Genomic DNA, 139,574 nt, shown 5'->3' with positions numbered 1-139,574 from the left:
GAGAAGGTGCTAGCAGGGAATTCTCTGCCTGCTTTTCCCCAGTGCTCTGCAAGCTCTCCAGGACAACATAAAATCTGGGGCTCTGTGCTTTCTTTCGTTCTGAACAAGTGTTACTGTTTTCTGCAAAAAAGCGATTCTGCGAAGCAATGTGAACACTTCTGCTTCCCAGGCACAGAGAAGGTGCTAGCAGGGAATTCTCTGCCTGCCTTTCCCCAGTGCTCTGCAAGCTCTCCAGGACAACATAAAATCTGGGGCTCTGTGCTTTCCTTCGTTCTGAACAAGTGTTACTGGTTTCTGCACAAAAGCGATTCTGCGAAGCAATGTGAACACTTCTGTTTCCCAGGCACAGAGAAGGTGGTAGCAGGGAATTCTCTGACTGCTTTTCCCCAGTGCTCTGCAAGCTCTCCAGGACAACATAAAATCTGGGGCTCTGTGCTTTCTTTCGTTCTGAACAAGTGTTACAGTTTTCTGCACAAAAGCGATTCTGCGAAGCAATGTGAAGACTTCTGCTTCCCAGGCACAGAGAAGGTGCTAGCAGGGAATTCTCTGCCTGCCTTTCCCCAGTGCTCTGCAAGCTCTCCAGGACAACATAAAATCTGGGGCTCTGTGCTTTCTTTCGTTCTGAACAAGTGTTACTGTTTTCTGCACAAAAGCGATTCTGCGAAGCAATGGGAACACTTTTGCTTCATAGGCACAGAGAAGGTGCTAGCAGGGAATTCTCTGCCTGCCTTTCCCCAGTGCTCTGCAAGCTCTCCAGGACAACATAAAATCTGGGGCTCTGTGCTTTCCTTCGTTCTGAACAAGTGTTACTGTTTTCTGCACAAAAGCGATTCTGCGAAGCAATGTGAACACTTCTGTTTCCCAGGCACAGAGAAGGTGGTAGCAGGGAATTCTCTGCCTGCTTTTCCCCAGTGCTCTGCAAGCTCTCCAGGACAACATAGAATCTGGGGCTCTGTGCTTTCTTTTGTTCTGAACAAGTGTTAGGGTTTTGTGCACAAAAGCGATTCTGCAAAGCAATGTGAAGACTTCTGCTTCCCAGGCACAGAGAAGGTGCTAGCAGGGAATTCTCTGCCTGCCTTTCCCCAGTGCTCTGCAAGCTCTCCAGGACAACATAAAATCTGGGGCTCTGTGCTTTCTTTCGTCTGAACAAGTGTTACTGTTTTCTGCACAAAAGCGATTCTGCGAAGCAATGTGAACAGGCACAGAGAAGGTGCTAGCAGGGAATTCTCTGCCTGCCTTTCCCCAGTGCTCTGCAAGCTCTCCAGGACAACATAAAATCTGGGGCTCTGTGCTTTCTTTCGTTCTGAACAAGTGTTACTGTTTTCTGCACAAAAGCGATTCTGCGAAGCAATGGGAACACTTCTGTTTCCCAGGCACAGAGAAGGTGCTAGCAGGGAATTCTCTGCCTGCTTTTCCCCAGTGCTCTGCAAGCTCTCCAGGACAACATAAAATCTGGGGCTCTGTGCTTTCTTTCGTTCTGAACAAGTGTTACTGTTTTCTGCACAAAAGCGATTCTGCGAAGCAATGTGAACAGGCACAAAGAAGGTGCTAGCAGGGAATTCTCTGCCTGCTTTTCCCCAGTGCTCTGCAAGCTCTCCAGGACAACATAAAATCTGGGGCTCTGTGCTTTCTTTCGTTGTGAACAAGTGTTACTGTTTTCTGCACAAAAGCGATTCTGCGAAGCAATTTGAACACTTCTGCTTCCCAGGCACAGGGAAGGTGCTAGCAGGGAATTCTCTGCCTGCCTTTCCCCAGTGCTCTGCAAGCTCTCCAGGACAACATAAAATCTGGGGCTCTGTGCTTTCTTTCGTTCTGAACAAGTGTTATTGTTTTCTGCACAAAAGCGATTCTGTGAAGCAATGTGAACACTTCTGCTTCCCAGGCACAGAGAAGGTGCTAGCAGGGAATTCTCTGCCTGCTTTTCCCCAGTGCTCTGCAAGCTCTCCAGGACAACATAAAATCTGGGGCTCTGTGCTTTCTTTCGTTCTGAACAAGTGTTACTGTTTTCTGCACAAAAGCGATTCTGCGAAGCAATGTGAAGACGTCTGCTTCCCAGGCACAGAGAAGGTGCTAGCAGGGAATTCTCTGCCTGCCTTTCCCCAGTGCTCTGCAAGCTCTCCAGGACATCATAAAATCTGGGGCTCTGTGCTTTCCTTCGTTCTGAACAACTGTTACTGTTTTCTGCACAAAAGCGATTCTGCGAAGCAATGTGAAGACTTCTGTTTCCCAGGCACAGAGAAGGTGCTAGCAGGGAATTCTCTGCCTGCTTTTCCCCAGTGCTCTGCAAGCTCTCCAGGACAACATAAAATCTGGGGCTCTGTGCTTTCTTCGTTCTGAACAAGTGTTACTGTTTTCTGCACAAAAGCGATTCTGCGAAGCAATGTGAACACTTCTGCTTCCCAGGCACAGAGAAGGTGCTAGCAGGGAATTCTCTGCCTGCCTTTCCCCAGTGCTCTGCAAGCTCTCCAGGACAACATAAAATCTGGGGCTCTGTGCTTTCTTTCGTTCTCAACAAGTGTTACAGTTTTCTGCACAAATGCGATTCTGCGAAGCAACGTGAACACTTCTGCTTCCCAGGCACAGAGAAGGTGCTAGCAGGGAATTCTCTGCCTGCCTTTCCCCAGTGCTCTGCAAGCTCTCCAGGACAACATAAAATCTGGGGCTCTGTGCTTTCTTTCGTTCTGAACAAGTGTTACTGTTTTCTGCACAAAAGCGATTCTGCGAAGCAATGGGAACACTTCTGTTTCCCAGGCACAGAGAAGGTGGTAGCAGGGAATTCTCTGCCTGCTTTTCCCCAGTGCTCTGCAAGCTCTCCAGGACAACATAAAATCTGGGGCTCTGTGCTTTCTTTCGTTCTGAACAAGTGTTACTGTTTTCTGCACAAAAGCGATTCTGCGAAGCAATGGGAACACTTCTGTTTCCCAGGCACAGAGAAGGTGGTAGCAGGGAATTCTCTGCCTGCTTTTCCCCAGTGCTCTGCAAGCTCTCCAGGACAACATAAAATCTGGGGCTCTGTGCTTTCTTTCGTTCTGAACAAGTGTTACTGTTTTCTGCACAAAAGCGATTCTGCGAAGCAATGTGAACAGGCACAAAGAAGGTGCTAGCAGGGAATTCTCTGCCTGCTTTTCCCCAGTGCTCTGCAAGCTCTCCAGGACAACATAAAATCTGGGGCTCTGTGCTTTCTTTCGTTGTGAACAAGTGTTACTGTTTTCTGCACAAAAGCGATTCTGCGAAGCAATTTGAACACTTCTGCTTCCCAGGCACAGGGAAGGTGCTAGCAGGGAATTCTCTGCCTGCCTTTCCCCAGTGCTCTGCAAGCTCTCCAGGACAACATAAAATCTGGGGCTCTGTGCTTTCTTTCGTTCTGAACAAGTGTTATTGTTTTCTGCACAAAAGCGATTCTGCGAAGCAATGTGAACACTTCTGCTTCCCAGGCACAGAGAAGGTGCTAGCAGGGAATTCTCTGCCTGCCTTTCCCCAGTGCTCTGCAAGCTCTCCAGGACAACATAAAATCTGGGCCTCTGTGCTTTCTTTCGTTCTGAACAAGTGTTATTGTTTTCTGCACAAAAGCGATTCTGCGAAGCAATGTGAACACTTCTGTTTCCCAGGCACAGAGAAGGTGCTAGCAGGGAATTCTCTGCCTGCTTTTCCCCAGTGCTCTGCAAGCTCTCCAGGACAACATAAAATCTGGGGCTCTGTGCTTTCTTTCGTTCTGAACAAGTGTTACTGTTTTCTGCACAAAAGCGATTCTGCGAAGCAATGTGAACACTTCTGTTTCCCAGGCACAGAGAAGGTGCTAGCAGGGAATTCTCTGCCTGCCTTTCCCCAGTGCTCTGCAAGCTCTCCAGGACAACATAAAATCTGGGCCTCTGTGCTTTCTTTCGTTCTGAACAAGTGTTATTGTTTTCTGCACAAAAGCGATTCTGCGAAGCAATGTGAAGACGTCTGCTTCCCAGGCACAGAGAAGGTGCTAGCAGGGAATTCTCTGCCTGCCTTTCCCCAGTGCTCTGCAAGCTCTCCAGGACATCATAAAATCTGGGGCTCTGTGCTTTCCTTCGTTCTGAACAACTGTTACTGTTTTCTGCACAAAAGCGATTCTGCGAAGCAATGTGAAGACTTCTGTTTCCCAGGCACAGAGAAGGTGCTAGCAGGGAATTCTCTGCCTGCTTTTCCCCAGTGCTCTGCAAGCTCTCCAGGACAACATAAAATCTGGGGCTCTGTGCTTTCTTCGTTCTGAACAAGTGTTACTGTTTTCTGCACAAAAGCGATTCTGCGAAGCAATGTGAACACTTCTGCTTCCCAGGCACAGAGAAGGTGCTAGCAGGGAATTCTCTGCCTGCTTTTCCCCAGTGCTCTGCAAGCTCTCCAGGACAACATAAAATCTGGGGCTCTGTGCTTTCTTTCGTTCTCAACAAGTGTTACAGTTTTCTGCACAAAAGCGATTCTGCGAAGCAACGTGAACACTTCTGCTTCCCAGGCACAGAGAAGGTGCTAGCAGGGAATTCTCTGCCTGCCTTTCCCCAGTGCTCTGCAAGCTCTCCAGGACAACATAAAATCTGGGGCTCTGTGCTTTCTTTCGTTCTGAACAAGTGTTACTGTTTTCTGCACAAAAGCGATTCTGCGAAGCAATGGGAACACTTCTGTTTCCCAGGCACAGAGAAGGTGGTAGCAGGGAATTCTCTGCCTGCTTTTCCCCAGTGCTCTGCAAGCTCTCCAGGACAACATAAAATCTGGGGCTCTGTGCTTTCTTTCGTTCTGAACAAGTGTTACTGTTTTCTGCACAAAAGCGATTCTGCGAAGCAATGGGAACACTTCTGTTTCCCAGGCACAGAGAAGGTGCTAGCAGGGAATTCTCTGCCTGCTTTTCCCCAGTGCTCTGCAAGCTCTCCAGGACAACATAAAATCTGGGGCTCTGTGCTTTCTTTCGTTCTGAACAAGTGTTACTGTTTTCTGCACAAAAGCGATTCTGCGAAGCAATGTGAACAGGCACAAAGAAGGTGCTAGCAGGGAATTCTCTGCCTGCTTTTCCCCAGTGCTCTGCAAGCTCTCCAGGACAACATAAAATCTGGGGCTCTGTGCTTTCTTTCGTTGTGAACAAGTGTTACTGTTTTCTGCACAAAAGCGATTCTGCGAAGCAATTTGAACACTTCTGCTTCCCAGGCACAGAGAAGGTGCTAGCAGGGAATTCTCTGCCTGCCTTTCCCCAGTGCTCTGCAAGCTCTCCAGGACAACATAAAATCTGGGGCTCTGTGCTTTCTTTCGTTGTGAACAAGTGTTACTGTTTTCTGCACAAAAGCGATTCTGCGAAGCAATGTGAACACTTCTGCCTACCAGGCACAGAGAAGGTGCTAGCAGGGAATTCTCTGCCTGCCTTTCCCCAGTGCTCTGCAAGCTCTCCAGGACAACATAAAATCTGGGGCTCTGTGCTTTCTTTCGTTCTGAACAAGTGTTACTGTTTTCTGCACAAAAGCGATTCTGCGAAGCAATGGGAACACTTCTGTTTCCCAGGCACAGAGAAGGTGCTAGCAGGGAATTCTCTGCCTGCTTTTCCCCAGTGCTCTGCAAGCTCTCCAGGACAACATAAAATCTGGGGCTCTGTGCTTTCTTTCGTTCTGAACAAGTGTTACTGTTTTCTGCACAAAAGCGATTCTGCGAAGCAATGTGAACAGGCACAAAGAAGGTGCTAGCAGGGAATTCTCTGCCTGCTTTTCCCCAGTGCTCTGCAAGCTCTCCAGGACAACATAAAATCTGGGGCTCTGTGCTTTCTTTCGTTGTGAACAAGTGTTACTGTTTTCTGCACAAAAGCGATTCTGCGAAGCAATGTGAACACTTCTGCTTCCCAGGCACAGAGAAGGTGCTAGCAGGGAATTCTCTGCCTGCCTTTCCCCAGTGCTCTGCAAGCTCTCCAGGACAACATAAAATCTGGGGCTCTGTGCTTTCTTTCGTTCTGAACAAGTGTTATTGTTTTCTGCACAAAAGCGATTCTGCGAAGCAATGTGAACACTTCTGCTTCCCAGGCACAGAGAAGGTGCTAGCAGGGAATTCTCTGCCTGCCTTTCCCCAGTGCTCTGCAAGCTCTCCAGGACAACATAAAATCTGGGGCTCTGTGCTTTCCTTCGTTCTGAACAAGTGTTACTGTTTTCTGCACAAAAGCGATTCTGCGAAGCAATGTGAACACTTCTGTTTCCCAGGCACAGAGAAGGTGCTAGCAGGGAATTCTCTGCCTGCTTTTCCCCAGTGCTCTGCAAGCTCTCCAGGACAACATAAAATCTGGGGCTCTGTGCTTTCTTTCGTTCTGAACAAGTGTTACTGTTTTCTGCACAAAAGCGATTCTGCGAAGCAATGTGAACACTTCTGCTTCCCAGGCACAGAGAAGGTGCTAGCAGGGAATTCTCTGCCTGCCTTTCCCCAGTGCTCTGCAAGCTCTCCAGGACAACATAAAATCTGGGCCTCTGTGCTTTCTTTCGTTCTGAACAAGTGTTATTGTTTTCTGCACAAAAGCGATTCTGCGAAGCAATGGGAACACTTCTGCTTCCCAGGCACAGAGAAGGTGCTAGCAGGGAATTCTCTGCCTGCCTTTCCCCAGTGCTCTGCAAGCTCTCCAGGACAACATAAAATCTGGGGCTCTGTGCTTTCCTTCGTTCTGAACAAGTGTTACTGTTTTCTGCACAAAAGCGATTCTGCGAAGCAATGGGAACACTTCTGTTTCCCAGGCACAGAGAAGGTGGTAGCAGGGAATTCTCTGCCTGCTTTTCCCCAGTGCTCTGCAAGCTCTCCAGGACAACATAAAATCTGGGGCTCTGTGCTTTCTTTCGTTCTGAACAAGTGTTACTGTTTTCTGCACAAAAGCGATTCTGCGAAGCAATGTGAACACTTCTGCTTCCCAGGCACAGAGAAGGTGCTAGCAGGGAATTCTCTGCCTGCCTTTCCCCAGTGCTCTGCAAGCTCTCCAGGACAACATAAAATCTGGTCCTCTGTGCTTTCTTTCGTTCTGAACAAGTGTTATTGTTTTCTGCACAAAAGCGATTCTGCGAAGCAATGTGAAGACGTCTGCTTCCCAGGCACAGAGAAGGTGCTAGCAGGGAATTCTCTGCCTGCCTTTCCCCAGTGCTCTGCAAGCTCTCCAGGACAACATAAAATCTGGGGCTCTGTGCTTTCCTTCGTTCTGAACAAGTGTTACTGTTTTCTGCACAAAAGCGATTCTGCGAAGCAATGTGAACACTTCTGTTTCCCAGGCACAGAGAAGGTGCTAGCAGGGAATTCTCTGCCTGCTTTTCCCCAGTGCTCTGCAAGCTCTCCAGGACAACATAAAATCTGGGGCTCTGTGCTTTCTTTCGTTCTGAACAAGTGTTACTGTTTTCTGCACAAAAGCGATTCTGCGAAGCAATGGGAACACTTCTGTTTCCCAGGCACAGAGAAGGTGCTAGCAGGGAATTCTCTGCCTGCTTTTCCCCAGTGCTCTGCAAGCTCTCCAGGACAACATAAAATCTGGGGCTCTGTGCTTTCTTTCGTTCTGAACAAGTGTTATTGTTTTCTGCACAAAAGCGATTCTGCGAAGCAATGTGAACACTTCTGCTTCCCAGGCACAGAGAAGGTGCTAGCAGGGAATTCTCTGCCTGCCTTTCCCCAGTGCTCTGCAAGCTCTCCAGGACAACATAAAATCTGGGGCTCTGTGCTTTCTTTCATTCTGAACAAGTGTTACTGTTTTCTGCACAAAAGCGATTCTGCGAAGCAATGTGAACACTTCTGTTTCCCAGGCACAGAGAAGGTGGTAGCAGGGAATTCTCTGCCTGCCTTTCCCCAGTGCTCTGCAAGCTCTCTAGGACATCATAAAATCTGGGGCTCTGTGCTTTCCTTCATTCTGAACAACTGTTACTGTTTTCTGCACAAAAGCGATTCTGCGAAGCAATGGGAACACTTCTGTTTCCCAGGCACAGAGAAGGTGGTAGCAGGGAATTCTCTGCCTGCTTTTCCCCAGTGCTCTGCAAGCTCTCCAGGACAACATAAAATCTGGGGCTCTGTGCTTTCTTTCGTTCTGAACAAGTGTTACTGTTTTCTGCACAAAAGCGATTCTGCGAAGCAATTTGAACACTTCTGCTTCCCAGGCACAGAGAAGGTGCTAACAGGGAATTCTCTGCCTGCCTTTCCCCAGTGCTCTGCAAGCTCTCCAGGACAACATAAAATCTGGGGCTCTGTGCTTTCCTTCGTTCTGAACAAGTGTTACTGTTTTCTGCACAAAAGCGATTCTGCGAAGCAATGTGAAGACTTCTGCTTCCCAGGCACAGAGAAGGTGCTAGCAGGGAATTCTCTGCCTGCTTTTCCCCAGTGCTCTGCAAGCTCTCCATGACAACATAAAATCTGGGGCTCTGTGCTTTCTTTCGTTCTGAACAAGTGTTACTGTTTTCTGCACAAAAGCGATTCTGCGAAGCAATGTGAACACTTCTGCTTCCCAGGCACAGAGAAGGTGCTAGCAGGGAATTCTCTGCCTGCCTTTCCCCAGTGCTCTGCAAGCTCTCCAGGACAACATAAAATCTGGGGCTCTGTGCTTTCCTTCGTTCTGAACAAGTGTTACTGTTTTCTGCACAAAAGCGATTCTGCGAAGCAATGTGAACACTTCTGTTTCCCAGGCACAGAGAAGGTGGTAGCAGGGAATTCTCTGCCTGCTTTTCCCCAGTGCTCTGCAAGCTCTCCAGGACAACATAAAATCTGGGGCTCTGTGCTTTCTTTCGTTCTGAACAAGTGTTACAGTTTTCTGCACAAAAGCGATTCTGCGAAGCAATGTGAACACTTCTGCTTCCCAGGCACAGAGAAGGTGCTAGCAGGGAATTCTCTGCCTGCCTTTCCCAAGTGCTCTGCAAGCTCTCCAGGACAACATAAAATCTGGGGCTCTGTGCTTTCTTTCGTTCTGAACAAGTGTTACTGTTTTCTGCACAAAAGCGATTCTGCGAAGCAATGGGAACACTTTTGCTTCATAGGCACAGAGAAGGTGCTAGCAGGGAATTCTCTGCCTGCCTTTCCCCAGTGCTCTGCAAGCTCTCCAGGACAACATAAAATCTGGGGCTCTGTGCTTTCCTTCGTTCTGAACAAGTGTTACTGTTTTCTGCACAAAAGCGATTCTGCGAAGCAATGTGAACACTTCTGTTTCCCAGGCACAGAGAAGGTGGTAGCAGGGAATTCTCTGCCTGCTTTTCCCCAGTGCTCTGCAAGCTCTCCAGGACAACATAGAATCTGGGGCTCTGTGCTTTCTTTTGTTCTGAACAAGTGTTAGGGTTTTGTGCACAAAAGCGATTCTGCAAAGCAATGTGAAGACATCTGCTTCCCAGGCACAGAGAAGGTGCTAGCAGGGAATTCTCTGCCTGCCTTTCCCCAGTGCTCTGCAAGCTCTCCAGGACATCATAAAATCTGGGGCTCTGTGCTTTCCTTCATTCTGAACAACTGTTACTGTTTTCTGCACAAAAGCGATTCTGCGAAGCAATGGGAACACTTCTGTTTCCCAGGCACAGAGAAGGTGCTAGCAGGGAATTCTCTGCCTGCTTTTCCCCAGTGCTCTGCAAGCTCTCCAGGACAACATAAAATCTGGGGCTCTGTGCTTTCTTTCGTTCTGAACAAGTGTTACTGTTTTCTGCACAAAAGCGATTCTGCGAAGCAATGGGAACACTTCTGTTTCCCAGGCACAGAGAAGGTGGTAGCAGGGAATTCTCTGCCTGCTTTTCCCCAGTGCTCTGCAAGCTCTCCAGGACAACATAAAATCTGGGGCTCTGTGCTTTCTTTCGTTCTGAACAAGTGTTACTGTTTTCTGCACAAAAGCGATTCTGCGAAGCAATTTGAACACTTCTGCTTCCCAGGCACAGAGAAGGTGCTAACAGGGAATTCTCTGCCTGCCTTTCCCCAGTGCTCTGCAAGCTCTCCAGGACAACATAAAATCTGGGGCTCTGTGCTTTCCTTCGTTCTGAACAAGTGTTACTGTTTTCTGCACAAAAGCGATTCTGCAAAGCAATGTGAAGACTTCTGCTTCCCAGGCACAGAGAAGGTGCTAGCAGGGAATTCTCTGCCTGCTTTTCCCCAGTGCTCTGCAAGCTCTCCATGACAACATAAAATCTGGGGCTCTGTGCTTTCTTTCGTTCTGAACAAGTGTTACTGTTTTCTGCACAAAAGCGATTCTGCGAAGCAATGTGAACACTTCTGCTTCCCAGGCACAGAGAAGGTGCTAGCAGGGAATTCTCTGCCTGCCTTTCCCCAGTGCTCTGCAAGCTCTCCAGGACAACATAAAATCTGGGGCTCTGTGCTTTCCTTCGTTCTGAACAAGTGTTACTGTTTTCTGCACAAAAGCGATTCTGCGAAGCAATGTGAACACTTCTGTTTCCCAGGCACAGAGAAGGTGCTAGCAGGGAATTCTCTGCCTGCTTTTCCCCAGTGCTCTGCAAGCTCTCCAGGACAACATAAAATCTGGGGCTCTGTGCTTTCTTTCGTTCTGAACAAGTGTTACAGTTTTCTGCACAAAAGCGATTCTGCGAAGCAATGTGAAGACTTCTGCTTCCCAGGCACAGAGAAGGTGCTAGCAGGGAATTCTCTGCCTGCCTTTCCCCAGTGCTCTGCAAGCTCTCCAGGACAACATAAAATCTGGGGCTCTGTGCTTTCCTTCGTTCTGAACAAGTGTTACTGTTTTCTGCACAAAAGCGATTCTGCGAAGCAATGTGAACACTTCTGTTTCCCAGGCACAGAGAAGGTGCTAGCAGGGAATTCTCTGCCTGCTTTTCCCCAGTGCTCTGCAAGCTCTCCAGGACAACATAGAATCTGGGGCTCTGTGCTTTCTTTTGTTCTGAACAAGTGTTAGGGTTTTGTGCACAAAAGCGATTCTGCAAAGCAATGTGAAGACTTCTGCTTCCCAGGCACAGAGAAGGTGCTAGCAGGGAATTCTCTGCCTGCCTTTCCCCAGTGCTCTGCAAGCTCTCCAGGACAACAAAAAATCTGGGGCTCTGTGCTTTCTTTCGTCTGAACAAGTGTTACTGTTTTCTGCACAAAAGCGATTCTGCGAAGCAATGTGAACAGGCACAGAGAAGGTGCTAGCAGGGAATTCTCTGCCTGCCTTTCCCCAGTGCTCTGCAAGCTCTCCAGGACAACATAAAATCTGGGGCTCTGTGCTTTCTTTCGTTCTGAACAAGTGTTACTGTTTTCTGCACAAAAGCGATTCTGCGAAGCAATGGGAACACTTCTGTTTCCCAGGCACAGAGAAGGTGCTAGCAGGGAATTCTCTGCCTGCTTTTCCCCAGTGCTCTGCAAGCTCTCCAGGACAACATAAAATCTGGGGCTCTGTGCTTTCTTTCGTTCTGAACAAGTGTTACTGTTTTCTGCACAAAAGCGATTCTGCGAAGCAATGTGAACAGGCACAAAGAAGGTGCTAGCAGGGAATTCTCTGCCTGCTTTTCCCCAGTGCTCTGCAAGCTCTCCAGGACAACATAAAATCTGGGGCTCTGTGCTTTCTTTCGTTGTGAACAAGTGTTACTGTTTTCTGCACAAAAGCGATTCTGCGAAGCAATTTGAACACTTCTGCTTCCCAGGCACAGAGAAGGTGCTAGCAGGGAATTCTCTGCCTGCCTTTCCCCAGTGCTCTGCAAGCTCTCCAGGACAACATAAAATCTGGGGCTCTGTGCTTTCTTTCGTTCTGAACAAGTGTTATTGTTTTCTGCACAAAAGCGATTCTGCGAAGCAATGTGAACACTTCTGCTTCCCAGGCACAGAGAAGGTGCTAGCAGGGAATTCTCTGCCTGCCTTTCCCCAGTGCTCTGCAAGCTCTCCAGGACAACATAAAATCTGGGGCTCTGTGCTTTCCTTCGTTCTGAACAAGTGTTACTGTTTTCTGCACAAAAGCGATTCTGCGAAGCAATGTGAACACTTCTGTTTCCCAGGCACAGAGAAGGTGCTAGCAGGGAATTCTCTGCCTGCTTTTCCCCAGTGCTCTGCAAGCTCTCCAGGACAACATAAAATCTGGGGCTCTGTGCTTTCTTTCGTTCTGAACAAGTGTTACTGTTTTCTGCACAAAAGCGATTCTGCGAAGCAATGTGAACACTTCTGCTTCCCAGGCACAGAGAAGGTGCTAGCAGGGAATTCTCTGCCTGCCTTTCCCCAGTGCTCTGCAAGCTCTCCAGGACAACATAAAATCTGGGCCTCTGTGCTTTCTTTCGTTCTGAACAAGTGTTATTGTTTTCTGCACAAAAGCGATTCTGCGAAGCAATGTGAACACTTCTGCTTCCCAGGCACAGAGAAGGTGCTAGCAGGGAATTCTCTGCCTGCTTTTCCCCAGTGCTCTGCAAGCTCTCCAGGACAACATAAAATCTGGGGCTCTGTGCTTTCCTTCGTTCTGAACAAGGGTTACTGTTTTCTGCACAAAAGCGATTCTGCGAAGCAATGTGAACACTTCTGTTTCCCAGGCACAGAGAAGGTGGTAGCAGGGAATTCTCTGCCTGCTTTTCCCCAGTGCTCTGCAAGCTCTCCAGGACAACATAAAATCTGGGGCTCTGTGCTTTCTTTCGTTCTGAACAAGTGTTACTGTTTTCTGCACAAAAGCGATTCTGCGAAGCAATGTGAACACTTCTGCTTCCCAGGCACAGAGAAGGTGCTAGCAGGGAATTCTCTGCCTGCCTTTCCCCAGTGCTCTGCAAGCTCTCCAGGACAACATAAAATCTGGGGCTCTGTGCTTTCTTTCGTTCTGAACAAGTGTTATTGTTTTCTGCACAAAAGCGATTCTGCGAAGCAATGTGAACACTTCTGCTTCCCAGGCACAGAGAAGGTGCTAGCAGGGAATTCTCTGCCTGCCTTTCCCCAGTGCTCTGCAAGCTCTCCAGGACATCATAAAATCTGGGGCTCTGTGCTTTCCTTCGTTCTGAACAAGTGTTACTGTTTTCTGCACAAAAGCGATTCTGCGAAGCAATGTGAACACTTCTGTTTCCCAGGCACAGAGAAGGTGCTAGCAGGGAATTCTCTGCCTGCTTTTCCCCAGTGCTCTGCAAGCTCTCCAGGACAACATAAAATCTGGGGCTCTGTGCTTTCTTCGTTCTGAACAAGTGTTACTGTTTTCTGCACAAAAGCGATTCTGCGAAGCAATGTGAACACTTCTGTTTCCCAGGCACAGAGAAGGTGCTAGCAGGGAATTCTCTGCCTGCCTTTCCCCAGTGCTCTGCAAGCTCTCCAGGACAACATAAAATCTGGGGCTCTGTGCTTTCCTTCGTTCTGAACAAGTGTTACTGTTTTCTGCACAAAAGCGATTCTGCGAAGCAATGTGAACACTTCTGTTTCCCAGGCACAGAGAAGGTGGTAGCAGGGAATTCTCTGCCTGCTTTTCCCCAGTGCTCTGCAAGCTCTCCAGGACAACATAAAATCTGGGGCTCTGTGCTTTCTTTCGTTCTCAACAAGTGTTACAGTTTTCTGCACAAAAGCGATTCTGCGAAGCAACGTGAACACTTCTGCTTCCCAGGCACAGAGAAGGTGCTAGCAGGGAATTCTCTGCCTGCCTTTCCCCAGTGCTCTGCAAGCTCTCCAGGACAACATAAAATCTGGGGCTCTGTGCTTTCTTTCGTTCTGAACAAGTGTTACTGTTTTCTGCACAAAAGCGATTCTGCGAAGCAATGGGAACACTTCTGTTTCCCAGGCACAGAGAAGGTGCTAGCAGGGAATTCTCTGCCTGCTTTTCCCCAGTGCTCTGCAAGCTCTCCAGGACAACATAAAATCTGGGGCTCTGTGCTTTCTTTCATTCTGAACAAGTGTTACTGTTTTCTGCACAAAAGCGATTCTGCGAAGCAATGTGAAGACTTCTGCTTCCCAGGCACAGAGAAGGTGCTAGCAGGGAATTCTCTGACTGCTTTTCCCCAGTGCTCTGCAAGCTCTCCAGGACAACATAAAATCTGGGGCTCTGTGCTTTCTTTCGTTCTGAACAAGTGTTACTGTTTTCTGCACAAAAGCGATTCTGCGAAGCAATGTGAACACTTCTGTTTCCCAGGCACAGAGAAGGTGGTAGCAGGGAATTCTCTGCCTGCTTTTCCCCAGTGCTCTGCAAGCTCTCCAGGACAACATAAAATCTGGGGCTCTGTGCTTTCTTTCGTTCTGAACAAGTGTTACTGTTTTCTGCACAAAAGCGATTCAGCGAAGCAATGTGAACAGGCACAGAGAAGGTGCTAGCAGGGAATTCTCTGCCTGCCTTTCCCCAGTGCTCTGCAAGCTCTCCAGGACAACATAAAATCTGGGGCTCTGTGCTTTCTTTCGTTCTGAACAAGTGTTACTGTTTTCTGCACAAAAGCGATTCTGCGAAGCAATGTGAACACTTCTGTTTCCCAGGAACAGAGAAGGTGCTAGCAGGGAATTCTCTGCCTGCTTTTCCCCAGTGCTCTGCAAGCTCTCCAGGACAACATAAAATCTGGGGCTCTGTGCTTTCTTTCGTTCTGAACAAGTGTTACTGTTTTCTGCACAAAAGCGATTCTGCGAAGCAATGTGAACACTTCTGCTTCCCAGGCACAGAGAAGGTGCTAGCAGGGAATTCTCTGCCTGCCTTTCCCCAGTGCTCTGCAAGCTCTCCAGGACAACATAAAATCTGGGGCTCTGTGCTTTCTTTCGTTCTGAACAAGTGTTACTGTTTTCTGCACAAAAGCGATTCTGCGAAGCAATGGGAACACTTCTGTTTCCCAGGCACAGAGAAGGTGCTAGCAGGGAATTCTCTGCCTGCTTTTCCCCAGTGCTCTGCAAGCTCTCCAGGACAACATAAAATCTGGGGCTCTGTGCTTTCTTTCGTTCTGAACAAGTGTTACTGTTTTCTGCACAAAAGCGATTCTGCGAAGCAATGGGAACACTTCTGTTTCCCAGGCACAGAGAAGGTGCTAGCAGGGAATTCTCTGCCTGCCTTTCCACAGTGCTCTGCAAGCTCTCCAGGACAACATAAAATCTGGGGCTCTGTGCTTTCTTTCGTTGTGAACAAGTGTCACTGTTTTCTGCACAAAAGCGATTCTGCGAAGCAATGTGAACACTTCTGTTTCCCAGGCACAGAGAAGGTGCTAGCAGGGAATTCTCTGCCTGCTTTTCCCCAGTGCTCTGCAAGCTCTCCAGGACAACATAAAATCTGGGGCTCTGTGCTTTCTTTTGTTCTGAACAAGTGTTACTGTTTTCTGCACAAAAGCGATTCTGCCAAGCAATGTGAACAGGCTCAGAAAAGGTGCTAGCAGGGAATTCTCTGCCTGCCTTTCCCCAGTGCTCTGCAAGCTCTCCAGGACAACATAGAATCTGGGGCTCTGTGCTTTCTTTTGTTCTGAACAAGTGTTAGGGTTTTGTGCACAAAAGCGATTCTGCGAAGCAATGTGAAGACTTCTGCTTCCCAGGCACAGAGAAGGTGCTAGCAGGGAATTCTCTGCCTGCCTTTCCCCAGTGCTCTGCAAGCTCTCCAGGACAACATAAAATCTGGGGCTCTGTGCTTTCTTTCGTTCTGAACAAGTGTTACTGTTTTCTGCACAAAAGCGATTCTGCGAAGCAATGTGAACACTTCTGTTTCCCAGGCACAGAGAAGGTGCTAGCAGGGAATTCTCTGCCTGCTTTTCCCCAGTGCTCTGCAAGCTCTCCAGGACAACATAAAATCTGGGGCTCTGTGCTTTCTTTCGTTCTGAACAAGTGTTAGTGTTTTCTGCACAAAAGCGATTCTGCGAAGCAATGTGAACACTTCTGTTTCCCAGGCACAGAGAAGGTGCTAGCAGGGAATTCTCTGCCTGCCTTTCCCCAGTGCTCTGCAAGCTCTCCAGGACAACATAAAATCTGGGGCTCTGTGCTTTCTTTCGTTGTGAACAAGTGTCACTGTTTTCTGCACAAAAGCGATTCTGCGAAGCAATGTGAACACTTCTGTTTCCCAGGCACAGAGAAGGTGCTAGCAGGGAATTCTCTGCCTGCTTTTCCCCAGTGCTCTGCAAGCTCTCCAGGACAACATAAAATCTGGGGCTCTGTGCTTTCTTTTGTTCTGAACAAGTGTTACTGTTTTCTGCACAAAAGCGATTCTGCCAAGCAATGTGAACAGGCTCAGAAAAGGTGCTAGCAGGGAATTCTCTGCCTGCCTTTCCCCAGTGCTCTGCAAGCTCTCCAGGACAACATAGAATCTGGGGCTCTGTGCTTTCTTTTGTTCTGAACAAGTGTTAGGGTTTTGTGCACAAAAGCGATTCTGCGAAGCAATGTGAACACTTCTGTTTCCCAAGCACAGAGAAGGTGCTAGCAGGGAATTCTCTGCCTGCTTTTCCCCAGTGCTCTGCAAGCTCTCCAGGACAACATAAAATCTGGGGCTCTGTGCTTTCTTTCGTTCTGAACAAGTGTTATTGTTTTCTGCACAAAAGCGATTCTGCGAAGCAATGCGAACACTTCTGCTTCCCAGGCACAGAGAAGGTGCTAGCAGGGAATTCTCTGCCTGCCTTTCCCCAGTGCTCTGCAAGCTCTCCAGGACAACATAAAATCTGGGGCTCTGTGCTTTCTTTCGTTCTGAACAAGTGTTACTGTTTTCTGCACAAAAGCGATTCTGCGAAGCAATGGGAACACTTCTGTTTCCCAGGCACAGAGAAGGTGCTAGCAGGGAATTCTCTGCCTGCTTTTCCCCAGTACTCTGCAAGCTCTCCAGGACAACATAAAATCTGGGGCTCTGTGCTTTCTTTCTGCTGAACAAGTGTTACTGTTTTCTGCACAAAAGCGATTCTGCGAAGCAATGTGAACACTTCTGTTTCCCAGGAACAGAGAACGTGCTAGCAGGGAATTCTCTGCCTGCTTTTCCCCAGTGCTCTGCAATCTCTCCAGGACAACATAAAATCTGGGGCTCTGTGCTTTCTTTTGTTCTGAACAAGTGTTACTGTTTTCTGCACAAAAGCGATTCTGCGAAGCAATGTGAACAGGCACAGAGAAGGTGCTAGCAGGGAATTCTCTGCCTGCCTTTCCCCAGTGCTCTGCAAGCTCTCCAGGACAACAGCAAATCTGGGGCTCTGTGCTTTCTTTCGTTCTGAACAAGTGTTACTGTTTTCTGCACAAAAGCGATTCTGCGAAGCAATGTGAACACTTCTGTTTCCCAGGCACAGAGAAGGTGCTAGCAGGGAATTCTCTGCCTGCTTTTCCCCAGTGCTCTGCAAGCTCTCCAGGACAACATAGAATCTGGGGCTCTGTGCTTTCTTTCGTTCTGAACAAGTGTTACTGGTTTCTGCACAAAAGTGATTCTGCGAAGCAATGTGAACACTTCTGCTTCCCAGGCACAGAGAAGGTGCTAGCAGGGAATTCTCTGCCTGCCTTTCCCCAGTGCTCTGCAAGCTCTCCAGGACAACATAATATCTGGGGCTCTGTGCTTTCTTTCGTTCTGAACAAGTGTTACTGTTTTCTGCACAAAAGCGATTCTGCGAAGGAATGTGAACAGGCACAGAGAAGGTGCTAGCAGGGAATTCTCTGCCTGCCTTTCCCCAGTGCTCTGCAAGCTCTCCAGGACAACATAAAATCTGGGGCTCTGTGCTTTCTTTCGTTCTGAACAAGTGTTACTGTTTTCTGCACAAAAGCGATTCTGCGAAGCAATGTGAACACTTCTGTTTCCCAGGCACAGAGAAGGTGCTAGCAGGGAATTCTCTGCCTTCTTTTCCCCAGTGCTTTGCAAGCTCTCCAGAACAACATAAAATCTGGGGCTCTGTGCTTTCTTTCGTTCTGAACAATTGTTACTGTTTTCTGCACAAAAGCGATTCTGCGAAGCAATGTGAACACTTCTGTTTCCCAGGCACAGAGAAGGTGCTAGCAGGGAATTCTCTGCCTGCCTTTCCCCAGTGCTCTGCAAGCTCTCCAGGACAACATAAAATCTGGGGCTCTGTGCTTTCTTTCGTCTGAACAAGTGTTACTGTTTTCTGCACAAAAGCGATTCTGCGAAGCAATGTGAACAGGCACAGAGAAGGTGCTAGCAGGGAATTCTCTGCCTGCCTTTCCCCAGTGCTCTGCAAGCTCTCCAGGACAACATAAAATCTGGGGCTCTGTGCTTTCTTTCATTCTGAACAAGTGTTACTGTTTTCTGCACAAAAGCGATTCAGCGAAGCAATGTGAACAGGCACAGAGAAGGTGCTAGCAGGGAATTCTCTGCCTGCCTTTCCCCAGTGCTCTGCAAGCTCTCCAGGACAACATAAAATCTGGGGCTCTGTGCTTTCTTTCGTTCTGAACAAGTGTTACTGTTTTCTGCACAAAAGCGATTCTGCGAAGCAATGTGAACACTTCTGTTTCCCAGGAACAGAGAAGGTGCTAGCAGGTAATTCTCTGCCTGCTTTTCCCCAGTGCTCTGCAAGCTCTCCAGGACAACATAAAATCTGGGGCTCTGTGCTTTCTTTTGTTCTGAACAAGTGTTACTGTTTTCTGCACAAAAGCGATTCTGCGAAGCAATGTGAACAGGCACAGAGAAGGTGCTAGCAGGGAATTCTCTGCCTGCTTTTCCCCAGTGCTCTGCAAGCTCTCCAGGACAACATAAAATCTGGGGCTCTGTGCTTTCTTTCGTTGTGAACATGTGTTACTGTTTTCTGCACAAAAGCGATTCTGCGAAGCAATGTGAACACTTCTGTTTCCCAGGCACAGAGAAGGTGCTAGCAGGGAATTCTCTGCCTGCCTTTCCCCAGTGCTCTGCAAGCTCTCCAGGACAACATAAGATCTGGGGCTCTGTGCTTTCTTTCGTCTGAACAGGTGTCACTGTTTTCTGCACAAAAGCGATTCTGCGAAGCAATGTGAACACTTCTGTTTCCCAGGCACAGAGAAGGTGCTAGCAGGGAATTCTCTGCCTGCTTTTCCCCAGTGCTCTGCAAGCTCTCCAGGACAACATAAAATCTGGGGCTCTGTGCTTTCTTTTGTTCTGAACAAGTGTTACTGTTTTCTGCACAAAAGCGATTCTGCCAAGCAATGTGAACAGGCTCAGAAAAGGTGCTAGCAGGGAATTCTCTGCCTGCCTTTCCCCAGTGCTCTGCAAGTTCTCCAGGACAACAGCAAATATGGGGCTCTGTGCTTTCTTTCGTTCTGAACAAGTGTTAGGGTTTTGTGCACAAAAGCGATTCTGCGAAGCAATGTGAACACTTCTGTTTCCCAGGCACAGAGAAGGTGCTAGCAGGGAATTCTCTGCCTTCTTTTCCCCAGTGCTTTGCAAGCTCTCCAGAACAACATAAAATCTGGGGCTCTGTGCTTTCTTTTGTTCTGAACAACTGTTACTGTTTTCTGCACAAAAGCGATTCTGCCAAGCAATGTGAACACTTCTGTTTCCCAGGCACAGAGAAGGTGCTAGCAGGGAATTCTCTGCCTGCCTTTCCCCAGTGCTCTGCAAGCTCTCCAGGACAACATAAAATCTGGGGCTCTGTGCTTTCTTTCGTCTGAACAAGTGTTACTGTTTTCTGCACAAAAGCGATTCAGCGAAGCAATGTGAACAGGCACAGAGAAGGTGCTAGCAGGGAATTCTCTGCCTGCCTTTCCCCAGTGCTCTGCAAGCTCTCCAGGACAACATAAAATCTGGGGCTCTGTGCTTTCTTTCGTTGTGAACAAGTGTTACTGTTTTCTGCACAAAAGCGATTCTCCGAAGCAATGTGAACAGGCACAGAGAAGGTGCTAGCAGGGAATTCTCTGCCTGCCTTTCCCCAGTGCTCTGCAAGCTCTCCAGGACAACATAAAATCTGGGGCTCTGTGCTTTCTTTCGTTCTGAACAAGTGTTACTGTTTTCTGCACAAAAGCGATTCTGCGAAGCAATTTGAACACTTCTGTTTCCCAGGAACAGAGAAGGTGCTAGCAGGGAATTCTCTGCCTGCTTTTCCCCAGTGCTCTGCAAGCTCTCCAGGACAACATAAAATCTGGGGCTCTGTGCTTTCTTTCGTTCTCAACAAGTGTTACTGTTTTCTGCACAAAAGCGATTCTGCGAAGCAATGTGAACAGGCACAGAGAAGGTGCTAGCAGGGAATTCTCTGCCTGCTTTTCCCCAGTGCTCTGCAAGCTCTCCAGGACAACATAAAATCTGGGGCTCTGTGCTTTCTTTCGTTGTGAACATGTGTTACTGTTTTCTGCACAAAAGCGATTCTGCGAAGCAATGTGAACACTTCTGTTTCCCAGGCACAGAGAAGGTGCTAGCAGGGAATTCTCTGCCTGCCTTTCCCCAGTGCTCTGCAAGCTCTCCAGGACAACATAAGATCTGGGGCTCTGTGCTTTCTTTCGTCTGAACAGGTGTCACTGTTTTCTGCACAAAAGCGATTCTGCGAAGCAATGTGAACACTTCTGTTTCCCAGGCACAGAGAAGGTGCTAGCAGGGAATTCTCTGCCTGCTTTTCCCCAGTGCTCTGCAAGCTCTCCAGGACAACATAAAATCTGGGGCTCTGTGCTTTCTTTTGTTCTGAACAAGTGTTACTGTTTTCTGCACAAAAGCGATTCTGCCAAGCAATGTGAACAGGCTCAGAAAAGGTGCTAGCAGGGAATTCTCTGCCTGCCTTTCCCCAGTGCTCTGCAAGCTCTCCAGGACAACATAGAATCTGGGGCTCTGTGCTTTCTTTTGTTCTGAACAAGTGTTAGGGTTTTGTGCACAAAAGCGATTCTGCGAAGCAATGTGAACACTTCTGTTTTCCAAGCACAGAGAAGGTGCTAGCAGGGAATTCTCTGCCTGCTTTTCCCCAGTGCTCTGCAAGCTCTCCAGGACAACATAAAATCTGGGGCTCTGTGCTTTCTTTCGTTCTGAACAAGTGTTACTGTTTTCTGCACAAAAGCGATTCTGCGAAGCAATGGGAACACTTCTGTTTCCCAGGCACAGAGAAGGTGCTAGCAGGGAATTCTCTGCCTGCTTTTCCCCAGTACTCTGCAAGCTCTCCAGGACAACATAAAATCTGGGGCTCTGTGCTTTCTTTCGTTCTGAACAAGTGTTACTGTTTTCTGCACAAAAGCGATTCTGCGAAGCAATGGGAACACTTCTGTTTCCCAGGCACAGAGAAGGTGCTAGCAGGGAATTCTCTGCCTGCTTTTCCCCAGTACTCTGCAATCTCTCCAGGACAACATAAAATCTGGGGCTCTGTGCTTTCTTTTGTTCTGAACAATTGTTACTGTTTTCTGCACAAAAGCGATTCTGCGAAGCAATGTGAACAGGCACAGAGAAGGTGCTAGCAGGGAATTCTCTGCCTGCCTTTCCCCAGTGCTCTGCAAGCTCTCCAGGACAACAGCAAATCTGGGGCTCTGTGCTTTCTTTCGTTCTGAACAAGTGTTACTGTTTTCTGCACAAAAGCGATTCTGCGAAGCAATGTGAACACTTCTGTTTCCCAGGCACAGAGAAGGTGCTAGCAGGGAATTCTCTGCCTGCTTTTCCCCAGTGCTCTGCAAGCTCTCCAGGACAACATAATATCTGGGGCTCTGTGCTTTCTTTCGTTCTGAACAAGTGTTACTGTTTTCTGCACAAAAGCGATTCTGCTAAGGAATGTGAACAGGCACAGAGAAGGTGCTAGCAGGGAATTCTCTGCCTGCCTTTCCCCAGTGCTCTGCAAGCTCTCAGGACAACATAAAATCTGGGGCTCTGTGCTTTCTTTCGTTCTGAACAAGTGTTACTGTTTTCTGCACAAAAGCGATTCTGCGAAGCAATGTGAACACTTCTGTTTCCCAGGCACAGAGAAGGTGCTAGCAGGGAATTCTCTGCCTTCTTTTCCCCAGTGCTTTGCAAGCTCTCCAGAACAACATAAAATCTGGGGCTCTGTGCTTTCTTTCGTTCTGAACAAGTGTTACTGTTTTCTGCACAAAAGCGATTCTGCGAAGCAATGTGAACACTTCTGTTTCCCAGGCACAGAGAAGGTGCTAGCAGGGAATTCTCTGCCTGCTTTTCCCCAGTGCTCTGCAAGCTCTCCAGGACAACATAAAATCTGGGGCTCTGTGCTTTCTTTCGTTCTGAACAAGTGTTACTGTTTTCTGCACAAAAGCGATTCTGCGAAGCAATGGGAACACTTCTGTTTCCCAGAGACAGAGAAGGTGCTAGCAGGGAATTCTCTGCCTGCTTTTCCCCAGTGCTCTGCAAGCTCTCCAGGACAACAGCAAATCTGGGGCTCTGTGCTTTCTTTCGTTGTGAACAAGTGTCACTGTTTTCTGCACAAAAACGATTCTGCGAAGCAATGTGAACACTTCTGTTTCCCAGGCACAGAGAAGGTGCTAGCAGGGAATTCTCTGCCTGCTTTTCCCCAGTGCTCTGCAAGCTCTCCAGGACAACATAAAATCTGGGGCTCTGTGCTTTCTTTTGTTCTGAACAAGTGTTAGGGTTTTGTGCACAAAAGCGTTTCTGCGAAGCAATGTGAAGACTTCTGCTTCCCAGGCACAGAGAAGGTGCTAGCAGGGAATTCTCTGCCTGCCTTTCCCCAGTGCTCTGCAAGCTCTCCAGGACAACATAAAATCTGGGGCTCTGTGCTTTCTTTCGTCTGAACAAGTGTTACTGTTTTCTGCACAAAAGCGATTCTGCGAAGCAATGTGAACAGGCACAGAGAAGGTGCTAGCAGGGAATTCTCTGCCTGCCTTTCCCCAGTGCTCTGCAAGCTCTCCAGGACAACATAAAATCTGGGGCTCTGTGCTTTCTTTCGTTCTGAACAAGTGTTACTGTTTTCTGCACAAAAGCGATTCTGCGAAGCAATGTGAACACTTCTGCTTCCCAGGCACAGAGAAGGTGCTAGCAGGGAATTCTCTGACTGCTTTTCCCCAGTGCTCTGCAAGCTCTCCAGGACAACACAAAATCTGGGGCTCTGTGCTTTCTTTCGTTCTGAACAAGTGTTACTGTTTTCTGCACAAAAGCGATTCTGCGAAGCAATGTGAAGACTTCTGCTTCCCAGGCACAGAGAAGGTGCTAGCAGGGAATTCTCTGCCTGCCTTTCCCCAGTGCTCTGCAAGCTCTCCAGGACAACATAAAATCTGGGGCTCTGTGCTTTCTTTCGTTCTGAACAAGTGTTACTGTTTTCTGCACAAAAGTGATTCTGCGAAGCAATGTGAACACTTCTGCTTCCCAGGCACAGAGAAGGTGCTAGCAGGGAATTCTCTGCCTGCCTTTCCCCAGTGCTCTGCAAGCTCTCCAGGACAACATAAAATCTGGGGCTCTGTGCTTTCTTTCGTCTGAACAAGTGTTACTGTTTTCTGCACAATAGCGATTCTGCGAAGCAATGTGAACAGGCACAGAGAAGGTGCTAGCAGGGAATTCTCTGCCTGCCTTTCCCCAGTGCTCTGCAAGCTCTCCAGGACAACATAAAATCTGGGGCTCTGTGCTTTCTTTCGTTCTGAACAACTGTTACTGTTTTCTGCACAAAAGCGATTCTGCGAAGCAATGTGAACACTTCTGTTTCCCAGGCACAGAGAAGGTGCTAGCAGGGAATTCTCTGCCTGCTTTTCCCCAGTGCTCTGCAAGCTCTCCAGGACAACATAAAATCTGGGGCTCTGTGCTTTCTTTCGTTCTGAACAAGTGTTACTGTTTTCTGCACAAAAGCTATTCTGCGAAACAACGTGAACACTTCTGTTTCCCAAGCACAGAGAAGGTGCTAGCAGGGAATTCTCTGCCTGCTTTTCCCCAGTGCTCTGCAAGCTCTCCAGGACAACATAAAATCTGGGGCTCTGTGCTTTCTTTCGTTCTGAACAAGTGTTACTGTTTTCTGCACAAAAGCGATTCTGCGAAGCAATGTGAACACTTCTGTTTCCCAGGAACAGAGAAGGTGCTAGCAGGGAATTCTCTGCCTGCTTTTCCCCAGTGCTCTGCAAGCTCTCCAGGACAACATAAAATCTGGGGCTCTGTGCTTTCTTTCGTTCTGAACAAGTGTTACTGTTTTCTGCACAAAAGCGATTCTGCCAAGCAATGTGAACAGGCTCAGAAAAGGTGCTAGCAGGGAATTCTCTGCCTGCCTTTCCCCAGTGCTCTGCAAGCTCTCCAGGACAACATAGAATCTGGGGCTCTGTGCTTTCTTTTGTTCTGAACAAGTGTTAGGGTTTTGTGCACAAAAGCGATTCTGCGAAGCAATGTGAAGACTTCTGCTTCCCAGGCACAGAGAAGGTGCTAGCAGGGAATTCTCTGCCTGCCTTTCCCCAGTGCTCTGCAAGCTCTCCAGGACAACATAAAATCTGGGGCTCTGTGCTTTCTTTCGTCTGAACAAGTGTTACTGTTTTCTGCACAAAAGCGATTCTGCGAAGCAATGTGAACAGGCACAGAGAAGGTGCTAGCAGGGAATTCTCTGCCTGCCTTTCCCCAGTGCTCTGCAAGCTCTCCAGGACAACATAAAATCTGGGGCTCTGTGCTTTCTTTCGTTCTGAACAAGTGTTACTGTTTTCTGCACAAAAGCGATTCTGCGAAGCAATAGGAACACTTCTGCTTCCCAGGCACAGAGAAGGTGCTAGCAGGGAATTCTCTGACTGCTTTTCCCCAGTGCTCTGCAAGCTCTCCAGGACAACATAGAATCTGGGGCTCTGTGCTTTCTTTCGTTCTGAACAAGTGTTACTGTTTTCTGCACAAAAGTGATTCTGCGAAGCAATGTGAACACTTCTGCTTCCCAGGCACAGAGAAGGTGCTAGCAGGGAATTCTCTGCCTGCCTTTCCCCAGTGCTCTGCAAGCTCTCCAGGACAACATAGAATCTGGGGCTCTGTGCTTTCTTTCATCTGAACAAGTGTTACTGTTTTCTGCACAAAAGCGATTCAGCGAAGCAATGTGAACAGGCACAGAGAAGGTGCTAGCAGGGAATTCTCTGCCTGCCTTTCCCCAGTGCTCTGCAAGCTCTCCAGGACAACATAAAATCTGGGGCTCTGTGCTTTCTTTCGTTCTGAACAACTGTTACTGTTTTCTGCACAAAAGCGATTCTGCGAAGCAATGTGAACACTTCTGTTTCCCAGGCACAGAGAAGGTGCTAGCAGGGAATTCTCTGCCTGCTTTTCCCCAGTGCTCTGCAAGCTCTCCAGGACAACATAAAATCTGGGGCTCTGTGCTTTCTTTCGTTCTGAACAAGTGTTACTGTTTTCTGCACAAAAGCTATTCTGCGAAACAATGTGAACACTTCTGTTTCCCAAGCACAGAGAAGGTGCTAGCAGGGAATTCTCTGCCTGCTTTTCCCCAGTGCTCTGCAAGCTCTCCAGGACAACATAAAATCTGGGGCTCTGTGCTTTCTTTCGTTCTGAACAAGTGTTACTGTTTTCTGCACAAAAGCGATTCTGCCAAGCAATGTGAACAGGCACAGAAAAGGTGCTAGCAGGGAATTCTCTGCCTGCCTTTCCCCAGTGCTCTGCAAGCTCTCCAGGACAACATAAAATCTGGGGCTCTGTGCTTTCTTTCGTCTGAACAAGTGTTACTGTTTTCTGCACAAAAGCGATTCTGCGAAGCAATGTGAACTGGCACAGAGAAGGTGCTAGCAGGGAATTCTCTGCCTGCCTTTCCCCAGTGCTCTGCAAGCTCTCCAGGACAACATAGAATCTGGGGCTCTGTGCTTTCTTTCATCTGAACAAGTGTTACTGTTTTCTGCACAAAAGCGATTCAGCGAAGCAATGTGAACAGGCACAGAGAAGGTGCTAGCAGGGAATTCTCTGCCTGCCTTTCCCCAGTGCTCTGCAAGCTCTCCAGGACAACATAAAATCTGGGGCTCTGTGCTTTCTTTCGTTCTGAACAACTGTTACTGTTTTCTGCACAAAAGCGATTCTGCGAAGCAATGTGAACACTTCTGTTTCCCAGGCACAGAGAAGGTGCTAGCAGGGAATTCTCTGCCTGCTTTTCCCCAGTGCTCTGCAAGCTCTCCAGGACAACATAAAATCTGGGGCTCTGTGCTTTCTTTCGTTCTGAACAAGTGTTACTGTTTTCTGCACAAAAGCTATTCTGCGAAACAATGTGAACACTTCTGTTTCCCAAGCACAGAGAAGGTGCTAGCAGGGAATTCTCTGCCTGCTTTTCCCCAGTGCTCTGCAAGCTCTCCAGGACAACATAAAATCTGGGGCTCTGTGCTTTCTTTCGTTCTGAACAAGTGTTATTGTTTTCTGCACAAAAGCGATTCTGCGAAGCAATGTGAAGACGTCTGCTTCCCAGGCACAGAGAAGGTGCTAGCAGGGAATTCTCTGCCTGCCTTTCCCCAGTGCTCTGCAAGCTCTCCAGGACAACATAAAATCTGGGGCTCTGTGCTTTCTTTCGTTCTGAACAAGTGTTACTGTTTTCTGCACAAAAGTGATTCTGTGAAGCAATGTGAACACTTCTGCTTCCCAGGCACAGAGAAGGTGCTAGCAGGGAATTCTCTGCCTGCCTTTCCCCAGTGCTCTGCAAGCTCTCCAGGACAACATAAAATCTGGGGCTCTGTGCTTTCTTTCGTCTGAACAAGTGTTACTGTTTTCTGCACAAAAGCGATTCTGCGAAGCAATGTGAACAGGCACAGAGAAGGTGCTAGCAGGGAATTCTCTGCCTGCCTTTCCCCAGTGCTCTGCAAGCTCTCCAGGACAACATAAAATCTGGGGCTCTGTGCTTTCTTTCGTTCTGAACAAGTGTTACTGTTTTCTGCACAAAAGCGATTCTGCGAAGCAATGTGAACACTTCTGTTTCCCAGGCACAGAGAAGGTGCTAGCAGGGAATTCTCTGCCTGCTTTTCCCCAGTGCTGTGCAAGCTCTCCAGGACAACGTAAAATCTGGGGCTCTGTGCTTTCTTTTGTTCTGAACAAGTGTTAGGGTTTTTTGCACAAAAGCGATTCTGCGAAGCAATGTGAAGACTTCTGCTTCCCAGGCACAGAGAAGGTGCTAGCAGGGAATTCTCTGCCTGCCTTTCCCCAGTGCTCTGCAAGCTCTCCAGGACAACATAAAATCTGGGGCTCTGTGCTTTCTTTCGTCTGAACAAGTGTTACTGTTTTCTGCACAAAAGCGATTCAGCGAAGCAATGTGAACAGGCACAGAGAAGGTGCTAGCAGGGAATTCTCTGCCTGCTTTTCCCCAGTGCTCTGCAAGCTCTCCAGGACAACATAAAATCTGGGGCTCTGTGCTTTCTTTCGTTCTGAACAAGTGTTACTGTTTTCTGCACAAAAGCGATTCTGCGAAGCAATGGGAACACTTCTGTTTCCCAGGCACAGAGAAGGTGCTAGCAGGGAATTCTCTGCCTGCTTTTCCCCAGTGCTCTGCAAGCTCTCCAGGACAACATAAAATCTGGGGCTCTGTGCTTTCTTTCGTTCTGAACAAGTGTTACTGTTTTCTGCACAAAAGCGATTCTGCGAAGCAATGGGAACACTTCTGTTTCCCAGGCACAGAGAAGGTGCTAGCAGGGAATTCTCTGCCTGCTTTTCCCCAGTGCTCTGCAAGCTCTCCAGGACAACATAAAATCTGGGGCTCTGTGCTTTCTTTCGTTCTGAACAAGTGTTACTGTTTTCTGCACAAAAGCGATTCTGCGAAGCAATGTGAACACTTCTGTTTCCCAGGAACAGAGAAGGTGCTAGCAGGGAATTCTCTGCCTGCTTTTCCCCAGTGCTCTGCAAGCTCTCCAGGACAACATAAAATCTGGGGCTCTGTGCTTTCTTTCGTTCTGAACAAGTGTTATTGTTTTCTGCACAAAAGTGATTCTGCGAAGCAATGTGAACACTTCTGTTCCCCAGGCACAGAGAAGGTGCTAGCAGGGAATTCTCTGCCTGCTTTTCCCCAGTGCTCTGCAAGCTCTCCAGGACAACATAAAATCTGGGGCTCTGTGCTTTCTTTCGTTGTGAACAAGTGTCACTGTTTTCTGCACAAAAGCGATTCTGCGAAGCAATGTGAACACTTCTGCTTCCCAGGCACAGAGAAGGTGCTAGCAGGGAATTCTCTGCCTGCTTTTCCCCAGTGCTCTGCAAGCTCTCCAGGACAACATAAAATCTGGGGCTCTGTGCTTTCTTTTGTTCTGAACAAGTGTTACTGTTTTCTGCACAAAAGCGATTCTGCCAAGCAATGTGAACAGGCTCAGAAAAGGTGCTAGCAGGGAATTCTCTGCCTGCCTTTCCCCAGTGCTCTGCAAGCTCTCCAGGACAGCATAGAATCTGGGGCTCTGTGCTTTCTTTTGTTCTGAAGAATTGTTAGGGTTTTGTGCACAAAAGCGATTCTGCGAAGCAATGTGAAGACTTCTGCTTCCCAGGCACAGAGAAGGTGGTAGCAGGGAATTCTCTGCCTGCCTTTCCCCAGTGCTCTGCAAGCTCTCCAGGACAACATAAAATCTGGGGCTCTGTGCTTTCTTTCGTTCTGAACAAGTGTTACTGTTTTCTGCACAAAAGCGATTCAGCGAAGCAATGTGAACAGGCACAGAGAAGGTGCTAGCAGGGAATTCTCTGCCTGCTTTTCCCCAGTGCTCTGCAAGCTCTCCAGGACAACATAAAATCTGGGGCTCTGTGCTTTCTTTCGTTCTGAACAAGTGTTACTGTTTTCTGCACAAAAGCGATTCTGCGAAGCAATGTGAACACTTCTGTTTCCCAGGCACAGAGAAGGTGCTAGCAGGGAATTCTCTGCCTGCTTTTCCCCAGTGCTGTGCAAGCTCTCCAGGACAACATAAAATCTGGGGCTCTGTGCTTTCTTTCGTTCTGAACAAGTGTTACTGTTTTCTGCACAAAAGCGATTCTGCGAAGCAATGGCAACACTTCTGTTTCCCAGGCACAGAGAAGGTGCTAGCAGGGAATTCTCTGCCTGCTTTTCCCCAGTGCTCTGCAAGCTCTCCAGGACAACAGCAAATCTGGGGCTCTGTGCTTTCTTTCGTTGTGAACAAGTGTCACTGTTTTCTGCACAAAAGCGATTCTGCGAAGCAATGTGAACACTTCTGTTTCCCAGGCACAGAGAAGGTGCTAGCAGGGAATTCTCTGCCTGCTTTTCCCCAGTGCTCTGCAAGCTCTCCAGGACAACATAAAATCTGGGGCTCTGTGCTTTCTTTTGTTCTGAACAAGTGTTAGGGTTTTGTGCACAAAAGCGATTCTGCGAAGCAATGTGAAGACTTCTGCTTCCCAGGCACAGAGAAGGTGCTAGCAGGGAATTCTCTGCCTGCCTTTCCCCAGTGCTCTGCAAGCTCTCCAGGACAACATAAAATCTGGGGCTCTGTGCTTTCTTTCGTCTGAACAAGTGTTACTGTTTTCTGCACAAAAGCGATTCTGCGAAGCAATGTGAACAGGCACAGAGAAGGTGCTAGCAGGGAATTCTCTGCCTGCCTTTCCCCAGTGCTCTGCAAGCTCTCCACGACAACATAAAATCTGGGGCTCTGTGCTTTCTTTCGTTCTGAACAAGTGTTACTGTTTTCTGCACAAAAGCGATTCTGCGAAGCAATGTGAACACTTCTGCTTCCCAGGCACAGAGAAGGTGCTAGCAGGGAATTCTCTGCCTGCTTTTCCCCAGTGCTCTGCAAGCTCTCCAGGACAACACAAAATCTGGGGCTCTGTGCTTTCTTTCGTTCTGAACAAGTGTTACTGTTTTCTGCACAAAAGCGATTCTGCGAAGCAATGTGAACACTTCTGTTTCCCAGGCACAGAGAAGGTGCTAGCAGGGAATTCTCTGCCTGCTTTTCCCCAGTGCTCTGCAAGCTCTCCAGGACAACATAAAATCTGGGGCTCTGTGCTTTCTTTCGTTGTGAACAAGTGTTACTGTTTTCTGCACAAAAGCGATTCTGCGAAGCAATGGGAAAACTTCTGTTTCCCAGGCACAGAGAAGGTGCTAGCAGGGAATTCTCTGCCTGCTTTTCCCCAGTGCTCTGCAAGCTCTCCAGGACAATATAGAATCTGGGGCTCTGTGCTTTCTTTCGTTCTGAACAAGTGTTACTGTTTTCTGCACAAAAGTGATTCTGCGAAGCAATGTGAACACTTCTGCTTCCCAGGCACAGAGAAGGTGCTAGCAGGGAATTCTCTGCCTGCTTTTCCCCAGTGCTCTGCAAGCTCTCCAGGACAACATAAAATCTGGGGCTCTGTGCTTTCTTTTGTTCTGAACAACTGTTACTGTTTTCTGCACAAAAGCGATTCTGCCAAGCAATGTGAACAGGCTCAGAAAAGGTGCTAGCAGGGAATTCTCTGCCTGCCTTTCCCCAGTGCTCTGCAAGCTCTCCAGGACAACATAGAATCTGGGGCTCTGTGCTTTCTTTTGTTCTGAACAAGTGTTAGGGTTTTGTGCACAAAAGCGATTCTGCGAAGCAATGTGAAGACTTCTGCTTCCCAGGCACAGAGAAGGTGCTAGCAGGGAATTCTCTGCCTGCCTTTCCCCAGTGCTCTGCAAGCTCTCCAGGACAACATAAAATCTGGGGCTCTGTGCTTTCTTTCGTCTGAACAAGTGTTACTGTTTTCTGCACAAAAGCGATTCTGCGAAGCAATGTGAACAGGCACAGAGAAGGTGCTAGCAGGGAATTCTCTGCCTGCCTTTCCCCAGTGCTCTGCAAGCTCTCCAGGACAACATAAAATCTGGGGCTCTGTGCTTTCTTTCGTTCTGAACAAGTGTTACTGTTTTCTGCACAAAAGCGATTCTGCGAAGCAATGGGAACACTTCTGTTTCCCAGGCACAGAGAAGGTGCTAGCAGGGAATTCTCTGCCTGCTTTTCCCCAGTGCTCTGCAAGCTCTCCAGGACAACAGCAAATCTAGGGCTCTGTGCTTTCTTTCGTTCTGAACAAGTGTTACTGTTTTCTGCACAAAAGCGATTCTGCGAAGCAATGGGAACACTTCTGTTTCCCAGGCACAGAGAAGGTGGTAGCAGGGAATTCTCTGCCTGCTTTTCCCCAGTGCTGTGCAAGCTCTCCAGGACAACATAGAATCTGGGGCTCTGTGCTTTCTTTCGTTCTGAACAAGTGTTACTGTTTTCTGCACAAAAGTGATTCTGCGAAGCAATGTGAACACTTCTGCTTCCCAGGCACAGAGAAGGTGCTAGCAGGGAATTCTCTGCCTGCCTTTCCCCAGTGCTCTGCAAGCTCTCCAGGACAACATAAAATCTGGGGCTCTGTGCTTTCTTTCGTCTGAACAAGTGTTACTGTTTTCTGCACAAAAGCGATTCTGCGAAGCAATGTGAACAGGCACAGAGAAGGTGCTAGCAGGGAATTCTCTGCCTGCCTTTCCCCAGTGCTCTGCAAGCTCTCCAGGACAACATAAAATCTGGGGCTCTGTGCTTTCTTTCGTTCTGAACAAGTGTTACTGTTTTCTGCACAAAAGCGATTCTGCGAAGCAATGTGAACACTTCTGCTTCCCAGGCACAGAGAAGGTGCTAGCAGGGAATTCTCTGCCTGCCTTTCCCCAGTGCTCTGCAAGCTCTCCAGGACAACATAAAATCTGGGGCTCTGTGCTTTCTTTCGTTCTGAACAAGTGTTACTGTTTTCTGCACAAAAGCGATTCTGCGAAGCAATGTGAACACTTCTGTTTCCCAGGCACAGAGAAGGTGCTAGCAGGTAATTCTCTGCCTGCTTTTCCCCAGTGCTCTGCAAGCTCTCCAGGACAACATAAAATCTGGGGCTCTGTGCTTTCTTTCGTTCTGAACAAGTGTTACTGTTTTCTGCACAAAAGCGATTCTGCGAAGCAATGGGAACACTTCTGTTTCCCAGGCACAGAGAAGGTGCTAGCAGGGAATTCTCTGCCTGCCTTTCCACAGTGCTCTGCAAGCTCTCCAGGACAACATAAAATCTGGGGCTCTGTGCTTTCTTTCGTTGTGAACAAGTGTCACTGTTTTCTGCACAAAAGCGATTCTGCGAAGCAATGTGAACACTTCTGTTTCCCAGGCACAGAGAAGGTGCTAGCAGGGAATTCTCTGCCTGCTTTTCCCCAGTGCTCTGCAAGCTCTCCAGGACAACATAAAATCTGGGGCTCTGTGCTTTCTTTTGTTCTGAACAAGTGTTACTGTTTTCTGCACAAAAGCGATTCTGCCAAGCAATGTGAACAGGCTCAGAAAAGGTGCTAGCAGGGAATTCTCTGCCTGCCTTTCCCCAGTGCTCTGCAAGCTCTCCAGGACAACATAGAATCTGGGGCTCTGTGCTTTCTTTTGTTCTGAACAAGTGTTAGGGTTTTGTGCACAAAAGCGATTCTGCGAAGCAATGTGAAGACTTCTGCTTCCCAGGCACAGAGAAGGTGCTAGCAGGGAATTCTCTGCCTGCCTTTCCCCAGTGCTCTGCAAGCTCTCCAGGACAACATAAAATCTGGGGCTCTGTGCTTTCTTTCGTTCTGAACAAGTGTTACTGTTTTCTGCACAAAAGCGATTCTGCGAAGCAATGTGAACACTTCTGTTTCCCAGGCACAGAGAAGGTGCTAGCAGGGAATTCTCTGCCTGATTTTCCCCAGTGCTCTGCAAGCTCTCCAGGACAACATAAAATCTGGGGCTCTGTGCTTTCTTTCGTTCTGAACAAGTGTTAGTGTTTTCTGCACAAAAGCGATTCTGCGAAGCAATGTGAACACTTCTGTTTCCCAGGCACAGAGAAGGTGCTAGCAGGGAATTCTCTGCCTGCCTTTCCCCAGTGCTCTGCAAGCTCTCCAGGACAACATAAAATCTGGGGCTCTGTGCTTTCTTTCGTTGTGAACAAGTGTCACTGTTTTCTGCACAAAAGCGATTCTGCGAAGCAATGTGAACACTTCTGTTTCCCAGGCACAGAGAAGGTGCTAGCAGGGAATTCTCTGCCTGCTTTTCCCCAGTGCTCTGCAAGCTCTCCAGGACAACATAAAATCTGGGGCTCTGTGCTTTCTTTTGTTCTGAACAAGTGTTACTGTTTTCTGCACAAAAGCGATTCTGCCAAGCAATGTGAACAGGCTCAGAAAAGGTGCTAGCAGGGAATTCTCTGCCTGCCTTTCCCCAGTGCTGTGCAAGCTCTCCAGGACAACATAGAATCTGGGGCTCTGTGCTTTCTTTTGTTCTGAACAAGTGTTAGGGTTTTGTGCACAAAAGCGATTCTGCGAAGCAATGTGAACACTTCTGTTTCCCAAGCACAGAGAAGGTGCTAGCAGGGAATTCTCTGCCTGCTTTTCCCCAGTGCTCTGCAAGCTCTCCAGGACAACATAAAATCTGGGGCTCTGTGCTTTCTTTCGTTCTGAACAAGTGTTATTGTTTTCTGCACAAAAGCGATTCTGCGAAGCAATGCGAACACTTCTGCTTCCCAGGCACAGAGAAGGTGCTAGCAGGGAATTCTCTGCCTGCCTTTCCCCAGTGCTCTGCAAGCTCTCCAGGACAACATAAAATCTGGGGCTCTGTGCTTTCTTTCGTTCTGAACAAGTGTTACTGTTTTCTGCACAAAAGCGATTCTGCGAAGCAATGGGAACACTTCTGTTTCCCAGGCACAGAGAAGGTGCTAGCAGGGAATTCTCTGCCTGCTTTTCCCCAGTACTCTGCAAGCTCTCCAGGACAACATAAAATCTGGGGCTCTGTGCTTTCTTTCTGCTGAACAAGTGTTACTGTTTTCTGCACAAAAGCGATTCTGCGAAGCAATGTGAACACTTCTGTTTCCCAGGAACAGAGAACGTGCTAGCAGGGAATTCTCTGCCTGCTTTTCCCCAGTGCTCTGCAATCTCTCCAGGACAACATAAAATCTGGGGCTCTGTGCTTTCTTTTGTTCTGAACAAGTGTTACTGTTTTCTGCACAAAAGCGATTCTGCGAAGCAATGTGAACAGGCACAGAGAAGGTGCTAGCAGGGAATTCTCTGCCTGCCTTTCCCCAGTGCTCTGCAAGCTCTCCAGGACAACAGCAAATCTGGGGCTCTGTGCTTTCTTTCGTTCTGAACAAGTGTTACTGTTTTCTGCACAAAAGCGATTCTGCGAAGCAATGTGAACACTTCTGTTTCCCAGGCACAGAGAAGGTGCTAGCAGGGAATTCTCTGCCTGCTTTTCCCCAGTGCTCTGCAAGCTCTCCAGGACAACATAGAATCTGGGGCTCTGTGCTTTCTTTCGTTCTGAACAAGTGTTACTGGTTTCTGCACAAAAGTGATTCTGCGAAGCAATGTGAACACTTCTGCTTCCCAGGCACAGAGAAGGTGCTAGCAGGGAATTCTCTGCCTGCCTTTCCCCAGTGCTCTGCAAGCTCTCCAGGACAACATAATATCTGGGGCTCTGTGCTTTCTTTCGTTCTGAACAAGTGTTACTGTTTTCTGCACAAAAGCGATTCTGCGAAGGAATGTGAACAGGCACAGAGAAGGTGCTAGCAGGGAATTCTCTGCCTGCCTTTCCCCAGTGCTCTGCAAGCTCTCCAGGACAACATAAAATCTGGGGCTCTGTGCTTTCTTTCGTTCTGAACAAGTGTTACTGTTTTCTGCACAAAAGCGATTCTGCGAAGCAATGGGAACACTTCTGTTTCCCAGGCACAGAGAAGGTGCTAGCAGGGAATTCTCTGCCTTCTTTTCCCCAGTGCTTTGCAAGCTCTCCAGAACAACATAAAATCTGGGGCTCTGTGCTTTCTTTCGTTCTGAACAATTGTTACTGTTTTCTGCACAAAAGCGATTCTGCGAAGCAATGTGAACACTTCTGTTTCCCAGGCACAGAGAAGGTGCTAGCAGGGAATTCTCTGCCTGCCTTTCCCCAGTGCTCTGCAAGCTCTCCAGGACAACATAAAATCTGGGGCTCTGTGCTTTCTTTCGTCTGAACAAGTGTTACTGTTTTCTGCACAAAAGCGATTCTGCGAAGCAATGTGAACAGGCACAGAGAAGGTGCTAGCAGGGAATTCTCTGCCTGCCTTTCCCCAGTGCTGTGCAAGCTCTCCAGGACAACATAAAATCTGGGGCTCTGTGCTTTCTTTCGTTCTGAACAAGTGTTACTGTTTTCTGCACAAAAGCGATTCAGCGAAGCAATGTGAACAGGCACAGAGAAGGTGCTAGCAGGGAATTCTCTGCCTGCCTTTCCCCAGTGCTCTGCAAGCTCTCCAGGACAACAGCAAATCTGGGGCTCTGTGCTTTCTTTCGTTCTGAACAAGTGTTACTGTTTTCTGCACAAAAGCGATTCTGCGAAGCAATGTGAACACTTCTGTTTCCCAGGAACAGAGAAGGTGCTAGCAGGGAATTCTCTGCCTGCTTTTCCCCAGTGCTCTGCAAGCTCTCCAGGACAACATAAAATCTGGGGCTCTGTGCTTTCTTTCGTTCTGAACAAGTGTTACTGTTTTCTGCACAAAAGCGATTCTGCGAAGCAATGTGAACAGGCACAGAGAAGGTGCTAGCAGGGAATTCTCTGCCTGCTTTTCCCCAGTGCTCTGCAAGCTCTCCAGGACAACATAAAATCTGGGGCTCTGTGCTTTCTTTCGTTGTGAACATGTGTTACTGTTTTCTGCACAAAAGCGATTCTGCGAAGCAATGTGAACACTTCTGTTTCCCAGGCACAGAGAAGGTGCTAGCAGGGAATTCTCTGCCTGCCTTTCCCCAGTGCTCTGCAAGCTCTCCAGGACAACATAAGATCTGGGGCTCTGTGCTTTCTTTCGTCTGAACAGGTGTCACTGTTTTCTGCACAAAAGCGATTCTGCGAAGCAATGTGAACACTTCTGTTTCCCAGGCACAGAGAAGGTGCTAGCAGGGAATTCTCTGCCTGCTTTTCCCCAGTGCTCTGCAAGCTCTCCAGGACAACATAAAATCTGGGGCTCTGTGCTTTCTTTTGTTCTGAACAAGTGTTACTGTTTTCTGCACAAAAGCGATTCTGCCAAGCAATGTGAACAGGCTCAGAAAAGGTGCTAGCAGGGAATTCTCTGCCTGCCTTTCCCCAGTGCTCTGCAAGCTCTCCAGGACAACAGCAAATATGGGGCTCTGTGCTTTCTTTCGTTCTGAACAAGTGTTAGGGTTTTGTGCACAAAAGCGATTCTGCGAAGCAATGTGAACACTTCTGTTTCCCAGGCACAGAGAAGGTGCTAGCAGGGAATTCTCTGCCTTCTTTTCCCCAGTGCTTTGCAAGCTCTCCAGAACAACATAATATCTGGGGCTCTGTGCTTTCTTTCGTTCTGAACAATTGTTACTGTTTTCTGCACAAAAGCGATTCTGCGAAGCAATGTGAACACTTCTGTTTCCCAGGCACAGAGAAGGTGCTAGCAGGGAATTCTCTGCCTGCCTTTCCCCAGTGCTCTGCAAGCTCTCCAGGACAACATAAAATCTGGGGCTCTGTGCTTTCTTTCGTCTGAACAAGTGTTACTGTTTTCTGCACAAAAGCGATTCAGCGAAGCAATATGAACAGGCACAGAGAAGGTGCTAGCAGGGAATTCTCTGCCTGCCTTTCCCCAGTGCTCTGCAAGCTCTCCAGGACAACAGCAAATCTGGGGCTCTGTGCTTTCTTTCGTCTGAACAGGTGTCACTGTTTTCTGCACAAAAGCGATTCTGCGAAGCAATGTGAACACTTCTGTTTCCCAGGCACAGAGAAGGTGCTAGCAGGGAATTCTCTGCCTGCTTTTCCCCAGTGCTCTGCAAGCTCTCCAGGACAACATAAAATCTGGGGCTCTGTGCTTTCTTTTGTTCTGAACAAGTGTTACTGTTTTCTGCACAAAAGCGATTCTGCCAAGCAATGTGAACAGGCTCAGAAAAGGTGCTAGCAGGGAATTCTCTGCCTGCCTTTCCCCAGTGCTCTGCAAGCTCTCCAGGACAACATAGAATCTGGGGCTCTGTGCTTTCTTTTGTTCTGAACAAGTGTTAGGGTTTTGTGCACAAAAGCGATTCTGCGAAGCAATGTGAACACTTCTGTTTTCCAAGCACAGAGAAGGTGCTAGCAGGGAATTCTCTGCCTGCTTTTCCCCAGTGCTCTGCAAGCTCTCCAGGACAACATAAAATCTGGGGCTCTGTGCTTTCTTTCGTTCTGAACAAGTGTTATTGTTTTCTGCACAAAAGCGATTCTGCGAAGCAATGGGAACACTTCTGTTTCCCAGGCACAGAGAAGGTGCTAGCAGGGAATTCTCTGCCTGCTTTTCCCCAGTACTCTGCAAGCTCTCCAGGACAACATAAAATCTGGGGCTCTGTGCTTTCTTTCGTTCTGAACAAGTGTTACTGTTTTCTGCACAAAAGCGATTCTGCGAAGCAATGGGAACACTTCTGTTTCCCAGGCACAGAGAAGGTGCTAGCAGGGAATTCTCTGCCTGCTTTTCCCCAGTACTCTGCAAACTCTCCAGGACAACATAAAATCTGGGGCTCTGTGCTTTCTTTTGTTCTGAACAATTGTTACTGTTTTCTGCACAAAAGCGATTCTGCGAAGCAATGTGAACAGGCACAGAGAAGGTGCTAGCAGGGAATTCTCTGCCTGCCTTTCCCCAGTGCTCTGCAAGCTCTCCAGGACAACAGCAAATCTGGGGCTCTGTGCTTTCTTTCGTTCTGAACAAGTGTTACTGTTTTCTGCACAAAAGCGATTCTGCGAAGCAATGTGAACACTTCTGTTTCCCAGGCACAGAGAAGGTGCTAGCAGGGAATTCTCTGCCTGCTTTTCCCCAGTGCTCTGCAAGCTCTCCAGGACAACATAATATCTGGGGCTCTGTGCTTTCTTTCGTTCTGAACAAGTGTTACTGTTTTCTGCACAAAAGCGATTCTGCGAAGGAATGTGAACAGGCACAGAGAAGGTGCTAGCAGGGAATTCTCTGCCTGCCTTTCCCCAGTGCTCTGCAAGCTCTCCAGGACAACATAAAATCTGGGGCTCTGTGCTTTCTTTCGTTCTGAACAAGTGTTACTGTTTTCTGCACAAAAGCGATTCTGCGAAGCAATGTGAACACTTCTGTTTCCCAGGCACAGAGAAGGTGCTAGCAGGGAATTCTCTGCCTTCTTTTCCCCAGTGCTTTGCAAGCTCTCCACAACAACATAAAATCTGGGGCTCTGTGCTTTCTTTCGTTCTGAACAAGTGTTACTGTTTTCTGCACAAAAGCGATTCTGCGAAGCAATGTGAACACTTCTGTTTCCCAGGCACAGAGAAGGTGCTAGCAGGGAATTCTCTGCCTGCTTTTCCCCAGTGCTCTGCAAGCTCTCCAGGACAACATAAAATCTGGGGCTCTGTGCTTTCTTTCGTTCTGAACAAGTGTTACTGTTTTCTGCACAAAAGCGATTCTGCGAAGCAATGGGAACACTTCTGTTTCCCAGAGACAGAGAAGGTGCTAGCAGGGAATTCTCTGCCTGCTTTTCCCCAGTGCTCTGCAAGCTCTCCAGGACAACAGCAAATCTGGGGCTCTGTGCTTTCTTTCGTTGTGAACAAGTGTCACTGTTTTCTGCACAAAAGCGATTCTGCGAAGCAATGTGAACACTTCTGTTTCCCAGGCACAGAGAAGGTGCTAGCAGGGAATTCTCTGCCTGCTTTTCCCCAGTGCTCTGCAAGCTCTCCAGGACAACATAAAATCTGGGGCTCTGTGCTTTCTTTTGTTCTGAACAAGTGTTAGGGTTTTGTGCACAAAAGCGATTCTGCGAAGCAATGTGAAGACTTCTGCTTCCCAGGCACAGAGAAGGTGCTAGCAGGGAATTCTCTGCCTGCCTTTCCCCAGTGCTCTGCAAGCTCTCCAGGACAACATAAAATCTGGGGCTCTGTGCTTTCTTTCGTCTGAACAAGTGTTACTGTTTTCTGCACAAAAGCGATTCTGCGAAGCAATGTGAACAGGCACAGAGAAGGTGCTAGCAGGGAATTCTCTGCCTGCCTTTCCCCAGTGCTCTGCAAGCTCTCCAGGACAACATAAAATCTGGGGCTCTGTGCTTTCTTTCGTTCTGAACAAGTGTTACTGTTTTCTGCACAAAAGCGATTCTGCGAAGCAATGGGAACACTTCTGTTTCCCAGGCACAGAGAAGGTGCTAACAGGGAATTCTCTGACTGCTTTTCCCCAGTGCTCTGCAAGCTCTCCAGGACAACACAAAATCTGGGGCTCTGTGCTTTCTTTCGTTCTGAACAAGTGTTACTGTTTTCTGCACAAAAGCGATTCTGCGAAGCAATGTGAACACTTCTGTTTCCCAGGCACAGAGAAGGTGCTAGCAGGGAATTCTCTGCCTGCTTTTCCCCAGTGCTCTGCAAGCTCTCCAGGACAACATAAAATCTGGGGCTCTGTGCTTTCTTTTGTTCTGAACAAGTGTTAGGGTTTTGTGCACAAAAGCGATTCTGCGAAGCAATGTGAAGACTTCTGCTTCCCAGGCACAGAGAAGGTGCTAGCAGGGAATTCTCTGCCTGCCTTTCCCCAGTGCTCTGCAAGCTCTCCAGGACAACATAAAATCTGGGGCTCTGTGCTTTCTTTCGTTCTGAACAAGTGTTACTGTTTTCTGCACAAAAGTGATTCTGCGAAGCAATGTGAACACTTCTGCTTCCCAGGCACAGAGAAGGTGCTAGCAGGGAATTCTCTGCCTGCCTTTCCCCAGTGCTCTGCAAGCTCTCCAGGACAACATAAAATCTGGGGCTCTGTGCTTTCTTTCGTCTGAACAAGTGTTACTGTTTTCTGCACAAAAGCGATTCTGCGAAGCAATGTGAACAGGCACAGAGAAGGTGCTAGCAGGGAATTCTCTGCCTGCCTTTCCCCAGTGCTCTGCAAGCTCTCCAGGACAACATAAAATCTGGGGCTCTGTGCTTTCTTTCGTTCTGAACAACTGTTACTGTTTTCTGCACAAAAGCGATTCTGCGAAGCAATGTGAACACTTCTGTTTCCCAGGCACAGAGAAGGTGCTAGCAGGGAATTCTCTGCCTGCTTTTCCCCAGTGCTCTGCAAGCTCTCCAGGACAACATAAAATCTGGGGCTCTGTGCTTTCTTTCGTTCTGAACAAGTGTTACTGTTTTCTGCACAAAAGCTATTCTGCGAAACAACGTGAACACTTCTGTTTCCCAAGCACAGAGAAGGTGCTAGCAGGGAATTCTCTGCCTGCTTTTCCCCAGTGCTCTGCAAGCTCTCCAGGACAACATAAAATCTGGGGCTCTGTGCTTTCTTTCGTTCTGAACAAGTGTTACTGTTTTCTGCACAAAAGCGATTCTGCGAAGCAATGTGAACACTTCTGTTTCCCAGGAACAGAGAAGGTGCTAGCAGGGAATTCTCTGCCTGCTTTTCCCCAGTGCTCTGCAAGCTCTCCAGGACAACATAAAATCTGGGGCTCTGTGCTTTCTTTCGTTCTGAACAAGTGTTACTATTTTCTGCACAAAAGCGATTCTGCCAAGCAATGTGAACAGGCTCAGAAAAGGTGCTAGCAGGGAATTCTCTGCCTGCCTTTCCCCAGTGCTCTGCAAGCTCTCCAGGACAACATAGAATCTGGGGCTCTGTGCTTTCTTTTGTTCTGAACAAGTGTTAGGGTTTTGTGCACAAAAGCGATTCTGCGAAGCAATGTGAAGACTTCTGCTTCCCAGGCACAGAGAAGGTGCTAGCAGGGAATTCTCTGCCTGCCTTTCCCCAGTGCTCTGCAAGCTCTCCAGGACAACATAAAATCTGGGGCTCTGTGCTTTCTTTCGTCTGAACAAGTGTTACTGTTTTCTGCACAAAAGCGATTCTGCGAAGCAATGTGAACAGGCACAGAGAAGGTGCTAGCAGGGAATTCTCTGCCTGCCTTTCCCCAGTGCTCTGCAAGCTCTCCAGGACAACATAAAATCTGGGGCTCTGTGCTTTCTTTCGTTCTGAACAAGTGTTACTGTTTTCTGCACAAAAGCGATTCTGCGAAGCAATAGGAACACTTCTGCTTCCCAGGCACAGAGAAGGTGCTAGCAGGGAATTCTCTGCCTGCTTTTCCCCAGTGCTCTGCAAGCTCTCCAGGACAACATAGAATCTGGGGCTCTGTGCTTTCTTTCGTTCTGAACAAGTGTTACTGTTTTCTGCACAAAAGTGATTCTGCGAAGCAATGTGAACACTTCTGCTTCCCAGGCACAGAGAAGGTGCTAGCAGGGAATTCTCTGCCTGCCTTTCCCCAGTGCTCTGCAAGCTCTCCAGGACAACATAGAATCTGGGGCTCTGTGCTTTCTTTCATCTGAACAAGTGTTACTGTTTTCTGCACAAAAGCGATTCAGCGAAGCAATGTGAACAGGCACAGAGAAGGTGCTAGCAGGGAATTCTCTGCCTGCCTTTCCCCAGTGCTCTGCAAGCTCTCCAGGACAACATAAAATCTGGGGCTCTGTGCTTTCTTTCGTTCTGAACAACTGTTACTGTTTTCTGCACAAAAGCGATTCTGCGAAGCAATGTGAACACTTCTGTTTCCCAGGCACAGAGAAGGTGCTAGCAGGGAATTCTCTGCCTGCTTTTCCCCAGTGCTCTGCAAGCTCTCCAGGACAACATAAAATCTGGGGCTCTGTGCTTTCTTTCGTTCTGAACAAGTGTTACTGTTTTCTGCACAAAAGCTATTCTGCGAAACAATGTGAACACTTCTGTTTCCCAAGCACAGAGAAGGTGCTAGCAGGGAATTCTCTGCCTGCTTTTCCCCAGTGCTCTGCAAGCTCTCCAGGACAACATAAAATCTGGGGCTCTGTGCTTTCTTTCGTTCTGAACAAGTGTTATTGTTTTCTGCACAAAAGCGATTCTGCGAAGCAATGTGAAGACGTCTGCTTCCCAGGCACAGAGAAGGTGCTAGCAGGGAATTCTCTGCCTGCCTTTCCCCAGTGCTCTGCAAGCTCTCCAGGACAACATAAAATCTGGGGCTCTGTGCTTTCTTTCGTTCTGAACAAGTGTTACTGTTTTCTGCACAAAAGTGATTCTGTGAAGCAATGTGAACACTTCTGCTTCCCAGGCACAGAGAAGGTGCTAGCAGGGAATTCTCTGCCTGCCTTTCCCAGTGCTCTGCAAGCTCTCCAGGACAACATAAAATCTGGGGCTCTGTGCTTTCTTTCGTCTGAACAAGTGTTACTGTTTTCTGCACAAAAGCGATTCTGCGAAGCAATGTGAACAGGCACAGAGAAGGTGCTAGCAGGGAATTCTCTGCCTGCCTTTCCCCAGTGCTCTGCAAGCTCTCCAGGACAACATAAAATCTGGGGCTCTGTGCTTTCTTTCGTTCTGAACAAGTGTTACTGTTTTCTGCACAAAAGCGATTCTGCGAAGCAATGTGAACACTTCTGTTTCCCAGGCACAGAGAAGGTGCTAGCAGGGAATTCTCTGCCTGCTTTTCCCCAGTGCTGTGCAAGCTCTCCAGGACAACGTAAAATCTGGGGCTCTGTGCTTTCTTTTGTTCTGAACAAGTGTTAGGGTTTTCTGCACAAAAGCGATTCTGCCAAGCAATGTGAACAGGCACAGAAAAGGTGCTAGCAGGGAATTCTCTGCCTGCCTTTCCCCAGTGCTCTGCAAGCTCTCCAGGACAACAGCAAATCTGGGGCTCTGTGCTTTCTTTTGTTCTGAACAAGTGTTAGGGTTTTCTGCACAAAAGCGATTCTGCGAAGCAATGTGAAGACTTCTGCTTCCCAGGCACAGAGAAGGTGCTAGCAGGGAATTCTCTGCCTGCCTTTCCCCAGTGCTCTGCAAGCTCTCCAGGACAACATAAAATCTGGGGCTCTGTGCTTTCTTTCGTCTGAACAAGTGTTACTGTTTTCTGCACAAAAGCGATTCAGCGAAGCAATGTGAACAGGCACAGAGAAGGTGCTAGCAGGGAATTCTCTGCCTGCTTTTCCCCAGTGCTCTGCAAGCTCTCCAGGACAACATAAAATCTGGGGCTCTGTGCTTTCTTTCGTTCTGAACAAGTGTTACTGTTTTCTGCACAAAAGCGATTCTGCGAAGCAATGGGAACACTTCTGTTTCCCAGGCACAGAGAAGGTGCTAGCAGGGAATTCTCTGCCTGCTTTTCCCCAGTGCTCTGCAAGCTCTCCAGGACAACATAAAATCTGGGGCTCTGTGCTTTCTTTCGTTCTGAACAAGTGTTACTGTTTTCTGCACAAAAGCGATTCTGCGAAGCAATGGGAACACTTCTGTTTCCCAGGCACAGAGAAGGTGCTAGCAGGGAATTCTCTGCCTGCTTTTCCCCAGTGCTCTGCAAGCTCTCCAGGACAACATAAAATCTGGGGCTCTGTGCTTTCTTTCGTTCTGAACAAGTGTTACTGTTTTCTGCACAAAAGCGATTCTGCGAAGCAATGTGAACACTTCTGTTTCCCAGGAACAGAGAAGGTGCTAGCAGGGAATTCTCTGCCTGCTTTTCCCCAGTGCTCTGCAAGCTCTCCAGGACAACATAAAATCTGGGGCTCTGTGCTTTCTTTCGTTCTGAACAAGTGTTACTGTTTTCTGCACAAAAGTGATTCTGCGAAGCAATGTGAACACTTCTGTTCCCCAGGCACAGAGAAGGTGCTAGCAGGGAATTCTCTGCCTGCTTTTCCCCAGTGCTCTGCAAGCTCTCCAGGACAACATAAAATCTGGGGCTCTGTGCTTTCTTTCGTTGTGAACAAGTGTCACTGTTTTCTGCACAAAAGCGATTCTGCGAAGCAATGAGAACACTTCTGCTTCCCAGGCACAGAGAAGGTGCTAGCAGGGAATTCTCTGCCTGCTTTTCCCCAGTGCTCTGCAAGCTCTCCAGGACAACATAAAATCTGGGGCTCTGTGCTTTCTTTTGTTCTGAACAAGTGTTACTGTTTTCTGCACAAAAGCGATTCTGCCAAGCAATGTGAACAGGCTCAGAAAAGGTGCTAGCAGGGAATTCTCTGCCTGCCTTTCCCCAGTGCTCTGCAAGCTCTCCAGGACAGCATAGAATCTGGGGCTCTGTGCTTTCTTTTGTTCTGAAGAATTGTTAGGGTTTTGTGCACAAAAGCGATTCTGCGAAGCAATGTGAAGACTTCTGCTTCCCAGGCACAGAGAAGGTGGTAGCAGGGAATTCTCTGCCTGCCTTTCCCCAGTGCTCTGCAAGCTCTCCAGGACAACATAAAATCTGGGGCTCTGTGCTTTCTTTCGTTCTGAACAAGTGTTACTGTTTTCTGCACAAAAGCGATTCAGCGAAGCAATGTGAACAGGCACAGAGAAGGTGCTAGCAGGGAATTCTCTGCCTGCCTTTCCCCAGTGCTCTGCAAGCTCTCCAGGACAACATAAAATCTGGGGCTCTGTGCTTTCTTTCGTTCTGAACAAGTGTTACTGTTTTCTGCACAAAAGCGATTCTGCGAAGCAATGTGAACACTTCTGTTTCCCAGGCACAGAGAAGGTGCTAGCAGGGAATTCTCTGCCTGCTTTTCCCCAGTGCTCTGCAAGCTCTCCAGGACAACATAAAATCTGGGGCTCTGTGCTTTCTTTCGTTCTGAACAAGTGTTACTGTTTTCTGCACAAAAGCGATTCTGCGAAGCAATGTGAACACTTCTGTTTCCCAGGCATAGAGAAGGTGCTAGCAGGGAATTCTCTGCCTGCTTTTCCCCAGTGCTGTGCAAGCTCTCCAGGACAACATAAAATCTGGGGCTCTGTGCTTTCTTTCGTTCTGAACAAGTGTTACTGTTTTCTGCACAAAAGCGATTCTGCGAAGCAATGGCAACACTTCTGTTTCCCAGAGACAGAGAAGGTGCTAGCAGGGAATTCTCTGCCTGCTTTTCCCCAGTGCTCTGCAAGCTCTCCAGGACAACAGCAAATCTGGGGCTCTGTGCTTTCTTTCGTTGTGAACAAGTGTCACTGTTTTCTGCACAAAAGCGATTCTGCGAAGCAATGTGAACACTTCTGTTTCCCAGGCACAGAGAAGGTGCTAGCAGGGAATTCTCTGCCTGCTTTTCCCCAGTGCTCTGCAAGCTCTCCAGGACAACATAAAATCTGGGGCTCTGTGCTTTCTTTTGTTCTGAACAAGTGTTAGGGTTTTGTGCACAAAAGCGATTCTGCGAAGCAATGTGAAGACTTCTGCTTCCCAGGCACAGAGAAGGTGCTAGCAGGGAATTCTCTGCCTGCCTTTCCCCAGTGCTCTGCAAGCTCTCCAGGACAACATAAAATCTGGGGCTCTGTGCTTTCTTTCGTCTGAACAAGTGTTACTGTTTTCTGCACAAAAGCGATTCTGCGAAGCAATGTGAACAGGCACAGAGAAGGTGCTAGCAGGGAATTCTCTGCCTGCCTTTCCCCAGTGCTCTGCAAGCTCTCCACGACAACATAAAATCTGGGGCTCTGTGCTTTCTTTCGTTCTGAACAAGTGTTACTGTTTTCTGCACAAAAGCGATTCTGCGAAGCAATGTGAACACTTCTGTTTCCCAGGCACAGAGAAGGTGCTAGCAGGGAATTCTCTGCCTGCTTTTCCCCAGTGCTCTGCAAGCTCTCCAGGACAACATAAAATCTGGGGCTCTGTGCTTTCTTTCGTTCTGAACAAGTGTTACTGTTTTCTGCACAAAAGCGATTCTGCGAAGCAATGTGAACACTTCTGTTTCCCAGGCACAGAGAAGGTGCTAGCAGGGAATTCTCTGCCTGCTTTTCCCCAGTGCTCTGCAAGCTCTCCAGGACAACATAAAATCTGGGGCTCTGTGCTTTCTTTCGTTCTGAACAAGTGTTACTGTTTTCTGCACAAAAGCGATTCTGCGAAGCAATGGGAACACTTCTGTTTCCCAGGCACAGAGAAGGTGCTAGCAGGGAATTCTCTGCCTGCTTTTCCCCAGTGCTCTGCAAGCTCTCCAGGACAATATAGAATCTGGGGCTCTGTGCTTTCTTTCGTTCTGAACAAGTGTTACTGTTTTCTGCACAAAAGTGATTCTGCGAAGCAATGTGAACACTTCTGCTTCCCAGGCACAGAGAAGGTGCTAGCAGGGAATTCTCTGCCTGCTTTTCCCCAGTGCTCTGCAAGCTCTCCAGGACAACATAAAATCTGGGGCTCTGTGCTTTCTTTTGTTCTGAACAACTGTTACTGTTTTCTGCACAAAAGCGATTCTGCCAAGCAATGTGAACAGGCTCAGAAAAGGTGCTAGCAGGGAATTCTCTGCCTGCCTTTCCCCAGTGCTCTGCAAGCTCTCCAGGACAACATAGAATCTGGGGCTCTGTGCTTTCTTTTGTTCTGAACAAGTGTTAGGGTTTTGTGCACAAAAGCGATTCTGCGAAGCAATGGGAAGACTTCTGCTTCCCAGGCACAGAGAAGGTGCTAGCAGGGAATTCTCTGCCTGCCTTTCCCCAGTGCTCTGCAAGCTCTCCAGGACAACATAAAATCTGGGGCTCTGTGCTTTCTTTCGTCTGAACAAGTGTTACTGTTTTCTGCACAAAAGCGATTCTGCGAAGCAATGTGAACAGGCACAGAGAAGGTGCTAGCAGGGAATTCTCTGCCTGCCTTTCCCCAGTGCTCTGCAAGCTCTCCAGGACAACATAAAATCTGGGGCTCTGTGCTTTCTTTCGTTCTGAACAAGTGTTACTGTTTTCTGCACAAAAGCGATTCTGCGAAGCAATGGGAACACTTCTGTTTCCCAGGCACAGAGAAGGTGCTAGCAGGGAATTCTCTGCCTGCTTTTCCCCAGTGCTCTGCAAGCTCTCCAGGACAACATAAAATCTGGGGCTCTGTGCTTTCTTTCGTTGTGAACAAGTGTTACTGTTTTCTGCACAAAAGCGATTCTGCGAAGCAATGTGAACACTTCTGTTTCCCAGGCACAGAGAAGGTGCTAGCAGGGAATTCTCTGCCTGCTTTTCCCCAGTGCTCTGCAAGCTCTCCAGGACAACATAAAATCTGGGGCTCTGTGCTTTCTTTCGTTCTGAACAAGTGTTACTGTTTTCTGCACAAAAGCGATTCTGCGAAGCAATGGGAACACTTCTGTTTCCCAGGCACAGAGAAGGTGCTAGCAGGGAATTCTCTGCCTGCCTTTCCACAGTGCTCTGCAAGCTCTCCAGGACAACATAAAATCTGGGGCTCTGTGCTTTCTTTCGTTGTGAACAAGTGTCACTGTTTTCTGCACAAAAGCGATTCTGCGAAGCAATGTGAACACTTCTGTTTCCCAGGCACAGAGAAGGTGCTAGCAGGGAATTCTCTGCCTGCTTTTCCCCAGTGCTCTGCAAGCTCTCCAGGACAACATAAAATCTGGGGCTCTGTGCTTTCTTTTGTTCTGAACAAGTGTTACTGTTTTCTGCACAAAAGCGATTCTGCCAAGCAATGTGAACAGGCTCAGAAAAGGTGCTAGCAGGGAATTCTCTGCCTGCCTTTCCCCAGTGCTCTGCAAGCTCTCCAGGACAACATAGAATCTGGGGCTCTGTGCTTTCTTTTGTTCTGAACAAGTGTTAGGGTTTTGTGCACAAAAGCGATTCTGCGAAGCAATGTGAAGACTTCTGCTTCCCAGGCACAGAGTAGGTGCTAGCAGGGAATTCTCTGCCTGCCTTTCCCCAGTGCTCTGCAAGCTCTCCAGGACAACATAAAATCTGGGGCTCTGTGCTTTCTTTCGTTCTGAACAAGTGTTACTGTTTTCTGCACAAAAGCGATTCTGCGAAGCAATGTGAACACTTCTGTTTCCCAGGCACAGAGAAGGTGCTAGCAGGGAATTCTCTGCCTGATTTTCCCCAGTGCTCTGCAAGCTCTCCAGGACAACATAAAATCTGGGGCTCTGTGCTTTCTTTCGTTCTGAACAAGTGTTAGTGTTTTCTGCACAAAAGCGATTCTGCGAAGCAATGTGAACACTTCTGTTTCCCAGGCACAGAGAAGGTGCTAGCAGGGAATTCTCTGCCTGCCTTTCCCCAGTGCTCTGCAAGCTCTCCAGGACAACATAAAATCTGGGGCTCTGTGCTTTCTTTCGTTGTGAACAAGTGTCACTGTTTTCTGCACAAAAGCGATTCTGCCAAGCAATGTGAACACTTCTGTTTCCCAGGCACAGAGAAGGTGCTAGCAGGGAATTCTCTGCCTGCTTTTCCCCAGTGCTCTGCAAGCTCTCCAGGACAACATAAAATCTGGGGCTCTGTGCTTTCTTTTGTTCTGAACAAGTGTTACTGTTTTCTGCACAAAAGCGATTCTGCCAAGCAATGTGAACAGGCTCAGAAAAGGTGCTAGCAGGGAATTCTCTGCCTGCCTTTCCCCAGTGCTCTGCAAGCTCTCCAGGACAACAGCAAATATGGGGCTCTGTGCTTTCTTTTGTTCTGAACAAGTGTTAGGGTTTTGTGCACAAAAGCGATTCTGCGAAGCAATGTGAACACTTCTGTTTCCCAAGCACAGAGAAGGTGCTAGCAGGGAATTCTCTGCCTGCTTTTCCCCAGTGCTCTGCAAGCTCTCCAGGACAACATAAAATCTGGGGCTCTGTGCTTTCTTTCGTTCTGAACAAGTGTTATTGTTTTCTGCACAAAAGCGATTCTGCGAAGCAATGCGAACACTTCTGCTTCCCAGGCACAGAGAAGGTGCTAGCAGGGAATTCTCTGCCTGCCTTTCCCCAGTGCTCTGCAAGCTCTCCAGGACAACATAAAATCTGGGGCTCTGTGCTTTCTTTCGTTCTGAACAAGTGTTACTGTTTTCTGCACAAAAGCGATTCTGCGAAGCAATGGGAACACTTCTGTTTCCCAGGCACAGAGAAGGTGCTAGCAGGGAATTCTCTGCCTGCTTTTCCCCAGTACTCTGCAAGCTCTCCAGGACAACATAAAATCTGGGGCTCTGTGCTTTCTTTCTGCTGAACAAGTGTTACTGTTTTCTGCACAAAAGCGATTCTGCGAAGCAATGTGAACACTTCTGTTTCCCAGGAACAGAGAACGTGCTAGCAGGGAATTCTCTGCCTGCTTTTCCCCAGTGCTCTGCAATCTCTCCAGGACAACATAAAATCTGGGGCTCTGTGCTTTCTTTTGTTCTGAACAAGTGTTACTGTTTTCTGCACAAAAGCGATTCTGCGAAGCAATGTGAACAGGCACAGAGAAGGTGCTAGCAGGGAATTCTCTGCCTGCCTTTCCCCAGTGCTCTGCAAGCTCTCCAGGACAACAGCAAATCTGGGGCTCTGTGCTTTCTTTCGTTCTGAACAAGTGTTACTGTTTTCTGCACAAAAGCGATTCTGCGAAGCAATGTGAACACTTCTGTTTCCCAGGCACAGAGAAGGTGCTAGCAGGGAATTCTCTGCCTGCTTTTCCCCAGTGCTCTGCAAGCTCTCCAGGACAACATAGAATCTGGGGCTCTGTGCTTTCTTTCGTTCTGAACAAGTGTTACTGGTTTCTGCACAAAAGTGATTCTGCGAAGCAATGTGAACACTTCTGCTTCCCAGGCACAGAGAAGGTGCTAGCAGGGAATTCTCTGCCTGCCTTTCCCCAGTGCTCTGCAAGCTCTCCAGGACAACATAATATCTGGGGCTCTGTGCTTTCTTTCGTTCTGAACAAGTGTTACTGTTTTCTGCACAAAAGCGATTCTGCGAAGGAATGTGAACAGGCACAGAGAAGGTGCTAGCAGGGAATTCTCTGCCTGCCTTTCCCCAGTGCTCTGCAAGCTCTCCAGGACAACATAAAATCTGGGGCTCTGTGCTTTCTTTCGTTCTGAACAAGTGTTACTGTTTTCTGCACAAAAGCGATTCTGCGAAGCAATGTGAACACTTCTGTTTCCCAGGCACAGAGAAGGTGCTAGCAGGGAATTCTCTGCCTTCTTTTCCCCAGTGCTTTGCAAGCTCTCCAGAACAACATAAAATCTGGGGCTCTGTGCTTTCTTTCGTTCTGAACAATTGTTACTGTTTTCTGCACAAAAGCGATTCTGCGAAGCAATGTGAACACTTCTGTTTCCCAGGCACAGAGAAGGTGCTAGCAGGGAATTCTCTGCCTGCCTTTCCCCAGTGCTCTGCAAGCTCTCCAGGACAACATAAAATCTGGGGCTCTGTGCTTTCTTTCGTCTGAACAAGTGTTACTGTTTTCTGCACAAAAGCGATTCAGCGAAGCAATGTGAACAGGCACAGAGAAGGTGCTAGCAGGGAATTCTCTGCCTGCCTTTCCCCAGTGCTCTGCAAGCTCTCCAGGACAACATAAAATCTGGGGCTCTGTGCTTTCTTTCGTTCTGAACAAGTGTTACTGTTTTCTGCACAAAAGCGATTCAACGAAGCAATGTGAACAGGCACAGAGAAGGTGCTAGCAGGGAATTCTCTGCCTGCCTTTCCCCAGTGCTCTGCAAGCTCTCCAGGACAACATAAAATCTGGGGCTCTGTGCTTTCTTTCGTTCTGAACAAGTGTCACTGTTTTCTGCACAAAAGCGATTCTGCGAAGCAATGTGAACACTTCTGTTTCCCAGGAACAGAGAAGGTGCTAGCAGGTAATTCTCTGCCTGCTTTTCCCCAGTGCTCTGCAAGCTCTCCAGGACAACATAAAATCTGGGGCTCTGTGCTTTCTTTCGTTCTGAACAAGTGTTACTGTTTTCTGCACAAAAGCGATTCTGCGAAGCAATGTGAACAGGCACAGAGAAGGTGCTAGCAGGGAATTCTCTGCCTGCTTTTCCCCAGTGCTCTGCAAGCTCTCCAGGACAACATAAAATCTGGGGCTCTGTGCTTTCTTTCGTTGTGAACATGTGTTACTGTTTTCTGCACAAAAGCGATTCTGCGAAGCAATGTGAACACTTCTGTTTCCCAGGCACAGAGAAGGTGCTAGCAGGGAATTCTCTGCCTGCCTTTCCCCAGTGCTCTGCAAGCTCTCCAGGACAACATAAGATCTGGGGCTCTGTGCTTTCTTTCGTCTGAACAGGTGTCACTGTTTTCTGCACAAAAGCGATTCTGCGAAGCAATGTGAACACTTCTGTTTCCCAGGCACAGAGAAGGTGCTAGCAGGGAATTCTCTGCCTGCTTTTCCCCAGTGCTCTGCAAGCTCTCCAGGACAACATAAAATCTGGGGCTCTGTGCTTTCTTTTGTTCTGAACAAGTGTTACTGTTTTCTGCACAAAAGCGATTCTGCCAAGCAATGTGAACAGGCTCAGAAAAGGTGCTAGCAGGGAATTCTCTGCCTGCCTTTCCCCAGTGCTCTGCAAGCTCTCCAGGACAACAGCAAATATGGGGCTCTGTGCTTTCTTTCGTTCTGAACAAGTGTTAGGGTTTTGTGCACAAAAGCGATTCTGCGAAGCAATGTGAACACTTCTGTTTCCCAGGCACAGAGAAGGTGCTAGCAGGGAATTCTCTGCCTGCCTTTCCCCAGTGCTCTGCAAGCTCTCCAGGACAACATAAAATCTGGGGCTCTGTGCTTTCTTTCGTCTGAACAAGTGTTACTGTTTTCTGCACAAAAGCGATTCAGCGAAGCAATGTGAACAGGCACAGAGAAGGTGCTAGCAGGGAATTCTCTGCCTGCCTTTCCCCAGTGCTCTGCAAGCTCTCCAGGACAACATAAAATCTGGGGCTCTGTGCTTTCTTTCGTTCTGAACAAGTGTTACTGTTTTCTGCACAAAAGCGATTCTCCGAAGCAATGTGAACAGGCACAGAGAAGGTGCTAGCAGGGAATTCTCTGCCTGCCTTTCCCCAGTGCTCTGCAAGCTCTCCAGGACAACAGCAAATCTGGGGCTCTGTGCTTTCTTTCGTTCTGAACAAGTGTTACTGTTTTCTGCACAAAAGCGATTCTGCGAAGCAATGTGAACACTTCTGTTTCCCAGGCACAGAGAAGGTGCTAGCAGGGAATTCTCTGCCTGCTTTTCCCCAGTGCTCTGCAAGCTCTCCAGGACAACATAAAATCTGGGGCTCTGTGCTTTCTTTCGTTCTGAACAAGTGTTACTGTTTTCTGCACAAAAGTGATTCTGCGAAGCAATGTGAACACTTCTGTTCCCCAGGCACAGAGAAGGTGCTAGCAGGGAATTCTCTGCCTGCTTTTCCCCAGTGCTCTGCAAGCTCTCCAGGACAACATAAAATCTGGGGCTCTGTGCTTTCTTTCGTTGTGAACAAGTGTCACTGTTTTCTGCACAAAAGCGATTCTGCGAAGCAATGAGAACACTTCTGCTTCCCAGGCACAGAGAAGGTGCTAGCAGGGAATTCTCTGCCTGCTTTTCCCCAGTGCTCTGCAAGCTCTCCAGGACAACATAAAATCTGGGGCTCTGTGCTTTCTTTTGTTCTGAACAAGTGTTACTGTTTTCTGCACAAAAGCGATTCTGCCAAGCAATGTGAACAGGCTCAGAAAAGGTGCTAGCAGGGAATTCTCTGCCTGCCTTTCCCCAGTGCTCTGCAAGCTCTCCAGGACAGCATAGAATCTGGGGCTCTGTGCTTTCTTTTGTTCTGAAGAATTGTTAGGGTTTTGTGCACAAAAGCGATTCTGCGAAGCAATGTGAAGACTTCTGCTTCCCAGGCACAGAGAAGGTGGTAGCAGGGAATTCTCTGCCTGCCTTTCCCCAGTGCTCTGCAAGCTCTCCAGGACAACATAAAATCTGGGGCTCTGTGCTTTCTTTCGTTCTGAACAAGTGTTACTGTTTTCTGCACAAAAGCGATTCAGCGAAGCAATGTGAACAGGCACAGAGAAGGTGCTAGCAGGGAATTCTCTGCCTGCCTTTCCCCAGTGCTCTGCAAGCTCTCCAGGACAACATAAAATCTGGGGCTCTGTGCTTTCTTTCGTTCTGAACAAGTGTTACTGTTTTCTGCACAAAAGCGATTCTGCGAAGCAATGTGAACACTTCTGTTTCCCAGGCACAGAGAAGGTGCTAGCAGGGAATTCTCTGCCTGCTTTTCCCCAGTGCTCTGCAAGCTCTCCAGGACAACATAAAATCTGGGGCTCTGTGCTTTCTTTCGTTCTGAACAAGTGTTACTGTTTTCTGCACAAAAGCGATTCTGCGAAGCAATGTGAACACTTCTGTTTCCCAGGCATAGAGAAGGTGCTAGCAGGGAATTCTCTGCCTGCTTTTCCCCAGTGCTGTGCAAGCTCTCCAGGACAACATAAAATCTGGGGCTCTGTGCTTTCTTTCGTTCTGAACAAGTGTTACTGTTTTCTGCACAAAAGCGATTCTGCGAAGCAATGGCAACACTTCTGTTTCCCAGAGACAGAGAAGGTGCTAGCAGGGAATTCTCTGCCTGCTTTTCCCCAGTGCTCTGCAAGCTCTCCAGGACAACAGCAAATCTGGGGCTCTGTGCTTTCTTTCGTTGTGAACAAGTGTCACTGTTTTCTGCACAAAAGCGATTCTGCGAAGCAATGTGAACACTTCTGTTTCCCAGGCACAGAGAAGGTGCTAGCAGGGAATTCTCTGCCTGCTTTTCCCCAGTGCTCTGCAAGCTCTCCAGGACAACATAAAATCTGGGGCTCTGTGCTTTCTTTTGTTCTGAACAAGTGTTAGGGTTTTGTGCACAAAAGCGATTCTGCGAAGCAATGTGAAGACTTCTGCTTCCCAGGCACAGAGAAGGTGCTAGCAGGGAATTCTCTGCCTGCCTTTCCCCAGTGCTCTGCAAGCTCTCCAGGACAACATAAAATCTGGGGCTCTGTGCTTTCTTTCGTCTGAACAAGTGTTACTGTTTTCTGCACAAAAGCGATTCTGCGAAGCAATGTGAACAGGCACAGAGAAGGTGCTAGCAGGGAATTCTCTGCCTGCCTTTCCCCAGTGCTCTGCAAGCTCTCCACGACAACATAAAATCTGGGGCTCTGTGCTTTCTTTCGTTCTGAACAAGTGTTACTGTTTTCTGCACAAAAGCGATTCTGCGAAGCAATGTGAACACTTCTGTTTCCCAGGCACAGAGAAGGTGCTAGCAGGGAATTCTCTGCCTGCTTTTCCCCAGTGCTCTGCAAGCTCTCCAGGACAACATAAAATCTGGGGCTCTGTGCTTTCTTTCGTTCTGAACAAGTGTTACTGTTTTCTGCACAAAAGCGATTCTGCGAAGCAATGTGAACACTTCTGTTTCCCAGGCACAGAGAAGGTGCTAGCAGGGAATTCTCTGCCTGCTTTTCCCCAGTGCTCTGCAAGCTCTCCAGGACAACATAAAATCTGGGGCTCTGTGCTTTCTTTCGTTCTGAACAAGTGTTACTGTTTTCTGCACAAAAGCGATTCTGCGAAGCAATGGGAACACTTCTGTTTCCCAGGCACAGAGAAGGTGCTAGCAGGGAATTCTCTGCCTGCTTTTCCCCAGTGCTCTGCAAGCTCTCCAGGACAATATAGAATCTGGGGCTCTGTGCTTTCTTTCGTTCTGAACAAGTGTTACTGTTTTCTGCACAAAAGTGATTCTGCGAAGCAATGTGAACACTTCTGCTTCCCAGGCACAGAGAAGGTGCTAGCAGGGAATTCTCTGCCTGCTTTTCCCCAGTGCTCTGCAAGCTCTCCAGGACAACATAAAATCTGGGGCTCTGTGCTTTCTTTTGTTCTGAACAACTGTTACTGTTTTCTGCACAAAAGCGATTCTGCCAAGCAATGTGAACAGGCTCAGAAAAGGTGCTAGCAGGGAATTCTCTGCCTGCCTTTCCCCAGTGCTCTGCAAGCTCTCCAGGACAACATAGAATCTGGGGCTCTGTGCTTTCTTTTGTTCTGAACAAGTGTTAGGGTTTTGTGCACAAAAGCGATTCTGCGAAGCAATGGGAAGACTTCTGCTTCCCAGGCACAGAGAAGGTGCTAGCAGGGAATTCTCTGCCTGCCTTTCCCCAGTGCTCTGCAAGCTCTCCAGGACAACATAAAATCTGGGGCTCTGTGCTTTCTTTCGTCTGAACAAGTGTTACTGTTTTCTGCACAAAAGCGATTCTGCGAAGCAATGTGAACAGGCACAGAGAAGGTGCTAGCAGGGAATTCTCTGCCTGCCTTTCCCCAGTGCTCTGCAAGCTCTCCAGGACAACATAAAATCTGGGGCTCTGTGCTTTCTTTCGTTCTGAACAAGTGTTACTGTTTTCTGCACAAAAGCGATTCTGCGAAGCAATGGGAACACTTCTGTTTCCCAGGCACAGAGAAGGTGCTAGCAGGGAATTCTCTGCCTGCTTTTCCCCAGTGCTCTGCAAGCTCTCCAGGACAACATAAAATCTGGGGCTCTGTGCTTTCTTTCGTTGTGAACAAGTGTTACTGTTTTCTGCACAAAAGCGATTCTGCGAAGCAATGTGAACACTTCTGTTTCCCAGGCACAGAGAAGGTGCTAGCAGGGAATTCTCTGCCTGCTTTTCCCCAGTGCTCTGCAAGCTCTCCAGGACAACATAAAATCTGGGGCTCTGTGCTTTCTTTCGTTCTGAACAAGTGTTACTGTTTTCTGCACAAAAGCGATTCTGCGAAGCAATGGGAACACTTCTGTTTCCCAGGCACAGAGAAGGTGCTAGCAGGGAATTCTCTGCCTGCCTTTCCACAGTGCTCTGCAAGCTCTCCAGGACAACATAAAATCTGGGGCTCTGTGCTTTCTTTCGTTGTGAACAAGTGTCACTGTTTTCTGCACAAAAGCGATTCTGCGAAGCAATGTGAACACTTCTGTTTCCCAGGCACAGAGAAGGTGCTAGCAGGGAATTCTCTGCCTGCTTTTCCCCAGTGCTCTGCAAGCTCTCCAGGACAACATAAAATCTGGGGCTCTGTGCTTTCTTTTGTTCTGAACAAGTGTTACTGTTTTCTGCACAAAAGCGATTCTGCCAAGCAATGTGAACAGGCTCAGAAAAGGTGCTAGCAGGGAATTCTCTGCCTGCCTTTCCCCAGTGCTCTGCAAGCTCTCCAGGACAACATAGAATCTGGGGCTCTGTGCTTTCTTTTGTTCTGAACAAGTGTTAGGGTTTTGTGCACAAAAGCGATTCTGCGAAGCAATGTGAAGACTTCTGCTTCCCAGGCACAGAGTAGGTGCTAGCAGGGAATTCTCTGCCTGCCTTTCCCCAGTGCTCTGCAAGCTCTCCAGGACAACATAAAATCTGGGGCTCTGTGCTTTCTTTCGTTCTGAACAAGTGTTACTGTTTTCTGCACAAAAGCGATTCTGCGAAGCAATGTGAACACTTCTGTTTCCCAGGCACAGAGAAGGTGCTAGCAGGGAATTCTCTGCCTGATTTTCCCCAGTGCTCTGCAAGCTCTCCAGGACAACATAAAATCTGGGGCTCTGTGCTTTCTTTCGTTCTGAACAAGTGTTAGTGTTTTCTGCACAAAAGCGATTCTGCGAAGCAATGTGAACACTTCTGTTTCCCAGGCACAGAGAAGGTGCTAGCAGGGAATTCTCTGCCTGCCTTTCCCCAGTGCTCTGCAAGCTCTCCAGGACAACATAAAATCTGGGGCTCTGTGCTTTCTTTCGTTGTGAACAAGTGTCACTGTTTTCTGCACAAAAGCGATTCTGCCAAGCAATGTGAACACTTCTGTTTCCCAGGCACAGAGAAGGTGCTAGCAGGGAATTCTCTGCCTGCTTTTCCCCAGTGCTCTGCAAGCTCTCCAGGACAACATAAAATCTGGGGCTCTGTGCTTTCTTTTGTTCTGAACAAGTGTTACTGTTTTCTGCACAAAAGCGATTCTGCCAAGCAATGTGAACAGGCTCAGAAAAGGTGCTAGCAGGGAATTCTCTGCCTGCCTTTCCCCAGTGCTCTGCAAGCTCTCCAGGACAACAGCAAATATGGGGCTCTGTGCTTTCTTTTGTTCTGAACAAGTGTTAGGGTTTTGTGCACAAAAGCGATTCTGCGAAGCAATGTGAACACTTCTGTTTCCCAAGCACAGAGAAGGTGCTAGCAGGGAATTCTCTGCCTGCTTTTCCCCAGTGCTCTGCAAGCTCTCCAGGACAACATAAAATCTGGGGCTCTGTGCTTTCTTTCGTTCTGAACAAGTGTTATTGTTTTCTGCACAAAAGCGATTCTGCGAAGCAATGCGAACACTTCTGCTTCCCAGGCACAGAGAAGGTGCTAGCAGGGAATTCTCTGCCTGCCTTTCCCCAGTGCTCTGCAAGCTCTCCAGGACAACATAAAATCTGGGGCTCTGTGCTTTCTTTCGTTCTGAACAAGTGTTACTGTTTTCTGCACAAAAGCGATTCTGCGAAGCAATGGGAACACTTCTGTTTCCCAGGCACAGAGAAGGTGCTAGCAGGGAATTCTCTGCCTGCTTTTCCCCAGTACTCTGCAAGCTCTCCAGGACAACATAAAATCTGGGGCTCTGTGCTTTCTTTCTGCTGAACAAGTGTTACTGTTTTCTGCACAAAAGCGATTCTGCGAAGCAATGTGAACACTTCTGTTTCCCAGGAACAGAGAACGTGCTAGCAGGGAATTCTCTGCCTGCTTTTCCCCAGTGCTCTGCAATCTCTCCAGGACAACATAAAATCTGGGGCTCTGTGCTTTCTTTTGTTCTGAACAAGTGTTACTGTTTTCTGCACAAAAGCGATTCTGCGAAGCAATGTGAACAGGCACAGAGAAGGTGCTAGCAGGGAATTCTCTGCCTGCCTTTCCCCAGTGCTCTGCAAGCTCTCCAGGACAACAGCAAATCTGGGGCTCTGTGCTTTCTTTCGTTCTGAACAAGTGTTACTGTTTTCTGCACAAAAGCGATTCTGCGAAGCAATGTGAACACTTCTGTTTCCCAGGCACAGAGAAGGTGCTAGCAGGGAATTCTCTGCCTGCTTTTCCCCAGTGCTCTGCAAGCTCTCCAGGACAACATAGAATCTGGGGCTCTGTGCTTTCTTTCGTTCTGAACAAGTGTTACTGGTTTCTGCACAAAAGTGATTCTGCGAAGCAATGTGAACACTTCTGCTTCCCAGGCACAGAGAAGGTGCTAGCAGGGAATTCTCTGCCTGCCTTTCCCCAGTGCTCTGCAAGCTCTCCAGGACAACATAATATCTGGGGCTCTGTGCTTTCTTTCGTTCTGAACAAGTGTTACTGTTTTCTGCACAAAAGCGATTCTGCGAAGGAATGTGAACAGGCACAGAGAAGGTGCTAGCAGGGAATTCTCTGCCTGCCTTTCCCCAGTGCTCTGCAAGCTCTCCAGGACAACATAAAATCTGGGGCTCTGTGCTTTCTTTCGTTCTGAACAAGTGTTACTGTTTTCTGCACAAAAGCGATTCTGCGAAGCAATGTGAACACTTCTGTTTCCCAGGCACAGAGAAGGTGCTAGCAGGGAATTCTCTGCCTTCTTTTCCCCAGTGCTTTGCAAGCTCTCCAGAACAACATAAAATCTGGGGCTCTGTGCTTTCTTTCGTTCTGAACAATTGTTACTGTTTTCTGCACAAAAGCGATTCTGCGAAGCAATGTGAACACTTCTGTTTCCCAGGCACAGAGAAGGTGCTAGCAGGGAATTCTCTGCCTGCCTTTCCCCAGTGCTCTGCAAGCTCTCCAGGACAACATAAAATCTGGGGCTCTGTGCTTTCTTTCGTCTGAACAAGTGTTACTGTTTTCTGCACAAAAGCGATTCAGCGAAGCAATGTGAACAGGCACAGAGAAGGTGCTAGCAGGGAATTCTCTGCCTGCCTTTCCCCAGTGCTCTGCAAGCTCTCCAGGACAACATAAAATCTGGGGCTCTGTGCTTTCTTTCGTTCTGAACAAGTGTTACTGTTTTCTGCACAAAAGCGATTCAACGAAGCAATGTGAACAGGCACAGAGAAGGTGCTAGCAGGGAATTCTCTGCCTGCCTTTCCCCAGTGCTCTGCAAGCTCTCCAGGACAACATAAAATCTGGGGCTCTGTGCTTTCTTTCGTTCTGAACAAGTGTCACTGTTTTCTGCACAAAAGCGATTCTGCGAAGCAATGTGAACACTTCTGTTTCCCAGGAACAGAGAAGGTGCTAGCAGGTAATTCTCTGCCTGCTTTTCCCCAGTGCTCTGCAAGCTCTCCAGGACAACATAAAATCTGGGGCTCTGTGCTTTCTTTCGTTCTGAACAAGTGTTACTGTTTTCTGCACAAAAGCGATTCTGCGAAGCAATGTGAACAGGCACAGAGAAGGTGCTAGCAGGGAATTCTCTGCCTGCTTTTCCCCAGTGCTCTGCAAGCTCTCCAGGACAACATAAAATCTGGGGCTCTGTGCTTTCTTTCGTTGTGAACATGTGTTACTGTTTTCTGCACAAAAGCGATTCTGCGAAGCAATGTGAACACTTCTGTTTCCCAGGCACAGAGAAGGTGCTAGCAGGGAATTCTCTGCCTGCCTTTCCCCAGTGCTCTGCAAGCTCTCCAGGACAACATAAGATCTGGGGCTCTGTGCTTTCTTTCGTCTGAACAGGTGTCACTGTTTTCTGCACAAAAGCGATTCTGCGAAGCAATGTGAACACTTCTGTTTCCCAGGCACAGAGAAGGTGCTAGCAGGGAATTCTCTGCCTGCTTTTCCCCAGTGCTCTGCAAGCTCTCCAGGACAACATAAAATCTGGGGCTCTGTGCTTTCTTTTGTTCTGAACAAGTGTTACTGTTTTCTGCACAAAAGCGATTCTGCCAAGCAATGTGAACAGGCTCAGAAAAGGTGCTAGCAGGGAATTCTCTGCCTGCCTTTCCCCAGTGCTCTGCAAGCTCTCCAGGACAACAGCAAATATGGGGCTCTGTGCTTTCTTTCGTTCTGAACAAGTGTTAGGGTTTTGTGCACAAAAGCGATTCTGCGAAGCAATGTGAACACTTCTGTTTCCCAGGCACAGAGAAGGTGCTAGCAGGGAATTCTCTGCCTGCCTTTCCCCAGTGCTCTGCAAGCTCTCCAGGACAACATAAAATCTGGGGCTCTGTGCTTTCTTTCGTCTGAACAAGTGTTACTGTTTTCTGCACAAAAGCGATTCAGCGAAGCAATGTGAACAGGCACAGAGAAGGTGCTAGCAGGGAATTCTCTGCCTGCCTTTCCCCAGTGCTCTGCAAGCTCTCCAGGACAACATAAAATCTGGGGCTCTGTGCTTTCTTTCGTTCTGAACAAGTGTTACTGTTTTCTGCACAAAAGCGATTCTCCGAAGCAATGTGAACAGGCACAGAGAAGGTGCTAGCAGGGAATTCTCTGCCTGCCTTTCCCCAGTGCTCTGCAAGCTCTCCAGGACAACAGCAAATCTGGGGCTCTGTGCTTTCTTTCGTTCTGAACAAGTGTTACTGTTTTCTGCACAAAAGCGATTCTGCGAAGCAATGTGAACACTTCTGTTTCCCAGGCACAGAGAAGGTGCTAGCAGGGAATTCTCTGCCTGCTTTTCCCCAGTGCTCTGCAAGCTCTCCAGGACAACATAAAATCTGGGGCTCTGTGCTTTCTTTCGTTCTGAACAAGTGTTACTGTTTTCTGCACAAAAGCGATTCTGCGAAGCAATGTGAACAGGCACAGAGAAGGTGCTAGCAGGGAATTCTCTGCCTGCTTTTCCCCAGTGCTCTGCAAGCTCTCCAGGACAACATAAAATCTGGGGCTCTGTGCTTTCTTTCATTGTGAACATGTGTTACTGTTTTCTGCACAAAAGCGATTCTGCGAAGCAATGTGAACACTTCTGTTTCCCAGGCACAGAGAAGGTGCTAGCAGGGAATTCTCTGCCTGCCTTTCCCCAGTGCTCTGCAAGCTCTCCAGGACAACATAAGATCTGGGGCTCTGTGCTTTCTTTCGTCTGAACAGGTGTCACTGTTTTCTGCACAAAAGCGATTCTGCGAAGCAATGTGAACACTTCTGTTTCCCAGGCACAGAGAAGGTGCTAGCAGGGAATTCTCTGCCTGCTTTTCCCCAGTGCTCTGCAAGCTCTCCAGGACAACATAAAATCTGGGGCTCTGTGCTTTCTTTTGTTCTGAACAAGTGTTACTGTTTTCTGCACAAAAGCGATTCTGCCAAGCAATGTGAACAGGCTCAGAAAAGGTGCTAGCAGGGAATTCTCTGCCTGCCTTTCCCCAGTGCTCTGCAAGCTCTCCAGGACAACATAGAATCTGGGGCTCTGTGCTTTCTTTTGTTCTGAACAAGTGTTAGGGTTTTGTGCACAAAAGCGATTCTGCGAAGCAATGTGAACACTTCTGTTTTCCAAGCACAGAGAAGGTGCTAGCAGGGAATTCTCTGCCTGCTTTTCCCCAGTGCTCTGCAAGCTCTCCAGGACAACATAAAATCTGGGGCTCTGTGCTTTCTTTCGTTCTGAACAAGTGTTATTGTTTTCTGCACAAAAGCGATTCTGCGAAGCAATGTGAACACTTCTGTTTCCCAGGCACAGAGAAGGTGCTAGCAGGGAATTCTCTGCCTGCCTTTCCCCAGTGCTCTGCAAGCTCTCCAGGACAACATAAAATCTGGGGCTCTGTGCTTTCTTTCGTTCTGAACAAGTGTTACTGTTTTCTGCACAAAAGCGATTCTGCGAAGCAATGTGAACACTTCAGTTTCCCAGGCACAGAGAAGGTGCTAGCAGGGAATTCTCTGCCTGCTTTTCCCCAGTACTCTGCAAGCTCTCCAGGACAACATAAAATCTGGGGCTCTGTGCTTTCTTTCTGCTGAACAAGTGTTACTGTTTTCTGCACAAAAGCGATTCTGCGAAGCAATGTGAACACTTCTGTTTCCCAGGAACAGAGAACGTGCTAGCAGGGAATTCTCTGCCTGCTTTTCCCCAGTGCTCTGCAATCTCTCCAGGACAACATAAAATCTGGGGCTCTGTGCTTTCTTTTGTTCTGAACAAGTGTTACTGTTTTCTGCACAAAAGCGATTCTGCGAAGCAATGTGAACAGGCACAGAGAAGGTGCTAGCAGGGAATTCTCTGCCTGCCTTTCCCCAGTGCTCTGCAAGCTCTCCAGGACAACAGCAAATCTGGGGCTCTGTGCTTTCTTTCGTCCTGAACAAGTGTTACTGTTTTCTGCACAAAAGCGATTCTGCGAAGCAATGTGAACACTTCTGTTTCCCAGGCACAGAGAAGGTGCTAGCAGGGAATTCTCTGCCTGCTTTTCCCCAGTGCTCTGCAAGCTCTCCAGGACAACATAATATCTGGGGCTCTGTGCTTTCTTTCGTTCTGAACAAGTGTTACTGTTTTCTGCACAAAAGCGATTCTGCGAAGGAATGTGAACAGGCACAGAGAAGGTGCTAGCAGGGAATTCTCTGCCTGCCTTTCCCCAGTGCTCTACAAGCTCTCCAGGACAACAGCAAATCTGGGGCTCTGTGCTTTCTTTCGTTCTGAACAAGTGTTACTGTTTTCTGCACAAAAGCGATTCTGCGAAGCAATGTGAACACTTCTGTTTCCCAGGCACAGAGAAGGTGCTAGCAGGGAATTCTCTGCCTTCTTTTCCCCAGTGCTTTGCAAGCTCTCCAGAACAACATAAAATCTGGGGCTCTGTGCTTTCTTTCGTTCTGAACAAGTGTTACTGTTTTCTGCACAAAAGCGATTCTCCGAAGCAATGTGAACAGGCACAGAGAAGGTGCTAGCAGGGAATTCTCTGCCTGCCTTTCCCCAGTGCTCTGCAAGCTCTCCAGGACAACATAAAATCTGGGGCTCTGTGCTTTCTTTCGTTCTGAACAAGTGTTACTGTTTTCTGCACAAAAGCGATTCTGCGAAGCAATGTGAACACTTCTGTTTCCCAGGAACAGAGAAGGTGCTAGCAGGTAATTCTCTGCCTGCTTTTCCCCAGTGCTCTGCAAGCTCTCCAGGACAACATAAAATCTGGGGCTCTGTGCTTTCTTTCGTTCTGAACAAGTGTTACTGTTTTCTGCACAAAAGCGATTCTGCGAAGCAATGTGAACAGGCACAGAGAAGGTGCTAGCAGGGAATTCTCTGCCTGCTTTTCCCCAGTGCTCTGCAAGCTCTCCAGGACAACATAAAATCTGGGGCTCTGTGCTTTCTTTCGTTGTGAACATGTGTTACTGTTTTCTGCACAAAAGCGATTCTGCGAAGCAATGTGAACACTTCTGTTTCCCAGGCACAGAGAAGGTGCTAGCAGGGAATTCTCTGCCTGCCTTTCCCCAGTGCTCTGCAAGCTCTCCAGGACAACATAAGATCTGGGGCTCTGTGCTTTCTTTCGTCTGAACAGGTGTCACTGTTTTCTGCACAAAAGCGATTCTGCGAAGCAATGTGAACACTTCTGTTTCCCAGGCACAGAGAAGGTGCTAGCAGGGAATTCTCTGCCTGCTTTTCCCCAGTGCTCTGCAAGCTCTCCAGGACAACATAAAATCTGGGGCTCTGTGCTTTCTTTTGTTCTGAACAAGTGTTACTGTTTTCTGCACAAAAGCGATTCTGCCAAGCAATGTGAACAGGCTCAGAAAAGGTGCTAGCAGGGAATTCTCTGCCTGCCTTTCCCCAGTGCTCTGCAAGCTCTCCAGGACAACATAGAATCTGGGGCTCTGTGCTTTCTTTTGTTCTGAACAAGTGTTAGGGTTTTGTGCACAAAAGCGATTCTGCGAAGCAATGTGAACACTTCTGTTTTCCAAGCACAGAGAAGGTGCTAGCAGGGAATTCTCTGCCTGCTTTTCCCCAGTGCTCTGCAAGCTCTCCAGGACAACATAAAATCTGGGGCTCTGTGCTTTCTTTCGTTCTGAACAAGTGTTATTGTTTTCTGCACAAAAGCGATTCTGCGAAGCAATGTGAACACTTCTGTTTCCCAGGCACAGAGAAGGTGCTAGCAGGGAATTCTCTGCCTGCCTTTCCCCAGTGCTCTGCAAGCTCTCCAGGACAACATAAAATCTGGGGCTCTGTGCTTTCTTTCGTTCTGAACAAGTGTTACTGTTTTCTGCACAAAAGCGATTCTGCGAAGCAATGGGAACACTTCAGTTTCCCAGGCACAGAGAAGGTGCTAGCAGGGAATTCTCTGCCTGCTTTTCCCCAGTACTCTGCAAGCTCTCCAGGACAACATAAAATCTGGGGCTCTGTGCTTTCTTTCTGCTGAACAAGTGTTACTGTTTTCTGCACAAAAGCGATTCTGCGAAGCAATGTGAACACTTCTGTTTCCCAGGAACAGAGGACGTGCTAGCAGGGAATTCTCTGCCTGCTTTTCCCCAGTGCTCTGCAATCTCTCCAGGACAACATAAAATCTGGGGCTCTGTGCTTTCTTTTGTTCTGAACAATTGTTACTGTTTTCTGCACAAAAGCGATTCTGCGAAGCAATGTGAACAGGCACAGAGAAGGTGCTAGCAGGGAATTCTCTGCCTGCCTTTCCCCAGTGCTCTGCAAGCTCTCCAGGACAACAGCAAATCTGGGGCTCTGTGCTTTCTTTCGTTCTGAACAAGTGTTACTGTTTTCTGCACAAAAGCGATTCTGCGAAGCAATGTGAACACTTCTGTTTCCCAGGCACAGAGAAGGTGCTAGCAGGGAATTCTCTGCCTGCTTTTCCCCAGTGCTCTGCAAGCTCTCCAGGACAACATAATATCTGGGGCTCTGTGCTTTCTTTCGTTCTGAACAAGTGTTACTGTTTTCTGCACAAAAGCGATTCTGCGAAGGAATGTGAACAGGCACAGAGAAGGTGCTAACAGGGAATTCTCTGCCTGCCTTTCCCCAGTGCTCTGCAAGCTCTCCAGGACAACATAAAATCTGGGGCTCTGTGCTTTCTTTCGTTCTGAACAAGTGTTACTGTTTTCTGCACAAAAGCGATTCTGCGAAGCAATGTGAACACTTCTGTTTCCCAGGCACAGAGAAGGTGCTAGCAGGGAATTCTCTGCCTTCTTTTCCCCAGTGCTTTGCAAGCTCTCCAGAACAACATAAAATCTGGGGCTCTGTGCTTTCTTTCGTTCTGAACAAGTGTTACTGTTTTCTGCACAAAAGCGATTCTGCGAAGCAATGTGAACACTTCTGTTTCCCAGGCACAGAGAAGGTGCTAGCAGGGAATTCTCTGCCTGCCTTTCCCCAGTGCTCTGCAAGCTCTCCAGGACAACATAAAATCTGGGGCTCTGTGCTTTCTTTCGTCTGAACAAGTGTTACTGTTTTCTGCACAAAAGCGATTCTGCGAAGCAATGTGAACAGGCACAGAAAAGGTGCTAGCAGGGAATTCTCTGCCTGCCTTTCCCCAGTGCTCTGCAAGCTCTCCAGGACAACATAATATCTGGGGCTCTGTGCTTTCTTTTGTTCTGAACAAGTGTTAGGGTTTTCTGCACAAAAGCGATTCTGCGAAGCAATGTGAAGACTTCTGCTTCCCAGGCACAGAGAAGGTGCTAGCAGGGAATTCTCTGCCTGCTTTTCCCCAGTGCTCTGCAAGCTCTCCAGGACAACATAAAATCTGGGGCTCTGTGCTTTCTTTCGTTCTGAACAAGTGTTACTGTTTTCTGCACAAAAGCGATTCAGCGAAGCAATGTGAACAGGCACAGAGAAGGTGCTAGCAGGGAATTCTCTGCCTGCTTTTCCCCAGTGCTCTGCAAGCTCTCCAGGACAACATAAAATCTGGGGCTCTGTGCTTTCTTTCGTTCTGAACAAGTGTTACTGTTTTCTGCACAAAAGCGATTCAGCGAAGCAATGTGAACAGGCACAGAGAAGGTGCTAGCAGGGAATTCTCTGCCTGCCTTTCCCCAGTGCTCTGCAAGCTCTCCAGGACAACATAAAATCTGGGCCTCTGTGCTTTCTTTCGTTCTGAACAAGTGTTACTGTTTTCTGCACAAAAGCGATTCTGCGAAGCAATGGGAACACTTCTGTTTCCCAGGAACAGAGAAGGTGCTAGCAGGGAATTCTCTGCCTGCTTTTCCCCAGTGCTCTGCAAGCTCTCCAGGACAACATAAAATCTGGGGCTCTGTGCTTTCTTTCGTTCTGAACAAGTGTTACTGTTTTCTGCACAAAAGCGATTCTGCGAAGCAATGTGAACAGGCACAGAGAAGGTGCTAGCAGGGAATTCTCTGCCTGCCTTTCCCCAGTGCTCTGCAAGCTCTCCAGGACAACATAAAATCTGGGGCTCTGTGCTTTCTTTCGTTCTGAACAAGTGTTACTGTTTTCTGCACAAAAGCGATTCTGCGAAGCAATGGGAACACTTCTGTTTCCCAGGCACAGAGAAGGTGCTAGCAGGGAATTCTCTGCCTGCTTTTCCCCAGTGCTCTGCAAGCTCTCCAGGACAACATAAAATCTGGGGCTCTGTGCTTTCTTTCTTTCTGAACAAGTGTTACTGTTTTCTGCACAAAAGCGATTCTGCGAAGCAATGAGAACACTTCTGCTTCCCAGGCACAGAGAAGGTGCTAGCAGGGAATTCTCTGCCTGCTTTTCCCCAGTGCTCTGCAAGCTCTCCAGGACAACATAATATCTGGGGCTCTGCTTTCTTTCGTTCTGAACAAGTGTTACTGTTTTCTGCACAAAAGCTTTTCTGCGAAGGAATGTGAACAGGCACAGAGAAGGTGCTAGCAGGGAATTCTCTGCCTGCCTTTCCCCAGTGCTCTGCAAGCTCTCCAGGACAACATAAAATCTGGGGCTCTGTGCTTTCTTTCGTTCTGAACAAGTGTTACTGTTTTCTGCACAAAAGCGATTCTGCGAAGCAATGTGAACACTTCTGTTTCCCAGGCACAGAGAAGGTGCTAGCAGGGAATTCTCTGCCTTCTTTTCCCCAGTGCTCTGCAAGCTCTCCAGGACAACATAAAATCTGGGGCTCTGTGCTTTCTTTCGTTCTGAACAATTGTTACTGTTTTCTGCACAAAAGCGATTCTGCCAAGCAATGGGAACACTTCTGTTTCCCAGGCACAGAGAAGGTGCTAGCAGGGAATTCTCTGCCTGCTTTTCCCCAGTGCTCTGCAAGCTCTCCAGGACAACATAAAATCTGGGGCTCTGTGCTTTCTTTCGTTGAGAACAAGTGTTACTGTTTTCTGCACAAAAGCGATTCTGCGAAGCAATGTGAACACTTCTGTTTCCCAGGCACAGAGAAGGTGCTAGCAGGGAATTCTCTGCCTGCTTTTCCCCAGTGCTCTGCAAGCTCTCCAGGACAACATAAAATCTGGGGCTCTGTGCTTTCTTTTGTTCTGAACAAGTGTTACTGTTTTCTGCACAAAAGCGATTCTGCGAAGCAATGGGAACACTTCTGTTTCCCAGGCACAGAGAAGGTGCTAGCAGGGAATTCTCTGCCTGCTTTTCCCCAGTACTCTGCAAGCTCTCCAGGACAACATAAAATCTGGGGCTCTGTGCTTTCTTTCTGCTGAACAAGTGTTACTGTTTTCTGCACAAAAGCGATTCTGCGAAGCAATGTGAACACTTCTGTTTCCCAGGAACAGAGAACGTGCTAGCAGGGAATTCTCTGCCTGCTTTTCCCCAGTGCTCTGCAATCTCTCCAGGACAACATAAAATCTGGGGCTCTGTGCTTTCTTTCGTTCTGAACAAGTGTTACTGTTTTCTGCACAAAAGCGATTCTGCGAAGCAATGTGAACAGGCACAGAGAAGGTGCTAGCAGGGAATTCTCTGCCTGCCTTTCCCCAGTGCTCTGCAAGCTCTCCAGGACAACATAAAATCTGGGGCTCTGTGCTTTCTTTTGTTCTGAACAAGTGTTACTGTTTTCTGCACAAAAGCGATTCTGCGAAGCAATGTGAACACTTCTGTTTCCCAGGCACAGAGAAGGTGCTAGCAGGGAATTCTCTGCCTGCTTTTCCCCAGTGCTCTGCAAGCTCTCCAGGACAACATAGAATCTGGGGCTCTGTGCTTTCTTTCGTTCTGAACAAGTGTTACTGGTTTCTGCACAAAAGTGATTCTGCGAAGCAATGTGAACACTTCTGCTTCCCAGGCACAGAGAAGGTGCTAGCAGGGAATTCTCTGCCTGCCTTTCCCCAGTGCTCTGCAAGCTCTCCAGGACAACAGCAAATCTGGGGCTCTGTGCTTTCTTTCGTCTGAACAAGTGTTACTGTTTTCTGCACAAAAGCGATTCTGCGAAGGAATGTGAACAGGCACAGAGAAGGTGCTAGCAGGGAATTCTCTGCCTGCCTTTCCCCAGTGCTCTGCAAGCTCTCCAGGACAACATAAAATCTGGGGCTCTGTGCTTTCTTTCGTTCTGAACAAGTGTTACTGTTTTCTGCACAAAAGCGATTCTCCGAAGCAATGTGAACACTTCTGTTTCCCAGGCACAGAGAAGGTGCTAGCAGGGAATTCTCTGCCTGCTTTTCCCCAGTGCTCTGCAAGCTCTCCAGGACAACATAATATCTGGGGCTCTGTGCTTTCTTTCGTTCTGAACAAGTGTTACTGTTTTCTGCACAAAAGCGATTCTGCGAAGGAATGTGAACAGGCACAGAGAAGGTGCTAGCAGGGAATTCTCTGCCTGCCTTTCCCCAGTGCTCTGCAAGCTCTCCAGGACAACATAAAATCTGGGGCTCTGTGCTTTCTTTCGTTCTGAACAAGTGTTACTGTTTTCTGCACAAAAGCGATTCTGCGAAGCAATGTGAACACTTCTGTTTCCCAGGCACAGAGAAGGTGCTAGCAGGGAATTCTCTGCCTTCTTTTCCCCAGTGCTCTGCAAGCTCTCCAGAACAACATAAAATCTGGGGCTCTGTGCTTTCTTTCGTTCTGAACAATTGTTACTGTTTTCTGCACAAAAGCGATTCTGCGAAGCAATGGGAACACTTGTGTTTCCCAGGCACAGAGAAGGTGCTAGCAGGGAATTCTCTGCCTGCTTTTCCCCAGTGCTCTGCAAGCTCTCCAGGACAACATAAAATCTGGGGCTCTGTGCTTTCTTTCGTTCTGAACAAGTGTTACTGTTTTCTGCACAAAAGCGATTCTGCGAAGCAATGTGAACAGGCACAGAGAAGGTGCTAGCAGGGAATTCTCTGCCTGCTTTTCCCCAGTGCTCTGCAAGCTCTCCAGGACAACATAATATCTGGGGCTCTGTGCTTTCTTTTGTTCTGAACAAGTGTTACTGTTTTCTGCACAAAAGCGATTCTGCGAAGGAATGTGAACAGGCACAGAGAAGGTGCTAGCAGGGAATTCTCTGCCTGCCTTTCCCCAGTGCTCTGCAAGCTCTCCAGGACAACATAAAATCTGGGGCTCTGTGCTTTCTTTCGTCTGAACAAGTGTTACTGTTTTCTGCACAAAAGCGATTCTGCGAAGCAATGTGAACACTTCTGTTTCCCAGGCACAGAGAAGGTGCTAGCAGGGAATTCTCTGCCTGCTTTCCCCCAGTGCTCTGCAAGCTCTCCAGGACAACATAAAATCTGGGGCTCTGTGCTTTCTTTTGTTCTGAACAAGTGTTAGTGTTTTCTGCACAAAAGCGATTCTGCGAAGCAATGTGAACACTTCTGCTTCCCAGGCACAGAGAAGGTGCTAGCAGGGAAATCTCTGCCTGCTTTTCCCCAGTGCTCTGCAAGCTCTCCAGGACAACATAAAATCTGGGGCTCTGTGCTTTCTTTCGTTCTGAACAAGTGTTACTGTTTTCTGCACAAAAGCGATTCTGCGAAGCAATGTGAAGACTTCTGCTTCCCAGGCACAGAGAAGGTGCTAGCAGGGAATTCTCTGCCTGCCTTTCCCCAGTGCTCTGCAAGCTCTCCAGGACAACATAAAATCTGGGGCTCTGTGCTTTCTTTCGTTCTGAACAAGTGTTACTGTTTTCTGCACAAAAGCGATTCTGCGAAGCAATGTGAACAGGCACAGAGAAGGTGCTAGCAGGGAATTCTCTGCCTGCCTTTCCCCAGTGCTCTGCAAGCTCTCCAGGACAACAGCAAATATGGGGCTCTGTGCTTTCTTTCGTTCTGAACAAGTGTTACTGTTTTCTGCACAAAAGCGATTCTGCGAAGCAATGGGAACACTTCTGTTTCCCAGGCACAGAGAAGGTGCTAGCAGGGAATTCTCTGCCTGCTTTTCCCCAGTGCTCTGCAAGCTCTCCAGGACAACATAAAATCTGGGGCTCTGTGCTTTCTTTTGTTCTGAACAAGTGTTACTGTTTTCTGCACAAAAGCGATTCTGCGAAGCAATGTGAACACTTCTGCTTCCCAGGCACAGAGAAGGTGCTAGCAGGGAAATCTCTGCCTGCTTTTCCCCAGTGCTCTGCAAGCTCTCCAGGACAACATAAAATCTGGGGCTCTGTGCTTTCTTTCGTTCTGAACAAGTGTTATTGTTTTCTGCACAAAAGCGATTCTGCGAAGCAATGTGAAGACTTCTGCTTCCCAGGCACAGAGAAGGTGCTAGCAGGGAATTCTCTGCCTGCCTTTCCCCAGTGCTCTGCAAGCTCTCCAGGACAACATAAAATCTGGGGCTCTGTGCTTTCTTTCGTTCTGAACAACTGTTACTGTTTTCTGCACAAAAGCGATTCTGCGAAGCAATGTGAACACTTCTGTTTCCCAGGCACAGAGAAGGTGCTAGAAGGGAATTCTCTGCCTTCTTTTCCCCAGTGCTCTGCAAGCTCTCCAGAACAACATAAAATCTGGGGCTCTGTGCTTTCTTTCGTTCTGAACAATTGTTACTGTTTTCTGCACAAAAGCGATTCTGCCAAGCAATGGGAACACTTCTGTTTCCCAGGCACAGAGAAGGTGCTAGCAGGGAATTCTCTGCCTGCTTTTCCCCAGTGCTCTGCAAGCTCTCCAGGACAACATAAAATCTGGGGCTCTGTGCTTTCTTTCGTTGTGAACAAGTGTTACTGTTTTCTGCACAAAAGCGATTCTGCGAAGCAATGTGAACACTTCTGTTTCCCAGGCACAGAGAAGGTGCTAGCAGGGAATTCTCTGCCTGCTTTTCCCCAGTGCTCTGCAAGCTCTCCAGGACAACATAAAATCTGGGGCTCTGTGCTTTCTTTCGTTCTGAACAAGTGTTACTGTTTTCTGCACAAAAGCGATTCTGCGAATCAATGTGAACAGGCACAGAGAAGGTGCTAGCAGGGAATTCTCTGCCTGCTTTTCCCCAGTGCTCTGCAAGCTCTCCAGGACAACAGCAAATCTGGGGCTCTGTGCTTTCTTTCGTTCTGAACAAGTGTTACTGTTTTCTGCACAAAAGCGATTCTGCGAAGCAATGGGAACACTTCTGTTTCCCAGGAACAGAGAAGGTGCTAGCAGGGAATTCTCTGCCTGCTTTTCCCCAGTGCTCTGCAAGCTCTCCAGGACAATATAGAATCTGGGGCTCTGTGCTTTCTTTCGTTCTGAACAAGTGTTACTGTTTTCTGCACAAAAGTGATTCTGCGAAGCAATGTGAACACTTCTGCTTCCCAGGCACAGAGAAGGTGCTAGCAGGGAATTCTCTGCCTGCCTTTCCCCAGTGCTCTGCAAGCTCTCCAGGACAACATAAAATCTGGGGCTCTGTGCTTTCTTTCGTCTGAACAAGTGTTACTGTTTTCTGCACAAAAGCGATTCTGCGAAGCAATGTGAACAGGCACAGAGAAGGTGCTAGCAGGGTATTCTCTGCCTGCTTTTCCCCAGTGCTCTGCAAGCTCTCCAGGACAACATAAAATCTGGGGCTCTGTGCTTTCTTTCGTTCTGACCAAGTGTTACTGTTTTCTGCACAAAAGCGATTCTGCGAAGCAATGTGAACACTTCTGTTTCCCAGGCACAGAGAAGGTGCTAGCAGGGAATTCTCTGCCTGCTTTTCCCCAGTGCTCTGCAAGCTCTCCAGGACAACATAAAATCTGGGGCTCTGTGCTTTCTTTTGTTCTGAACAAGTGTTAGTGTTTTCTGCACAAAAGCGATTCTGCGAAGCAATGTGAACACTTCTGCTTCCCAGGCACAGAGAAGGTGCTAGCAGGGAAATCTCTGCCTGCTTTTCCCCAGTGCTCTGCAAGCTCTCCAGGACAACATAAAATCTGGGGCTCTGTGCTTTTTTTCGTTCTGAACAAGTGTTATTGTTTTCTGCACAAAAGCGATTCTGCGAAGCAATGTGAAGACTTCTGCTTCCCAGGCACAGAGAAGGTGCTAGCAGGGAATTCTCTGCCTGCTTTTCCCCAGTGCTCTGCAAGCTCTCCAGGACAACATAAAATCTGGGGCTCTGTGCTTTCTTTCGTTCTGAACAAGTGTTACTGTTTTCTGCACAAAAGCGATTCTGCGAAGCAATGGGAACACTTCTGCTTCCCAGGCACAGAGAAGGTGCTAGCAGGGAATTCTCTGCCTGCTTTTCCCCAGTGCTCTGCAAGCTCTCCAGGACAACATAAAATCTGGGGCTCTGTGCTTTCTTTCGTTCTGAACAAGTGTTATTGTTTTCTGCACAAAAGCGATTCTGCGAAGCAATGTGAACAGGCACAGAGAAGGTGCTAGCAGGGAATTCTCTGCCTGCCTTTCCCCAGTGCTCTGCAAGCTCTCCAGGACAACATAAAATCTGGGGCTCTGTGCTTTCTTTCGTTCTGAACAAGTGTTACTGTTTTCTGCACAAAAGCGATTCTGCGAAGCAATGTGAACACTTCTGTTTCCCAGGAACAGAGAAGGTGCTAGCAGGTAATTCTCTGCCTGCTTTTCCCCAGTGCTCTGCAAGCTCTCCAGGACAACATAAAATCTGGGGCTCTGTGCTTTCTTTCGTTCTGAACAAGTGTTACTGTTTTCTGCACAAAAGCGATTCTGCGAAGCAACGTGAACAGGCACAGAGAAGGTGCTAGCAGGGAATTCTCTGCCTGCCTTTCCCCAGTGCTCTGCAAGCTCTCCAGGACAACAGCAAATCTGGGGCTCTGTGCTTTCTTTCGTTCTGAACAAGTGTTACTGTTTTCTGCACAAAAGCGATTCTGCGAAGCAATGTGAACACTTCTGTTTCCCAGGCACAGAGAAGGTGCTAGCAGGGAATTCTCTGCCTGCTTTTCCCCAGTGCTCTGCAAGCTCTCCAGGACAACATAAAATCTGGGGCTCTGTGCTTTCTTTTGTTCTGAACAAGTGTTACTGTTTTCTGCACAAAAGCGATTCTGCGAAGGAATGTGAACAGGCACAGAGAAGGTGCTAGCAGGGAATTCTCTGCCTGCTTTTCCCCAGTGCTCTGCAAGCTCTCCAGGACAACATAAAATCTGGGGCTCTGTGCTTTCTTTTGTTCTGAACAAGTGTTACTCTTTTCTGCACAAAAGCGATTCTGCGAAGCAATGTGAACACTTCTGCTTCCCAGGCACAGAGAAGGTGCTAGCAGGGAAATCTCTGCCTGCTTTTCCCCAGTGCTCTGCAAGCTCTCCAGGACAACATAAAATCTGGGGCTCTGTGCTTTCTTTCGTTCTGAACAAGTGTTACTGTTTTCTGCACAAAAGCGATTCTGCGAAGCAATGGGAACACTTCTGCTTCCCAGGCACAGAGAAGGTGCTAGCAGGGAATTCTCTGCCTGCCTTTCCCCAGTGCTCTGCAAGCTCTCCAGGACAACATAAAATCTGGGGCTCTGTGCTTTCTTTCGTTCTGAACAAGTGTTACTGTTTTCTGCACAAAAGCGATTCTGCGAAGCAATGTGAACAGGCACAGAGAAGGTGCTAGCAGGGAATTCTCTGCCTGCCTTTCCCCAGTGCTCTGCAAGCTCTCCAGGACAACAGCAAATATGGGGCTCTGTGCTTTCTTTCGTTCTGAACAAGTGTTACTGTTTTCTGCACAAAAGCGATTCTGCGAAGCAATGGGAACACTTCTGTTTCCCAGGCACAGAGAAGGTGCTAGCAGGGAATTCTCTGCCTGCTTTTCCCCAGTGCTCTGCAAGCTCTCCAGGACAACATAAAATCTGGGGCTCTGTGCTTTCTTTTGTTCTGAACAAGTGTTACTGTTTTCTGCACAAAAGCGATTCTGCGAAGCAATGTGAACACTTCTGCTTCCCAGGCACAGAGAAGGTGCTAGCAGGGAAATCTCTGCCTGCTTTTCCCCAGTGCTCTGCAAGCTCTCCAGGACAACATAAAATCTGGGGCTCTGTGCTTTCTTTCGTTCTGAACAAGTGTTATTGTTTTCTGCACAAAAGCGATTCTGCGAAGCAATGTGAAGACTTCTGCTTCCCAGGCACAGAGAAGGTGCTAGCAGGGAATTCTCTGCCTGCCTTTCCCCAGTGCTCTGCAAGCTCTCCAGGACAACATAAAATCTGGGGCTCTGTGCTTTCTTTCGTTCTGAACAACTGTTACTGTTTTCTGCACAAAAGCGATTCTGCGAAGCAATGTGAACACTTCTGTTTCCCAGGCACAGAGAAGGTGCTAGCAGGGAATTCTCTGCCTTCTTTTCCCCAGTGCTCTGCAAGCTCTCCAGAACAACATAAAATCTGGGGCTCTGTGCTTTCTTTCGTTCTGAACAATTGTTACTGTTTTCTGCACAAAAGCGATTCTGCCAAGCAATGGGAACACTTCTGTTTCCCAGGCACAGAGAAGGTGCTAGCAGGGAATTCTCTGCCTGCTTTTCCCCAGTGCTCTGCAAGCTCTCCAGGACAACATAAAATCTGGGGCTCTGTGCTTTCTTTCGTTGTGAACAAGTGTTACTGTTTTCTGCACAAAAGCGATTCTGCGAAGCAATGTGAACACTTCTGTTTCCCAGGCACAGAGAAGGTGCTAGCAGGGAATTCTCTGCCTGCTTTTCCCCAGTGCTCTGCAAGCTCTCCAGGACAACATAAAATCTGGGGCTCTGTGCTTTCTTTCGTTCTGAACAAGTGTTACTGTTTTCTGCACAAAAGCGATTCTGCGAAGGAATGTGAACAGGCACAGAGAAGGTGCTAGCAGGGAATTCTCTGCCTGCTTTTCCCCAGTGCTCTGCAAGCTCTCCAGGACAACAGCAAATCTGGGGCTCTGTGCTTTCTTTCGTTCTGAACAAGTGTTACTGTTTTCTGCACAAAAGCGATTCTGCGAAGCAATGGGAACACTTCTGTTTCCCAGGAACAGAGAAGGTGCTAGCAGGGAATTCTCTGCCTGCTTTTCCCCAGTGCTCTGCAAGCTCTCCAGGACAATATAGAATCTGGGGCTCTGTGCTTTCTTTCGTTCTGAACAAGTGTTACTGTTTTCTGCACAAAAGTGATTCTGCGAAGCAATGTGAACACTTCTGCTTCCCAGGCACAGAGAAGGTGCTAGCAGGGAATTCTCTGCCTGCCTTTCCCCAGTGCTCTGCAAGCTCTCCAGGACAACATAAAATCTGGGGCTCTGTGCTTTCTTTCGTTCTGAACAAGTGTTACTGTTTTCTGCACAAAAGCGATTCTGCGAAGCAATGTGAACAGGCACAGAGAAGGTGCTAGCAGGGAATTCTCTGCCTGCCTTTCCCCAGTGCTCTGCAAGCTCTCCAGGACAACAGCAAATATGGGGCTCTGTGCTTTCTTTCGTTCTGAACAAGTGTTACTGTTTTCTGCACAAAAGCGATTCTGCGAAGCAATGGGAACACTTCTGTTTCCCAGGCACAGAGAAGGTGCTAGCAGGGAATTCTCTGCCTGCTTTTCCCCAGTGCTCTGCAAGCTCTCCAGGACAACATAAAATCTGGGGCTCTGTGCTTTCTTTTGTTCTGAACAAGTGTTACTGTTTTCTGCACAAAAGCGATTCTGCGAAGCAATGTGAACACTTCTGCTTCCCAGGCACAGAGAAGGTGCTAGCAGGGAAATCTCTGCCTGCTTTTCCCCAGTGCTCTGCAAGCTCTCCAGGACAACATAAAATCTGGGGCTCTGTGCTTTCTTTCGTTCTGAACAAGTGTTATTGTTTTCTGCACAAAAGCGATTCTGCGAAGCAATGTGAAGACTTCTGCTTCCCAGGCACAGAGAAGGTGCTAGCAGGGAATTCTCTGCCTGCCTTTCCCCAGTGCTCTGCAAGCTCTCCAGGACAACATAAAATCTGGGGCTCTGTGCTTTCTTTCGTTCTGAACAACTGTTACTGTTTTCTGCACAAAAGCGATTCTGCGAAGCAATGTGAACACTTCTGTTTCCCAGGCACAGAGAAGGTGCTAGCAGGGAATTCTCTGCCTTCTTTTCCCCAGTGCTCTGCAAGCTCTCCAGAACAACATAAAATCTGGGGCTCTGTGCTTTCTTTCGTTCTGAACAATTGTTACTGTTTTCTGCACAAAAGCGATTCTGCCAAGCAATGGGAACACTTCTGTTTCCCAGGCACAGAGAAGGTGCTAGCAGGGAATTCTCTGCCTGCTTTTCCCCAGTGCTCTGCAAGCTCTCCAGGACAACATAAAATCTGGGGCTCTGTGCTTTCTTTCGTTGTGAACAAGTGTTACTGTTTTCTGCACAAAAGCGATTCTGCGAAGCAATGTGAACACTTCTGTTTCCCAGGCACAGAGAAGGTGCTAGCAGGGAATTCTCTGCCTGCTTTTCCCCAGTGCTCTGCAAGCTCTCCAGGACAACATAAAATCTGGGGCTCTGTGCTTTCTTTCGTTCTGAACAAGTGTTACTGTTTTCTGCACAAAAGCGATTCTGCGAAGGAATGTGAACAGGCACAGAGAAGGTGCTAGCAGGGAATTCTCTGCCTGCTTTTCCCCAGTGCTCTGCAAGCTCTCCAGGACAACAGCAAATCTGGGGCTCTGTGCTTTCTTTCGTTCTGAACAAGTGTTACTGTTTTCTGCACAAAAGCGATTCTGCGAAGCAATGGGAACACTTCTGTTTCCCAGGAACAGAGAAGGTGCTAGCAGGGAATTCTCTGCCTGCTTTTCCCCAGTGCTCTGCAAGCTCTCCAGGACAATATAGAATCTGGGGCTCTGTGCTTTCTTTCGTTCTGAACAAGTGTTACTGTTTTCTGCACAAAAGTGATTCTGCGAAGCAATGTGAACACTTCTGCTTCCCAGGCACAGAGAAGGTGCTAGCAGGGAATTCTCTGCCTGCCTTTCCCCAGTGCTCTGCAAGCTCTCCAGGACAACATAAAATCTGGGGCTCTGTGCTTTCTTTCGTCTGAACAAGTGTTACTGTTTTCTGCACAAAAGCGATTCTGCGAAGCAATGTGAACAGGCACAGAGAAGGTGCTAGCAGGGAATTCTCTGCCTGCTTTTCCCCAGTGCTCTGCAAGCTCTCCAGGACAACATAAAATCTGGGGCTCTGTGCTTTCTTTCGTTCTGACCAAGTGTTACTGTTTTCTGCACAAAAGCGATTCTGCGAAGCAATGTGAACACTTCTGCTTCCCAGGCACAGAGAAGGTGCTAGCAGGGAATTCTCTGCCTGCTTTTCCCCAGTGCTCTGCAAGCTCTCCAGGACAACATAAAATCTGGGGCTCTGTGCTTTCTTTTGTTCTGAACAAGTGTTAGTGTTTTCTGCACAAAAGCGATTCTGCGAAGCAATGTGAACACTTCTGCTTCCCAGGCACAGAGAAGGTGCTAGCAGGGAAATCTCTGCCTGCTTTTCCCCAGTGCTCTGCAAGCTCTCCAGGACAACATAAAATCTGGGGCTCTGTGCTTTCTTTCGTTCTGAACAAGTGTTATTGTTTTCTGCACAAAAGCGATTCTGCGAAGCAATGTGAAGACTTCTGCTTCCCAGGCACAGAGAAGGTGCTAGCAGGGAATTCTCTGCCTGCTTTTCCCCAGTGCTCTGCAAGCTCTCCAGGACAACATAAAATCTGGGGCTCTGTGCTTTCTTTCGTTCTGAACAAGTGTTACTGTTTTCTGCACAAAAGCGATTCTGCGAAGCAATGGGAACACTTCTGCTTCCCAGGCACAGAGAAGGTGCTAGCAGGGAATTCTCTGCCTGCTTTTCCCCAGTGCTCTGCAAGCTCTCCAGGACAACATAAAATCTGGGGCTCTGTGCTTTCTTTCGTTCTGAACAAGTGTTATTGTTTTCTGCACAAAAGCGATTCTGCGAAGCAATGTGAACAGGCACAGAGAAGGTGCTAGCAGGGAATTCTCTGCCTGCCTTTCCCCAGTGCTCTGCAAGCTCTCCAGGACAACATAAAATCTGGGGCTCTGTGCTTTCTTTCGTTCTGAACAAGTGTTACTGTTTTCTGCACAAAAGCGATTCTGCGAAGCAATGTGAACACTTCTGTTTCCCAGGAACAGAGAAGGTGCTAGCAGGTAATTCTCTGCCTGCTTTTCCCCAGTGCTCTGCAAGCTCTCCAGGACAACATAAAATCTGGGGCTCTGTGCTTTCTTTCGTTCTGAACAAGTGTTACTGTTTTCTGCACAAAAGCGATTCTGCGAAGCAACGTGAACAGGCACAGAGAAGGTGCTAGCAGGGAATTCTCTGCCTGCCTTTCCCCAGTGCTCTGCAAGCTCTCCAGGACAACAGCAAATCTGGGGCTCTGTGCTTTCTTTCGTTCTGAACAAGTGTTACTGTTTTCTGCACAAAAGCGATTCTGCGAAGCAATGTGAACACTTCTGTTTCCCAGGCACAGAGAAGGTGCTAGCAGGGAATTCTCTGCCTGCTTTTCCCCAGTGCTCTGCAAGCTCTCCAGGACAACATAAAATCTGGGGCTCTGTGCTTTCTTTTGTTCTGAACAAGTGTTACTGTTTTCTGCACAAAAGCGATTCTGCGAAGGAATGTGAACAGGCACAGAGAAGGTGCTAGCAGGGAATTCTCTGCCTGCTTTTCCCCAGTGCTCTGCAAGCTCTCCAGGACAACATAAAATCTGGGGCTCTGTGCTTTCTTTCGTTCTGAACAAGTGTTACTGTTTTCTGCACAAAAGCGATTCTGCCAAGCAATGTGAACACTTCTGTTTCCCAGGAACAGAGAAGGTGCTAGCAGGGAATTCTCTGCCTGCTTTTCCCCAGTGCTCTGCAAGCTCTCCAGGACAACATAAAATCTGGGGCTCTGTGCTTTCTTTCATTGTGAACAAGTGTTACTGTTTTCTGCACAAAAGCGATTCAGCGAAGCAATGTGAACAGGCACAGAGAAGGTGCTAGCAGGGAATTCTCTGCCTGCCTTTCCCCAGTGCTCTGCAAGCTCTCCAGGACAACATAAAATCTGGGGCTCTGTGCTTTCTTTCGTTCTGAACAAGTGTTACTGTTTTCTGCACAAAAGCGATTCTGCGAAGCAATGGGAACACTTCTGTTTCCCAGGCACAGAGAAGGTGCTAGCAGGGAATTCTCTGCCTGCTTTTCCCCAGTGCTCTGCAAGCTCTCCAGGACAACATAAAATCTGGGGCTCTGTGCTTTCTTTCGTTCTGAACAAGTGTTATTGTTTTCTGCACAAAAGCGATTCTGCGAAGCAATGTGAAGACTTCTGCTTCCCAGGCACAGAGAAGGTGCTAGCAGGGAATTCTCTGCCTGCCTTTCCCCAGTGCTCTGCAAGCTCTCCAGGACAACATAAAATCTGGGGCTCTGTGCTTTCTTTCGTCTGAACAAGTGTTACTGTTTTCTGCACAAAAGCGATTCTGCGAAGCAATGTGAACAGGCACAGAGAAGGTGCTAGCAGGGAATTCTCTGCCTGCCTTTCCCCAGTGCTCTGCAAGCTCTCCAGGACAACATAAAATCTGGGGCTCTGTGCTTTCTTTCGTTCTGAACAAGTGTTACTGTTTTCTGCACAAAAGCGATTCTGCGATGCAATGGGAACACTTCTGTTTCCCAGGCACAGAGAAGGTGCTAGCAGGGAATTCTCTGCCTGCTTTTCCCCAGTGCTCTGCAATCTCTCCAGGACAACATAAAATCTGGGGCTCTGTGCTTTCTTTCGTTCTGAACAAGTGTTACTGTTTTTTGCACAAAAGTGATTCTGCGAAGCAATGTGAACACTTCTGCTTCCCAGGCACAGAGAAGGTGCTAGCAGGGAATTCTCTGCCTGCCTTTCCCCAGTTCTCTGCAAGCTCTCCAGGACAACATAAAATCTGGGGCTCTGTGCTTTCTTTCGTCTGAACAAGTGTTACTGTTTTCTGCACAAAAGCGATTCTGCGAAGCAATGTGAACAGGCACAGAGAAGGTGCTAGCAGGGAATTCTCTGCCTGCTTTTCCCCAGTGCTCTGCAAGCTCTCCAGGACAACAGCAAATATGGGGCTCTGTGCTTTCTTTCGTTCTGAACAAGTGTTACTGTTTTCTGCACAAAAGCGATTCTGCCAAGCAATGGGAACACTTCTGTTTCCCAGGAACAGAGAAGGTGCTAGCAGGGAATTCTCTGCCTGCTTTTCCCCAGTGCTCTGCAAGCTCTCCAGGACAACATAAAATCTGGGGCTCTGTGCTTTCTTTCATTGTGAACAAGTGTTACTGTTTTCTGCACAAAAGCGATTCAGCGAAGCAATGTGAACAGGCACAGAGAAGGTGCTAGCAGGGAATTCTCTGCCTGCCTTTCCCCAGTTCTCTGCAAGCTCTCCAGGACAACATAAAATCTGGGGCTCTGTGCTTTCTTTCGTCTGAACAAGTGTTACTGTTTTCTGCACAAAAGCGATTCTGCGAAGCAATGTGAACACTTCTGCTTCCCAGGCACAGAGAAGGTGCTAGCAGGGAATTCTCTGCCTGCTTTTCCCCAGTGCTCTGCAAGCTCTCCAGGACAACATAAAATCTGGGGCTCTGTGCTTTCTTTCGTTGTGAACAAGTGTTACTGTTTTCTGCACAAAAGCGATTCTGCGAAGCAATGTGAACACTTCTGTTTCCCAGGCACAGAGAAGGTGCTAGCAGGGAATTCTCTGCCTGCCTTTCCCCAGTGCTCTGCAAGCTCTCCAGGACAACATAAGATCTGGGGCTCTGTGCTTTCTTTCGTCTGAACAAGTGTTACTGTTTTCTGCACAAAAGCGATTCAGCGAAGCAATGTGAACAGGCACAGAGAAGGTGCTAGCAGGGAATTCTCTGCCTGCCTTTCCCCAGTGCTCTGCAAGCTCTCCAGGACAACATAAAATCTGGGGCTCTGTGCTTTCTTTCGTTCTGAACAAGTGTTACTGTTTTCTGCACAAAAGCGATTCTGCGAAGCAATGGGAACACTTCTGTTTCCCAGGCACAGAGAAGGTGCTAGCAGGGAATTCTCTGCCTGCTTTTCCCCAGTGCTCTGCAAGCTCTCCAGGACAACATAAAATCTGGGGCTCTGTGCTTTCTTTCGTTCTGAACAAGTGTTATTGTTTTCTGCACAAAAGCGATTCTGCGAAGCAATGTGAACACTTCTGTTTCCCAGGCACAGAGAAGGTGCTAGCAGGGAATTCTCTGCCTGCTTTTCCCCAGTGCTCTGCAAGCTCTCCAGGACAACATAAAATCTGGGGCTCTGTGCTTTCTTTTGTTCTGAACAAGTGTTACTGTTTTCTGCACAAAAGCGATTCTGCGAAGGAATGTGAACAGGCACAGAGAAGGTGCTAGCAGGGAATTCTCTGCCTGCTTTTCCCCAGTGCTCTGCAAGCTCTCCAGGACAACATAAAATCTGGGGCTCTGTGCTTTCTTTCGTTCTGAACAAGTGTTACTGTTTTCTGCACAAAAGCGATTCTGCCAAGCAATGTGAACACTTCTGTTTCCCAGGAACAGAGAAGGTGCTAGCAGGGAATTCTCTGCCTGCTTTTCCCCAGTGCTCTGCAAGCTCTCCAGGACAACATAAAATCTGGGGCTCTGTGCTTTCTTTCATTGTGAACAAGTGTTACTGTTTTCTGCACAAAAGCGATTCAGCGAAGCAATGTGAACAGGCACAGAGAAGGTGCTAGCAGGGAATTCTCTGCCTGCCTTTCCCCAGTGCTCTGCAAGCTCTCCAGGACAACATAAAATCTGGGGCTCTGTGCTTTCTTTCGTTCTGAACAAGTGTTACTGTTTTCTGCACAAAAGCGATTCTGCGAAGCAATGGGAACACTTCTGTTTCCCAGGCACAGAGAAGGTGCTAGCAGGGAATTCTCTGCCTGCTTTTCCCCAGTGCTCTGCAAGCTCTCCAGGACAACATAAAATCTGGGGCTCTGTGCTTTCTTTCGTTCTGAACAAGTGTTATTGTTTTCTGCACAAAAGCGATTCTGCGAAGCAATGTGAAGACTTCTGCTTCCCAGGCACAGAGAAGGTGCTAGCAGGGAATGCTCTGCCTGCCTTTCCCCAGTGCTCTGCAAGCTCTCCAGGACAACATAAAATCTGGGGCTCTGTGCTTTCTTTCGTCTGAACAAGTGTTACTGTTTTCTGCACAAAAGCGATTCTGCGAAGCAATGTGAACAGGCACAGAGAAGGTGCTAGCAGGGAATTCTCTGCCTGCCTTTCCCCAGTGCTCTGCAAGCTCTCCAGGACAACATAAAATCTGGGGCTCTGTGCTTTCTTTCGTTCTGAACAAGTGTTACTGTTTTCTGCACAAAAGCGATTCTGCGATGCAATGGGAACACTTCTGTTTCCCAGGCACAGAGAAGGTGCTAGCAGGGAATTCTCTGCCTGCTTTTCCCCAGTGCTCTGCAATCTCTCCAGGACAACATAAAATCTGGGGCTCTGTGCTTTCTTTCGTTCTGAACAAGTGTTACTGTTTTTTGCACAAAAGTGATTCTGCGAAGCAATGTGAACACTTCTGCTTCCCAGGCACAGAGAAGGTGCTAGCAGGGAATTCTCTGCCTGCCTTTCCCCAGTTCTCTGCAAGCTCTCCAGGACAACATAAAATCTGGGGCTCTGTGCTTTCTTTCGTCTGAACAAGTGTTACTGTTTTCTGCACAAAAGCGATTCTGCGAAGCAATGTGAACAGGCACAGAGAAGGTGCTAGCAGGGAATTCTCTGCCTGCTTTTCCCCAGTGCTCTGCAAGCTCTCCAGGACAACAGCAAATATGGGGCTCTGTGCTTTCTTTCGTTCTGAACAAGTGTTACTGTTTTCTGCACAAAAGCGATTCTGCCAAGCAATGGGAACACTTCTGTTTCCCAGGAACAGAGAAGGTGCTAGCAGGGAATTCTCTGCCTGCTTTTCCCCAGTGCTCTGCAAGCTCTCCAGGACAACATAAAATCTGGGGCTCTGTGCTTTCTTTCATTGTGAACAAGTGTTACTGTTTTCTGCACAAAAGCGATTCAGCGAAGCAATGTGAACAGGCACAGAGAAGGTGCTAGCAGGGAATTCTCTGCCTGCCTTTCCCCAGTTCTCTGCAAGCTCTCCAGGACAACATAAAATCTGGGGCTCTGTGCTTTCTTTCGTCTGAACAAGTGTTACTGTTTTCTGCACAAAAGCGATTCTGCGAAGCAATGTGAACACTTCTGCTTCCCAGGCACAGAGAAGGTGCTAGCAGGGAATTCTCTGCCTGCTTTTCCCCAGTGCTCTGCAAGCTCTCCAGGACAACATAAAATCTGGGGCTCTGTGCTTTCTTTCGTTGTGAACAAGTGTTACTGTTTTCTGCACAAAAGCGATTCTGCGAAGCAATGTGAACACTTCTGTTTCCCAGGCACAGAGAAGGTGCTAGCAGGGAATTCTCTGCCTGCCTTTCCCCAGTGCTCTGCAAGCTCTCCAGGACAACATAAGATCTGGGGCTCTGTGCTTTCTTTCGTCTGAACAAGTGTTACTGTTTTCTGCACAAAAGCGATTCAGCGAAGCAATGTGAACAGGCACAGAGAAGGTGCTAGCAGGGAATTCTCTGCCTGCCTTTCCCCAGTGCTCTGCAAGCTCTCCAGGACAACATAAAATCTGGGGCTCTGTGCTTTCTTTCGTTCTGAACAAGTGTTACTGTTTTCTGCACAAAAGCGATTCTGCGAAGCAATGTGAACACTTCTGTTTCCCAGGCACAGAGAAGGTGCTAGCAGGGAATTCTCTGCCTGCTTTTCCCCAGTGCTCTGCAAGCTCTCCAGGACAACATAAAATCTGGGGCTCTGTGCTTTCTTTCGTTCTGAACAAGTGTTACTGTTTTCTGCACAAAAGCGATTCTGCGAAGCAATGTGAACAGGCACAGAGAAGGTGCTAGCAGGGAATTCTCTGCCTGCCTTTCCCCAGTGCTCTGCAAGCTCTCCAGGACAACATAAAATCTGGGGCTCTGTGCTTTCTTTCGTTCTGAACAAGTGTTACTGTTTTCTGCACAAAAGCGATTCTGCGAAGCAATGGGAACACTTCTGTTTCCCAGGCACAGAGAAGGTGCTAGCAGGGAATTCTCTGCCTGCTTTTCCCCAGTGCTCTGCAAGCTCTCCAGGACAACATAAAATCTGGGGCTCTGTGCTTTCTTTCGTTCTGAACAAGTGTTACTGTTTTCTGCACAAAAGCGATTCTGCCAAGCAATGGGAACACTTCTGTTTCCCAGGCACAGAGAAGGTGCTAGCAGGGAATTCTCTGCCTGCTTTTCCCCAGTGCTCTGCAAGCTCTCCAGGACAACATAAAATCTGGGGCTCTGTGCTTTCTTTCGTTGTGAACAAGTGTTACTGTTTTCTGCACAAAAGCGATTCTGCGAAGCAATGTGAACACTTCTGTTTCCCAGGCACAGAGAAGGTGCTAGCAGGGAATTCTCTGCCTGCTTTTCCCCAGTGCTCTGCAAGCTCTCCAGGACAACATAAAATCTGGGGCTCTGTGCTTTCTTTTGTTCTGAACAAGTGTTACTGTTTTCTGCACAAAAGCGATTCTGCGAAGCAATGTGAACAGGCACAGAAAAGGTGCTAGCAGGGAATTCTCTGCCTGCCTTTCCCCAGTGCTCTGCAAGCTCTCCAGGACAACATAGAATCTGGGGCTCTGTGCTTTCTTTTGTTCTGAACAAGTGTTAGGGTTTTCTGCACAAAAGCGATTCTGCGAAGCAATGGGAACACTTCTGCTTCCCAGGCACAGAGAAGGTGCTAGCAGGGAATTCTCTGCCTGCCTTTCCCCAGTGCTCTGCAAGCTCTCCAGGACAACATAAAATCTGGGGCTCTGTGCTTTCTTTCGTCTGAACAAGTGTTACTGTTTTCTGCACAAAAGCGATTCAGCGAAGCAATGTGAACAGGCACAGAGAAGGTGCTAGCAGGGAATTCTCTGCCTGCCTTTCCCCAGTGCTCTGCAAGCTCTCCAGGACAACATAAAATCTGGGGCTCTGTGCTTTCTTTCGTTCTGAACAAGTGTTACTGTTTTCTGCACAAAAGCGATTCTGCGAAGCAATGTGAACACTTCTGTTTCCCAGGCACAGAGAAGGTGCTAGCAGGGAATTCTCTGCCTGCTTTTCCCCAGTGCTCTGCAAGCTCTCCAGGACAATATAGAATCTGGGGCTCTGTGCTTTCTTTCGTTCTGAACAAGTGTTACTGTTTTCTGCACAAAAGTGATTCTGCGAAGCAATGTGAACACTTCTGCTTCCCAGGCACAGAGAAGGTGCTAGCAGGGAATTCTCTGCCTGCCTTTCCCCAGTGCTCTGCAAGCTCTCCAGGACAACATAAAATCTGGGGCTCTGTGCTTTCTTTCGTTCTGAACAAGTGTTACTGTTTTCTGCACAAAAGCGATTCTGCGAAGCAATGTGAACAGGCACAGAGAAGGTGCTAGCAGGGAATTCTCTGCCTGCCTTTCCCCAGTGCTCTGCAAGCTCTCCAGGACAACAGCAAATATGGGGCTCTGTGCTTTCTTTCGTTCTGAACAAGTGTTACTGTTTTCTGCACAAAAGCGATTCTGCGAAGCAATGGGAACACTTCTGTTTCCCAGGCACAGAGAAGGTGCTAGCAGGGAATTCTCTGCCTGCTTTTCCCCAGTGCTCTGCAAGCTCTCCAGGACAACATAAAATCTGGGGCTCTGTGCTTTCTTTTGTTCTGAACAAGTGTTACTCTTTTCTGCACAAAAGCGATTCTGCGAAGCAATGTGAACACTTCTGCTTCCCAGGCACAGAGAAGGTGCTAGCAGGGAAATCTCTGCCTGCTTTTCCCCAGTGCTCTGCAAGCTCTCCAGGACAACATAAAATCTGGGGCTCTGTGCTTTCTTTCGTTCTGAACAAGTGTTATTGTTTTCTGCACAAAAGCGATTCTGCGAAGCAATGTGAAGACTTCTGCTTCCCAGGCACAGAGAAGGTGCTAGCAGGGAATTCTCTGCCTGCCTTTCCCCAGTGCTCTGCAAGCTCTCCAGGACAACATAAAATCTGGGGCTCTGTGCTTTCTTTCGTTCTGAACAAGTGTTATTGTTTTCTGCACAAAAGCGATTCTGCGAAGCAATGTGAACAGGCACAGAGAAGGTGCTAGCAGGGAATTCTCTGCCTGCCTTTCCCCAGTGCTCTGCAAGCTCTCCAGGACAACATAAAATCTGGGGCTCTGTGCTTTCTTTCGTTGTGAACAAGTGTTACTGTTTTCTGCACAAAAGCGATTCTGCGAAGCAATGGGAACACTTCTGTTTCCCAGGCACAGAGAAGGTGCTAGCAGGGAATTCTCTGCCTGCTTTTCCCCAGTGCTCTGCAAGCTCTCCAGGACAACATAAAATCTGGGGCTCTGTGCTTTCTTTCGTTCTGAACAAGTGTTACTGTTTTCTGCACAAAAGCGATTCTGCGAAGCAATGTGAACACTTCTGTTTCCCAGGCACAGAGAAGGTGCTAGCAGGGAATTCTCTGCCTGCTTTTCCCCAGTGCTCTGCAAGCTCTCCAGGACAACATAATATCTGGGGCTCTGTGCTTTCTTTCGTTCTGAACAAGTGTTACTGTTTTCTGCACAAAAGCGATTCTGCGAAGGAATGTGAACAGGCACAGAGAAGGTGCTAGCAGGGAATTCTCTGCCTGCCTTTCCCCAGTGCTCTGCAAGCTCTCCAGGACAACATAAAATCTGGGGCTCTGTGCTTTCTTTCGTTCTGAACAAGTGTTACTGTTTTCTGCACAAAAGCGATTCTGCGAAGCAATGTGAACACTTCTGTTTCCCAGGCACAGAGAAGGTGCTAGCAGGGAATTCTCTGCCTTCTTTTCCCCAGTGCTCTGCAAGCTCTCCAGAACAACATAAAATCTGGGGCTCTGTGCTTTCTTTCGTTCTGAACAAGTGTTATTGTTTTCTGCACAAAAGCGATTCTGCGAAGCAATGTGAAGACTTCTGCTTCCCAGGCACAGAGAAGGTGCTAGCAGGGAATTCTCTGCCTGCCTTTCCCCAGTGCTCTGCAAGCTCTCCAGGACAACATAAAATCTGGGGCTCTGTGCTTTCTTTCGTTCTGAACAAGTGTTATTGTTTTCTGCACAAAAGCGATTCTGCGAAGCAATGTGAACAGGCACAGAGAAGGTGCTAGCAGGGAATTCTCTGCCTGCCTTTCCCCAGTGCTCTGCAAGCTCTCCAGGACAACATAAAATCTGGGGCTCTGTGCTTTCTTTCGTTGTGAACAAGTGTTACTGTTTTCTGCACAAAAGCGATTCTGCGAAGCAATGGGAACACTTCTGTTTCCCAGGCACAGAGAAGGTGCTAGCAGGGAATTCTCTGCCTGCTTTTCCCCAGTGCTCTGCAAGCTCTCCAGGACAACATAAAATCTGGGGCTCTGTGCTTTCTTTCGTTCTGAACAAGTGTTACTGTTTTCTGCACAAAAGCGATTCTGCGAAGCAATGTGAACACTTCTGTTTCCCAGGCACAGAGAAGGTGCTAGCAGGGAATTCTCTGCCTGCTTTTCCCCAGTGCTCTGCAAGCTCTCCAGGACAACATAATATCTGGGGCTCTGTGCTTTCTTTCGTTCTGAACAAGTGTTACTGTTTTCTGCACAAAAGCGATTCTGCGAAGGAATGTGAACAGGCACAGAGAAGGTGCTAGCAGGGAATTCTCTGCCTGCCTTTCCCCAGTGCTCTGCAAGCTCTCCAGGACAACATAAAATCTGGGGCTCTGTGCTTTCTTTCGTTCTGAACAAGTGTTACTGTTTTCTGCACAAAAGCGATTCTGCGAAGCAATGTGAACACTTCTGTTTCCCAGGCACAGAGAAGGTGCTAGCAGGGAATTCTCTGCCTTCTTTTCCCCAGTGCTCTGCAAGCTCTCCAGAACAACATAAAATCTGGGGCTCTGTGCTTTCTTTCGTTCTGAACAATTGTTACTGTTTTCTGCACAAAAGCGATTCTGCCAAGCAATGGGAAAACTTCTGTTTCCCAGGCACAGAGAAGGTGCTAGCAGGGAATTCTCTGCCTGCTTTTCCCCAGTGCTCTGCAAGCTCTCCAGGACAACATAAAATCTGGGGCTCTGTGCTTTCTTTCGTTGTGAACAAGTGTTACTGTTTTCTGCACAAAAGCGATTCTGCGAAGCAATGTGAACACTTCTGTTTCCCAGGCACAGAGAAGGTGCTAGCAGGGAATTCTCTGCCTGCTTTTCCCCAGTGCTCTGCAAGCTCTCCAGGACAACATAAAATCTGGGGCTCTGTGCTTTCTTTTGTTCTGAACAAGTGTTACTGTTTTCTGCACAAAAGCGATTCTGCGAAGCAATGTGAACAGGCACAGAAAAGGTGCTAGCAGGGAATTCTCTGCCTGCCTTTCCCCAGTGCTCTGCAAGCTCTCCAGGACAACATAGAATCTGGGGCTCTGTGCTTTCTTTTGTTCTGAACAAGTGTTAGGGTTTTCTGCACAAAAGCGATTCTGCGAAGCAATGTGAAGACTTCTGCTTCCCAGGCACAGAGAAGGTGCTAGCAGGGAATTCTCTGCCTGCCTTTCCCCAGTGCTCTGCAAGCTCTCCAGGACAACATAAAATCTGGGGCTCTGTGCTTTCTTTCGTCTGAACAAGTGTTACTGTTTTCTGCACAAAAGCGATTCAGCGAAGCAATGTGAACAGGCACAGAGAAGGTGCTAGCAGGGAATTCTCTGCCTGCCTTTCCCCAGTGCTCTGCAAGCTCTCCAGGACAACATAAAATCTGGGGCTCTGTGCTTTCTTTCGTTCTAAACAAGTGTTACTGTTTTCTGCACAAAAGCGATTCTGCGAAGCAATGTGAACACTTCTGTTTCCCAGGCACAGAGAAGGTGCTAGCAGGGAATTCTCTCCCTGCTTTTCCCCAGTGCTCTGCAAGCTCTCCAGGACAACATAAAATCTGGGGCTCTGTGCTTTCTTTCGTTCTGAACAAGTGTTATTGTTTTCTGCACAAAAGCGATTCTGCGAAGCAATGTGAAGACTTCTGCTTCCCAGGCACAGAGAAGGTGCTAGCAGGGAATTCTCTGCCTGCCTTTCCCCAGTGCTCTGCAAGCTCTCCAGGACAACATAAAATCTGGGGCTCTGTGCTTTCTTTCGTTCTGAACAAGTGTTACTGTTTTCTGCACAAAAGCGATTCTGCGAAGCAATGTGAACAGGCACAGAGAAGGTGCTAGCAGGGAATTCTCTGCCTGCCTTTCCCCAGTGCTCTGCAAGCTCTCCAGGACAACAGCAAATATGGGGCTCTGTGCTTTCTTTCGTTCTGAACAAGTGTTACTGTTTTCTGCACAAAAGCGATTCTGCGAAGCAATGGGAACACTTCTGTTTCCCAGGCACAGAGAAGGTGCTAGCAGGGAATTCTCTGCCTGCTTTTCCCCAGTGCTCTGCAAGCTCTCCAGGACAACATAAAATCTGGGGCTCTGTGCTTTCTTTCGTTCTGAACAAGTGTTACTGTTTTCTGCACAAAAGCGATTCTGCGAAGCAATGTGAACACTTCTGCTTCCCAGGCACTGAGAAGGTGCTAGCAGGGAATTCTCTGCCTGCTTTTCCCCAGTGCTCTGCAAGCTCTCCAGGACAACAGCAAATATGGGGCTCTGTGCTTTCTTTCGTTCTGAACAAGTGTTATTGTTTTCTGCACAAAAGCGATTCTGCGAAGCAATGTGAACAGGCACAGAGAAGGTGCTAGCAGGGAATTCTCTGCCTGCCTTTCCCCAGTGCTCTGCAAGCTCTCCAGGACAACATAAAATCTGGGGCTCTGTGCTTTCTTTCGTTCTGAACAAGTGTTACTGTTTTCTGCACAAAAGCGATTCTGCGAAGCAATGTGAACACTTCTGTTTCCCAGGCACAGAGAAGTTGCTAGCAGGGAATTCTCTGCCTGCTTTTCCCCAGTGCTCTGCAAGCTCTCCAGGACAACATAAAATCTGGGGCTCTGTGCTTTCTTTTGTTCTGAACAAGTGTTACTGTTTTCTGCACAAAAGCGATTCTGCGAAGCAATGTGAACAGGCACAGAGAAGGTGCTAGGAGGGAATTCTCTGCCTGCCTTTCCCCAGTGCTCTGCAAGCTCTCCAGGACAACATAAAATCTGGGGCTCTGTGCTTTCTTTCGTTCTGAACAAGTGTTACTGTTTTCTGCACAAAAGCGATTCTGCGAAGCAATGTGAACACTTCTGTTTCCCAGGCACAGAGAAGGTGCTAGCAGGGAATTCTCTGCCTGCTTTTCCCCAGTGCTCTGCAAGCTCTCCAGGACAACATAAAATCTGGGGCTCTGTGCTTTCTTTTGTTCTGAACAAGTGTTACTGTTTTCTGCACAAAAGCGATTCTGCCAAGCAATGTGAACAGGCACAGAAAAGGTGCTAGCAGGGAATTCTCTGCCTGCTTTTCCCCAGTGCTCTGCAAGCTCTCCAGGACAACATAAAATCTGGGGCTCTGTGCTTTCTTTCGTTCTGAACAAGTGTTACTGTTTTCTGCACAAAAGCGATTCTGCGAAGCAATGTGAACACTTCTGTTTCCCAGGAACAGAGAAGGTGCTAGCAGGGAATTCTCTGCCTGCTTTTCCCCAGTGCTCTGCAAGCTCTCCAGGACAATATAGAATCTGGGGCTCTGTGCTTTCTTTCGTTCTGAACAAGTGTTACTGTTTTCTGCACAAAAGTGATTCTGCGAAGCAATGTGAAGACTTCTGCTTCCCAGGCACAGAGAAGGTGCTAGCAGGGAATTCTCTGCCTGCCTTTCCCCAGTGCTCTGCAAGCTCTCCAGGACAACATAAAATCTGGGGCTCTGTGCTTTCTTTCGTTCTGAACAAGTGTTACTGTTTTCTGCACAAAAGCGATTCTGCGAAGCAATGTGAACAGGCACAGAGAAGGTGCTAGCAGGGAATTCTCTGCCTGCCTTTCCCCAGTGCTCTGCAAGCTCTCCAGGACAACAGCAAATATGGGGCTCTGTGCTTTCTTTCGTTCTGAACAAGTGTTACTGTTTTCTGCACAAAAGCGATTCTGCGAAGCAATGGGAACACTTCTGTTTCCCAGGCACAGAGAAGGTGCTAGCAGGGAATTCTCTGCCTGCTTTTCCCCAGTGCTCTGCAAGCTCTCCAGGACAACATAAAATCTGGGGCTCTGTGCTTTCTTTTGTTCTGAACAAGTGTTACTCTTTTCTGCACAAAAGCGATTCTGCGAAGCAATGTGAACACTTCTGCTTCCCAGGCACAGAGAAGGTGCTAGCAGGGAAATCTCTGCCTGCTTTTCCCCAGTGCTCTGCAAGCTCTCCAGGACAACATAAAATCTGGGGCTCTGTGCTTTCTTTCGTTCTGAACAAGTGTTATTGTTTTCTGCACAAAAGCGATTCTGCGAAGCAATGTGAAGACTTCTGCTTCCCAGGCACAGAGAAGGTGCTAGCAGGGAATTCTCTGCCTGCCTTTCCCCAGTGCTCTGCAAGCTCTCCAGGACAACATAAAATCTGGGGCTCTGTGCTTTCTTTCGTTCTGAACAAGTGTTACTGTTTTCTGCACAAAAGCGATTCTGCGAAGCAATGTGAACAGGCACAGAGAAGGTGCTAGCAGGGAATTCTCTGCCTGCCTTTCCCCAGTGCTCTGCAAGCTCTCCAGGACAACAGCAAATATGGGGCTCTGTGCTTTCTTTCGTTCTGAACAAGTGTTACTGTTTTCTGCACAAAAGCGATTCTGCGAAGCAATGGGAACACTTCTGTTTCCCAGGCACAGAGAAGGTGCTAGCAGGGAATTCTCTGCCTGCTTTTCCCCAGTGCTCTGCAAACTCTCCAGGACAACATAAAATCTGGGGCTCTGTGCTTTCTTTCGTTCTGAACAAGTGTTACTGTTTTCTGCACAAAAGCGATTCTGCGAAGCAATGTGAACACTTCTGTTCCCAGGCACAGAGAAGGTGCTAGCAGGGAATTCTCTGCCTGCTTTTCCCCAGTGCTCTGCAAGCTCTCCAGGACAACATAATATCTGGGGCTCTGTGCTTTCTTTCGTTCTGAACAAGTGTTACTGTTTTCTGCACAAAAGCGATTCTGCGAAGGAATGTGAACAGGCACAGAGAAGGTGCTAGCAGGGAATTCTCTGCCTGCCTTTCCCCAGTGCTCTGCAAGCTCTCCAGGACAACATAAAATCTGGGGCTCTGTGCTTTCTTTCGTTCTGAACAAGTGTTACTGTTTTCTGTACAAAAGCGATTCTGCGAAGCAATGTGAACACTTCTGTTTCCCAGGCACAGAGAAGGTGCTAGCAGGGAATTCTCTGCCTGCCTTTCCCCAGTGCTCTGCAAGCTCTCCAGGACAACATAAAATCTGGGGCTCTGTGCTTTCTTTCGTTCTGAACAATTGTTACTGTTTTCTGCACAAAAGCGATTCTGCCAAGCAATGGGAAAACTTCTGTTTCCCAGGCACAGAGAAGGTGCTAGCAGGGAATTCTCTGCCTGCTTTTCCCCAGTGCTCTGCAAGCTCTCCAGGACAACATAAAATCTGGGGCTCTGTGCTTTCTTTCGTTGTGAACAAGTGTTACTGTTTTCTGCACAAAAGCGATTCTGCGAAGCAATGTGAACACTTCTGTTTCCCAGGCACAGAGAAGGTGCTAGCAGGGAATTCTCTGCCTGCTTTTCCCCAGTGCTCTGCAAGCTCTCCAGGACAACATAAAATCTGGGGCTCTGTGCTTTCTTTTGTTTGAACAAGTGTTACTGTTTTCTGCACAAAAGCGATTCTGCGAAGCAATGTGAACAGGCACAGAAAAGGTGCTAGCAGGGAATTCTCTGCCTGCCTTTCCCCAGTGCTCTGCAAGCTCTCCAGGACAACATAGAATCTGGGGCTCTGTGCTTTCTTTTGTTCTGAACAAGTGTTAGGGTTTTCTGCACAAAAGCGATTCTGCGAAGCAATGTGAAGACTTCTGCTTCCCAGGCACAGAGAAGGTGCTAGCAGGGAATTCTCTGCCTGCCTTTCCCCAGTGCTCTGCAAGCTCTCCAGGACAACATAAAATCTGGGGCTCTGTGCTTTCTTTCGTCTGAACAAGTGTTACTGTTTTCTGCACAAAAGCGATTCAGCGAAGCAATGTGAACAGGCACAGAGAAGGTGCTAGCAGGGAATTCTCTGCCTGCCTTTCCCCAGTGCTCTGCAAGCTCTCCAGGACAACATAAAATCTGGGGCTCTGTGCTTTCTTTCGTTCTGAACAAGTGTTACTGTTTTCTGCACAAAAGCGATTCTGCGAAGCAATGTGAACACTTCTGTTTCCCAGGCACAGAGAAGGTGCTAGCAGGGAATTCTCTGCCTGCTTTTCCCCAGTGCTCTGCAAGCTCTCCAGGACAACATAAAATCTGGGGCTCTGTGCTTTCTTTCGTTCTGAACAAGTGTTATTGTTTTCTGCACAAAAGCGATTCTGCGAAGCAATGTGAAGACTTCTGCTTCCCAGGCACAGAGAAGGTGCTAGCAGGGAATTCTCTGCCTGCCTTTCCCCAGTGCTCTGCAAGCTCTCCAGGACAACATAAAATCTGGGGCTCTGTGCTTTCTTTCGTTCTGAACAAGTGTTACTGTTTTCTGCACAAAAGCGATTCTGCGAAGCAATGTGAACAGGCACAGAGAAGGTGCTAGCAGGGAATTCTCTGCCTGCCTTTCCCCAGTGCTCTGCAAGCTCTCCAGGACAACAGCAAATATGGGGCTCTGTGCTTTCTTTCGTTCTGAACAAGTGTTACTGTTTTCTGCACAAAAGCGATTCTGCGAAGCAATGGGAACACTTCTGTTTCCCAGGCACAGAGAAGGTGCTAGCAGGGAATTCTCTGCCTGCTTTTCCCCAGTGCTCTGCAAGCTCTCCAGGACAACATAAAATCTGGGGCTCTGTGCTTTCTTTCGTTCTGAACAAGTGTTACTGTTTTCTGCACAAAAGCGATTCTGCGAAGCAATGTGAACACTTCTGCTTCCCAGGCACTGAGAAGGTGCTAGCAGGGAATTCTCTGCCTGCTTTTCCCCAGTGCTCTGCAAGCTCTCCAGGACAACAGCAAATATGGGGCTCTGTGCTTTCTTTCGTTCTGAACAAGTGTTATTGTTTTCTGCACAAAAGCGATTCTGCGAAGCAATGTGAACAGGCACAGAGAAGGTGCTAGCAGGGAATTCTCTGCCTGCCTTTCCCCAGTGCTCTGCAAGCTCTCCAGGACAACATAAAATCTGGGGCTCTGTGCTTTCTTTCGTTCTGAACAAGTGTTACTGTTTTCTGCACAAAAGCGATTCTGCGAAGCAATGTGAACACTTCTGTTTCCCAGGCACAGAGAAGGTTCTAGCAGGAAATTCTCTGCCTGCTTTTCCCCAGTGCTCTGCAAGCTCTCCAGGACAACATAAAATCTGGGGCTCTGTGCTTTCTTTTGTTCTGAACAAGTGTTACTGTTTTCTGCACAAAAGCGATTCTGCGAAGCAATGTGAACAGGCACAGAGAAGGTGCTAGCAGGGAATTCTCTGCCTGCCTTTCCCCAGTGCTCTGCAAGCTCTCCAGGACAACAGCAAATCTGGGGCTCTGTGCTTTCTTTCGTTCTGAACAAGTGTTACTGTTTTCTGCACAAAAGCGATTCTGCGAAGCAATGTGAACACTTCTGTTTCCCAGGCACAGAGAAGGTGCTAGCAGGGAATTCTCTGCCTGCTTTTCCCCAGTGCTCTGCAAGCTCTCCAGGACAACATAAAATCTGGGGCTCTGTGCTTTCTTTTGTTCTGAACAAGTGTTACTGTTTTCTGCACAAAAGCGATTCTGCCAAGCAATGTGAACAGGCACAGAAAAGGTGCTAGCAGGGAATTCTCTGCCTGCTTTTCCCCAGTGCTCTGCAAGCTCTCCAGGACAACATAAAATCTGGGGCTCTGTGCTTTCTTTCGTTCTGAACAAGTGTTAGTGTTTTCTGCACAAAAGCGATTCTGCGAAGCAATGTGAACACTTCTGTTTCCCAGGAACAGAGAAGGTGCTAGCAGGGAATTCTCTGCCTGCTTTTCCCCAGTGCTCTGCAAGCTCTCCAGGACAACATAAAATCTGGGGCTCTGTGCTTTCTTTCGTTGTGAACAAGTGTTACAGTTTTCTGCACAAAAGCGATTCTGCGAAGCAATGTGAACACTTCTGTTTCCCAGGCACAGAGAAGGTGCTAGCAGGGAATTCTCTGCCTGCTTTTCCCCAGTGCTCTGCAAGCTCTCCAGGACAACAGCAAATATGGGGCTCTGTGCTTTCTTTCGTTCTGAACAAGTGTTACTGTTTTCTGCACAAAAGCGATTCAGCGAAGCAATGTGAACAGGCACAGAGAAGGTGCTAGCAGGGAATTCTCTGCCTGCCTTTCCCCAGTGCTCTGCAAGCTCTCCAGGACAACATAAAATCTGGGGCTCTGTGCTTTCTTTCGTTCTGAACAAGTGTTACTGTTTTCTGCACAAAAGCGATTCTGCGAAGCAATGGGAACACTTCTGTTTCCCAGGCACAGAGAAGGTGCTAGCAGGGAATTCTCTGCCTGCTTTTCCCCAGTGCTCTGCAAGCTCTCCAGGACAACATAAAATCTGGGGCTCTGTGCTTTCTTTCGTTCTGAACAAGTGTTACTGTTTTCTGCACAAAAGCGATTCTGCGAAGCAATGTGAACAGGCACAGAGAAGGTGCTAGCAGGGAATTCTCTGCCTGCCTTTCCCCAGTGCTCTGCAAGCTCTCCAGGACAACATAAAATCTGGGGCTCTGTGCTTTCTTTCGTTCTGAACAAGTGTTACTGTTTTCTGCACAAAAGCGATTCTGCGAAGCAATGGGAACACTTCTGTTTCCCAGACACAGAGAAGGTGCTAGCAGGGAATTCTCTGCCTGCTTTTCCCCAGTGCTCTGCAATCTCTCCAGGACAACATAAAATCTGGGGCTCTGTGCTTTCTTTCGTTCTGAACAAGTGTTACTGTTTTCTGCACAAAAGTGATTCTGCGAAGCAATGGGAACACTTCTGCTTCCCAGGCACAGAGAAGGTGCTAGCAGGGAATTCTCTGCCTGCCTTTCCCCAGTGCTCTGCAAGCTCTCCAGGACAACATAAAATCTGGGGCTCTGTGCTTTCTTTCGTTCTGAACAAGTGTTACTGTTTTCTGCACAAAAGCGATTCTGCGAAGCAATGTGAACAGGCACAGAGAAGTGGCTACCAGGGAATTCTCTGCCTGCTTTTCCCCAGTGCTCTGCAAGCTCTCCAAGACAACATAAAATCTGGGGCTCTGTGCTTTCTTTCGTTCTGAACAAGTGTTACTGTTTTCTGCACAAAAGCGATTCTGCGAAGCAATGTGAACACTTCTGCTTCCCAGGCACAGAGAAGGTGCTAGCAAGGGAATTCTCTGCCTGCTTTTCCCCAGTGCTCTGCAAGCTCTCCAGGACAACATAAAATCTGGGGCTCTGTGCTTTCTTTCGTTGTGAACAAGTGTTACTGTTTTCTGCACAAAAGCGATTCTGCGAAGCAATGTGAACACTTCTGTTTCCCAGGCACAGAGAAGGTGCTAGCAGGGAATTCTCTGCCTGCCTTTCCCCAGTGCTCTGCAAGCTCTCCAGGACAACATAAGATCTGGGGCTCTGTGCTTTCTTTCGTCTGAACAAGTGTTACTGTTTTCTGCACAAAAGCGATTCAGCGAAGCAATGTGAACAGGCACAGAGAAGGTGCTAGCAGGGAATTCTCTGCCTGCCTTTCCCCAGTGCTCTGCAAGCTCTCCAGGACAACATAAAATCTGGGGCTCTGTGCTTTCTTTTGTTCTGAACAAGTGTTACTGTTTTCTGCACAAAAGCGATTCTGCGAAGCAATGTGAAGACTTCTGCTTCCCAGGCACAGAGAAGGTGCTAGCAGGGAATTCTCTGCCTGCTTTTCCCAGTGCTCTGCAAGCTCTCCAGGACAACATAAAATCTGGGGCTCTGTGCTTTCTTTCGTTCTGAACAAGTGTTACTGTTTTCTGCACAAAAGCGATTCTGCGAAGCAATGTGAACAGGCACAGAGAAGGTGCTAGCAGGGAATTCTCTGCCTGCCTTTCCCCAGTGCTCTGCAAGCTCTCCAGGACAACAGCAAATCTGGGGCTCTGTGCTTTCTTTCGTTCTGAACAAGTGTTACTGTTTTCTGCACAAAAGCGATTCTGCGAAGCAATGGGAACACTTCTGTTTCCCAGGCACAGAGAAGGTGCTAGCAGGGAATTCTCTGCCTGCTTTTCCCCAGTGCTCTGCAAGCTCTCCAGGACAACATAAAATCTGGGGCTCTGTGCTTTCTTTCGTTCTGAACAAGTGTTATTGTTTTCTGCACAAAAGCGATTCTGCGAAGCAATGTGAAGACTTCTGCTTCCCAGGCACAGAGAAGGTGCTAGCAGGGAATTCTCTGCCTGCCTTTCCCCAGTGCTCTGCAAGCTCTCCAGGACAACATAAAATCTGGGGCTCTGTGCTTTCTTTCGTTCTGAACAAGTGTTACTGTTTTCTGCACAAAAGCGATTCTGCGAAGCAATGGGAACACTTCTGTTTCCCAGGCACAGAGAAGGTGCTAGCAGGGAATTCTCTGCCTGCCTTTCCCCAGTGCTCTGCAAGCTCTCCAGGACAACATAAAATCTGGGGCTCTGTGCTTTCTTTCGTTCTGAACAAGTGTTACTGTTTTCTGCACAAAAGCGATTCTGCGAAGCAATGTGAACAGGCACAGAGAAGGTGCTAGCAGGGAATTCTCTGCCTGGCCTTTCCCCAGTGCTCTGCAAGCTCTCCAGGACAACATAAAATCTGGGGCTCTGTGCTTTCTTTCGTTCTGAACAAGTGTTACTGTTTTCTGCACAAAAGCGATTCTGCGAAGCAATGGGAACACTTCTGTTTCCCAGACACAGAGAAGGTGCTAGCAGGGAATTCTCTGCCTGCTTTTCCCCAGTGCTCTGCAATCTCTCCAGGACAACATAAAATCTGGGCTCTGTGCTTTCTTTCGTTCTGAACAAGTGTTACTGTTTTCTGCACAAAAGCGATTCTGCGAAGCAATGTGAACACTTCTGCTTCCCAGGCACAGAGAAGGTGCTAGCAGGGAATTCTCTGCCTGCTTTTCCCCAGTGCTCTGCAAGCTCTCCAGGACAACAGCAAATATGGGGCTCTGTGCTTTCTTTCGTTCTGAACAAGTGTTACTGTTTTCTGCACAAAAGCGATTCTGCGAAGCAATGTGAACAGGCACAGAGAAGGTGCTAGCAGGGAATTCTCTGCCTGCCTTTCCCCAGTGCTCTGCAAGCTCTCCAGGACAACAGCAAATATGGGGCTCTGTGCTTTCTTTCGTTCTGAACAAGTGTTACTGTTTTCTGCACAAAAGCGATTCTGCGAAGCAATGGGAACACTTCTGTTTCCCAGGCACAGAGAAGGTGCTAGCAGGGAATTCTCTGCCTGCTTTTCCCCAGTGCTCTGCAAGCTCTCCAGGACAACATAAAATCTGGGGCTCTGTGCTTTCTTTCGTTCTGAACAAGTGTTACTGTTTTCTGCACAAAAGCGATTCTGCGAAGCAATGTGAACACTTCTGCTTCCCAGGCACTGAGAAGGTGCTAGCAGGGAATTCTCTGCCTGCTTTTCCCCAGTGCTCTGCAAGCTCTCCAGGACAACAGCAAATATGGGGCTCTGTGCTTTCTTTCGTTCTGAACAAGTGTTATTGTTTTCTGCACAAAAGCGATTCTGCGAAGCAATGTGAACAGGCACAGAGAAGGTGCTAGCAGGGAATTCTCTGCCTGCCTTTCCCCAGTGCTCTGCAAGCTCTCCAGGACAACATAAAATCTGGGGCTCTGTGCTTTCTTTCGTTCTGAACAAGTGTTACTGTTTTCTGCACAAAAGCGATTCTGCGAAGCAATGTGAACACTTCTGTTTCCCAGGCACAGAGAAGTTGCTAGCAGGGAATTCTCTGCCTGCTTTTCCCCAGTGCTCTGCAAGCTCTCCAGGACAACATAAAATCTGGGGCTCTGTGCTTTCTTTTGTTCTGAACAAGTGTTACTGTTTTCTGCACAAAAGCGATTCTGCGAAGCAATGTGAACAGGCACAGAGAAGGTGCTAGGAGGGAATTCTCTGCCTGCCTTTCCCCAGTGCTCTGCAAGCTCTCCAGGACAACATAAAATCTGGGGCTCTGTGCTTTCTTTCGTTCTGAACAAGTGTTACTGTTTTCTGCACAAAAGCGATTCTGCGAAGCAATGTGAAGACTTCTGCTTCCCAGGCACAGAGAAGGTGCTAGCAGGGAATTCTCTGCCTGCCTTTCCCCAGTGCTCTGCAAGCTCTCCAGGACAACATAAAATCTGGGGCTCTGTGCTTTCTTTCGTTCTGAACAAGTGTTACTGTTTTCTGCACAAAAGCGATTCTGCGAAGCAATGTGAACAGGCACAGAGAAGGTGCTAGCAGGGAATTCTCTGCCTGCCTTTCCCCAGTGCTCTGCAAGCTCTCCAGGACAACAGCAAATATGGGGCTCTGTGCTTTCTTTCGTTCTGAACAAGTGTTACTGTTTTCTGCACAAAAGCGATTCTGCGAAGCAATGGGAACACTTCTGTTTCCCAGGCACAGAGAAGGTGCTAGCAGGGAATTCTCTGCCTGCTTTTCCCCAGTGCTCTGCAAACTCTCCAGGACAACATAAAATCTGGGGCTCTGTGCTTTCTTTCGTTCTGAACAAGTGTTACTGTTTTCTGCACAAAAGCGATTCTGCGAAGCAATGTGAACACTTCTGTTTCCCAGGCACAGAGAAGGTGCTAGCAGGGAATTCTCTGCCTGCTTTTCCCCAGTGCTCTGCAAGCTCTCCAGGACAACATAATATCTGGGGCTCTGTGCTTTCTTTCGTTCTGAACAAGTGTTACTGTTTTCTGCACAAAAGCGATTCTGCGAAGGAATGTGAACAGGCACAGAGAAGGTGCTAGCAGGGAATTCTCTGCCTGCCTTTCCCCAGTGCTCTGCAAGCTCTCCAGGACAACATAAAATCTGGGGCTCTGTGCTTTCTTTCGTTCTGAACAAGTGTTACTGTTTTCTGTACAAAAGCGATTCTGCGAAGCAATGTGAACACTTCTGTTTCCCAGGCACAGAGAAGGTGCTAGCAGGGAATTCTCTGCCTGCCTTTCCCCAGTGCTCTGCAAGCTCTCCAGGACAACATAAAATCTGGGGCTCTGTGCTTTCTTTCGTTCTGAACAAGTGTTACTGTTTTCTGCACAAAAGCGATTCTGCGAAGCAATGTGAACACTTCTGTTTCCCAGGCACAGAGAAGGTGCTAGCAGGGAATTCTCTGCCTGCTTTTCCCCAGTGCTCTGCAAGCTCTCCAGGACAACATAAAATCTGGGGCTCTGTGCTTTCTTTCGTTCTGAACAAGTGTTATTGTTTTCTGCACAAAAGCGATTCTGCGAAGCAATGTGAAGACTTCTGCTTCCCAGGCACAGAGAAGGTGCTAGCAGGGAATTCTCTGCCTGCCTTTCCCCAGTGCTCTGCAAGCTCTCCAGGACAACATAAAATCTGGGGCTCTGTGCTTTCTTTCGTTCTGAACAAGTGTTACTGTTTTCTGCACAAAAGCGATTCTGCGAAGCAATGTGAACAGGCACAGAGAAGGTGCTAGCAGGGAATTCTCTGCCTGCCTTTCCCCAGTGCTCTGCAAGCTCTCCAGGACAACAGCAAATATGGGGCTCTGTGCTTTCTTTCGTTCTGAACAAGTGTTACTGTTTTCTGCACAAAAGCGATTCTGCGAAGCAATGGGAACACTTCTGTTTCCCAGGCACAGAGAAGGTGCTAGCAGGGAATTCTCTGCCTGCTTTTCCCCAGTGCTCTGCAAGCTCTCCAGGACAACATAAAATCTGGGGCTCTGTGCTTTCTTTCGTTCTGAACAAGTGTTACTGTTTTCTGCACAAAAGCGATTCTGCGAAGCAATGTGAACACTTCTGCTTCCCAGGCACTGAGAAGGTGCTAGCAGGGAATTCTCTGCCTGCTTTTCCCCAGTGCTCTGCAAGCTCTCCAGGACAACAGCAAATCTGGGGCTCTGTGCTTTCTTTCGTTCTGAACAAGTGTTATTGTTTTCTGCACAAAAGCGATTCTGCGAAGCAATGTGAACAGGCACAGAGAAGGTGCTAGCAGGGAATTCTCTGCCTGCCTTTCCCCAGTGCTCTGCAAGCTCTCCAGGACAACATAAAATCTGGGGCTCTGTGCTTTCTTTCGTTCTGAACAAGTGTTACTGTTTTCTGCACAAAAGCGATTCTGCGAAGCAATGTGAACACTTCTGTTTCCCAGGCACAGAGAAGGTTCTAGCAGGAAATTCTCTGCCTGCTTTTCCCCAGTGCTCTGCAAGCTCTCCAGGACAACATAAAATCTGGGGCTCTGTGCTTTCTTTTGTTCTGAACAAGTGTTACTGTTTTCTGCACAAAAGCGATTCTGCGAAGCAATGTGAACAGGCACAGAGAAGGTGCTAGCAGGGAATTCTCTGCCTGCCTTTCCCCAGTGCTCTGCAAGCTCTCCAGGACAACAGCAAATCTGGGGCTCTGTGCTTTCTTTCGTTCTGAACAAGTGTTACTGTTTTCTGCACAAAAGCGATTCTGCGAAGCAATGTGAACACTTCTGTTTCCCAGGCACAGAGAAGGTGCTAGCAGGGAATTCTCTGCCTGCTTTTCCCCAGTGCTCTGCAAGCTCTCCAGGACAACATAAAATCTGGGGCTCTGTGCTTTCTTTTGTTCTGAACAAGTGTTACTGTTTTCTGCACAAAAGCGATTCTGCCAAGCAATGTGAACAGGCACAGAAAAGGTGCTAGCAGGGAATTCTCTGCCTGCTTTTCCCCAGTGCTCTGCAAGCTCTCCAGGACAACATAAAATCTGGGGCTCTGTGCTTTCTTTCGTTCTGAACAAGTGTTAGTGTTTTCTGCACAAAAGCGATTCTGCGAAGCAATGTGAACACTTCTGTTTCCCAGGAACAGAGAAGGTGCTAGCAGGGAATTCTCTGCCTGCTTTTCCCCAGTGCTCTGCAAGCTCTCCAGGACAACATAAAATCTGGGGCTCTGTGCTTTCTTTCGTTGTGAACAAGTGTTACAGTTTTCTGCACAAAAGCGATTCTGCGAAGCAATGTGAACACTTCTGTTTCCCAGGCACAGAGAAGGTGCTAGCAGGGAATTCTCTGCCTGCTTTTCCCCAGTGCTCTGCAAGCTCTCCAGGACAACAGCAAATATGGGGCTCTGTGCTTTCTTTCGTTCTGAACAAGTGTTACTGTTTTCTGCACAAAAGCGATTCAGCGAAGCAATGTGAACAGGCACAGAGAAGGTGCTAGCAGGGAATTCTCTGCCTGCCTTTCCCCAGTGCTCTGCAAGCTCTCCAGGACAACATAAAATCTGGGGCTCTGTGCTTTCTTTCGTTCTGAACAAGTGTTACTGTTTTCTGCACAAAAGCGATTCTGCGAAGCAATGGGAACACTTCTGTTTCCCAGGCACAGAGAAGGTGCTAGCAGGGAATTCTCTGCCTGCTTTTCCCCAGTGCTCTGCAAGCTCTCCAGGACAACATAAAATCTGGGGCTCTGTGCTTTCTTTCGTTCTGAACAAGTGTTACTGTTTTCTGCACAAAAGCGATTCTGCGAAGCAATGTGAACAGGCACAGAGAAGGTGCTAGCAGGGAATTCTCTGCCTGCCTTTCCCCAGTGCTCTGCAAGCTCTCCAGGACAACATAAAATCTGGGGCTCTGTGCTTTCTTTCGTTCTGAACAAGTGTTACTGTTTTCTGCACAAAAGCGATTCTGCGAAGCAATGGGAACACTTCTGTTTCCCAGACACAGAGAAGGTGCTAGCAGGGAATTCTCTGCCTGCTTTTCCCCAGTGCTCTGCAATCTCTCCAGGACAACATAAAATCTGGGGCTCTGTGCTTTCTTTCGTTCTGAACAAGTGTTACTGTTTTCTGCACAAAAGTGATTCTGCGAAGCAATGGGAACACTTCTGCTTCCCAGGCACAGAGAAGGTGCTAGCAGGGAATTCTCTGCCTGCCTTTCCCCAGTGCTCTGCAAGCTCTCCAGGACAACATAAAATCTGGGGCTCTGTGCTTTCTTTCGTTCTGAACAAGTGTTACTGTTTTCTGCACAAAAGCGATTCTGCGAAGCAATGTGAACAGGCACAGAGAAGTGGCTACCAGGGAATTCTCTGCCTGCTTTTCCCCAGTGCTCTGCAAGCTCTCCAAGACAACATAAAATCTGGGGCTCTGTGCTTTCTTTCGTTCTGAACAAGTGTTACTGTTTTCTGCACAAAAGCGATTCTGCGAAGCAATGTGAACACTTCTGCTTCCCAGGCACAGAGAAGGTGCTAGCAGGGAATTCTCTGCCTGCTTTTCCCCAGTGCTCTGCAAGCTCTCCAGGACAACATAAAATCTGGGGCTCTGTGCTTTCTTTCGTTGTGAACAAGTGTTACTGTTTTCTGCACAAAAGCGATTCTGCGAAGCAATGTGAACACTTCTGTTTCCCAGGCACAGAGAAGGTGCTAGCAGGGAATTCTCTGCCTGCCTTTCCCCAGTGCTCTGCAAGCTCTCCAGGACAACATAAGATCTGGGGCTCTGTGCTTTCTTTCGTCTGAACAAGTGTTACTGTTTTCTGCACAAAAGCGATTCAGCGAAGCAATGTGAACAGGCACAGAGAAGGTGCTAGCAGGGAATTCTCTGCCTGCCTTTCCCCAGTGCTCTGCAAGCTCTCCAGGACAACATAAAATCTGGGGCTCTGTGCTTTCTTTTGTTCTGAACAAGTGTTACTGTTTTCTGCACAAAAGCGATTCTGCGAAGCAATGTGAAGACTTCTGCTTCCCAGGCACAGAGAAGGTGCTAGCAGGGAATTCTCTGCCTGCTTTTCCCCAGTGCTCTGCAAGCTCTCCAGGACAACATAAAATCTGGGGCTCTGTGCTTTCTTTCGTTCTGAACAAGTGTTACTGTTTTCTGCACAAAAGCGATTCTGCGAAGCAATGTGAACAGGCACAGAGAAGGTGCTAGCAGGGAATTCTCTGCCTGCCTTTCCCCAGTGCTCTGCAAGCTCTCCAGGACAACAGCAAATCTGGGGCTCTGTGCTTTCTTTCGTTCTGAACAAGTGTTACTGTTTTCTGCACAAAAGCGATTCTGCGAAGCAATGGGAACACTTCTGTTTCCCAGGCACAGAGAAGGTGCTAGCAGGGAATTCTCTGCCTGCTTTTCCCCAGTGCTCTGCAAGCTCTCCAGGACAACATAAAATCTGGGGCTCTGTGCTTTCTTTCGTTCTGAACAAGTGTTATTGTTTTCTGCACAAAAGCGATTCTGCGAAGCAATGTGAAGACTTCTGCTTCCCAGGCACAGAGAAGGTGCTAGCAGGGAATTCTCTGCCTGCCTTTCCCCAGTGCTCTGCAAGCTCTCCAGGACAACATAAAATCTGGGGCTCTGTGCTTTCTTTCGTTCTGAACAAGTGTTACTGTTTTCTGCACAAAAGCGATTCTGCGAAGCAATGGGAACACTTCTGTTTCCCAGGCACAGAGAAGGTGCTAGCAGGGAATTCTCTGCCTGCCTTTCCCCAGTGCTCTGCAAGCTCTCCAGGACAACATAAAATCTGGGGCTCTGTGCTTTCTTTCGTTCTGAACAAGTGTTACTGTTTTCTGCACAAAAGCGATTCTGCGAAGCAATGTGAACAGGCACAGAGAAGGTGCTAGCAGGGAATTCTCTGCCTGCCTTTCCCCAGTGCTCTGCAAGCTCTCCAGGACAACATAAAATCTGGGGCTCTGTGCTTTCTTTCGTTCTGAACAAGTGTTACTGTTTTCTGCACAAAAGCGATTCTGCGAAGCAATGGGAACACTTCTGTTTCCCAGACACAGAGAAGGTGCTAGCAGGGAATTCTCTGCCTGCTTTTCCCCAGTGCTCTGCAATCTCTCCAGGACAACATAAAATCTGGGGCTCTGTGCTTTCTTTCGTTCTGAACAAGTGTTACTGTTTTCTGCACAAAAGCGATTCTGCGAAGCAATGTGAACACTTCTGCTTCCCAGGCACAGAGAAGGTGCTAGCAGGGAATTCTCTGCCTGCTTTTCCCCAGTGCTCTGCAAGCTCTCCAGGACAACAGCAAATATGGGGCTCTGTGCTTTCTTTCGTTCTGAACAAGTGTTACTGTTTTCTGCACAAAAGCGATTCTGCGAAGCAATGGGAACACTTCTGTTTCCCAGGCACAGAGAAGGTGCTAGCAGGGAATTCTCTGCCTGCTTTTCCCCAGTGCTCTGCAAGCTCTCCAGGACAACATAAAATCTGGGGCTCTGTGCTTTCTTTCGTTCTGAACAAGTGTTACTGTTTTCTGCACAAAAGCGATTCTGCGAAGCAATGTGAACACTTCTGCTTCCCAGGCACTGAGAAGGTGCTAGCAGGGAATTCTCTGCCTGCTTTTCCCCAGTGCTCTGCAAGCTCTCCAGGACAACAGCAAATATGGGGCTCTGTGCTTTCTTTCGTTCTGAACAAGTGTTATTGTTTTCTGCACAAAAGCGATTCTGCGAAGCAATGTGAACAGGCACAGAGAAGGTGCTAGCAGGGAATTCTCTGCCTGCCTTTCCCCAGTGCTCTGCAAGCTCTCCAGGACAACATAAAATCTGGGGCTCTGTGCTTTCTTTCGTTCTGAACAAGTGTTACTGTTTTCTGCACAAAAGCGATTCTGCGAAGCAATGTGAACACTTCTGTTTCCCAGGCACAGAGAAGGTGCTAGCAGGGAATTCTCTGCCAGCCTTTCCCCAGTGCTCTGCAAGCTCTCCAGGACAACATAAGATCTGGGGCTCTGTGCTTTCTTTCGTCTGAACAAGTGTTACTGTTTTCTGCACAAAAGCGATTCAGCGAAGCAATGTGAACAGGCACAGAGAAGGTGCTAGCAGGGAATTCTCTGCCTGCCTTTCCCCAGTGCTCTGCAAGCTCTCCAGGACAACATAAAATCTGGGGCTCTGTGCTTTCTTTCGTTCTGAACAAGTGTTACTGTTTTCTGCACAAAAGCGATTCTGCGAAGCAATGGGAACACTTCTGTTTCCCAGGCACAGAGAAGGTGCTAGCAGGGAATTCTCTGCCTGCTTTTCCCCAGTGCTCTGCAAGCTCTCCCGGACAACATAAAATCTGGGGCTCTGTGCTTTCTTTCATTCTGAACAAGTGTTACTGTTTTCTGCACAAAAGCGATTCTGCGAAGCAATGTGAACAGGCACAGAGAAGGTGCTAGCAGGGAATTCTCTGCCTGCCTTTCCCCAGTGCTCTGCAAGCTCTCCAGGACAACAGCAAATATGGGGCTCTGTGCTTTCTTTCGTTCTGAACAAGTGTTACTGTTTTCTGCACAAAAGCGATTCTGCGAAGCAATGGGAACACTTCTGTTTCCCAGACACAGAGAAGGTGCTAGCAGGGAATTCTCTGCCTGCTTTTCCCCAGTGCTCTGCAATCTCTCCAGGACAACATAAAATCTGGGGCTCTGTGCTTTCTTTCGTTCTGAACAAGTGTTACTGTTTTCTGCACAAAAGTGATTCTGCGAAGCAATGTGAAGACTTCTGCTTCCCAGGCACAGAGAAGGTGCTAGCAGGGAATTCTCTGCCTGCCTTTCCCCAGTGCTCTGCAAGCTCTCCAGGACAACATAAAATCTGGGGCTCTGTGCTTTCTTTCGTTCTGAACAACTGTTACTGTTTTCTGCACAAAAGCGATTCTGCGAAGCAATGTGAACAGGCACAGAGAAGTTGCTACCAGGGAATTCTCTGCCTGCTTTTCCCCAGTGCTCTGCAAGCTCTCCAAGACAACATAAAATCTGGGGCTCTGTGCTTTCTTTCGTTCTGAACAAGTGTTACTGTTTTCTGCACAAAAGCGATTCTGCGAAGCAATGTGAACACTTCTGCTTCCCAGGCACAGAGAAGGTGCTAGCAGGGAATTCTCTGCCTGCTTTTCCCCAGTGCTCTGCAAGCTCTCCAGGACAACATAAAATCTGGGGCTCTGTGCTTTCTTTCGTTGTGAACAAGTGTTACTGTTTTCTGCACAAAAGCGATTCTGCGAAGCAATGTGAACACTTCTGTTTCTCAGGCACAGAGAAGGTGCTAGCAGGGAATTCTCTGCCTGCCTTTCCCCAGTGCTCTGCAAGCTCTCCAGGACAACATAAGATCTGGGGCTCTGTGCTTTCTTTCGTCTGAACAAGTGTTACTGTTTTCTGCACAAAAGCGATTCAGCGAAGCAATGTGAACAGGCACAGAGAAGGTGCTAGCAGGGAATTCTCTGCCTGCCTTTCCCCAGTGCTCTGCAAGCTCTCCAGGACAACATAAAATCTGGGGCTCTGTGCTTTCTTTTGTTCTGAACAAGTGTTACTGTTTTCTGCACAAAAGCGATTCTGCGAAGCAATGTGAAGACTTCTGCTTCCCAGGCACAGAGAAGGTGCTAGCAGGGAATTCTCTGCCTGCTTTTCCCCAGTGCTCTGCAAGCTCTCCAGGACAACATAAAATCTGGGGCTCTGTGCTTTCTTTCGTTCTGAACAAGTGTTACTGTTTTCTGCACAAAAGCGATTCTGCGAAGCAATGTGAACAGGCACAGAGAAGGTGCTAGCAGGGAATTCTCTGCCTGCCTTTCCCCAGTGCTCTGCAAGCTCTCCAGGACAACAGCAAATCTGGGGCTCTGTGCTTTCTTTCGTTCTGAACAAGTGTTACTGTTTTCTGCACAAAAGCGATTCTGCGAAGCAATGGGAACACTTCTGTTTCCCAGGCACAGAGAAGGTGCTAGCAGGGAATTCTCTGCCTGCTTTTCCCCAGTGCTCTGCAAGCTCTCCAGGACAACAGCAAATCTGGGGCTCTGTGCTTTCTTTCGTTCTGAACAAGTGTTACTGTTTTCTGCACAAAAGCGATTCTGCGAAGCAATGGGAACACTTCTGTTTCCCAGGCACAGAGAAGGTGCTAGCAGGGAATTCTCTGCCTGCTTTTCCCCAGTGCTCTGCAAGCTCTCCAGGACAACATAAAATCTGGGGCTCTGTGCTTTCTTTCGTTCTGAACAAGTGTTATTGTTTTCTGCACAAAAGCGATTCTGCGAAGCAATGTGAAGACTTCTGCTTCCCAGGCACAGAGAAGGTGCTAGCAGGGAATTCTCTGCCTGCCTTTCCCCAGTGCTCTGCAAGCTCTCCAGGACAACATAAAATCTGGGGCTCTGTGCTTTCTTTCGTTCTGAACAAGTGTTACTGTTTTCTGCACAAAAGCGATTCTGCGAAGCAATGGGAACACTTCTGTTTCCCAGGCACAGAGAAGGTGCTAGCAGGGAATTCTCTGCCTGCCTTTCCCCAGTGCTCTGCAAGCTCTCCAGGACAACATAAAATCTGGGGCTCTGTGCTTTCTTTCGTTCTGAACAAGTGTTACTGTTTTCTGCACAAAAGCGATTCTGCGAAGCAATGTGAACAGGCACAGAGAAGGTGCTAGCAGGGAATTCTCTGCCTGCCTTTCCCCAGTGCTCTGCAAGCTCTCCAGGACAACATAAAATCTGGGGCTCTGTGCTTTCTTTCGTTCTGAACAAGTGTTACTGTTTTCTGCACAAAAGCGATTCTGCGAAGCAATGGGAACACTTCTGTTTCCCAGGAACAGAGAAGGTGCTAGCAGGGAATTCTCTGCCTGCTTTTCCCCAGTGCTCTGCAAGCTCTCCAGGACAACATAAAATCTGGGGCTCTGTGCTTTCTTTCGTTCTGAACAAGTGTTACTGTTTTCTGCACAAAAGTGATTCTGCGAAGCAATGTGAACACTTCTGCTTCCCAGGCACAGAGAAGGTGCTAGCAGGGAATTCTCTGCCTGCCTTTCCCCAGTGCTCTGCAAGCTCTCCAGGACAACATAAAATCTGGGGCTCTGTGCTTTCTTTCGTCTGAACAAGTGTTACTGTTTTCTGCACAAAAGCAATTCTGCGAAGCAATGTGAACAGGCACAGAGAAGGTGCTAGCAGGGAATTCTCTGCCTGCTTTTCCCCAGTGCTCTGCAAGCTCTCCAGGACAACAGCAAATATGGGGCTCTGTGCTTTCTTTCGTTCTGAACAAGTGTTACTGTTTTCTGCACAAAAGCGATTCTGCGAAGCAATGTGAACACTTCTGTTTCCCAGGCACAGAGAAGTTGCTACCAGGGAATTCTCTGCCTGCTTTTCCCCAGTGCTCTGCAAGCTCTCCAGGACAACATAAAATCTGGGGCTCTGTGCTTTCTTTCGTTGTGAACAAGTGTTACTGTTTTCTGCACAAAAGCGATTCTGCGAAGCAATGTGAACACTTCTGTTTCCCAGGCACAGAGAAGGTGCTAGCAGGGAATTCTCTGCCTGCCTTTCCCCAGTGCTCTGCAAGCTCTCCAGGACAACATAAAATCTGGGGCTCTGTGCTTTCTTTCGTTCTGAACAAGTGTTACTGTTTTCTGCACAAAAGCGATTCTGCGAAGCAATGGGAACACTTCTGTTACCCAGACACAGAGAAGGTGCTAGCAGGGAATTCTCTGCCTGCCTTTCCCCAGTGCTCTGCAAGCTCTCCAGGACAACATAAAATCTGGGGCTCTGTGCTTTCTTTCGTCTGAACAAGTGTTACTGTTTTCTGCACAAAAGCGATTCTGCCAAGCAATGTGAACAGGCACAGAGAAGGTGCTAGCAGGGAATTCTCTGCCTGCCTTTCCCCAGTGCTCTGCAAGCTCTCCAGGACAATAGCAAATCTGGGGCTCTGTGCTTTCTTTCGTTCTGAACAAGTGTTACTGTTTTCTGCACAAAAGCGATTCTGCGAAGCAATGGGAACACTTCTGTTTCCCAGACACAGAGAAGGTGCTAGCAGGGAATTCTCTGCCTGCTTTTCCCCAGTGCTCTGCAATCTCTCCAGGACAACATAAAATCTGGGGCTCTGTGCTTTCTTTCGTTCTGAACAAGTGTTACTGTTTTCTGCACAAAAGCGATTCTGCCAAGCAATGTGAACAGGCACAGAGAAGGTGCTAGCAGGGAATTCTCTGCCTGCTTTTCCCCAGTGCTCTGCAAGCTCTCCAGGACAACATAAAATCTGGGGCTCTGTGCTTTCTTTCGTTCTGAACAAGTGTTACTGTTTTCTGCACAAAAGCGATTCTGCGAAGCAATGTGAACAGGCACAGAGAAGGTGCTAGCAGGGAATTCTCTGCCTGCCTTTCCCCAGTGCTCTGCAAGCTCTCCAGGACAACAGCAAATCTGGGGCTCTGTGCTTTCTTTCGTTCTGAACAAGTGTTACTGTTTTCTGCACAAAAGCGATTCTGCGAAGCAATGGGAACACTTCTGTTTCCCAGGCACAGAGAAGGTGCTAGCAGGGAATTCTCTGCCTGCCTTTCCCCAGTGCTCTGCAAGCTCTCCAGGACAACATAAAATCTGGGGCTCTGTGCTTTCTTTCGTTCTGAACAAGTGTTACTGTTTTCTGCACAAAAGCGATTCTACGAAGCAATGTGAACAGGCACAGAGAAGGTGCTAGCAGGGAATTCTCTGCCTGCCTTTCCCCAGTGCTCTGCAAGCTCTCCAGGACAACATAAAATCTGGGGCTCTGTGCTTTCTTTCGTTCTGAACAAGTGTTACTGTTTTCTGCACAAAAGCGATTCTGCGAAGCAATGGGAACACTTCTGTTTCCCAGACACAGAGAAGGTGCTAGCAGGGAATTCTCTGCCTGCTTTTCCCCAGTGCTCTGCAATCTCTCCAGGACAACATAAAATCTGGGGCTCTGTGCTTTCTTTCGTTCTGAACAAGTGTTACTGTTTTCTGCACAAAAGTGATTCTGCGAAGAAATGTGAACACTTCTGCTTCCCAGGCACAGAGAAGGTGCTAGCAGGGAATTCTCTGCCTGCCTTTCCCCAGTGCTCTGCAAGCTCTCCAGGACAACATAAAATCTGGGGCTCTGTGCTTTCTTTCGTCTGAACAAGTGTTACTGTTTTCTGCACAAAAGCGATTCTGCGAAGCAATGTGAACAGGCACAGAGAAGGTGCTAGCAGGGAATTCTCTGCCTGCTTTTCCCCAGTGCTCTGCAAGCTCTCCAGGACAACAGCAAATCTGGGGCTCTGTGCTTTCTTTCGTTCTGAACAAGTGTTACTGTTTTCTGCACAAAAGCGATTCTGCGAAGCAATGTGAACACTTCTGTTTCCCAGGCACAGAGAAGTTGCTAGCAGGGAATTCTCTGCCTGCTTTTCCCCAGTGCTCTGCAAGCTCTCCAAGACAACATAAAATCTGGGGCTCTGTGCTTTCTTTCGTTCTGAACAAGTGTTACTGTTTTCTGCACAAAAGCGATTCTGCGAAGCAATGTGAACACTTCTGCTTCCCAGGCACAGAGAAGGTGCTAGCAGGGAATTCTCTGCCTGCTTTTCCCCAGTGCTCTGCAAGCTCTCCAGGACAACATAAAATCTGGGGCTCTGTGCTTTCTTTCGTTGTGAACAAGTGTTACTGTTTTCTGCACAAAAGCGATTCTGCGAAGCAATGTGAAAACTTCTGTTTCCCAGGCACAGAGAAGGTGCTAGCAGGGAATTCTCTGCCTGCCTTTCCCCAGTGCTCTGCAAGCTCTCCAGGACAACATAAAATCTGGGGCTCTGTGCTTTCTTTCGTTCTGAACAAGTGTTACTGTTTTCTGCACAAAAGCGATTCTGCGAAGCAATGTGAACACTTCTGTTTCCCAGGCACAGAGAAGGTGCTAGCAGGGAATTCTCTGCCTGCTTTTCCCCAGTGCTCTGCAAGCTCTCCAGGACAACATAAAATCTGGGGCTCTGTGCTTTCTTTCGTTCTGAACAAGTGTTACTGTTTTCTGCACAAAAGCGATTCTGCGAAGCAATGTGAACAGGCACAGAGAAGGTGCTAGCAGGGAATTCTCTGCCTGCCTTTCCCCAGTGCTCTGCAAGCTCTCCAGGACAACAGCAAATCTGGGGCTCTGTGCTTTCTTTCGTTCTGAACAAGTGTTACTGTTTTCTGCACAAAAGCGATTCTGCGAAGCAATGGGAACACTTCTGTTTCCCAGGCACAGAGAAGGTGCTAGCAGGGAATACTCTGCCTGCTTTTCCCCAGTGCTCTGCAAGCTCTCCAGGACAACATAAAATCTGGGGCTCTGTGCTTTCTTTCGTTCTGAACAAGTGTTATTGTTTTCTGCACAAAAGCGATTCTGCGAAGCAATGTGAAGACTTCTGCTTCCCAGGCACAGAGAAGGTGCTAGCAGGGAATTCTCTGCCTGCCTTTCCCCAGTGCTCTGCAAGCTCTCCAGGACAACATAAAATCTGGGGCTCTGTGCTTTCTTTCGTTCTGAACAAGTGTTACTGTTTTCTGCACAAAAGCGATTCTGCGAAGCAATGGGAACACTTCTGTTACCCAGACACAGAGAAGGTGCTAGCAGGGAATTCTCTGCCTGCCTTTCCCCAGTGCTCTGCAAGCTCTCCAGGACAACATAAAATCTGGGGCTCTGTGCTTTCTTTCGTCTGAACAAGTGTTACTGTTTTCTGCACAAAAGCGATTCTGCCAAGCAATGTGAACAGGCACAGAGAAGGTGCTAGCAGGGAATTCTCTGCCTGCCTTTCCCCAGTGCTCTGCAAGCTCTCCAGGACAACATAAAATCTGGGGCTCTGTGCTTTCTTTCGTTCTGAACAAGTGTTACTGTTTTCTGCACAAAAGCGATTCTGCGAAGCAATGGGAACACTTCTGTTTCCCAGACACAGAGAAGGTGCTAGCAGGGAATTCTCTGCCTGCTTTTCCCCAGTGCTCTGCAATCTCTCCAGGACAACATAAAATCTGGGGCTCTGTGCTTTCTTTCGTTCTGAACAAGTGTTACTGTTTTCTGCACAAAAGCGATTCTGCGAAGCAATGTGAACACTTCTGCTTCCCAGGCACAGAGAAGGTGCTAGCAGGGAATTCTCTGCCTGCCTTTCCCCAGTGCTCTGCAAGCTCTCCAGGACAACATAAAATCTGGGGCTCTGTGCTTTCTTTCGTCTGAACAAGTGTTACTGTTTTCTGCACAAAAGCGATTCTGCGAAGCAATGTGAACACTTCTGCTTCTCAGGCACAGAGAAGGTGCTAGCAGGGAATTCTCTGCCTGCTTTTCCCCAGTGCTCTGCAAGCTCTCCAGGACAACATAAAATCTGGGGCTCTGTGCTTTCTTTCGTTCTGAACAAGTGTTACTGTTTTCTGCACAAAAGCGATTCTGCGAAGCAATGTGAACAGGCACAGAGAAGGTGCTAGCAGGGAATTCTCTGCCTGCCTTTCCCCAGTGCTCTGCAAGCTCTCCAGGACAACAGCAAATCTGGGGCTCTGTGCTTTCTTTCGTTCTGAACAAGTGTTACTGTTTTCTGCACAAAAGCGATTCTGCGAAGCAATGTGAACACTTCTGTTTCCCAGGCACAGAGAAGGTGCTAGCAGGGAATTCTCTGCCTGCTTTTCCCCAGTGCTCTGCAAGCTCTCCAGGACAACATAAAATCTGGGGCTCTGTGCTTTCTTTTGTTCTGAACAAGTGTTACTGTTTTCTGCACAAAAGCGATTCTGCGAAGCAATGTGAACAGGCACAGAGAAGGTGCTACCAGGGTATTCTCTGCCTGCTTTTCCCCAGTGCTCTGCAAGCTCTCCAGGACAACATAAAATCTGGGGCTCTGTGCTTTCTTTCGTTCTGAACAAGTGTTACTGTTTTCTGCACAACAGCGATTCTGCGAAGCAATGTGAACACTTCTGTTTCCCAGGCACAGAGAAGGTGCTAGCAGGGAATTCTCTGCCTGCCTTTCCCCAGTGCTCTGCAAGCTCTCTAGGACAACATAAAATCTGGGGCTCTGTGCTTTCTTTCATCTGAACAAGTGTTACGGTTTTCTGCACAAAAGTGATTCAGCGAAGCAATGTGAACAGGCACAGAGAAGGTGCTAGCAGGGAATTCTCTGCCTGCCTTTCCCCAGTGCTCTGCAAGCTCTCCAGGACAACATAAAATCTGGGGCTCTGTGCTTTCTTTCGTTCTGAACAAGTGTTACTGTTTTCTGCACAAAAGCGATTCAGCGAAGCAATGTGAACAGGCACAGAGAAGGTGCTAGCAGGGAATTCTCTGCCTGCCTTTCCCCAGTGCTCTGCAAGCTCTCCAGGACAACAGCAAATCTGGGGCTCTGTGCTTTCTTTCGTTCTGAACAAGTGTTACTGTTTTCTGCACAAAAGCGATTCTGCGAAGCAATGTGAAGACTTCTGCTTCCCAGGCACAGAGAAGGTGCTAGCAGGGAATTCTCTGCCTGCCTTTCCCCAGTGCTCTGCAAGCTCTCCAGGACAACATAAAATCTGGGGCTCTGTGCTTTCTTTCGTTCTGAACAAGTGTTACTGTTTTCTGCACAAAAGCGATTCTGCGAAGCAATGGGAACACTTCTGTTACCCAGACACAGAGAAGGTGCTAGCAGGGAATTCTCTGCCTGCCTTTCCCCAGTGCTCTGCAAGCTCTCCAGGACAACATAAAATCTGGGGCTCTGTGCTTTCTTTCGTCTGAACAAGTGTTACGGTTTTCTGCACAAAAGCGATTCTGCGAAGCAATGTGAACAGGCACAGAGAAGGTGCTAGCAGGGAATTCTCTGCCTGCCTTTCCCCAGTGCTCTGCAAGCTCTCCAGGACAACAGCAAATCTGGGGCTCTGTGCTTTCTTTCGTTCTGAACAAGTGTTACTGTTTTCTGCACAAAAGCGATTCTGCGAAGCAATGTGAACACTTCTGTTTCCCAGGCACAGAGAAGTTGCTAGCAGGGAATTCTCTGCCTGCTTTTCCCCAGTGCTCTGCAAGCTCTCTAGGACAACATAAAATCTGGGGCTCTGTGCTTTCTTTCGTCTGAACAAGTGTTACGGTTTTCTGCACAAAAGTGATTCAGCGAAGCAATGTGAACAGGCACAGAGAAGGTGCTAGCAGGGAATTCTCTGCCTGCCTTTCCCCAGTGCTCTGCAAGCTCTCCAGGACAACATAAAATCTGGGGCTCTGTGCTTTCTTTCGTTCTGAACAAGTGTTACTGTTTTCTGCACAAAAGCGATTCAGCGAAGCAATGTGAACAGGCACAGAGAAGGTGCTAGCAGGGAATTCTCTGCCTGCCTTTCCCCAGTGCTCTGCAAGCTCTCCAGGACAACATAAAATCTGGGGCTCTGTGCTTTCTTTCGTTCTGAACAAGTGTTACTGTTTTCTGCACAAAAGCGATTCTGCGAAGCAATGTGAAGACTTCTGCTTCCCAGGCACAGAGAAGGTGCTAGCAGGGAATTCTCTGCCTGCCTTTCCCCAGTGCTCTGCAAGCTCTCCAGGACAACATAAAATCTGGGGCTCTGTGCTTTCTTTCGTTCTGAACAAGTGTTACTGTTTTCTGCACAAAAGCGATTCTGCGAAGCAATGGGAACACTTCTGTTACCCAGACACAGAGAAGGTGCTAGCAGGGAATTCTGTGCCTGCCTTTCCCCAGTGCTCTGCAAGCTCTCCAGGACAACATAAAATCTGGGGCTCTGTGCTTTCTTTCGTCTGAACAAGTGTTACTGTTTTCTGCACAAAAGCGATTCTGCGAAGCAATGTGAACAGGCACAGAGAAGGTGCTAGCAGGGAATTCTCTGCCTGCCTTTCCCCAGTGCTCTGCAAGCTCTCCAGGACAACAGCAAATCTGGGGCTCTGTGCTTTCTTTCGTTCTGAACAAGTGTTACTGTTTTCTGCACAAAAGCGATTCTGCGAAGCAATGGGAACACTTCTGTTTCCCAGGCACAGAGAAGGTGCTAGCAGGGAATTCTCTGCCTGCTTTTCCCCAGTGCTCTGCAAGCTCTCCAGGACAACATAGAATCTGGGGCTCTGTGCTTTCTTTCGTTCTGAACAAGTGTTACTGTTTTCTGCACAAAAGCGATTCTGCGAAGCAATGTGAACAGGCACAGAGAAGGTGCTAGCAGGGAATTCTCTGCCTGCTTTTCCCCAGTGCTCTGCAAGCTCTCCAGGACAACAGCAAATATGGGGCTCTGTGCTTTCTTTCGTTCTGAACAAGTGTTACTGTTTTCTGCACAAAAGCGATTCTGCGAAGCAATGTGAACACTTCTGTTTCCCAGGCACAGAGAAGGTGCTACCAGGGAATTCTCTGCCTGCTTTTCCCCAGTGCTCTGCAAGCTCTCCAGGACAACATAAAATCTGGGGCTCTGTGCTTTCTTTCGTTCTGAACAAGTGTTACTGTTTTCTGCACAAAAGCGGTTCTGCGAAGCAATGTGAACACTTCTGCTTCCCAGGCACAGAGAAGGTGCTAGCAGGGAATTCTCTGCCTGCTTTTCCCCAGTGCTCTGCAAGCTCTCCAGGACAACATAAAATCTGGGGCTCTGTGCTTTCTTTCGTTCTGAACAAGTGTTACTGTTTTCTGCACAAAAGCGATTCTGCGAAGCAATGTGAACAGGCACAGAGAAGGTGCTAGCAGGGAATTCTCTGCCTGCCTTTCCCCAGTGCTCTGCAAGCTCTCCAGGACAACATAAAATCTGGGGCTCTGTGCTTTCTTTCGTTCTGAACAAGTGTTACTGTTTTCTGCACAAAAGCGATTCTGCGAAGCAATGTGAACACTTCTGCTTCCCAGGCACAGAGAAGGTGCTAGCAGGGAATTCTCTGCCTGCTTTTCCCCAGTGCTCTGCAAGCTCTCCAGGACAACATAAAATCTGGGGCTCTGTGCTTTCTTTTGTTCTGAACAAGTGTTACTGTTTTCTGCACAAAAGCGATTCTGCGAAGCAATGTGAACAGGCACAGAGAAGGTGCTAGCAGGGAATTCTCTGCCTGCTTTTCCCCAGTGCTCTGCAAGCTCTCCAGGACAACATAAAATCTGGGGCTCTGTGCTTTCTTTCGTTCTGAACAAGTGTTACTGTTTTCTGCACAAAAGCGATTCTGCGAAGCAATGTGAACACTTCTGTTTCCCAGGAACAGAGAAGGTGCTAGCAGGGAATTCTCTGCCTGCTTTTCCCCAGTGCTCTGCAAGCTCTCCAGGACAACATGAAATCTGGGGCTCTGTGCTTTCTTTCGTTGTGAACAAGTGTTACTGTTTTCTGCACAAAAGCGATTCTGCGAAGCAATGTGAACACTTCTGTTTCCCAGGCACAGAGAAGGTGCTAGCAGGGAATTCTCTGCCTGCCTTTCCCCAGTGCTCTGCAAGCTCTCCAGGACAACATAAAATCTGGGGCTCTGTGCTTTCTTTCGTCTGAACAAGTGTTACTGTTTTCTGCACAAAAGCGATTCTGCGAAGCAATGTGAACAGGCACAGAGAAGGTGCTAGCAGGGAATTCTCTGCCTGCCTTTCCCCAGTGCTCTGCAAGCTCTCCAGGACAACAGCAAATATGGGGCTCTGTGCTTTCTTTCGTTCTGAACAACTGTTACTGTTTTCTGCACAAAAGCGATTCTGCGAAGCAATGTGAACATTTCTGTTTCCCAGGCACAGAGAAGGTGCTACCAGGGAATTCTCTGCCTGCCTTTCCCCAGTGCTCTGCAAGCTCTCCAGGACAACAGCAAATATGGGGCTCTGTGCTTTCTTTCGTTCTGAACAAGTGTTACTGTTTTCTGCACAAAAGTGATTCTGCGAAGCAATGTGAACATTTCTGCTTCCCAGGCACAGAGAAGGTGCTAGCAGGGAATTCTCTGCCTGCCTTTCCCCAGTGCTCTGCAAGCTCTCCAGGACAACAGCAAATCTGGGGCTCTGTGCTTTCTTTCGTTCTGAACAAGTGTTACTGGTTTCTGCACAAAAGCGATTCTGCGAAGCAATGGGAACACTTCTGTTTCCCAGGCACAGAGAAGGTGCTAGCAGGGAATTCTCTGCCTGCTTTTCCCCAGTGCTCTGCAAGCTCTCCAGGACAACATAAAATCTGGGGCTCTGTGCTTTCTTTCGTTCTGAACAAGTGTTACTGTTTTCTGCACAAAAGCGATTCTGCGAAGCAATGTGAACAGGCACAGAGAAGGTGCTAGCAGGGAATTCTCTGCCTGCCTTTCCCCAGTGCTCTGCAAGCTCTCCAGGACAACAGCAAATCTGGGGCTCTGTGCTTTCTTTCGTTCTGAACAAGTGTTACTGTTTTCTGCACAAAAGCGATTCTGCGAAGCAATGGGAACACTTCTGTTTCCCAGGCACAGAGAAGGTGCTAGCAGGGAATACTCTGCCTGCTTTTCCCCAGTGCTCTGCAAGCTCTCCAGGACAACATAAAATCTGGGGCTCTGTGCTTTCTTTTGTTCTGAACAAGTGTTACTGTTTTCTGCACAAAAGCGATTCTGCGAAGCAATGTGAACAGGCACAGAAAAGGTGCTAGCAGGGAATTCTCTGCCTGCCTTTCCCCAGTGCTCTGCAAGCTCTCCAGGACAACATAGAATCTGGGGCTCTGTGCTTTCTTTTGTTCTGAACAAGTGTTAGGGTTTTCTGCACAAAAGCGATTCTGCGAAGCAATGGGAACACTTCTGCTTCCCAGGCACAGAGAAGGTGCTAGCAGGGAATTCTCTGCCTGCCTTTCCCCAGTGCTCTGCAAGCTCTCCAGGACAACATAAAATCTGGGGCTCTGTGCTTTCTTTCGTCTGAACAAGTGTTACTGTTTTCTGCACAAAAGCGATTCAGCGAAGCAATGTGAACAGGCACAGAGAAGGTGCTAGCAGGGAATTCTCTGCCTGCCTTTCCCCAGTGCTCTGCAAGCTCTCCAGGACAACATAAAATCTGGGGCTCTGTGCTTTCTTTCGTTCTGAACAAGTGTTACTGTTTTCTGCACAAAAGCGATTCTGCGAAGCAATGTGAACACTTCTGTTTCCCAGGCACAGAGAAGGTGCTAGCAGGGAATTCTCTGCCTGCTTTTCCCCAGTGCTCTGCAAGCTCTCCAGGACAATATAGAATCTGGGGCTCTGTGCTTTCTTTCGTTCTGAACAAGTGTTACTGTTTTCTGCACAAAAGTGATTCTGCGAAGCAATGTGAACACTTCTGCTTCCCAGGCACAGAGAAGGTGCTAGCAGGGAATTCTCTGCCTGCCTTTCCCCAGTGCTCTGCAAGCTCTCCAGGACAACATAAAATCTGGGGCTCTGTGCTTTCTTTCGTTCTGAACAAGTGTTACTGTTTTCTGCACAAAAGCGATTCTGCGAAGCAATGTGAACAGGCACAGAGAAGGTGCTAGCAGGGAATTCTCTGCCTGCCTTTCCCCAGTGCTCTGCAAGCTCTCCAGGACAACAGCAAATATGGGGCTCTGTGCTTTCTTTCGTTCTGAACAAGTGTTACTGTTTTCTGCACAAAAGCGATTCTGCGAAGCAATGGGAACACTTCTGTTTCCCAGGCACAGAGAAGGTGCTAGCAGGGAATTCTCTGCCTGCTTTTCCCCAGTGCTCTGCAAGCTCTCCAGGACAACATAAAATCTGGGGCTCTGTGCTTTCTTTTGTTCTGAACAAGTGTTACTCTTTTCTGCACAAAAGCGATTCTGCGAAGCAATGTGAACACTTCTGCTTCCCAGGCACAGAGAAGGTGCTAGCAGGGAAATCTCTGCCTGCTTTTCCCCAGTGCTCTGCAAGCTCTCCAGGACAACATAAAATCTGGGGCTCTGTGCTTTCTTTCGTTCTGAACAAGTGTTATTGTTTTCTGCACAAAAGCGATTCTGCGAAGCAATGTGAAGACTTCTGCTTCCCAGGCACAGAGAAGGTGCTAGCAGGGAATTCTCTGCCTGCCTTTCCCCAGTGCTCTGCAAGCTCTCCAGGACAACATAAAATCTGGGGCTCTGTGCTTTCTTTCGTTCTGAACAAGTGTTATTGTTTTCTGCACAAAAGCGATTCTGCGAAGCAATGTGAACAGGCACAGAGAAGGTGCTAGCAGGGAATTCTCTGCCTGCCTTTCCCCAGTGCTCTGCAAGCTCTCCAGGACAACATAAAATCTGGGGCTCTGTGCTTTCTTTCGTTGTGAACAAGTGTTACTGTTTTCTGCACAAAAGCGATTCTGCGAAGCAATGGGAACACTTCTGTTTCCCAGGCACAGAGAAGGTGCTAGCAGGGAATTCTCTGCCTGCTTTTCCCCAGTGCTCTGCAAGCTCTCCAGGACAACATAAAATCTGGGGCTCTGTGCTTTCTTTCGTTCTGAACAAGTGTTACTGTTTTCTGCACAAAAGCGATTCTGCGAAGCAATGTGAACACTTCTGTTTCCCAGGCACAGAGAAGGTGCTAGCAGGGAATTCTCTGCCTGCTTTTCCCCAGTGCTCTGCAAGCTCTCCAGGACAACATAATATCTGGGGCTCTGTGCTTTCTTTCGTTCTGAACAAGTGTTACTGTTTTCTGCACAAAAGCGATTCTGCGAAGGAATGTGAACAGGCACAGAGAAGGTGCTAGCAGGGAATTCTCTGCCTGCCTTTCCCCAGTGCTCTGCAAGCTCTCCAGGACAACATAAAATCTGGGGCTCTGTGCTTTCTTTCGTTCTGAACAAGTGTTACTGTTTTCTGCACAAAAGCGATTCTGCGAAGCAATGTGAACACTTCTGTTTCCCAGGCACAGAGAAGGTGCTAGCAGGGAATTCTCTGCCTTCTTTTCCCCAGTGCTCTGCAAGCTCTCCAGAACAACATAAAATCTGGGGCTCTGTGCTTTCTTTCGTTCTGAACAAGTGTTATTGTTTTCTGCACAAAAGCGATTCTGCGAAGCAATGTGAAGACTTCTGCTTCCCAGGCACAGAGAAGGTGCTAGCAGGGAATTCTCTGCCTGCCTTTCCCCAGTGCTCTGCAAGCTCTCCAGGACAACATAAAATCTGGGGCTCTGTGCTTTCTTTCGTTCTGAACAAGTGTTATTGTTTTCTGCACAAAAGCGATTCTGCGAAGCAATGTGAACAGGCACAGAGAAGGTGCTAGCAGGGAATTCTCTGCCTGCCTTTCCCCAGTGCTCTGCAAGCTCTCCAGGACAACATAAAATCTGGGGCTCTGTGCTTTCTTTCGTTGTGAACAAGTGTTACTGTTTTCTGCACAAAAGCGATTCTGCGAAGCAATGGGAACACTTCTGTTTCCCAGGCACAGAGAAGGTGCTAGCAGGGAATTCTCTGCCTGCTTTTCCCCAGTGCTCTGCAAGCTCTCCAGGACAACATAAAATCTGGGGCTCTGTGCTTTCTTTCGTTCTGAACAAGTGTTACTGTTTTCTGCACAAAAGCGATTCTGCGAAGCAATGTGAACACTTCTGTTTCCCAGGCACAGAGAAGGTGCTAGCAGGGAATTCTCTGCCTGCTTTTCCCCAGTGCTCTGCAAGCTCTCCAGGACAACATAATATCTGGGGCTCTGTGCTTTCTTTCGTTCTGAACAAGTGTTACTGTTTTCTGCACAAAAGCGATTCTGCGAAGGAATGTGAACAGGCACAGAGAAGGTGCTAGCAGGGAATTCTCTGCCTGCCTTTCCCCAGTGCTCTGCAAGCTCTCCAGGACAACATAAAATCTGGGGCTCTGTGCTTTCTTTCGTTCTGAACAAGTGTTACTGTTTTCTGCACAAAAGCGATTCTGCGAAGCAATGTGAACACTTCTGTTTCCCAGGCACAGAGAAGGTGCTAGCAGGGAATTCTCTGCCTTCTTTTCCCCAGTGCTCTGCAAGCTCTCCAGAACAACATAAAATCTGGGGCTCTGTGCTTTCTTTCGTTCTGAACAATTGTTACTGTTTTCTGCACAAAAGCGATTCTGCCAAGCAATGGGAAAACTTCTGTTTCCCAGGCACAGAGAAGGTGCTAGCAGGGAATTCTCTGCCTGCTTTTCCCCAGTGCTCTGCAAGCTCTCCAGGACAACATAAAATCTGGGGCTCTGTGCTTTCTTTCGTTGTGAACAAGTGTTACTGTTTTCTGCACAAAAGCGATTCTGCGAAGCAATGTGAACACTTCTGTTTCCCAGGCACAGAGAAGGTGCTAGCAGGGAATTCTCTGCCTGCTTTTCCCCAGTGCTCTGCAAGCTCTCCAGGACAACATAAAATCTGGGGCTCTGTGCTTTCTTTTGTTCTGAACAAGTGTTACTGTTTTCTGCACAAAAGCGATTCTGCGAAGCAATGTGAACAGGCACAGAAAAGGTGCTAGCAGGGAATTCTCTGCCTGCCTTTCCCCAGTGCTCTGCAAGCTCTCCAGGACAACATAGAATCTGGGGCTCTGTGCTTTCTTTTGTTCTGAACAAGTGTTAGGGTTTTCTGCACAAAAGCGATTCTGCGAAGCAATGTGAAGACTTCTGCTTCCCAGGCACAGAGAAGGTGCTAGCAGGGAATTCTCTGCCTGCCTTTCCCCAGTGCTCTGCAAGCTCTCCAGGACAACATAAAATCTGGGGCTCTGTGCTTTCTTTCGTCTGAACAAGTGTTACTGTTTTCTGCACAAAAGCGATTCAGCGAAGCAATGTGAACAGGCACAGAGAAGGTGCTAGCAGGGAATTCTCTGCCTGCCTTTCCCCAGTGCTCTGCAAGCTCTCCAGGACAACATAAAATCTGGGGCTCTGTGCTTTCTTTCGTTCTAAACAAGTGTTACTGTTTTCTGCACAAAAGCGATTCTGCGAAGCAATGTGAACACTTCTGTTTCCCAGGCACAGAGAAGGTGCTAGCAGGGAATTCTCTCCCTGCTTTTCCCCAGTGCTCTGCAAGCTCTCCAGGACAACATAAAATCTGGGGCTCTGTGCTTTCTTTCGTTCTGAACAAGTGTTATTGTTTTCTGCACAAAAGCGATTCTGCGAAGCAATGTGAAGACTTCTGCTTCCCAGGCACAGAGAAGGTGCTAGCAGGGAATTCTCTGCCTGCCTTTCCCCAGTGCTCTGCAAGCTCTCCAGGACAACATAAAATCTGGGGCTCTGTGCTTTCTTTCGTTCTGAACAAGTGTTACTGTTTTCTGCACAAAAGCGATTCTGCGAAGCAATGTGAACAGGCACAGAGAAGGTGCTAGCAGGGAATTCTCTGCCTGCCTTTCCCCAGTGCTCTGCAAGCTCTCCAGGACAACAGCAAATATGGGGCTCTGTGCTTTCTTTCGTTCTGAACAAGTGTTACTGTTTTCTGCACAAAAGCGATTCTGCGAAGCAATGGGAACACTTCTGTTTCCCAGGCACAGAGAAGGTGCTAGCAGGGAATTCTCTGCCTGCTTTTCCCCAGTGCTCTGCAAGCTCTCCAGGACAACATAAAATCTGGGGCTCTGTGCTTTCTTTCGTTCTGAACAAGTGTTACTGTTTTCTGCACAAAAGCGATTCTGCGAAGCAATGTGAACACTTCTGCTTCCCAGGCACTGAGAAGGTGCTAGCAGGGAATTCTCTGCCTGCTTTTCCCCAGTGCTCTGCAAGCTCTCCAGGACAACAGCAAATATGGGGCTCTGTGCTTTCTTTCGTTCTGAACAAGTGTTATTGTTTTCTGCACAAAAGCGATTCTGCGAAGCAATGTGAACAGGCACAGAGAAGGTGCTAGCAGGGAATTCTCTGCCTGCCTTTCCCCAGTGCTCTGCAAGCTCTCCAGGACAACATAAAATCTGGGGCTCTGTGCTTTCTTTCGTTCTGAACAAGTGTTACTGTTTTCTGCACAAAAGCGATTCTGCGAAGCAATGTGAACACTTCTGTTTCCCAGGCACAGAGAAGTTGCTAGCAGGGAATTCTCTGCCTGCTTTTCCCCAGTGCTCTGCAAGCTCTCCAGGACAACATAAAATCTGGGGCTCTGTGCTTTCTTTTGTTCTGAACAAGTGTTACTGTTTTCTGCACAAAAGCGATTCTGCGAAGCAATGTGAACAGGCACAGAGAAGGTGCTAGGAGGGAATTCTCTGCCTGCCTTTCCCCAGTGCTCTGCAAGCTCTCCAGGACAACATAAAATCTGGGGCTCTGTGCTTTCTTTCGTTCTGAACAAGTGTTACTGTTTTCTGCACAAAAGCGATTCTGCGAAGCAATGTGAACACTTCTGTTTCCCAGGCACAGAGAAGGTGCTAGCAGGGAATTCTCTGCCTGCTTTTCCCCAGTGCTCTGCAAGCTCTCCAGGACAACATAAAATCTGGGGCTCTGTGCTTTCTTTTGTTCTGAACAAGTGTTACTGTTTTCTGCACAAAAGCGATTCTGCCAAGCAATGTGAACAGGCACAGAAAAGGTGCTAGCAGGGAATTCTCTGCCTGCTTTTCCCCAGTGCTCTGCAAGCTCTCCAGGACAACATAAAATCTGGGGCTCTGTGCTTTCTTTCGTTCTGAACAAGTGTTACTGTTTTCTGCACAAAAGCGATTCTGCGAAGCAATGTGAACACTTCTGTTTCCCAGGAACAGAGAAGGTGCTAGCAGGGAATTCTCTGCCTGCTTTTCCCCAGTGCTCTGCAAGCTCTCCAGGACAATATAGAATCTGGGGCTCTGTGCTTTCTTTCGTTCTGAACAAGTGTTACTGTTTTCTGCACAAAAGTGATTCTGCGAAGCAATGTGAAGACTTCTGCTTCCCAGGCACAGAGAAGGTGCTAGCAGGGAATTCTCTGCCTGCCTTTCCCCAGTGCTCTGCAAGCTCTCCAGGACAACATAAAATCTGGGGCTCTGTGCTTTCTTTCGTTCTGAACAAGTGTTACTGTTTTCTGCACAAAAGCGATTCTGCGAAGCAATGTGAACAGGCACAGAGAAGGTGCTAGCAGGGAATTCTCTGCCTGCCTTTCCCCAGTGCTCTGCAAGCTCTCCAGGACAACAGCAAATATGGGGCTCTGTGCTTTCTTTCGTTCTGAACAAGTGTTACTGTTTTCTGCACAAAAGCGATTCTGCGAAGCAATGGGAACACTTCTGTTTCCCAGGCACAGAGAAGGTGCTAGCAGGGAATTCTCTGCCTGCTTTTCCCCAGTGCTCTGCAAGCTCTCCAGGACAACATAAAATCTGGGGCTCTGTGCTTTCTTTTGTTCTGAACAAGTGTTACTCTTTTCTGCACAAAAGCGATTCTGCGAAGCAATGTGAACACTTCTGCTTCCCAGGCACAGAGAAGGTGCTAGCAGGGAAATCTCTGCCTGCTTTTCCCCAGTGCTCTGCAAGCTCTCCAGGACAACATAAAATCTGGGGCTCTGTGCTTTCTTTCGTTCTGAACAAGTGTTATTGTTTTCTGCACAAAAGCGATTCTGCGAAGCAATGTGAAGACTTCTGCTTCCCAGGCACAGAGAAGGTGCTAGCAGGGAATTCTCTGCCTGCCTTTCCCCAGTGCTCTGCAAGCTCTCCAGGACAACATAAAATCTGGGGCTCTGTGCTTTCTTTCGTTCTGAACAAGTGTTACTGTTTTCTGCACAAAAGCGATTCTGCGAAGCAATGTGAACAGGCACAGAGAAGGTGCTAGCAGGGAATTCTCTGCCTGCCTTTCCCCAGTGCTCTGCAAGCTCTCCAGGACAACAGCAAATATGGGGCTCTGTGCTTTCTTTCGTTCTGAACAAGTGTTACTGTTTTCTGCACAAAAGCGATTCTGCGAAGCAATGGGAACACTTCTGTTTCCCAGGCACAGAGAAGGTGCTAGCAGGGAATTCTCTGCCTGCTTTTCCCCAGTGCTCTGCAAACTCTCCAGGACAACATAAAATCTGGGGCTCTGTGCTTTCTTTCGTTCTGAACAAGTGTTACTGTTTTCTGCACAAAAGCGATTCTGCGAAGCAATGTGAACACTTCTGTTCCCAGGCACAGAGAAGGTGCTAGCAGGGAATTCTCTGCCTGCTTTTCCCCAGTGCTCTGCAAGCTCTCCAGGACAACATAATATCTGGGGCTCTGTGCTTTCTTTCGTTCTGAACAAGTGTTACTGTTTTCTGCACAAAAGCGATTCTGCGAAGGAATGTGAACAGGCACAGAGAAGGTGCTAGCAGGGAATTCTCTGCCTGCCTTTCCCCAGTGCTCTGCAAGCTCTCCAGGACAACATAAAATCTGGGGCTCTGTGCTTTCTTTCGTTCTGAACAAGTGTTACTGTTTTCTGTACAAAAGCGATTCTGCGAAGCAATGTGAACACTTCTGTTTCCCAGGCACAGAGAAGGTGCTAGCAGGGAATTCTCTGCCTGCCTTTCCCCAGTGCTCTGCAAGCTCTCCAGGACAACATAAAATCTGGGGCTCTGTGCTTTCTTTCGTTCTGAACAATTGTTACTGTTTTCTGCACAAAAGCGATTCTGCCAAGCAATGGGAAAACTTCTGTTTCCCAGGCACAGAGAAGGTGCTAGCAGGGAATTCTCTGCCTGCTTTTCCCCAGTGCTCTGCAAGCTCTCCAGGACAACATAAAATCTGGGGCTCTGTGCTTTCTTTCGTTGTGAACAAGTGTTACTGTTTTCTGCACAAAAGCGATTCTGCGAAGCAATGTGAACACTTCTGTTTCCCAGGCACAGAGAAGGTGCTAGCAGGGAATTCTCTGCCTGCTTTTCCCCAGTGCTCTGCAAGCTCTCCAGGACAACATAAAATCTGGGGCTCTGTGCTTTCTTTTGTTTGAACAAGTGTTACTGTTTTCTGCACAAAAGCGATTCTGCGAAGCAATGTGAACAGGCACAGAAAAGGTGCTAGCAGGGAATTCTCTGCCTGCCTTTCCCCAGTGCTCTGCAAGCTCTCCAGGACAACATAGAATCTGGGGCTCTGTGCTTTCTTTTGTTCTGAACAAGTGTTAGGGTTTTCTGCACAAAAGCGATTCTGCGAAGCAATGTGAAGACTTCTGCTTCCCAGGCACAGAGAAGGTGCTAGCAGGGAATTCTCTGCCTGCCTTTCCCCAGTGCTCTGCAAGCTCTCCAGGACAACATAAAATCTGGGGCTCTGTGCTTTCTTTCGTCTGAACAAGTGTTACTGTTTTCTGCACAAAAGCGATTCAGCGAAGCAATGTGAACAGGCACAGAGAAGGTGCTAGCAGGGAATTCTCTGCCTGCCTTTCCCCAGTGCTCTGCAAGCTCTCCAGGACAACATAAAATCTGGGGCTCTGTGCTTTCTTTCGTTCTGAACAAGTGTTACTGTTTTCTGCACAAAAGCGATTCTGCGAAGCAATGTGAACACTTCTGTTTCCCAGGCACAGAGAAGGTGCTAGCAGGGAATTCTCTGCCTGCTTTTCCCCAGTGCTCTGCAAGCTCTCCAGGACAACATAAAATCTGGGGCTCTGTGCTTTCTTTCGTTCTGAACAAGTGTTATTGTTTTCTGCACAAAAGCGATTCTGCGAAGCAATGTGAAGACTTCTGCTTCCCAGGCACAGAGAAGGTGCTAGCAGGGAATTCTCTGCCTGCCTTTCCCCAGTGCTCTGCAAGCTCTCCAGGACAACATAAAATCTGGGGCTCTGTGCTTTCTTTCGTTCTGAACAAGTGTTACTGTTTTCTGCACAAAAGCGATTCTGCGAAGCAATGTGAACAGGCACAGAGAAGGTGCTAGCAGGGAATTCTCTGCCTGCCTTTCCCCAGTGCTCTGCAAGCTCTCCAGGACAACAGCAAATATGGGGCTCTGTGCTTTCTTTCGTTCTGAACAAGTGTTACTGTTTTCTGCACAAAAGCGATTCTGCGAAGCAATGGGAACACTTCTGTTTCCCAGGCACAGAGAAGGTGCTAGCAGGGAATTCTCTGCCTGCTTTTCCCCAGTGCTCTGCAAGCTCTCCAGGACAACATAAAATCTGGGGCTCTGTGCTTTCTTTCGTTCTGAACAAGTGTTACTGTTTTCTGCACAAAAGCGATTCTGCGAAGCAATGTGAACACTTCTGCTTCCCAGGCACTGAGAAGGTGCTAGCAGGGAATTCTCTGCCTGCTTTTCCCCAGTGCTCTGCAAGCTCTCCAGGACAACAGCAAATATGGGGCTCTGTGCTTTCTTTCGTTCTGAACAAGTGTTATTGTTTTCTGCACAAAAGCGATTCTGCGAAGCAATGTGAACAGGCACAGAGAAGGTGCTAGCAGGGAATTCTCTGCCTGCCTTTCCCCAGTGCTCTGCAAGCTCTCCAGGACAACATAAAATCTGGGGCTCTGTGCTTTCTTTCGTTCTGAACAAGTGTTACTGTTTTCTGCACAAAAGCGATTCTGCGAAGCAATGTGAACACTTCTGTTTCCCAGGCACAGAGAAGGTTCTAGCAGGAAATTCTCTGCCTGCTTTTCCCCAGTGCTCTGCAAGCTCTCCAGGACAACATAAAATCTGGGGCTCTGTGCTTTCTTTTGTTCTGAACAAGTGTTACTGTTTTCTGCACAAAAGCGATTCTGCGAAGCAATGTGAACAGGCACAGAGAAGGTGCTAGCAGGGAATTCTCTGCCTGCCTTTCCCCAGTGCTCTGCAAGCTCTCCAGGACAACAGCAAATCTGGGGCTCTGTGCTTTCTTTCGTTCTGAACAAGTGTTACTGTTTTCTGCACAAAAGCGATTCTGCGAAGCAATGTGAACACTTCTGTTTCCCAGGCACAGAGAAGGTGCTAGCAGGGAATTCTCTGCCTGCTTTTCCCCAGTGCTCTGCAAGCTCTCCAGGACAACATAAAATCTGGGGCTCTGTGCTTTCTTTTGTTCTGAACAAGTGTTACTGTTTTCTGCACAAAAGCGATTCTGCCAAGCAATGTGAACAGGCACAGAAAAGGTGCTAGCAGGGAATTCTCTGCCTGCTTTTCCCCAGTGCTCTGCAAGCTCTCCAGGACAACATAAAATCTGGGGCTCTGTGCTTTCTTTCGTTCTGAACAAGTGTTACTGTTTTCTGCACAAAAGCGATTCTGCGAAGCAATGTGAACACTTCTGTTTCCCAGGAACAGAGAAGGTGCTAGCAGGGAATTCTCTGCCTGCTTTTCCCCAGTGCTCTGCAAGCTCTCCAGGACAACATAAAATCTGGGGCTCTGTGCTTTCTTTCGTTGTGAACAAGTGTTACAGTTTTCTGCACAAAAGCGATTCTGCGAAGCAATGTGAACACTTCTGTTTCCCAGGCACAGAGAAGGTGCTAGCAGGGAATTCTCTGCCTGCTTTTCCCCAGTGCTCTGCAAGCTCTCCAGGACAACAGCAAATATGGGGCTCTGTGCTTTCTTTCGTTCTGAACAAGTGTTACTGTTTTCTGCACAAAAGCGATTCAGCGAAGCAATGTGAACAGGCACAGAGAAGGTGCTAGCAGGGAATTCTCTGCCTGCCTTTCCCCAGTGCTCTGCAAGCTCTCCAGGACAACATAAAATCTGGGGCTCTGTGCTTTCTTTCGTTCTGAACAAGTGTTACTGTTTTCTGCACAAAAGCGATTCTGCGAAGCAATGGGAACACTTCTGTTTCCCAGGCACAGAGAAGGTGCTAGCAGGGAATTCTCTGCCTGCTTTTCCCCAGTGCTCTGCAAGCTCTCCAGGACAACATAAAATCTGGGGCTCTGTGCTTTCTTTCGTTCTGAACAAGTGTTACTGTTTTCTGCACAAAAGCGATTCTGCGAAGCAATGTGAACAGGCACAGAGAAGGTGCTAGCAGGGAATTCTCTGCCTGCCTTTCCCCAGTGCTCTGCAAGCTCTCCAGGACAACATAAAATCTGGGGCTCTGTGCTTTCTTTCGTTCTGAACAAGTGTTACTGTTTTCTGCACAAAAGCGATTCTGCGAAGCAATGGGAACACTTCTGTTTCCCAGACACAGAGAAGGTGCTAGCAGGGAATTCTCTGCCTGCTTTTCCCCAGTGCTCTGCAATCTCTCCAGGACAACATAAAATCTGGGGCTCTGTGCTTTCTTTCGTTCTGAACAAGTGTTACTGTTTTCTGCACAAAAGTGATTCTGCGAAGCAATGGGAACACTTCTGCTTCCCAGGCACAGAGAAGGTGCTAGCAGGGAATTCTCTGCCTGCCTTTCCCCAGTGCTCTGCAAGCTCTCCAGGACAACATAAAATCTGGGGCTCTGTGCTTTCTTTCGTTCTGAACAAGTGTTACTGTTTTCTGCACAAAAGCGATTCTGCGAAGCAATGTGAACAGGCACAGAGAAGTGGCTACCAGGGAATTCTCTGCCTGCTTTTCCCCAGTGCTCTGCAAGCTCTCCAAGACAACATAAAATCTGGGGCTCTGTGCTTTCTTTCGTTCTGAACAAGTGTTACTGTTTTCTGCACAAAAGCGATTCTGCGAAGCAATGTGAACACTTCTGCTTCCCAGGCACAGAGAAGGTGCTAGCAGGGAATTCTCTGCCTGCTTTTCCCCAGTGCTCTGCAAGCTCTCCAGGACAACATAAAATCTGGGGCTCTGTGCTTTCTTTCGTTGTGAACAAGTGTTACTGTTTTCTGCACAAAAGCGATTCTGCGAAGCAATGTGAACACTTCTGTTTCCCAGGCACAGAGAAGGTGCTAGCAGGGAATTCTCTGCCTGCCTTTCCCCAGTGCTCTGCAAGCTCTCCAGGACAACATAAGATCTGGGGCTCTGTGCTTTCTTTCGTCTGAACAAGTGTTACTGTTTTCTGCACAAAAGCGATTCAGCGAAGCAATGTGAACAGGCACAGAGAAGGTGCTAGCAGGGAATTCTCTGCCTGCCTTTCCCCAGTGCTCTGCAAGCTCTCCAGGACAACATAAAATCTGGGGCTCTGTGCTTTCTTTTGTTCTGAACAAGTGTTACTGTTTTCTGCACAAAAGCGATTCTGCGAAGCAATGTGAAGACTTCTGCTTCCCAGGCACAGAGAAGGTGCTAGCAGGGAATTCTCTGCCTGCTTTTCCCCAGTGCTCTGCAAGCTCTCCAGGACAACATAAAATCTGGGGCTCTGTGCTTTCTTTCGTTCTGAACAAGTGTTACTGTTTTCTGCACAAAAGCGATTCTGCGAAGCAATGTGAACAGGCACAGAGAAGGTGCTAGCAGGGAATTCTCTGCCTGCCTTTCCCCAGTGCTCTGCAAGCTCTCCAGGACAACAGCAAATCTGGGGCTCTGTGCTTTCTTTCGTTCTGAACAAGTGTTACTGTTTTCTGCACAAAAGCGATTCTGCGAAGCAATGGGAACACTTCTGTTTCCCAGGCACAGAGAAGGTGCTAGCAGGGAATTCTCTGCCTGCTTTTCCCCAGTGCTCTGCAAGCTCTCCAGGACAACATAAAATCTGGGGCTCTGTGCTTTCTTTCGTTCTGAACAAGTGTTATTGTTTTCTGCACAAAAGCGATTCTGCGAAGCAATGTGAAGACTTCTGCTTCCCAGGCACAGAGAAGGTGCTAGCAGGGAATTCTCTGCCTGCCTTTCCCCAGTGCTCTGCAAGCTCTCCAGGACAACATAAAATCTGGGGCTCTGTGCTTTCTTTTGTTCTGAACAAGTGTTACTGTTTTCTGCACAAAAGCGATTCTGCGAAGCAATGGGAACACTTCTGTTTCCCAGGCACAGAGAAGGTGCTAGCAGGGAATTCTCTGCCTGCCTTTCCCCAGTGCTCTGCAAGCTCTCCAGGACAACATAAAATCTGGGGCTCTGTGCTTTCTTTCGTTCTGAACAAGTGTTACTGTTTTCTGCACAAAAGCGATTCTGCGAAGCAATGTGAACAGGCACAGAGAAGGTGCTAGCAGGGAATTCTCTGCCTGCCTTTCCCCAGTGCTCTGCAAGCTCTCCAGGACAACATAAAATCTGGGGCTCTGTGCTTTCTTTCGTTCTGAACAAGTGTTACTGTTTTCTGCACAAAAGCGATTCTGCGAAGCAATGGGAACACTTCTGTTTCCCAGACACAGAGAAGGTGCTAGCAGGGAATTCTCTGCCTGCTTTTCCCCAGTGCTCTGCAATCTCTCCAGGACAACATAAAATCTGGGGCTCTGTGCTTTCTTTCGTTCTGAACAAGTGTTACTGTTTTCTGCACAAAAGCGATTCTGCGAAGCAATGTGAACACTTCTGCTTCCCAGGCACAGAGAAGGTGCTAGCAGGGAATTCTCTGCCTGCTTTTCCCCAGTGCTCTGCAAGCTCTCCAGGACAACAGCAAATATGGGGCTCTGTGCTTTCTTTCGTTCTGAACAAGTGTTACTGTTTTCTGCACAAAAGCGATTCTGCGAAGCAATGGGAACACTTCTGTTTCCCAGGCACAGAGAAGGTGCTAGCAGGGAATTCTCTGCCTGCTTTTCCCCAGTGCTCTGCAAGCTCTCCAGGACAACATAAAATCTGGGGCTCTGTGCTTTCTTTCGTTCTGAACAAGTGTTACTGTTTTCTGCACAAAAGCGATTCTGCGAAGCAATGTGAACACTTCTGCTTCCCAGGCACTGAGAAGGTGCTAGCAGGGAATTCTCTGCCTGCTTTTCCCCAGTGCTCTGCAAGCTCTCCAGGACAACAGCAAATATGGGGCTCTGTGCTTTCTTTCGTTCTGAACAAGTGTTATTGTTTTCTGCACAAAAGCGATTCTGCGAAGCAATGTGAACAGGCACAGAGAAGGTGCTAGCAGGGAATTCTCTGCCTGCCTTTCCCCAGTGCTCTGCAAGCTCTCCAGGACAACATAAAATCTGGGGCTCTGTGCTTTCTTTCGTTCTGAACAAGTGTTACTGTTTTCTGCACAAAAGCGATTCTGCGAAGCAATGTGAACACTTCTGTTTCCCAGGCACAGAGAAGGTGCTAGCAGGGAATTCTCTGCCAGCCTTTCCCCAGTGCTCTGCAAGCTCTCCAGGACAACATAAGATCTGGGGCTCTGTGCTTTCTTTCGTCTGAACAAGTGTTACTGTTTTCTGCACAAAAGCGATTCAGCGAAGCAATGTGAACAGGCACAGAGAAGGTGCTAGCAGGGAATTCTCTGCCTGCCTTTCCCCAGTGCTCTGCAAGCTCTCCAGGACAACATAAAATCTGGGGCTCTGTGCTTTCTTTCGTTCTGAACAAGTGTTACTGTTTTCTGCACAAAAGCGATTCTGCGAAGCAATGGGAACACTTCTGTTTCCCAGGCACAGAGAAGGTGCTAGCAGGGAATTCTCTGCCTGCTTTTCCCCAGTGCTCTGCAAGCTCTCCCGGACAACATAAAATCTGGGGCTCTGTGCTTTCTTTCGTTCTGAACAAGTGTTACTGTTTTCTGCACAAAAGCGATTCTGCGAAGCAATGTGAACAGGCACAGAGAAGGTGCTAGCAGGGAATTCTCTGCCTGCCTTTCCCCAGTGCTCTGCAAGCTCTCCAGGACAACAGCAAATATGGGGCTCTGTGCTTTCTTTCGTTCTGAACAAGTGTTACTGTTTTCTGCACAAAAGCGATTCTGCGAAGCAATGGGAACACTTCTGTTTCCCAGACACAGAGAAGGTGCTAGCAGGGAATTCTCTGCCTGCTTTTCCCCAGTGCTCTGCAATCTCTCCAGGACAACATAAAATCTGGGGCTCTGTGCTTTCTTTCGTTCTGAACAAGTGTTACTGTTTTCTGCACAAAAGTGATTCTGCGAAGCAATGTGAAGACTTCTGCTTCCCAGGCACAGAGAAGGTGCTAGCAGGGAATTCTCTGCCTGCCTTTCCCCAGTGCTCTGCAAGCTCTCCAGGACAACATAAAATCTGGGGCTCTGTGCTTTCTTTCGTTCTGAACAACTGTTACTGTTTTCTGCACAAAAGCGATTCTGCGAAGCAATGTGAACAGGCACAGAGAAGTTGCTACCAGGGAATTCTCTGCCTGCTTTTCCCCAGTGCTCTGCAAGCTCTCCAAGACAACATAAAATCTGGGGCTCTGTGCTTTCTTTCGTTCTGAACAAGTGTTACTGTTTTCTGCACAAAAGCGATTCTGCGAAGCAATGTGAACACTTCTGCTTCCCAGGCACAGAGAAGGTGCTAGCAGGGAATTCTCTGCCTGCTTTTCCCCAGTGCTCTGCAAGCTCTCCAGGACAACATAAAATCTGGGGCTCTGTGCTTTCTTTCGTTGTGAACAAGTGTTACTGTTTTCTGCACAAAAGCGATTCTGCGAAGCAATGTGAACACTTCTGTTTCTCAGGCACAGAGAAGGTGCTAGCAGGGAATTCTCTGCCTGCCTTTCCCCAGTGCTCTGCAAGCTCTCCAGGACAACATAAGATCTGGGGCTCTGTGCTTTCTTTCGTCTGAACAAGTGTTACTGTTTTCTGCACAAAAGCGATTCAGCGAAGCAATGTGAACAGGCACAGAGAAGGTGCTAGCAGGGAATTCTCTGCCTGCCTTTCCCCAGTGCTCTGCAAGCTCTCCAGGACAACATAAAATCTGGGGCTCTGTGCTTTCTTTTGTTCTGAACAAGTGTTACTGTTTTCTGCACAAAAGCGATTCTGCGAAGCAATGTGAAGACTTCTGCTTCCCAGGCACAGAGAAGGTGCTAGCAGGGAATTCTCTGCCTGCTTTTCCCCAGTGCTCTGCAAGCTCTCCAGGACAACATAAAATCTGGGGCTCTGTGCTTTCTTTCGTTCTGAACAAGTGTTACTGTTTTCTGCACAAAAGCGATTCTGCGAAGCAATGTGAACAGGCACAGAGAAGGTGCTAGCAGGGAATTCTCTGCCTGCCTTTCCCCAGTGCTCTGCAAGCTCTCCAGGACAACAGCAAATCTGGGGCTCTGTGCTTTCTTTCGTTCTGAACAAGTGTTACTGTTTTCTGCACAAAAGCGATTCTGCGAAGCAATGGGAACACTTCTGTTTCCCAGGCACAGAGAAGGTGCTAGCAGGGAATTCTCTGCCTGCTTTTCCCCAGTGCTCTGCAAGCTCTCCAGGACAACAGCAAATCTGGGGCTCTGTGCTTTCTTTCGTTCTGAACAAGTGTTACTGTTTTCTGCACAAAAGCGATTCTGCGAAGCAATGGGAACACTTCTGTTTCCCAGGCACAGAGAAGGTGCTAGCAGGGAATTCTCTGCCTGCTTTTCCCCAGTGCTCTGCAAGCTCTCCAGGACAACATAAAATCTGGGGCTCTGTGCTTTCTTTCGTTCTGAACAAGTGTTATTGTTTTCTGCACAAAAGCGATTCTGCGAAGCAATGTGAAGACTTCTGCTTCCCAGGCACAGAGAAGGTGCTAGCAGGGAATTCTCTGCCTGCCTTTCCCCAGTGCTCTGCAAGCTCTCCAGGACAACATAAAATCTGGGGCTCTGTGCTTTCTTTCGTTCTGAACAAGTGTTACTGTTTTCTGCACAAAAGCGATTCTGCGAAGCAATGGGAACACTTCTGTTTCCCAGGCACAGAGAAGGTGCTAGCAGGGAATTCTCTGCCTGCCTTTCCCCAGTGCTCTGCAAGCTCTCCAGGACAACATAAAATCTGGGGCTCTGTGCTTTCTTTCGTTCTGAACAAGTGTTACTGTTTTCTGCACAAAAGCGATTCTGCGAAGCAATGTGAACAGGCACAGAGAAGGTGCTAGCAGGGAATTCTCTGCCTGCCTTTCCCCAGTGCTCTGCAAGCTCTCCAGGACAACATAAAATCTGGGGCTCTGTGCTTTCTTTCGTTCTGAACAAGTGTTACTGTTTTCTGCACAAAAGCGATTCTGCGAAGCAATGGGAACACTTCTGTTTCCCAGGAACAGAGAAGGTGCTAGCAGGGAATTCTCTGCCTGCTTTTCCCCAGTGCTCTGCAATCTCTCCAGGACAACATAAAATCTGGGGCTCTGTGCTTTCTTTCGTTCTGAACAAGTGTTACTGTTTTCTGCACAAAAGTGATTCTGCGAAGCAATGTGAACACTTCTGCTTCCCAGGCACAGAGAAGGTGCTAGCAGGGAATTCTCTGCCTGCCTTTCCCCAGTGCTCTGCAAGCTCTCCAGGACAACATAAAATCTGGGGCTCTGTGCTTTCTTTCGTCTGAACAAGTGTTACTGTTTTCTGCACAAAAGCAATTCTGCGAAGCAATGTGAACAGGCACAGAGAAGGTGCTAGCAGGGAATTCTCTGCCTGCTTTTCCCCAGTGCTCTGCAAGCTCTCCAGGACAACAGCAAATATGGGGCTCTGTGCTTTCTTTCGTTCTGAACAAGTGTTACTGTTTTCTGCACAAAAGCGATTCTGCGAAGCAATGTGAACACTTCTGTTTCCCAGGCACAGAGAAGTTGCTACCAGGGAATTCTCTGCCTGCTTTTCCCCAGTGCTCTGCAAGCTCTCCAGGACAACATAAAATCTGGGGCTCTGTGCTTTCTTTCGTTGTGAACAAGTGTTACTGTTTTCTGCACAAAAGCGATTCTGCGAAGCAATGTGAACACTTCTGTTTCCCAGGCACAGAGAAGGTGCTAGCAGGGAATTCTCTGCCTGCCTTTCCCCAGTGCTCTGCAAGCTCTCCAGGACAACATAAAATCTGGGGCTCTGTGCTTTCTTTCGTTCTGAACAAGTGTTACTGTTTTCTGCACAAAAGCGATTCTGCGAAGCAATGGGAACACTTCTGTTACCCAGACACAGAGAAGGTGCTAGCAGGGAATTCTCTGCCTGCCTTTCCCCAGTGCTCTGCAAGCTCTCCAGGACAACATAAAATCTGGGGCTCTGTGCTTTCTTTCGTCTGAACAAGTGTTACTGTTTTCTGCACAAAAGCGATTCTGCCAAGCAATGTGAACAGGCACAGAGAAGGTGCTAGCAGGGAATTCTCTGCCTGCCTTTCCCCAGTGCTCTGCAAGCTCTCCAGGACAATAGCAAATCTGGGGCTCTGTGCTTTCTTTCGTTCTGAACAAGTGTTACTGTTTTCTGCACAAAAGCGATTCTGCGAAGCAATGGGAACACTTCTGTTTCCCAGACACAGAGAAGGTGCTAGCAGGGAATTCTCTGCCTGCTTTTCCCCAGTGCTCTGCAATCTCTCCAGGACAACATAAAATCTGGGGCTCTGTGCTTTCTTTCGTTCTGAACAAGTGTTACTGTTTTCTGCACAAAAGCGATTCTGCCAAGCAATGTGAACAGGCACAGAGAAGGTGCTAGCAGGGAATTCTCTGCCTGCTTTTCCCCAGTGCTCTGCAAGCTCTCCAGGACAACATAAAATCTGGGGCTCTGTGCTTTCTTTCGTTCTGAACAAGTGTTACTGTTTTCTGCACAAAAGCGATTCTGCGAAGCAATGTGAACAGGCACAGAGAAGGTGCTAGCAGGGAATTCTCTGCCTGCCTTTCCCCAGTGCTCTGCAAGCTCTCCAGGACAACAGCAAATCTGGGGCTCTGTGCTTTCTTTCGTTCTGAACAAGTGTTACTGTTTTCTGCACAAAAGCGATTCTGCGAAGCAATGGGAACACTTCTGTTTCCCAGGCACAGAGAAGGTGCTAGCAGGGAATTCTCTGCCTGCCTTTCCCCAGTGCTCTGCAAGCTCTCCAGGACAACATAAAATCTGGGGCTCTGTGCTTTCTTTCGTTCTGAACAAGTGTTACTGTTTTCTGCACAAAAGCGATTCTACGAAGCAATGTGAACAGGCACAGAGAAGGTGCTAGCAGGGAATTCTCTGCCTGCCTTTCCCCAGTGCTCTGCAAGCTCTCCAGGACAACATAAAATCTGGGGCTCTGTGCTTTCTTTCGTTCTGAACAAGTGTTACTGTTTTCTGCACAAAAGCGATTCTGCGAAGCAATGGGAACACTTCTGTTTCCCAGACACAGAGAAGGTGCTAGCAGGGAATTCTCTGCCTGCTTTTCCCCAGTGCTCTGCAATCTCTCCAGGACAACATAAAATCTGGGGCTCTGTGCTTTCTTTCGTTCTGAACAAGTGTTACTGTTTTCTGCACAAAAGTGATTCTGCGAAGAAATGTGAACACTTCTGCTTCCCAGGCACAGAGAAGGTGCTAGCAGGGAATTCTCTGCCTGCCTTTCCCCAGTGCTCTGCAAGCTCTCCAGGACAACATAAAATCTGGGGCTCTGTGCTTTCTTTCGTCTGAACAAGTGTTACTGTTTTCTGCACAAAAGCGATTCTGCGAAGCAATGTGAACAGGCACAGAGAAGGTGCTAGCAGGGAATTCTCTGCCTGCTTTTCCCCAGTGCTCTGCAAGCTCTCCAGGACAACAGCAAATCTGGGGCTCTGTGCTTTCTTTCGTTCTGAACAAGTGTTACTGTTTTCTGCACAAAAGCGATTCTGCGAAGCAATGTGAACACTTCTGTTTCCCAGGCACAGAGAAGTTGCTAGCAGGGAATTCTCTGCCTGCTTTTCCCCAGTGCTCTGCAAGCTCTCCAAGACAACATAAAATCTGGGGCTCTGTGCTTTCTTTCGTTCTGAACAAGTGTTACTGTTTTCTGCACAAAAGCGATTCTGCGAAGCAATGTGAACACTTCTGCTTCCCAGGCACAGAGAAGGTGCTAGCAGGGAATTCTCTGCCTGCTTTTCCCCAGTGCTCTGCAAGCTCTCCAGGACAACATAAAATCTGGGGCTCTGTGCTTTCTTTCGTTGTGAACAAGTGTTACTGTTTTCTGCACAAAAGCGATTCTGCGAAGCAATGTGAAAACTTCTGTTTCCCAGGCACAGAGAAGGTGCTAGCAGGGAATTCTCTGCCTGCCTTTCCCCAGTGCTCTGCAAGCTCTCCAGGACAACATAAAATCTGGGGCTCTGTGCTTTCTTTCGTTCTGAACAAGTGTTACTGTTTTCTGCACAAAAGCGATTCTGCGAAGCAATGTGAACACTTCTGTTTCCCAGGCACAGAGAAGGTGCTAGCAGGGAATTCTCTGCCTGCTTTTCCCCAGTGCTCTGCAAGCTCTCCAGGACAACATAAAATCTGGGGCTCTGTGCTTTCTTTCGTTCTGAACAAGTGTTACTGTTTTCTGCACAAAAGCGATTCTGCGAAGCAATGTGAACAGGCACAGAGAAGGTGCTAGCAGGGAATTCTCTGCCTGCCTTTCCCCAGTGCTCTGCAAGCTCTCCAGGACAACAGCAAATCTGGGGCTCTGTGCTTTCTTTCGTTCTGAACAAGTGTTACTGTTTTCTGCACAAAAGCGATTCTGCGAAGCAATGGGAACACTTCTGTTTCCCAGGCACAGAGAAGGTGCTAGCAGGGAATACTCTGCCTGCTTTTCCCCAGTGCTCTGCAAGCTCTCCAGGACAACATAAAATCTGGGGCTCTGTGCTTTCTTTCGTTCTGAACAAGTGTTATTGTTTTCTGCACAAAAGCGATTCTGCGAAGCAATGTGAAGACTTCTGCTTCCCAGGCACAGAGAAGGTGCTAGCAGGGAATTCTCTGCCTGCCTTTCCCCAGTGCTCTGCAAGCTCTCCAGGACAACATAAAATCTGGGGCTCTGTGCTTTCTTTCGTTCTGAACAAGTGTTACTGTTTTCTGCACAAAAGCGATTCTGCGAAGCAATGGGAACACTTCTGTTACCCAGACACAGAGAAGGTGCTAGCAGGGAATTCTCTGCCTGCCTTTCCCCAGTGCTCTGCAAGCTCTCCAGGACAACATAAAATCTGGGGCTCTGTGCTTTCTTTCGTCTGAACAAGTGTTACTGTTTTCTGCACAAAAGCGATTCTGCCAAGCAATGTGAACAGGCACAGAGAAGGTGCTAGCAGGGAATTCTCTGCCTGCCTTTCCCCAGTGCTCTGCAAGCTCTCCAGGACAACATAAAATCTGGGGCTCTGTGCTTTCTTTCGTTCTGAACAAGTGTTACTGTTTTCTGCACAAAAGCGATTCTGCGAAGCAATGGGAACACTTCTGTTTCCCAGACACAGAGAAGGTGCTAGCAGGGAATTCTCTGCCTGCTTTTCCCCAGTGCTCTGCAATCTCTCCAGGACAACATAAAATCTGGGGCTCTGTGCTTTCTTTCGTTCTGAACAAGTGTTACTGTTTTCTGCACAAAAGCGATTCTGCGAAGCAATGTGAACACTTCTGCTTCCCAGGCACAGAGAAGGTGCTAGCAGGGAATTCTCTGCCTGCCTTTCCCCAGTGCTCTGCAAGCTCTCCAGGACAACATAAAATCTGGGGCTCTGTGCTTTCTTTCGTCTGAACAAGTGTTACTGTTTTCTGCACAAAAGCGATTCTGCGAAGCAATGTGAACACTTCTGCTTCTCAGGCACAGAGAAGGTGCTAGCAGGGAATTCTCTGCCTGCTTTTCCCCAGTGCTCTGCAAGCTCTCCAGGACAACATAAAATCTGGGGCTCTGTGCTTTCTTTCGTTCTGAACAAGTGTTACTGTTTTCTGCACAAAAGCGATTCTGCGAAGCAATGTGAACAGGCACAGAGAAGGTGCTAGCAGGGAATTCTCTGCCTGCCTTTCCCCAGTGCTCTGCAAGCTCTCCAGGACAACAGCAAATCTGGGGCTCTGTGCTTTCTTTCGTTCTGAACAAGTGTTACTGTTTTCTGCACAAAAGCGATTCTGCGAAGCAATGTGAACACTTCTGTTTCCCAGGCACAGAGAAGGTGCTAGCAGGGAATTCTCTGCCTGCTTTTCCCCAGTGCTCTGCAAGCTCTCCAGGACAACATAAAATCTGGGGCTCTGTGCTTTCTTTTGTTCTGAACAAGTGTTACTGTTTTCTGCACAAAAGCGATTCTGCGAAGCAATGTGAACAGGCACAGAGAAGGTGCTAGCAGGGAATTCTCTGCCTGCTTTTCCCCAGTGCTCTGCAAGCTCTCCAGGACAACATAAAATCTGGGGCTCTGTGCTTTCTTTCGTTCTGAACAAGTGTTACTGTTTTCTGCACAACAGCGATTCTGCGAAGCAATGTGAACACTTCTGTTTCCCAGGCACAGAGAAGGTGCTAGCAGGGAATTCTCTGCCTGCCTTTCCCCAGTGCTCTGCAAGCTCTCTAGGACAACATAAAATCTGGGGCTCTGTGCTTTCTTTCATCTGAACAAGTGTTACGGTTTTCTGCACAAAAGTGATTCAGCGAAGCAATGTGAACAGGCACAGAGAAGGTGCTAGCAGGGAATTCTCTGCCTGCCTTTCCCCAGTGCTCTGCAAGCTCTCCAGGACAACATAAAATCTGGGGCTCTGTGCTTTCTTTCGTTCTGAACAAGTGTTACTGTTTTCTGCACAAAAGCGATTCAGCGAAGCAATGTGAACAGGCACAGAGAAGGTGCTAGCAGGGAATTCTCTGCCTGCCTTTCCCCAGTGCTCTGCAAGCTCTCCAGGACAACAGCAAATCTGGGGCTCTGTGCTTTCTTTCGTTCTGAACAAGTGTTACTGTTTTCTGCACAAAAGCGATTCTGCGAAGCAATGTGAAGACTTCTGCTTCCCAGGCACAGAGAAGGTGCTAGCAGGGAATTCTCTGCCTGCCTTTCCCCAGTGCTCTGCAAGCTCTCCAGGACAACATAAAATCTGGGGCT

The sequence above is a fragment of the Strix uralensis genome, unplaced genomic scaffold, assembly GCF_047716275.1.
Source record: "Strix uralensis isolate ZFMK-TIS-50842 unplaced genomic scaffold, bStrUra1 scaffold_35, whole genome shotgun sequence".
Classification (NCBI taxonomy): domain Eukaryota; kingdom Metazoa; phylum Chordata; class Aves; order Strigiformes; family Strigidae; genus Strix; species Strix uralensis.
The sequence above is the reverse complement of the archived record's forward strand: the minus strand, read 5'-3'. Positions refer to the sequence as shown.